At 39.0% G+C, this 144179-nt stretch overlaps 1 protein-coding gene across 1 annotated transcript; it reads right to left on the bottom strand.

Annotated features, from left to right (window-relative positions):
* Positions 1-41334: 41334 nt before the first annotated feature.
* elfn1a (extracellular leucine-rich repeat and fibronectin type III domain containing 1a) lies at positions 41335-105043 on the bottom strand. Its single transcript, XM_063903292.1, has 3 exons — positions 104801-105043; positions 63524-63614; positions 41335-46368 (listed from the first exon to the last, which is right to left on the bottom strand). Exon 3 carries the CDS (start codon positions 45988-45990, stop codon positions 43621-43623), a length of 2370 nt encoding a protein of 789 aa, XP_063759362.1. The 5' UTR covers positions 45991-46368; positions 63524-63614; positions 104801-105043; the 3' UTR covers positions 41335-43620.
* Positions 105044-144179: the final 39136 nt, after the last annotated feature.

Below are 144179 nucleotides of genomic sequence, written 5' to 3'. Positions count from 1 at the left end.
CCACTCTTTCACAATTTGAGCCCGATGGATCCTGGCATTGTCATCTTGGAACGTGCCCGTGCCATCAGGGAAGAAGAAATCCATTGATGGAATAACCTGGTCATTCAGTATATTCAGGGAGTCAGCTGACCTCATTCTTTGGGCACATAATGTAGCTGAACCTAGACCAGACCAACTGCAGCAACCCCAGATCATAGCACTACCCCCACAGGCTTATGACCTTTTTTTTGGCTGGGCAGTGTATGTCAAGGGAAACAAGTTTTGAAAGTCATGGTGAAGCTCTAGTGACAATCAACATTCATAAAAAGGACCAGGAAGTCAAAATAACTGATAGAATGAAAATGCAATAATTTATAAACACTGCTAATTGGTATGTTACTTAAAGGCTGCATTCAGGTTCTGCTGCTGGTCCAGGTTCTGATCACAGAAAGATTCAACAGTAAAGAAGAAGAACAACAACCACAGGAAGCAGTGAGCGACTAGAGATCCTGTGAGTCAGTTTCTGTTCATTTGAATCTGTGCATGTCCCTGAGTGAAGTGATGTTATGTGGATTCATTAAGTGACTCAGATGTTTGATGCTGGCATAATTAGGAGCTGACACCTGTATCCATGGCGACACAGTGTAGGTTTGAGTTTTCTAAGTATAACGGTGTTATATAATCTAACAAAACATTCTGATTTTAAATGTCGTCAATATGAAGACATAAATGAATAAGGCCCCATAAATTGGTGCACAAAATATAATCGCCATTTAATTTCTTTTAAAATAAATTGCTATTTTGATGTATAAAAACTCAAGCTATATTATGGGATGCTGGCTTTTTGGAATGGTATTTACTTTACAATTACTTCACTGTCAATTAAAACAGCTACAAGACTTTTTTAAACATGAAATTGCAGACGATTCAGTGGACCTTTTTTAATAGTGTCTCTCTCACAAGCAGCAGACCCCCAACAACCCTCATCAACAATGTGGATCAGTTTTATTTTGCCTGCGAAGCAAAATCTGTGGCAAAATAAGGCTGAAAACTAGAAGGTTATAACTGAGGGCAATGAGGGGAATAAACATGTTTATCAATTTAGAGCTTTTCCCATATGGTTTTTGGCAGTAAGAGGTGACCATGATGACATTGATGTTGAATTGTACTTGAATGAATCAAACTGAAACTGTGATTTGTGGGGACCAAAATAGGATTGTCCAAGATCCCCAGTGACAATTACGCCCTTGGACGGTGACTTTGATTACCAGTATGCAAGCAGTAATATCTAGGCAGCCACAAATTGTCTAGCTGCAAAACTATTCTAATTTACCTCAATATGATCCACCTTTTAAGCAGTGCCTGCAATGGTGATTGAGTTGTCTACTGGCCAAGAAACGCTCAAGATAGACATGTATCTTTATCTATCAACACATGTTTGATTTATTTTTGAACCAATGACAATTTCATACATCATGATGCAATTCCAGAATAAAATAGCTTGATGTCAGTTCTGTACAGTATCTTTTATTGGAAAATTAGATGTTTAAGACATTTTTAACAAAGTTCTTTCCACCACGGAAGGATGTCAGTGACTGGTTTACTTGCTTGTCCTTTGCTCAGTAATAGATCCATTTATTCTATTGTTATTTGAACCAATGACTCTACTGCTCCATCACTCTGACAGGAGCCTGTCGCTCATTCATCCATGTGTTGTCCGTGTAATAAATTGTCTTGAACCAGGGAGAGCTCATTTGCCAGCTCTTTTTAGTTTTGACAGGGCATGACAGCCATAACAACACGTTGTTTGTCCAGCAGCCAAAGCTTTAGAAACATGAACAGTTAAAGGAAAGCAGTTCTAGGAAGGCTAATACAGCGGGAGTGAGATCAGGATTCAAGCGCCCATCGCTTTTCCAAATTATTTTTTAAATTTCCTAGTAACCTAGTAAGTTTGCAAAAGCATTTCAGAGATGTTTTATGTCTATTTGCATTCACTATTTCCCCTCTTCTTTAATTGGCTTCATACAATATTTATTTACGTATTTATGAAACGTGAAGCCTGCCACATTGCTACTCATTCTGTGTTGTCATTTTCTTGCCTCTGGCAGAATGACGCCCCAGTAGGGGAGCAGAATCCAATCCAGCAGTCCCACCTACGCTTCATGAAGGATGGAAACCACGCGCAAACTGCTTTTTTATACTGCTTATTCAATAAGCATTCACTTTAACCACATTTGTTTTAGTTTTTCATGGTTGGACTTGCTATAAAATATCATAAAGTTGGGAAATGGTGTACATACCTTGCTGCCAGCATTAACATCATATCAATAAAACAATACGTATTAGCATGCAAGCGCCATGTGTCTTGGAATGCTAATCTTTGTCAGGCTGTTGGCCGACCATTAAGGTATTTTTTTAATATTGGGCCTTTGCTTATCAAGATCCCTAGCCAATACTTACTGAGCAAAAATCTAAATATGCACATATAATTACTTATCTGGCATATTAAAATAACAGCTGTAGACTTCAAAATCAGGCCCATATACTTTTATAGATTTTCTTGGTCCAATTGCTAATGATGCAAAACATCAAAGATGATAAAAAATATAACTACAGATTATGACTTGTGTAACTGATGTGAAGCCATGGGTAAGACTTATCACTACAGAGTTATTACAACGACAGAAACACTCAGACTTGTGGATCAAAAGCCATTTTTACTTAGTGATGCTGCTTTTCAGAAAATACCTTTGACTGCAGACACCAGCTTGTAGAGGGGAAACACAAACCCAACAAGTTTGATCTTCTGTGATCAGGTGACTCACTTCATTACCGTATGGATCATTATTTAACAGACATTACATTATTTGATTTATTTAGCCATTTTTCCTTTGAGGTTTCAACACTGACATAATCTTGTTTGCACCACTTTTCCGATGTTCTTTTCAAATGACTTCACATAGTTTCCATTGCAATCTCGCTTCTTCTCACGGAGAAAGGCACAGGTTAAGACGTTCATCTACTGTGAAAACCTTGTGAGTCACAATTCCTGGTCTGACATGATAACCAGCGGCGCTGATTGAGGGGGATGACCTTCACAAATGCTTATCCAGGGCTGATGCTCAGGGCAACATAATATTGGCATTGGATTCTTTTCTACATTCCTAATTAGTGCGCTCGGGCTAAGGATCAGGCAAACTCCTTCAAGGAGCATCCATTCAATTCTATTCATCTCAGATTTAAATACACTGATAGAAATAGGGTTTGTTTGTTGGGAAAGGATTTTTGAAAAAAGGTATTGATCCCCTGTAAAAAATCTCGCCGGCAGGGCAATTCAGTTTATGACCTTCACTCAATTCACCTTCACCTTCTTAAATGTTGTGTTTCATTGTAGAGCCACTGCACCTTCAATTGTGCTTTCAGAGGGTCTACCTCTCAGTGTCTAAAGAGTCATAGAAAACAATAGACAGGTAGATCTGTAGTGGAGTGATGGTGAGACTTTGGTCCGATCACTCTGCATAATGAGTCATTTATCCCAGCTCTTTGTTGCATTCTGCTATTAATCAAAGAACTGCATGGGTGAGTGATCAGCAGCATCAATGAAAGCGTTTAGCAAGATTCCATAAAGTACTAGAACAGGATTTACTTCAATAAAAGCAGTGTTCGTGCCACATGTACAGGCAGTTTACACCATCATGTACTTTCAGTTTGTCGGAGGGTTGGAACCTCCCTGATGATTGGAAGTCTAATGAGGCATAACTCGAATAGTTAATAAAGCAGAATTGCATATTCTTGACCTTGTGGGGCCACTCTGATCAGGAAAAACCTTCGAAGAGTTTGCCCTCCAGTATCTCATTGAACTTAATGATTTTCTTTAATTGGGCTTTAAGGTTGAGCAATAACATGTGTAATCAATGGAATGACTTACTTTTCACCCTTTCACAGAAAGACTGTGAAGAATGTGATTAGCTTATTCAAAAGAAAAAGGTAACATTTAAAGTTGATTATAATGATAGGATATGACCAATATTTTCTCTGCCCGGTCCCATTGGATAGGAAGACAACTAATCCCTCTCCGTTGACGCCTCTTTAAGCACATTTTTTACATGTTGTCCTGCATATTTTTTGCCTTTTTTGGTCCACATCACTGAGTAGCCATTTTTAACAAAACCTCAGCAGACATTTGTAAAATATGTTTTAACAATAGATAATTGGCTCCATACACCAGTATCAAAGTTGTATGTTGGTTTTAAAGTGATATTGTTGATTTGTTGATTATTTCCCTCTCTGACTTGTTTAAATTCTGATGGATACCCCAGAGCTTCCCGTAAAGGCCAACTGCTGGTCAAACAGTCAATTACTTTTTGATTGAAATCATTTTAAAACTTGAATAACAATCTTTGATTCACTTTCTTTGTATACTTTCCTGACCAGTAGCCTTTGCTTCACAAGTTTGATCCAGAGAACCTGGCCTGGTATTAGTCCCGTCCCCACACGCTCTTTATGAAAGTGAGTTTGCACTCGCTCATCTGCAAAGTTGTGTCCTGCCAAGTAGAGAGCTGAGAGTCCTCTACAGTATTTACAAAAAACAACAAAATAACAGAGAAAACTAAATGCATAAAGAATCGCATTGATTGCAAACAAACATTAAAACAGGAATTGTTATCAAAGTAATACTTTCATATGAAGAAAATGTGAGTCATTCTCACACTGTAACTTTACAGATCAACATGTTTCCAAGTGTTTTGCTTTGACCAATAATGCAAACTTATGTTGGATGTACTGAACCAAATATATATATATATATATATATATATATATATATAATGAACACCTAGTCCACATCCTTGTGGGAAGCCCTGACTGCCCTCCCCATCTTAAGAGGACAGTGTAGTATCGACTCTGTGCCTCACTGTCGGGGTCTGTATGTTCGAGCAATGTTTATCGGATTGACTTGGGTGACAGTAGCCTGCAGTGTGCACCTGCGACTGGGCTGCAGAGATTATTGTGTGACTCCGTTCATGAAGCCAGAACAGTCTAAACCAGCAGGACTGCTTTTATGTGACTGCCTGCTCAGCGATTGACTTCCCAATTTAGTTTTATACATGCATTATGCTATCTGTTACAGTGACAGTACGGAGGGAGGTCATATTTAAAGTACACTGCTCAGAATTTCATGAGATGCTTTTAAAACATTAAGCTTAAAGGAAATCTAGCTCGCTGCATGTCCTTCCCATGTTTGCGTGGGTTTCGTGTGGGAGCTGCATTGTTGAAGGGAGCTGTGCTCTGCTCCACAGTGTGTCTGGGTGAACTGCAGAGCCGGAGATTTCCAATAAGGATTGATAAAGAAACAGAATGCAAGCAGGGCTTTGATTTTCTCAGAAAGGAAAAAGAGGTTGGTAGGCTACCACTTCATTTTAGTTGTTGATGCTGTTTGGAGACGTTCTAATTTACTTTACTATTTTGGTTACCCATGCAGTTAGGTAAACAAGACACCCGTTGGACTGAATACAGCTTCAAACATGTGAAAGGCATGCCTTGTCTTGTTCCACTTAGTGATGGAAATGCCATTACCTGATTACCTGTATAGTGTTGGTGTCTTAAATTCATCCCCTTAAATTCCTCTGCTTTAAAAGGCAACTCCTTGATTTTACACATTGATACCAGAAAACTATTCTATTGGTAACTAATTGAGAAGCATTCATTTTAACTATCCCTATTGCATTAAACCGTTCTTCCTAATTTCCTACAAACTCAGCAAGATGCTTTGATCAGCTCCTCTCTATGGTACCCTTTGTCTCCAAGGAAATTTGGTTACAAAATGATTGTAAAAAGTAATTGCTACCTGTGAGCTCTTAACCTAATTATAGTGTGAAGAATAAAAAAAGGCATTTTCTGAGCAGTGGCAGTTGGTCTAAAGTCTTAAGTGTTCTGTTATTGTGAAAGTGTCACCTTCACACCCCGGCTGCATATTCATAGCATAACTGTCACAAAATCATCTAACTTTTTGCTATAATATAAAACCTATGGTGATGATTAAAACCCTGTCTAACATCAACCATGGCTTATATCAGCACTTTTACAGTTTATTATAGAGGTGTTCTCAGCTGGTTAAATAAACCCTGCCAACACCAGTCCTGTGGTATGAAAACACCACAGGACTGGATATCATATTTCATAACTTCAGATGACAGTACGAGTAAATGGTAATATTTCCTTCAAAATGTTAGTACAGGCACAAATATACATAATGAGACGTACTTCTATGCCCCAAAACGGGAAGAGGCCCTATTATGCAAATGTTTAGGTTTGTATTTATCTTTGTGCCTCTACAGTGACTGAGGGAACTTTTAAATGTTAGCCTTTGCAGACCATTTACATGCACCAAAACCTATATGACACAAAAGGGAAAACCCCAAAAGCATAATAGGGCCCCTTTTTAGGTAACTCACTGTATTATAGTAGAGGGCATTTTATAATTTTGCATCCAAAAACAAGTCAAATAAATTGAATCAGGCGCAGTGGCACGATGAATAAAAGAAAACAAATGGAGCTAAATGCACCGCTGTGCTGCTCTCTGAGTATGCGTCTATTGATGCTTGGCTGTACCTTTATTCAGAGTAGAGTCTATCTGTCCATCTGCTACCTCAGTTATTTCACTTGAGCACCATGTTCTTCCTTTGATTTGTCGAACTCCAACAAGCTGTCAAACACATCTCTGTATAATCTCTTTCCATTTCACAGAGCCCCCTCCTGCTGTGCCTGTTGCAGTAAACATCTCTGAGCAGTAACTTTCTGCTCTTGTAATGTGCAACCAGGGAGCAACTTGAAATTGCAAAGCACATTGCTGTTTCTGCTCTTTTTAATGTGATACATAGTGAGGCATTCCATACTCCGGATCTACACCGCCAATAAATGCAACGCCAACAAGAGTAATAGTGTTATTAAGTGTTTATAAATATATAAAGAGATGTTTCTCTTTGATTTATGTAATTAATCGTCTTGAACAGATCTATTCGAGGTTAGATTAGGAGAACATAAAAGTTGGGACTATATGTCCTGAGGGGCTTTCACAGTTGGTCTTAGTTTAAATGCACCACAGAGGATCTGTTGGTGCTATCATCTTCAGTTCTTGCCCCTGCTGCTGTTGGAAATATATCATAAGCCATACTGTATAATGGGTGATCATAAACCTGTTGAAGCAGCAGAGGCTGTGCAATGAAAAGATGAGGGGTAGCTGCTTAGCATATGTGGTTTGCTCCTGCTCTGGACTACGATGTCCACAGGCCTTGTTCTGAAAGATCCAAGCACCAGACAGCCGTTGCCCCTCCGGCTGCGTTTGCTTTTGGATCTAACTCATGTGAAATTGATGCGTGGAGGACACTGATCCGTGAAGAAATGGGACAACACCCGAAATAAATGTCAAAAACATTCTCCTCTATGGATTCCTCTAAGCGCCATCATTTTTCTTGTCCGCATCTGTACGGGAGGTCAGGCCTTTGAAATTAAAGGGGGGGCATGAAGAGTAAAGGGCCCAGTTGTTATGAGGGTCACAAGCTTCATGAATCACGGGTAAGCCAAGCTCATAGATGAAAGGGGTTAGATTCCTCCCTTCAGGGACATCGTGGCACAGATTGCAATGTGCAGCCATATCATTCTTCCCAGAGGACCCTCAGATCTCCCACCCCCCTGAGTATTACAGTAGCACAACAACATGACATGTGATGTCTTCATCTAGCAGATTGTCCTCGCATACACTATCTCTGAAAGCACAAGGCATGTAAACAATATCCACAATAGCATATAGGGGTGGGGGATATCATCAATAGCAGAGTATTGCAATACTTTGCGTGGCAATTTTGTATCGATACACGGACACCAAGTATCAATATTTTATTATAACTATTCATATTACAAATCCAAATGAAAGTTTTTGGTAACAGTTGCTTTTTCAATCCACTAGATGGTGCTTAGCTTTTTCTTGTGCGGTCATGGCCATAGGTTAAGTCAGTGTGATTGGCAGGAAGTTACAAGAAACAAAGATGGAGTTTGCAGAGAATGAAATCAGAAATGCGCCATATCACAATATATGGTTTCGCAATTCTTAGCATATCATAGAATTGCAATACTATTGTATCTCGGCTAAAGTATCGTGATAGTATCGTGTCTTGGGGACCCTGGTGATTCCCACCCCTAATAGCATGTGTCATTTTTGAGTTTGTTAGCATTACTTTCAGGCAAACTATTAGCACTAGCTCTACATTGTCATTATTCCAAATATTTTCAATTTTCTAGACTTCCTAATGTCCATAGGTTATCTAAATAGCCCCGAAAGTATAATTTTGACAGATTCTCTGTAAGAATAAGATGTGACTGTAAAAAAAAGCCAAGCTGTTGTTCTCACGTTTTGTGAAAACATGACGCTTTTGACATGGCTCTAGGGATGGAAATATTGGTCAGTTGACTGGTTCACTACTATGATCTAGAGTTGAACATTTTAGTAACTATTGGAGAGATTACTTGTACGCTTTGAACACTCTTCCATAGTTTTTGGCATCTTTGCTTTCGTCATCTTTTCCAAATAAATGTGTTTCAGAAACATTATGTCAGCATTTTCATTGTGGGCACGATAGCATGCCTACGCTAGTTTAAAGTTTGAAGACTTGTTGTCTCTGAACTAATCTTCTCTGAGCAACTAGTTTGGCTATAGACTCTTATTTTCCTATTGTGTTTTCACTCGAGCATGAACCTGTTCACAGTTGAATGCATGTTTAGATACGTATTGCTTTTACTGTGCTTGTGTTCTTTATACAAGCACAAAAACATGTTTATTTTATTTGATCCTTTCCCCCCTAAAGTTTCTTCTGGTATTATTGTGCAACTTTTCAGCCTTCCATCTACTGTAGGCTCAGTGACCCATTGAGGTCACCTCATCCCTGCATACAAACTGACACTTTATCACCTGGCCGCTATTGTTTAACCCAGTCTCTATTTCATCGGTGCAAGTAATAGATACTCTGTCTGGAAGCACCCAGCGGATCAGAGCATATAGCAAAAGAAATGAGTTGTGTTATCAGTTGTTGGAATTTTTTTTGTTTTGCCCGTGAGGTCAAAAACCATGATCAGTGTTGGTAGAAAATCCTGTTACAGGTGCATGCCCCGGGCAGTGGGGTAGATATACAGCCTTACAATAGATTGTGCAGTGTTACACCCTGATGGAAAGTCAAATCATTTGTCTTTCCAATCCATACCAGGCATGTATTATTCATTATATGATAATGACAATAATGACATTGATATTTAAGACCAGTAAGTAGCCATGGCCACATTGTTGAACGAGAGAGAACAGAAGTGTGTCCTGCTGTGCCGAAGCATTATCCCCAGCCATCTCGGTGCTGGGCTGAGTTTCTGATGAACCTGCCATTGCCTGAAAGCAATGATGCAGTTTACTGGAAAGCAAGCCTTTATGTGATGACCGCTGTATCAGCGGGCAGCAGATGACAATCTTGCCGAGTCGACGCTGAAAAGGATAATCAACTCGCTTACGGCCATCATGAGGAAACAATGCAAGTGGAGAGACGCGGAGCCTCTTTAATTATTAATAATCTGGCAGCAGCATTTTCCATGTGGGCAGCGTTAGCCTGCTGCTCTGCCTTCCCAGACAGAAAGAAACCACAGGAGGTTCTCATGCCCGAATGTGCTCTGTAAAGTGGCACTGCACAGACCACAGAGAAAACCCATTTTCATCATCATTGTGACAAGAGTCATGCAAATTTGAGATGCCCCAGACACTTGTAAACTTCCGTCTGTCCTAGTTGTCACCCACACACAAAGAAAAATCATCCAGATTTTCAGTTTTCCTTGTTGTGCTCTCTTTGTTGCATTTTGTTTTGAAGCTTTTGACATGTTATCTTAGCAAGTATGCATATATTACATAAAAAACACCCATTTTACATACTCATCTTTGGTGAGATAGACTGTGTTTGATTGTTCTTTTTAAAGAGGTTTGTTTAACCCAGACCAGCTGTTAAAGGAACGAAAAGACACAGATTTCATAAATAAGGCAGTTTATAGGGGCAGAAAAAGACAAATTGGAACTATTTACCAAACAGCAAAACTAGGCTAGGGTTGAGGGAAAGGCTGGAGAGATGAATTAGGAAGATGATGTGTCTACAATGTATAAACACAACTTGCAAATAGTTGCATACAGACTGATTAACAACAACAACACATCGAACACACTAACACTGAGCACGGGGGCCCCCCAAGGCTGTGTGCTCAGCCTCCTTCTCTTCACCCTGCTGACCCATGACTGCAAACCCAGCTACAGCTCCAACCACATCGTGAAGTTCGCTGACGACACCACCGTGGTGGGTCTCATCAGCCACAACGATGAGACTAACTACAGGAAGGAAGGGAACCAGCTGGCCCATTGGTGCCAAAATAACAATCTCTTCCTCAATGTGGGGAAAACAAAGGAGATTGTTGTTGACTTCAGGAGAACCCACTTCCAACCCCCCCTCCCTCTGACCATCAATGGTACTGCTGTGGAGCAGGTGTGCAGCACCAAATTCCTGGGTGTGACCATCACAGATGACCTCACCTGGAACAACAACACCACTACACTGGCAAAGAAGGCCCAGCAGCGCCTCTACTTCATCAGGAAGCTCAAGCGTCATGCTCTCATTCTACCGAGGCGCCACTGAGAGCATCCTCTGCTCGAGCTCCACCAGGCTGAGGAACAGCTTCTTCCACCAGGCGGTCAGGATGCTGAACTCTCTCCCTCCCTCCCTCTCTCGCTCTCTCTCTCTATCCTCCGTCCCTCCCTCAATCCTCTGTCTCTCTCCCCCTCTCTCATCTCCCTCTACCCCCGCTCCCATCTCTCCCCTGACCTCTCCGCCCTCCGTCCCACCCACCTTTCCCCACAGCCTCAATGGAAATGTACCAGGACATTGATCCCCCTCCCTCACACACCCGCCCCTCATCAAGCACCAGTCGCTTTCTATTCTCCGCTGCTACTGAAAATGTATTTTGCACTAAGTATTTTTTGCACTATTTGCACTACCGTCAAACTGTGTTGATTGTGTCTAACATATGTATATATTACTTAGTTTTTTTGTATACCCCTTTTTTACTCCCCCTTTTTTTTCTAATCTCTTATCTTTTTATGTTATATGTTCTTGTTTATATTTGCACTGTGGGACTGCCAGAAATGGTATTTCAATTTTCTGTATGTATAACACATGTGGAAACTTTGACAATAAAGTGGACTTTGACTTTGATTATGTATGTTGTAACCTGGGGAGAGAACTGAAGCCAACAAAAGACAGTGCAGAACTTATGAAACTACATGCAGACACAAACACATATGCAAAATCCAAATTAGAGTGCACAGTACAGATGCAGCCAACTGCATACTTAAGCATGCAGTTAAAGGGGTTGAATAGTCCCTTGGATCGGACCCTGTCTGTGAACAAAAAAAGAAGAAACGCAGGTTTTACAGATGGCTGGATCTGCACATTAAACACAATGTCAGCAAAACCAGAAAAAAACACTTAAAACCAAGGAAAAGTAAAAAGTGATCAGTGCAAATAAAACCTACTGCGGCCAAAACGGCAGTCGCTGCAGGAAGATTATAACAGAGGATACAGACTAACGCAAAACCTGCTATGGAATAAATTAACTATGAATGGCCACTAAACAATCCTTTTACCATATCCCTCTGTGTTAAATGCATGTCCGACGCAAACCTGCATAAGCTACCTAAATGAATTATTCAACATTTTAGAAAATCTGCTGACTGGCTTTCTGGCTTAGAGTTAGATGAAAACACATGTAGCTAGAGCCAGCTGGCTGTTAGCCTAGCTTAGCATAACGCTTGGGAACGGAATTGCCTGGGACCTGGTCAGATCCAAGACTTAGTAAGGCTTATTTACACATTTTAAATATGCCCTTTTTATTTTTGTACTTTATGGATGATATGAGATTAAGGTTGCCTAGTTGGTGGACCCAACACATATCTATGAAAATGTTGAACTATTAAGTTAAACGTCAATATTTTTTTAACATGGACCCAATTTCCAATGTTTCGTGACAAAGTAACCAACAGCTGCAACCCTTTTAGAAATTGGTCCGGTTTTAAGCAAGCCACAAAACAAACTGTAGTCACTCGGGGCAATTCTGCAGTGTACTGCTACTTCACCACGTCAGATTGTTTTTACATTTTTGACACATTATGGAAAACACCCTGCAGAAAAACAAACATTTTTTTATCCTTTCGTTTAATCTGGTGTTTTCCTTGTTGTGTCACTCTGAAATCTTGCGAACGGTGACTCTTTGCTGCAGGACAGCAGTGGAAACACAAGTGAAAGTTAAAAAGAGGAGTGCCTTGAAGAGTTTGTACAGAAAAGTTCGGCTTGTCATGGTTTAATATTAAGCTGAGTTCTTTGAAACATCATAAGATTTAAGAAGGGGACTTCTTTAGTTTTGGAGGTCCAACTAAGACCGGATCATGGCAAATATAAAGAAAATGTATTTCTTTGTCGGGTCCTTTCCATATGTTTGTAGGATAGTACAATTCTTGAGCATTTCCATGGTATTTTGGAAGGGAAATATTGACAGGGTGCAGATTTTTGATCTGGTCACATTCCTGCTGGTTTCATGCCTGTCAACTGCAATGGTCTTACGCAAAACTGGAACAGAATAGTTTTCCCCATATAGTCACAAAGGTTTTGGAAAATAGAGCCCAAATTAAAAAATAATAGATGTCAAATGCAAGTGGTGGATCAGAAGGTTGTCATTTGCACCTCCAATACACGGCTATTTACATCACCAGCTGGAAGGCATCCCAGTCCTTTTTAGTATTTTGTGACAATATAATATCATGGAATATTTCAAACTGTTATGGCTCAGTTTGACATACTACCATTATCTTTGCTACACTTTTACCACAAGTAAGAATATTGTGAATATAGTTTTTTTGGAACAAGTGAAAACCAATTTATATATAGCACTGTTTTAAATTCTAGGATCAGAGAAATAAGATCTCTGCTTCTGTACTGGTGAAGTCATAGCAAATAAAGAGGCCCTGGCTGCTTGAGGTCGGGATGAAGCAGCTGCCGCACCGTCTGACCCTGCAAGGTGGCAGGAGGCTAGGCCCCTGAGGTTAATTAGTCTGGACAGGGTAGTGGTCTATCATGGGCTATGCAGGAGTAAGCATCTTTCTGTCTTCCTGACAGCAGTGCGACATAAATACACATATGGATGTCCTTTGTTGTTAATGGCGTTAAAGTAAAATACAATACAATTGCTAAAGTCTGGATCAAGCTACAGGAGAAACATGAAAACCCTAGTGACAGCTCAATTATCCGCACATCAATCAGCAGGGGATGTGATTGGTTCTGTAAATGGAGCTGGAGTGATGTGGTGCTGTAGATCGATGGCCCAGCGGTCTGCTTCTCAGACGAGTCCACTGCTGTCATCCTCACCTCCATCCCCCACAGAGCTGCTTGCCTCCCGTGTAATATGCTGATGGCTTAGAAAAATAATGCAGATTGGGCAGAGTATGTGGCTTTGAACCTATCGCTCGTGTCAAAATTAGAAATGTGTACACAGTTATTTTTTTCAACAATATGCAGATCTGTACATCACGCTGAAATTCAAAGTAAAGAGCCGATTGTCAATACACTTTTTAAATACATTTTATGCAAGTAAATCACTGCAGTTTGAAAGTTAAAAAAACTGTATGTCTTTTAGTTAGACAAAGCCAGTGAAAAGTTCATCACAATCAATCACGAACAGGGCAAAACCTTGTGTGGACACTCCCTTTTAAATCTAAGGGCTAAGTATAAACCTGCAATACCTGTTTTTTGGCCATTTGGTGATTATTTTGTATTTTAGCTTTAAGTTGATTTTGAAACCAATTTTATTTATTTATGATTCATAGTGTCTGCCAACCCGTCTCTGCACCTTATCTGCTACATGCATCTCTTTGTTCACCAGGTAGGCTCTAACTGTGTCCAGTTGGTGCTCGGCAGATAATATAGGTTGAATTTTTGCCGGCTGGCTCACAAACATGGCTATTGGTGCAGTTAGATTGAATCCGGACCGAAACACTGTGAGCTGTAACTCACTCAAAACTCTCTGAAGTGCCTTAAAAGGTTCTATTATTATTATTATTATTATTATTATTATTATTATTATTATTATTATTATTATTATTATTATTATTATTATTATTATATTACACCTATCCAATTATCGCTTGGCTTCTGGCGACATGTCCATATTTTGTAATTGTAGCCTTAAGTCTTTATGGCCTCTGCATGTGTGACTTATGACTGTTAAAGCATTAAATGTTGCATACACCAACTGTCAAAATAGTTAACATGTCATCTTTTACAACATTATTATATCTATTTTAAAATGGCCAAACTAATCACCATGTGTTATCGGCTGCTAAGTGTTACAAAAACATTAAATCTATGTAAAATAAATCTTTTTCTTATAATTTATCATTTACTTATGATGTTTGTGATGCCTATAGTGGCTCATTTCTTATACCTCAAGGTAACCTGGAAGCTGCTGTGAGAACCTTTGCTGTGATTACTGCTTTGTTGAGAGGCTTTCAGCAGGCATAAATGTGATGCTAAGTATCATATAAAAGCCACAAAAGGGCGTTCTTGACAGAGGCCATCAGTGCGACGTAATGGAATAGGTAAGAGGCAGAGTTATACATACTGGGAGGTTGGTTAAAATGCCATTATCTGTCATGGATGAGAATGGAGAGCTCTTATACGTGTATCTAATATTGCCCTCCAAATTCTCAACATCCCTCTTACGTCCTCTCTTCCTGTACATCACAGACATAACAATGGTGCTTTTAAGGTGTAATTTCTGTACACTGCTTGTCTTTTTTCCTTTTTTCATCTTGGACTCCAGGTCCACTACTTCTGTCAACAAATTCATCATTCTGATCAGCTCTGATAATAAGGGGCGCTGGATTTTTAATCAAACAAATGATTCACGTCTTGCCCCATTATCATACTTTTTATTTTCAATGTAACTCCTCCCTGTTAATCAACATTGTTCACCCATGGCGCTCCATCACTCAGCTGCCGCATAAGATTGGATGCGTAGAAAAAGGCCTCATTATGCGTTACACAAGTCTCCAATGAAAAAGAAAACACCATCCACAAGCAATTTAAAAACGCTCCTTCATCAAAGAAAAACTGCAAATTTAAATTTAAATAATGAAAACCATTGGAAAAATGTCTCTCTGCTTGAATTGAGTCGTCACACATACTGTACATGTTTGAAAAGTTTCCAAAATAACTGATTTTTGAAGTTCATGCTGGTGTTTCCGCCTTTCTGATAATCAAATTCAGCAGGTGGTGAGGAAATGTGCATCTTAGCAATCATCTCCATTGAGATGTGTTAATAGCTAATCAGACTAAATTGTACTAATAACTGCCTCCAGGAATCATGATTGCACATACTTCAAGGTCTCAATTCCTAATAAGGCTGTGTTTAATTCCTGAGCTGTGCATCTACAAAAAATTTTTTCAGATCCTATGCTGATGTGTGATAGATAATTGAAATGTAATCATATACAGGGAAATTGGTGCTATTTTTCGAGAATGCTCGCATATCATTCCCTTTAATTTGCTCACAAAAATACTGTAGCAGATGTATATTAATGGTATTCCGTTCCTAGCAGCAGTCTACTATATTTTTATATTGAATTTAGTAGCTTCAGCTCCTAAATCTGAGTTGATCCTCAAGCTGCCAATGCTTCTGGCCGCTATGAGCTTCACACCATCATATGTGCCATAGCTGAGCTACTGCCTCATCCTGTCATTCAGAATTATCCTTTAGCATTTCTGGCATGGCATAAAGTGTTGAAGACAGTCTGTCTTGAGTTTTAGGAAGATACACAGCATGTAGCATTGATTAAAAAAAAAAAAAAAGAGGCTTTATTTAGCGTTCTGTGGGTGTCAAGAACACAGAGAGCTTCATAGCAAGACACAATGTCTGTGTTGTTGCAAATCCTAGATGTCATCCATACATGTAGTTCTTTGTTTAAAACTGTCTGAAGGTTTTATATATACATATATAATCCTCTAGAAATTGATTGCAAACTTTTCATAAATCGGTGCATGTGTCGTTACCAGATTTTTAATCCCCCACCATTTTTTGGGTACAGTTTATAAAATCATGCTGGCTAGTGAAAAAGTCAAACTCAGGTTTAAGTTGAATTTTCAATTCAGCAGATTATTCTAAAATTAGCTTTTTGTGTCAAACTGCACAATGAAAGCCAAATATCCAACTGATTTAACATGCAGCAAAACCTGTCTTTGAGTGGAGCAGGACTTTAATTTACCTAAACAGATAATCTCCAGATATAACAACAAGTGTGGGCATAAATATGAATGATGGTCTCTAAAAAAAGGTTTCATGGCTGAACATGTTTTAACATTTATTAAAACAACTTTTTATTTATTTCCTGTTTCCTTCATTTCTATTGGAAGTTGTTATAGAACAAACAGTTTGCAAGAAATGCCTGAAACACTAAATAAATATAATATATTATACATATTATTAGTCCTCAAGTTTTATATTCTACAAAGTCATTTTCATTCACTCTCCAGGCTTCTTCACTTTCAGCCCTGATGTTTTCATTTTAACCCTAACCCAGAGGAACTCACTTCCTGTTGACATCGTAATCACTCTACATTTCAGCTTTATTTGCAGCAAAGCCGTGAAAGAATTTCCACAAGAGGCTTCATTTCCACTTCCTCAACACAGCTCTTTATCTGCAACAGAAGCAAAATTGTTCGTCTCCTCAGTCCATCTGCTTTCATTAAGACGGAGTGGTGCTCTCCCCTTCTACAGTAATTGAACCGTGGGTGAGCAATGGCTTACAGTGGAGACTCTCACAGACAGACCAGCTGAAGGGAATATCAAGAGGTAATCAATATTGATAGCAAACAGCCTAAATTAGGAGGGCTGATGGTGAAGGGGGGTGGGTGTCCTGTTTAACAGTCTGCAGGAGAGCGCAAAGAGACTTGGTGGGCAGCATTGGGAGTTTAATAACAGGGAATCAATGCCCGCTGCCCGCAAACCCTTCACAGTGAAGTTATTAATTGGACACCAAACAATACAAAACTGCCACCGCAGAGTTGTGGGTTTCCAGCGATTTAAACGGTTCCATTCACAGAGGCAGGAAAGATCCCTGCCTGCTTCGTATCAGCGCTTATCCAAGATGCCAGCAGCCTCTGTGTTCTGTCTCTAGTTTACACTCATGGATTTAGAAGCCGTGGAAAAATTCAATCCATGGTCTCTTGTGTAAAAGTTGTTGTGAGAAAACCTCCTGCAGCATCTTGTTAGTGCTCCACATGATGCTAGAGTATGGGAGATTTGTCCTCTGTTATCCCGTCAGCCGGGCATTACTCACCAAACAAAGCTGTGTGATTTATCTTAAAATCTATTATCAAAATGAGTAGGCAGAAACCAGGACTCACAATAACAAACGCCATAAAGTATCAATTGAAGTATGAGCTGAGGGATTGGAATACAGATGCTGAAATATGGCTGCTGACAGAGTCGCTAATAGAGCTGCTGGCCTACAAAGTTGAAACGCACACACAGAGCGTCCTTGAAAGTACCCAGCTGAGCGTGGATGAAAATGACAAAGTAAATGAGCTGCTTTGGTGTTTTGTTTAATAAAGCCCAGACAGCGCACAAGCATCTTGATGGACAGGCACTTGTGAATGTAAACGAGGGCAGACGATGCTTGAAGCAGCACCTTCATTCTGTGCATGTCAGCTCATAATGCAGCTCAGCGTTATGGCGAAGAAAAATTATTAGCCCGAGGCGTCTTATCACATTCTTCATAGACACCTAATCTAAAATCCCTTTAACAGTTGACCAGCTTTGAACCACCATGATTCTACTCATTTCATTTGTCCCATCGGATTTAAAGAGTTTCTCTTAAGGTGTAGAGCGCATTCACTGTAAAACATCCCGGGAGTAGTCCCGTCATGTCTCAGCATCAATCTGCTCGAATCGAGGGGGGGGCTTATATTATAATGGCTTTCAGTCTCTCTCCTTTTTCTTCTCCTTCTTGTTTTTCTTCTTCCTGTTCTTGTTGGTCTTCTTCTTTTCCTCATCTTCTTTTTCTGATTATTAATTATTTTAATTATTGTTTAATCTACCAATTGTGTTCTCGAGTAATAGCTCGGCTGATTAATTGTAAACTGTCCTTCATCCTTCTTATGAAGACAAAAATACTTTTTCCAATTGGAAGTATTAAACAACCCACTATTTAAAACACTTTTTTTGTCTATCATAAGAAAATAAATTGGATAATCGAAAACATTCTAATTATGCTTATCTTTGCAGCTCTAATACACTTTATGTCAATCTCTGGATAACCATGTGGTTTAATGTTCTTCATTGGGTAATAAAACCAGACATTCCATTCTGTTATCTTGTGTAAATTGTCCATTAACATTACAGATGTCGTGCGATAAAAATGACCTTAAAGACACATTATCTGACGAGCCAGTCTGTTCAAAGAGGGCTTCATATCATTATGAAGAATTGTGTTAAAGTTTTGTGTTTGTTTCTTTTTTTTTGTAAATGCACCCTCATGGCTTATCCTATCAATATTCATGAGTGTGGAAATGGCTGGCCAGTCTTCACTGTTAGAGGAAAACGCCCCCAAAAGTTGATAAGGCTTATTGGAATCATGATATCGAGCATATTGGAACAACCGCACTTCGAGTTTCATTAACGCTGACACTTGGCATTTTGTCAGGCGACATATTCGAATCTGGAGAGAGTGCAGGTGTTGCAGGGATCCGATGTGACGGCTGCTCTGCCCCGGTCAGCTGCCACAGGAAGGCTGATGAAGTGAACGAGCTTCAGGCTTCTGTTGATCTGCTACTGAGAGTGAAGAGCAGCAGAGGTGAAAGGGCTAGCAACGAGTGCAACCAAGTTCAAATCCCGCGCTAGAATAGAGTTTCAGCATGAATTAATTCCACTGTGCTTGAGGGAGTATAATATAAATGGTTTTCATGAGGGCTGAAAAGGTCAATGCTCCAAAAAGTGTGCCAGCTGTGTGATGTTCAAACAGTCAAGAGAAGTTGAGAAACATTGGACATAAATACAGTGTGAATGTTCTGATAGTAAACATTACTGTATTGGCAGGTTGTAAATGGCTGCTCTATAACTCAGAAGGCTTTAAGGTCCCAGGAAATGAAAAACACATTTTCTGTAGTGTTATCCTGCGGCCCTGGGTCTGTTATTCTGCTGTCCGTCATTTTACACAGAATTAATGTCAAACTAGGAAGCCCCTCACAGAATGCAGACCTCCGCCCAGGCAAATGCTGCATGCTTCTTCTAGCTTTACTTCATTAGCTTTGGGTTAAAAAAGGTAGAAATAACATGGCCGCTACAGGTACAATTTAGTGTATTTTGTAGCTTTTAAAGATCACACTGATACATTTTTACATTTTCAGAGTTGTTTTTCCAAATTAAGGGGGCATTCAGATTCATTGATCGCATTTAAGGGACTTCTTTTCCTGATTATTACGATAACACATGAATGGAGGAAGCGTTGGCTCTGTGTGTTAGTGCGCTGATCTTCAGATCAGGGGGGCACAGGTTCAACTGCTGTCAGCATGTTGTTGTGTCCTTGGGCAAGACACTTCGCACGAAATTATTATTGAGTGTATATGAGTCGCTTTGGTTAAAACCGTCTAACAAGTCACATGTAATGTAATGCAGCACAGATGCCCTATTTTACAATTTTAATGAAAGTGAAACTTAATTTGTGTATCTACCCCGTGATTTTGATTATCCCCAAAATATAGCGTGTTCCTCAATGGCCCATGCTAGGGTAAACATACGTACTTATTTTGTACAAAAACTGGTCCCAATCCTGCTGACAGGAAAACAAACAAACAAGAAAAACAAGCTGGAAAACAAAGGTAGACTTCTTTTCCTGTCCAACCATTTGCCTTGGTATCAAATGACAATGTGAGAGTTTTTCACTGTGCATCTCAGCTCATAATCAGTTGATCTCTTACATACCATGCTTTAGTATTATCTGATCTTATTAATTTTCTTGAAATCCGGTAATTGCAGGAAAAAACTTCAGTGCTGTCAGAAGCTGTTACCTTTTTTTTCAAGGGGAGACGACTTAAAGCGCAATCATTTTCACATTGGTTTTTGTGCCATATATCTAATTGTTTTCAATTAATTTGTTTTGTTTACCATTGTGTATAAATAATGAGATTGCTTTCCTGTTCTTTAAGCGGCTTTGAGCTTAATATCACACTGCTACACATATCCACATCTGGGAGCTGCCCAGGAGAACTTTGTTTTCCCCTGTCTTCTTTGGACCAATTAGCAGCTCCACTGGAGCAGTTAGGGATGTTAATACTTTGCTCAAGGGCACTTTGACAGTTGTCACTGAGGAAGAGGAAGTGTTTTCTCGCTCAATTTTCCAACAGGCGTTGAGGGGATTCAAATGTGTAACCTTCTCTAGCCCTGTACAAAAGCCCATCGATTCATATTATTTTGGTAATGTGTAAGTTGTGCTATTGTTATTTTGGTCAGGCAGTTAATTGGCCACCTATGGCTGAGCACTATAAAGCTGAGGTTTCATTAGGACCTCTTCCTTTTCTGGCATCTTCAGGAGTGGGATCGAAGTCCAGCTGTTGCAGGCTGACTGTTGAAGTAATTTGATTCTTTTGTGTTTGATGGTGTGCGTGCATCTAGTGAACTCTGATCACACATTGATCATTCTTACTCTGTGTTGTGGGTGTGAAGACTCAATAAAGACTAATTTCTTTGGACACCGTTTCCTTTTATTGTTCTAATCGGACATTCTACAGTGGTTGCCACCGGAAACATAGTCTCAGCATCACAGCTCCTTTAACAATTCTTTTCAAGCCCGTAGCCTCCTGCTGCCTCTGTGTTTATTGTAGAATATTTGAGGCCTTTTGTGAAATTGTCAAAATAAGCATGCAGAAAGGGATTTATTATAGTGCTTGGAGCCACTTGAGAACTGTCAAAAAGAAAATGCAATATTTAAGAGTTGTGTTTAAAACAATACAAAGGAAAAGCAAAACGTTTTAAAGGCAATTAACAAGCAGATATACAACACCAGTTATTTCAGTCTATTGTGACCCCTTGTGTTGCTACATCTATCGATTACTTCAGTTCGGCATTTCATTTGTTTAAAAGGACAGACCTTTCATACATAGCTTTAAATCAATACAACCAAGACAAAAAAACTCAACAATTTCTTTAAGGAGTATTTGAGATGGAATTGATATACAGTTTAATTTGAATTGTCTTTTCAATTAGTCTTAATTAATTAGCATAGAGGAGTATGTTAATTCCAAGAGATACTGTATTGTTTTTTGAGTCACCTGTCACTTATTTTTTTTTTCTTAATTGTCTTTCTTTGTTATTGTTTATTTATAGGTTTTGCAATGTCTACTTATATGCAGCTTTCCAATCGTGCTAGGCTAAGATTTCCTGTTGACATGCCACCCCATTGTTATAAATATCAACTGCAAGACTTGTGTACTCAAGAGATACTCTTTAAAGATGTTTTCAGTTTCAAAAACAGGGTTCAATTTCATGACAATCTTAAGAAACTACACATAATTGTTATTTGGTTTTGGGAATGCTTCTGCCATGGTACAAAGGAACCAGCATTTACTGTCAGAAAAAGAACAGTCATCCACCGCACCCTCCTCCCAACAGTTTTGTTGTGGTGTACCATCGTCAGGCCTTTCCTTCCACATTTGCCCTCACACATGAATATAAATAAATATGGAGCTATAAGAAATAATCAATACTGTTTTTCTCTTGAACACAAGAAGTCACTTGTCAGGACGACATAACCTTACGTTTTCAAACAACAAATATGAGCACAGTCTTTATCCATACCAGGCAATAATTCTCCATCTGCATACTGCTCAGACAAATCACAGTATAGTTGAGTCTGTGGTTTATTGTATTTGCTTTGTGTAGGATCTCTGAAGAGCTAATCTGAGGTCAGGAGCTTAAATATAGGAATCATACCACCTTGTAGATTTTCCGTGCCATGTCAGTTCTTATTCCTTAAACTCAGTTGCCAAGCCAAGCTTCACGAGAAGATTACAAGCGATTCAGTAAAACAAGGTCATCCTTTTACCACACACGCTTAAGCGGTTTATTTTGTGCAGGGAAAAATAAACACTGCTGTGCCTTATCACAGATCTGCTCGGGAATTTGTCTCAAAGCAAGTCCAGTTCACAGCCACATCCACCACTGCTCGCATATATCCACCAATTCAATATCCTGGCCTTTTATCATAGTGGGTGTTAGATTATGGTACAAGAGCACAAGGGTGATGTGGGAACTGACCAAAAAGCAAGAGTGAGGAACAAATCAGAGTCTGTAAAAAGACAAGTGAGAGCTGGTTCATGTCACACAGACAGATAAAAACTGCAGGTCTTTAAAACTCCCTGTGTCATTGTGACAAAATATATTCCTATGCTTGAACAATACTGAGCTTTTTTTAACCCTATTTCTTAGACATTGACTATCAAAGGAGATGCAACACATTGACAGTGGCAGTGTAATCCCTCACATGAAAACATTTTCACAAGTGAAGTTTTAGTGGGTGGGTGGAAATGCTCACTGTTGTAGGAAACATGCTTTTATGTTTCTAATGGACTTTCATTATAAAGTCGTGAGTACTTTGACCATCTTGTTAGGCGACATGCTGTTTGATACTTAGCTGTGTATGAACCCCCTGCAGATCAGAGCCAAACGAAGTGATGCATACTCTTTTAATTGCATTTTCATTTGCAATAAGAAAACTAGCATATCAAATAGGATCATACACGCTTTGAACAGTAAAGCTTTCATGAGAAATCTTTCAGCTGTTATAATTTCACGATGGTATTATGATTTTATATACTTTACTTTCAAAAGAATGTATTTTGCACAAACATTTTTATTTAAGTTGTTTTAAGTTCTTTAAGGGTGAGGGACACTGCAGAATTTCTTCATACTATAGTTTATTGTTATTTAATGTTCAATCATCATGTTATGAGGATTTATTGTTTGCCCTTCTACGCAGAACATTTATTCTTAAGAAATAAATCTAATAACTTCCATGCTATAAGAATATCTTGGAATGATTATTGCATTTACCTTATTTCTGATTTGTTTACTTAATGTGTCATTTGTTAATAAAAGGGCCCTTTTTATGCTTTTTCTTTCATAATTGTATTTTGTTCCTCTCCTTTAAAAATGTGCTTTACTTTTCTCATACTGCCTGCGCTGCTGCTCTTTTCACCCTCTGTCTGAAACCAGAGCCCAGTCTGCTCTGACTGGTTAGCTGGCCGGCTCTGTCATGGTTGAACCACTTAGAGATGTCCCATCCCTTAGCCTATCACGTACAATGTGTTGGAGCAGTGTAAGTGTTGCATAGTGATGTTACAGAAAGTCATCGAAGGAGTCCGATAGAGGTATTTCAGGCAGGGGCGAGTGTGTGGAGAGACAATTCACATGCAAAACAAATGATATAACACACTACGGGCAAGAGAAAACCCCCAAAAGCATTAAAGAGCCCCTTTTAAAAACTAGATCAAATATATACATGTTTTATTTTGTAGCTCAGCATTCATTTAACCTCAGCTTAAAAACATTTTGCCATGTTGCCAGTACTAAACTATGATGTCAAGACAATCATAGTTTTAGGTGGGGGCACAGACACAAAACATTTGTGTCTGTGCCCCCCCCCCCCCCGGGTTTCTGTGAGCTTGTTGTTAGGCTATATGAGACTGTGTTTATGGCTGCCCACCAGGGCTTGAAATTAGCCCCTGCCCCCCCTCCAAATATGTTCAAAAATGAATCGAGGTGTGCAGTGTCATCAGGTTACCAGCCAACTTGGCAGGTAATGAATATAAAACTGATACTTCTACATGGAAGCAAACAAAGTAACCATAACAGATGCACCAAACAGGCAATGTGAAATTTAGAATTAGGTGGTCAAAGGTCAAGTTCACCCAGACAAAATATACCAATTCAAATGCTAATTACTGTATGACAGTTTCAAACATTTCTAATGGGATACAATGATACAGTGATGGACAGACGGACAGACATGTATGCAAACTGCACTCAGCTGGATGGGGAGGCAACTAATCGCTGGCAATTCTAGCTTCACTTTTTATGCTTTAAAGGATCGGTTGGTTCAGAAAATAGTATCTGTCTGGAACTGCGGCAACAGCAACGTGACTTAAAATGATTGCATCACTGATGCTACTCTCCAAGTCTGTTTGTATTTTCTTTTCCATTAACAAGAAATTCCTGAGTCCATACTGTGTTAATGGTGTGTTTACTTCCTGTCTTCTTCTGTTGATCTCACTGTCGTCCGGCGCTCTGTCCTTAAACCCCTTTCCTTTTCTTATTCTCTTTCGCTTTTTCTTTACTGGCGACAGTTCAGCCATCATGAATCCAGAGTTCTGTGCTTATAGATGTATGATGTTTTCTGAAGTTTGAAAACTAATGTTCGTTGTCCATATCTGACGTTAAATTGAGATGTCCAAATTGACTAATCAGAATCGAGTATCCAACTAAGCCGTGTAATAACTTCACCTCTTAAACTCTTTCGAAGTCTTGCAGCAAAGGGTTCAAATAATAGAAATGCATCACTTGTATTATGCCAATCAGACTTCAGTTATCATACACATTGTTGTGTTTATTTATACTAGGAAGCGTTCAGGATGCGGCCACAGAAAGTAGTCGTCATATTTTATACTTTCAGGCTGTAGGTATACTGCAGTTATATAAAACATTCATGTTATTGTCATGCAGGGCCACAGTTGTTTGCATCAGCCTGATGGCTTCACAGCATGCTCACATCATGTCGGTGCACTAATATGAAATAGTGATAAGACATCTCCATCAAAGCTATATGCTGTTATCTGAAATTAATCAACACCCCTCGAGTCATTCGGAATCGAGTATTCATGGCGGCCGTGATATGAAAGTGTAATGAAATTTATTAGATCTAAAATGGGCGTGACCCTATAAGAGTAACACCAGAGTTATTGAGTTCTTTTTGCACATCTCAGGAGATGAAAATGGCTTTTTATCCTTCACACAGATTTGTGGGCTTTATTCACTGCTTAGCTAGCGGGCTTTGATCTGAGATTTACCTAATATCTTTCCAGTGCCTTCACGGTGCATTTGAAACATTTAGGAAGAAAATTGGTCACAGTCTGAATTTATGAACACAGAATCAGCCTCAAGTGTTTTGTGCTGAAGCTAAAATGCTGTTAAATGTTTCATTACACCTGTTTAACCCTGCTAAGCCAAAATGTAGAATCTGTAAGCCTTTATAGACGTTCAAAGAGGCTTCTGATGCAAAAATGAGACATTTTCAAATTGTTTACAATTTAATTTAAGGGAAATTATGTAAAACTGTAACGTATAAAACATATCTATACTCCTACTCTGTCCATTATCTCCCTTTTATAAAAAATATACAGATCTAGTTAAGTTCCAAAGTTGATTGCCTTTTAAGCCCCATAATAATAATGACACAATTGCCGTATTTTTATAAAAAGTAATAGACTATCATTTCTGTTGGACATTGATTGCAATGATTGGCTGAAAAACAATTATTTTCTTGAAAATCAAAGACCAATTGCTACAGAATCATATCCAATGATGATAGATTTTAAAGAGACTATCAAGTCAATGGGGACTGATACATGTATTTTTCATCCAGCAATACAGTGTTGTGTTTTTTTGGTTGTTGGGGCTTTATGTCCACAGTGTTGTTTGTTTTCTCTTATCTACTTCATCTGCGTCTCAGTCACTTGCGTCAGTATCGTCTGAATCCATCTTAATGGCAACGGAGTGGATAAATACAGAAGCTGGAAACACTGCAAGGGCATCGCATTGTCACCACATTTTGAACCTCAGTCCACACTTATTGGTGAAAAGACTGTTGCCAGGAGCCACATTATGAAAGTGGTCTGTTCGGGGAGCTGACAGAAACGACAGCGCTGTCGAAGTCGAAGCTCCCTAGTGACTGACGCGCTGACCTGAACAATGAATTAAAGGCAAATTAGTTTTACATTGTTTCGTTTTAGAGACAGTTGACATTAATAAGGAGGGATTAGTCGATAACTGCCCATCATATTAGCACAAGTCCCAACTCTTAATGTCATTGCAGTTAATTAGTGTTAGCACAGTGCTGGCGAGAGCCGTGCTCAGGTATCCCAGTGGTCTTTATAATGCACTCTGTGGTGCGCCTTGTTAAAACCCAGCACAGTGTTTGATCTGCAACTCTGCCTAATGGTTTTAAGATATAAGATATAATTGCAGGCCGGAGTAAAAACTGATATTGTGACAACACGACTCCCTGTAATTGGTCACAGTAATTACTATAAAGACTTGCGCTTGTGAATGTGATTTCTAATTATGTTGATGAAAAGAGAAAGTCAAAGAAAGTTTCAATGAAGTTTAAACTTTCTGTTTGTTTCCTCTCAGTGGACCTGCAAGTCAGAGAGGCAGACTCCAATCAATGTTCTTGCCCACAGATGTGGAGGTGCAGGATTCGTCTTTGTTAGCTCTGTCACAGACTGGTAGTGTGTGGAGAGTGTTTCCATCCCTTTGCCCACTCGGTACCAGTTGTAGGCACAGACTTTTGCAACATGAAAACAGGTGGCGGGGACTATTCTGAATTATTGTGTTGCCTTTTGACTTATTTCTTTTATATCTTCTCTGTTCCTTTTCTCTCCCTTTTTAATAGAAACTGCCCTTATTCTCCTTTCTGTGTGAAATGATGTTGTTCGAATGAATAGCAGAAACAAATACACACCTTACGTGTTTCTTAACCAAGTCAAGGATAAAACAAAGTACAGTTATTTTGTAACTTCCATGTTTTAGAATAAGTATTTTTAATGCTGTTGCATCTTTTAGCAGGTACTCTCTGGAGAGACTCTGACTCTAATGACTCCTGACAATGTATCTGCTGCTCCTCATTTGCTTTACTAATAAGCGTATGTCAGCTGTTCCTGACTCTCATAATGGGAAATCTAGCAAGGGCTCAAGAGCATTTATTTTTAAAACACATTGATCTGTTTCCTAACCCGTTACTGTATACAATACATTGAAACTTCACTTTGACTTTAGTTAAAGCTTTAACCTCACGCAGGTAATTATCTTTTCAATTGGCTCTTTTTCACTTTTTCCTATTATTATGTCAAATAATTCTTAGGAGAAGGAACCTTAGCTAGACAGAAACATAATGATCTTCAGGCCTAACACCCTGGTTCTGACAGAACTTCTACTAAAATGATTGTGGCACTCTATGAAGGTTGGGAACATTTGACATGTTATTTAAAATGATGGATTATGATCGCCAAGGCAACTGTTTATGGTTTTTAAGGACTATATGAACACATAAGGACCTGGAGATAGTAAGTAAGCAGATCACACTCTCACTTCTAGCTTTAGGGTTAAAGGGGGAGTTTTTATTGTTGTATACTGTATTTTAAGCCAGTGTATTTTCCAACATTTAAAACAATGGCTGAAAAGTGAAAATGACACATTGCAAAGTAAAGTAAATGAACTACTATATGTGAAAGCCTCGAGTCAAAACAGGTTATTTAAATACCTGAGACAAATGATCCGCTGTCCTCAGTGCATCTACTGTGAAAGAGTCTGACAGTTTTAATACAAATTGTACACAAACTGTGCTGAAAACTGACCTGGGTACAGCAGAGGCAGTAGTGAAGTAAATTGACGTTACTTTTAGCTATTTAAGTTAATTTAGACATGAATTAAGGCTAGGATTAAGACCAATGTAACATAATTTACACAGAATTGATGGTCACCAAATGTACAGATGACTTTCTTTAAAATAAGTATAAAATCAAAACAAAGGTTACACAAATTTCTTATATTGGCAAAATGAGATGTTATTGATTATTCTACTAATTATTGTTTTGATAAATATGCTAATTTACATACTTAATCAGAATATATTTAAAAAATCGAATCACAAATTCCCAGAGACCTAGTGAACATCGGTAATTAGTTTATTGTGTTGAAAAAAAGTAAAAAAGCCAAATATATTCACTTTAAATTATATAAAAAGCAGCAAACCCTCACAAATGAGTCGCTGGAACCAACATCTGTTTAGGATGTTTGCTCGATTACATAACTGATGAATCAATTATCAAAATGACTACTACTGATGACTAATCAATAAGTCACGTTATTGCTAATGTGCATCTGAACCTTAATGGTAATCTGTCCATTAGTATAGATTATGAGTTATGTTGATTGTGAAAGTAATGCCACAGGGAAAGCTTATTGATGATACAAATTGGCGCTTTAATGAGCTCCTTTAATGAAAAGTGCAGGTTTTGGATGGTGGCTGGAGACAAAAGGTCATTGGGTGGTCACGGCAGAAATTGACTAAACAGTAAAAAAAAATGAATGTTGTTCAGATCCTTGAGTTCAGTTGGGAAATATTAGTGACAAAGAAGGACAGCAGAGCAAATGGATCTAATTGTCTTAATAACATCCTGTGCTATCCACCAATGACATTGAATGTCTTTAGATTGTTTTTCTCACTTTCTAATTTATGTGCCATAACTGCTGAAATGTGTTTGTCTTTAACTGAACTTTGGTACTACACCATCCTTTCTCAAGTACCTGCATCAGGGAAAGCACCGGTGTAACTAATACAATCACTGATTGCTCTGTTGCATTCAAGTGTCCCAGTCTTCCATGCCCTTGAGCAACTAATGACAGAATTATTGCGTACGGAAATTGAGCCATAAATAATTTCACTGGTGACGGTCTAGAAATGTCTGGAAAGCTCTATTTCTGTTCCCAGACTGTATTTTGGCGCAAATTGCAATACTAGTACAATTTGTATGTTTGCCAAAACAAAATTGCATTAGAGAAAACACAATATTTCAGAATAGCTGTGGTTCTCATCTTTTCACACAGACAGTGAGTCTGCATTCACACATCAGGATAACCAGAGAAGCTAAATGGAGTTCAACCTGAGGCCTGTACTTCGAAGCAGGATTTGCAGTTAGCCAGGTAACTTCAGGTTTAACTCAGGGTTTTAATGCTGGTTCACTTCTGACCGCGGTAAATGGCCATGGTAACTTATGAACACCTAACCTGCACTAGAGAAGTTTATTTTCCGGATAACAGATCAACTCTGTGAAAGCACCACCTGCTGACCAATCAGAACTCAGTGTACAGAGTTTAAAGCTATCAAGTCATATGAAAGGATAAAGGAAACACAGTTTAAACTGCTGTATGCAGGAAAGGCTGACAATAAATCGCCCACTGTGTGAACATGAACATTAATAAAATATCACTCCCCCCCTTCAAAACAATCTGACAATCTATTTGCTTATCATTCATATTACATCAGACAAGATTGCGTTTGTTAGGGTTAGTTAGACCAATTAACTCAAAGACACCCAGGGTATGTTGAACCGGCTTCTTCGGACAGGCCTCTGCTTTGATTTATTTATTTACACTTGAGCTTTTTTGTACTGTTAAATGTGAAAACATGTTCAATGGAAAAGGAACTGATCTTATCATATTCTGCATTTGCAACAATATTAATTATTGCTCAAGTTCTGCCAAAACCAAATCGCTAAAGATGGCAAAATCCTGCTGTTCAACTGTTTAATAACTATAATAACTCAGTTGTGTTTATGGTTTATTTACACAAGTGTATCTTCCTGTCTGGAGGATCTGTTTTTTTGCAGTGGGAGGATGACACATCGGATGTAATTGGGCAAAGGTTAACAGTTGATCACACTGGTTTTCTGGCTTGTGAGTGAAACAAATCAACATTAGCAGCATATTATTATTAATAGTACCAGCATGTGGCACTGCTATTTTCCAGCCCTGGTTCCAACCTTTGGAAAATATAAGTTTTGCGATATACAGATTACCGTATGGTGAAGGAAGACTTTATTTTTCAATGGCTTATAAATCTATCAGTGTGAGATCTTCACATTGCACTTACCGCAGCTACAGTATTTCCAGGTATATTTGAGCTGGCTCACAGCCTCCAGCCATCCAAAGCAACACATTTCACACAGGGTCGCAGGGGGCTGGCGTCATTCCCAGCATGCATTTGGTGAAAGGAGGGGCACACCGCTGGAGAGGTCGCCAGTCTGGCCCATGGCTAATATATACAGACAGACTAACACATTCACACCTTCAGACAATTTAGACTTCTTTCACCTGACCTGCATGTCTTGAGTCTGAAGGAGGAAATACAGGAAACACATGCAGACACGCTCAGAACCTGGGTACCAGAATTTCAACGTATAAAAAAACAACGTATAAATCCTTTGATGATTATTAATAAAATCTCCTGTTAGCCTTTTTTCTTTATACTAAATATGAACACAATGTTAGTGTTTCTGTTTACACTCTAAGTAACAAATACATGCAAGGCCTGTAGTTTTTTCCGTAAAATTCCGATTTCTCTATGCAAAGAGTGTAACAAGAGGAACAAGAGCTTAATTTCAGTCACAATGCATACTAACACATCATTCCCCGGTCTGATGCATCTCATTCCCTATTCAACAAGAGGGTTGTTGTTATGTAGAATGCAGAGGAGGTTCATTGCAAATAATCACTTGTTTTTCTAACACTTAGTCCTTCAAAACTACTTTCTGTTGCAGTGGCAAAGAACACTATTTGTCATTTTGTTCCTAAAATGCAAATATACAAAGTGCAATGTTTGAACCAGAGGATCATTTGAATACTTTGTCATCTCATAAGTTTGACATTTGACAACGTGACGTCTGTATACATGATGGCGCCGCGGATGTAATACAAAGCGATGTCGGAGCTCCGTAAAAACAAAGATGTGTATGCCATCTGGCGGTCTGTTTGACACGACTTTCATATTTTTGAGTAATTATCCCGTTTTTGACGAACAGAAATGGTGTTTTCTGGCATCACTTAGGGAAAATCTGCTTTTTGGTATGAAGGCGTACGCCAAAAGTAAGAGGTGCACTTTGTATGTTGCTTTCCCCCTAAAATGTCCATCTGTGAACATTTGTCATTAGACAGCCAATCAAACAACCACAAAATGATGTAAATTGACTACAATCAGATGGAAAAGGGCCTTGAGTGAAGCAAAAAATTACTATTAAGTTTTGCAAAATCATTACAATGTGAGTAGGGTTAACGTGGCTAAGAAGTACAACAAAATGAAACATGACACAAGAAATCACAGTATGATGAAAACGACATCCATAAAGGACACAAAACGACGACAAAGTGTCACAAATTAAAAACAACTTGGTATTATCGACAACAATAGCTTTGATGTTTAGTTTCTTGATTTATTTAGTTCAAATGTAGTTCATTTTCCATCTGTAATTATCTGGCCTTGTAATTGGCTGTGAACTTTGCCCGAGTTTTTTTTTCGGCCCTTAAACCCAATGCATTCTGGGATGGACTCCAATTTAACCTGTAGGCATGGAAAATAAATTCATATTAACACTTTTGTATTAATTTATTCATTCCAATAGTTGCATCACATCTCACATTTAATTCTGTGCAGATGTCCTATTCATGTTCATCAACTTCTTCACTTCCTCATGTCTCCGTTCTTGTTGCCATCGCACTCTGATAAATGCTCCTGTTCATACGTAACGAAAGAAAGAGGATAAACAGGACCAGATAGTGTTTGTGCAGAATATGCGGCAACCTGCAGAGTCACAGCAGCTCCTAGCAAATGAAAATCAAGGCGCTTCCTTCCTTTTCTGAGTGATTAAACATTCAATAGAATCGGGATAATAGGGAATTGTTTTTCACTAAAGAGAGAAAATAATGCAGCAAAGCACGGGGTATTCAGAGAATTCTGCGAATGCTTTTAGCGCATGATGGGAAATGTTACTTTTTAATGGATTGCAATCTAAGCTATTTAAAATCGTGAAGCCTCGGAGTAATTGCATTCTCTTCTGCGCCACAAAGTCCTTTCCCATGTCAAAGGCTGCACATTTTCAGAGTTGATAATCGTAATTCTACCAGAAAGAAACTTTCTTCAACTGCCAAGTATTTTTTTTTATTATCATATCTTCAGGAGTAATGACATGTTTATTAATATGAGATACATCTGTCTGAGTAGATAGAGGCTATAGGTTCCTTTCGTTGACAGGAACTCATTTCATTTTTTTTTTGCATCTTCTGAAATAATGTCCCTATCAGGGCAATCATTGACAGTTTACAGAGACTTTATGATTGCTGGGCAGATTAGAGGACTGTAGTATGCATCAAAAGCCTCTTCCAGGAAATAACAAGTGCCTGAGCAATCAGAAACACGTTCTCCAGGAAGGAAGGAAAAAAAGCCCCTGTGATTGCATTCTTTTTGAGATTAAAGACATCACACTAACGACCAAGGTATGGTGAATTCACAGCTGAGACAGAAGCACATTACAGAGTGTGACAGAAAGAAATCTCATTGAGTGACATCAATACTCAGGATCATGAGGTGAGACATTTACAGCACAGCAGCGGGACATGTTCTCACTCACAGTGAATTCCTGTTCGCAGTGAAAATGTACTTTGAAAAACAACTTCTTGTCTTTTAACTGTGTATAAAAAGTGTTTAAAGACACATTTACATGAACAAACCTGCACAACACACTGCAGGAAAGCCCCAAATAGGGCCGCTTTAATGTTTTTTATGTGTAAATACACACACCTCCTTACTACTCAGCTTACATTGCTCTCAAGCACAGCTTTTAGTCAGTGTTATCAGAAATGTTCCCATTTTGGGATTCATGGAAATGTTTTATGCATTTTTTATAAATGTACTCATTCATAGAGGCCTTTCTCCCAGCAGGGAGTTTGCAGGTGTTACTGAAAAAACATTATACATCGTTCTGTTCTATCAAAATGTTCCAGTAAGTTCTGAAGGTGTGACAGGGAGCCTTCATAGACACACACCAACAACTTGAATCTGGAATTCATTTAATTATTAACTCTTTTGATGTTCTTGTCATGCGAAAAGGTCTTCCATTTCTTATTTTATTTCATCTGATACACAAACCAAAACAAACACAACATTTGAACTGTTTTTGTTCATTGATTTTGTACGTCAAATGTTTCTCATTGGCTTTATTCATGTTTTGTTTAAAGAACTGACCATGTTTTATTGAACAAGCTTGTAATCAAAGTTGTTGTTCAGAAGCAAAACAAAGGACACTTCTTTTTCTTCTAGTAGGTCTTTAATGCCTGAAAAATAATCAACACATAAAGTGTGTTGAAAGGAAATTAACTGATCCAGCCCATTGCCGTGGCTACACTGGACGCGCAACTGAAGCGCAGCTCATGTTGAGCGCACGTTCTGCGGAATGCATCAGTTTACTGGCTACACCGGCTGCGCACATACAGCGCACATACAGCGCAACATACAGGCAACATAAGACTTTGGTTGTCTTCAGTTTTTGGATCCAGCACGACAACAGTGAAACTGCAACACCGAGTTTGTGTTTCATCCATCGATCCTCTGTCGTTATCTTATCAGTAGGCTGAATAATTTGGCTAATGAATTTTGACCACAACAGATATCTCCATGGCAACTAGTCTATCAGAGTCTCCGGTGAAAGGAAAACATGTATTTCCTGTATACCGGTAGTTGAATAAAAAAAAAATATATACAGACATATGTTATGACCCATTTCTCTGTAAAAAGGGTCGCGCACACCACGCGCAAAAATATATAATTAGAAGACTGGTCTATTTTAGCAAATCTGCGCGGCGCTTGCGGAGCACTTGCACGCTGCTCTCACGTCTGGTGTAGCCTCTTTCATTGATTACAATGGAATCTATTGTTGCAACGTGCGCTCAACGTGCGCTGCGCTTCAGTTGCGCGTCCAGTGTAGCCACGGCATTAAGTGTTCAAGAGAGCCCTCACCTCTGAATTGAGTGGTAAGCAAATTCATAAAGCTACAAGGAGGAAATAATTAAAGCCTAAAAGCTTTTTATCTTCCTCAAAAATGGAACCATTGATTTTCATTTTTTTTTTCTCGTTTGTACTCTGCTTTGATCAGAGGAGCCTTTGTTTGAAGGGGGGGAGACAAGGACCAAAGATGTGGGGAAGAGACAGGCAGGCTCATTATCGCCAGAAGCAAAAGTTGCGGGAACAAAAGTCATGTGACCCGTGTGGGAACACATCTTATGTTTTCCAGTGTGTGAAGCCTCTTTGATTTGCTCTCATTTTCATATCGTAATGAGCCTTTCAGTCTCTCCTGCTCCAACATGTAATATGCTGAGCAGCTCCTCTTCTCTTTCCCCTGCCGGTAGTGTTATCTGGTGGTCCCTGTGACCTGCCTCGGCACAGCTCTCATTTGAAGGATCATTCACTTGTTCTGCTTGGCGATCACTGGAGCTCCCATCTCCAGCTGCTGTGCCGTGTATTAATGAGTGGGTCCTGGGTCTTTTCTGGAGCATCGGAATAATCCATCAGCATAAATCTCCTTTAACAAGAGTGAGGAGTTTCAGCCCTTCAACATGAAGGTGCACGTACATCACAGGCTTCAACACCCCTTGGTAAAAACATGAAAAGATTCATTCATAATGCTCTTTCTTGGGGAATGAGCCACCCCGGGAAGCACATCACACATTTACACGTGACAACGTCACTGCTGAATGCAAAGTAATATGATATAGGATTTAATTGAATAATAATGTGGTGGGTTTTGGTCAGTGTCCTTGCTGGAAGTGCTATTAGCTTGTTCTATCTCCCTGCAAATCAACTTTATATGAGTTTGATCTGTTAATTGCACTAGCCGTATGAGCGTTGATCTCTGCACAGACGTCATTTTTAAGCCCACTGTAGATCCTCTGTTCTTCACAGCTGATCACCCCTATCCAATTAGACGTTGAATTTGACAAGAGCGGAGAAACTTTTGGAGTTTCCTCTCCTCAAACTAAACTCTGAGCTTTAGTCACGCTCTGCTGACAGCTGATTAATGCACTGTGTGCGCCATGCCCAGGGATAGAGGGTCTCCATCGCTAAACTTCATGGAAAGGATGACAGGCAGGGTGTTGCGAGAAAGCAATCTTTCTTACAAAGAAGAGAAATGTCATGAAAGGAAAGTAATATTAGTAGACTGTATTCCAGCGCCACTATGGACATGATCCTTGGTCTATCGCAAAGTCGCTTTTCGAGTGACAATAACCAGGATTAGGTTTATATATTTTTTGTTTTTGTACATCTAGCTCATGTCCTCTAAAATATGTGTTTGTTCAGTATCAACATATCCCCTTGGGTAAAGCCACAGCTCTGGGATCACTGTACTGTGCCCTTTTTTCTCGACTGTGACATGTTGGAGTCTAAATGTCCTGAATCTGAAATCCCTCAGCCGTTGTCATGTTCATTATTCCCTACATAATATACACAGTAGGTTATTTGATAGATGGCTGGGAGTTTTGGAAATGTATTAATCATCTAAAGCTGTCATTCCTCCAGCCTACATCAGTGTTGAAACTTCATAATAATGCTCCCTCCTTTGATGATTTATGCCGTGTGCTGACTGAGCCGCTGTTTTCAAAGCCAGACAGCAGTGTCACCAACCAGGCAGCGAGTGTCATTCATTCCTAAGGACTACAAGTCAAGTCTTATCTTTAATGTATAATCGTTTTCTCTATAAATGATTGATTTGTGATAGACGAATTCAAACTCAATGGCATACAGTATACCAAATATATATCAAAAACAGATCAACCTACATTTACTGCCAATAATCAAATCTTAGCATGCTCACTAGGGATGCTAATAGTACTGTTAACCAAGTGTATTTATTGTTTTGATTGTTTTTGGCAACCGTTGCCCTTATGGTAGAGCCAGATTCGAAGAGGGGATGACACACAGCAAATGTTCCCAGGCCGGATTAGAACCCGGGTCCTCCACTTTGGGACCTCGCCCCGGTACATACAGTGGGGCAAAAAGGTATTTAGTCAGCCACGAATTGTGCAAGTTCTCCCATTTAAAAAGATGAGAGAGGCCTGTCATTTTTATCATAGGTATAATTCAACTATGAGAGACAAAATGAGAAAACAAAATCCAGAAAATCACATTGTAGGATTTTTAAATAATTAATTTTCAAATTATTGTGGAAAATAAGTATTTGGTCAATAACAAAAGTTCATCTCAATACTTTGTTATATACCCTTTGTTGGCAATGACAGAGGTCAAACGTTTTCTGTAAGTCTTCACAAGGTTTTCACACACTGTTGCTGGTATTTTGGCCCATTCCTCCATGTAGATCTCCTCTAAAGCAGTGATGTTTTGGGGCTGTCGCTGGGCAACACGGACTTTCAACTCCCTCCAAAGATTTTCTATGGGGTTGAGATCTGGAGACTGGCTAGGCCACTCCAGGACCTTGAAATGCTTCTTACGAAGCCACTCCTTCGTTGCCCTGGCGGTGTGTTTGGGATCGTCATGCTGAAAGACCCAGCCACGCTTCATCTTCAGTGCCCTTGCTGATGGAAGGAGGTTTTCACTCAAAATCTCACGATACATGGCCCCATTCATTCTTTCCTTTACACGGATCAGTCGTCCTGGTCCCTTTGCAGAAAAACAGCCCCAAAGCATGATGTTTCCACCCCCATGCTTCACAGTAGGTATGGTGTTCTTTGGATGCAACTCTGCATTCTTTCTCCTCCAAACACGACGAGTTGAGTTTTTACCAAAAAGTTCTATTTTGGTTTCATCTGACCATATGACATTCTCCCAATCCTCTTCTGGATCATCCAAATGCCCTCTAGCAAACTTCAGACGGGCCTGGACATGTACTAGCTTAAGCAGGGGGACACGTCTGGAACTGCAGGATTTAAGTCCCTGGCGGCGTAGTGTGTTACTGATGGTAGCCTCTGTTACTTTGGTCCTAGCTCTCTGCAGGTCATTCACTAGGTCCCCCCGTGTGGTTCTGGGATTTTTGCTCACCGTTCTTGTGATCAATCTCACCCCACGGGGTGAGATCTTGCGTGGAGCCCCAGATCGAGGGAGATTAGCAGAGGTCTTGTATGTCTTCCATTTTCTAATAATTGCTCCCACAGTTGATTTCTTCACACCAAGCTGCTTACCTATTGCGGATTCAGTTTTCCCAGCCTGGTGCAGGTCTACAATTTTGTCTCTGGTCTCCTTTGACAGCTCTTTGGTCTTGGCCATAGTGGAGTTTGGAGTATGACAGTTTGAGGTTGTGGACAGGTGTCTTTTATACTGATAACGAGTTCAAAAAGGTGCCATTAATACAGGTAACGAGTGGAGGACAGAGGAGCCTCTTAAAGAAGAAGTTACAGGTCTGTGAGAGCCAGAAATCTTGCTTGTTTGTAGGTGACCAAATACTTATTTTACCGAGGAATTTACCAATTAATTCATTAAAAATCCTACAATGTGATTTCCTGGATTGTTTCCCCCATTCTGTCTCTCATAGTTGAAGTGTACCTATGATAAAAATTACAGGCCTCTCTCATCTTTTTAAATGGGAGAACTTGCACAATTGGTGGCTGACTAAATACTTTTTTGCCCCACTGTATATCCACAACTGGCAGAGCTGGCAGCTCAAGAATACGAATCTGATTTGATGATGTTATCAGTAACACAGTCAAACAAAAATCTAAGAATAAAGTGGAAGAGCTCACATTTTTTATTAGCCTCAGGATAAACAGAGCTATTGTTCACTTCAGTGCTCACCCCTTCTCTTCAATCAGAAGGTGGTAAGTAAGACACTCAAACAGTAACTTTATGCCAGGCAGACACTCGGCAGACACTTTGCAGTTCGAGGAAAGAGTTGGATGTGTCCACAAACATGCTTCAAGCTGCAAACTCCCCTGGACAGATGAACTGGGGACTTGTTGCATGTATTGAAAATACTTAGCAGCAACCAATAAATTATGGATTTGCATTGGTAAGTGAAGTAGCGGGTGGCTTAAGCACGTCAACTTCTTTACCTCTACATGCAGTAAAACACAGTTAATCCTGTCGCTTAATGGTTTCATGATCAGTTAACAAGGGCATGCTATCACTTAATAAATAATATCCTGCATCCCAGATGCTCACATGCTATTGTTAGCTTAACGGAGCTATTTGTTTTGCCTTGTTAGATAAAATAATTCAAGCTGTGTAAATTGAGATTTAGGACTCTGAAAATCATCACAGATCTGCATAATCGTAATTGTTATCTATAAAATGCATCTCACTGTATTTTTCACTGTATTGTGATTGTTAACTTTTAGTTGTTTGCCTGCTATTGAAAGTGCTTTTTTGTTCCACAGTGAGTGTTTCGAGTGCCCTATTTAGAGGATGGATTTACAGACCCTGAATTCAGAAACACAATTAGCGTGGTGGACAGTAAACACACACTACACAGCCTGTGTCTTTTTAATCTACCAATTAGCAATTGATTTCCATAGAAAAACTTAATTGAACCTTGATTGAGATAAGAAAATCCATCACAGTGAACATCATTACTGCTTTTTGCCAAAGCTACTCTATCATCATGAATAATTGTTTATACGTTTGAATATATAGAAGTGCATAACAATCAAGATGGAACATTTAATGTTAGGTGCAGCTATGAAACTTTTCCACTCCCAGAGGTTGATGCAGCCCTGCTTCTACTATAAGTGAGGGGTGTCCGTTTGAGTCTGTGTGTAATTTGTGCCTTCATGCTAACCTCTGTTGTTCACTGATGTGAAGAACAACAACAAATCCAAGACCACGACTTCCACAGTCTCACCCCTTCATTTCCCTCCAGGCAAGCCATTGCAATAGGAAGGCAGCACAGTAAACATTATCGACGGCTGAGGTGAGTCAAGCAAAGTAAACCAATACAGTTATTGCTTTGCTGTTGAATTTCATTGCATTCTTTTAAAGAAAGCATAGACTCCTCTTAGTTTCAGGTACCTTTCAGGGCATTAAATATAAGTGCGTTTAGATTTGGCTGTGCTTTGACAACAGAACATTTAACTGAACTTAATGAGAAAGGTGACCCTTCAAACTACATAAAACAGAGCCTTGACCTGCTCTTGCGAAATCAAATTCAAATGCACTGGACGTGTACCTTGACTTGTTAATCTGCCTTTACTAATCAACAACCCCGCCCTATTATGCTTCGAGAAAGCAGAAATAGGATGAGCAAACAAATAGAATCTTCAATATTTTGACTTTGACTCTGTGACTGAGCATGAATGTTTCTTTTTAGTCGGAAGGTGGGAGTGAGGACAAATAAAAAAAGCTTTCATGAGAAGCATTATACCTTCTGCCATGGTTGCTTCTGTGCTTTTAAGAAAATGGCAGAGCCCCTGCAACATGGAGACATTGTGTCGTGTTCCATTAAAACTCCTTTGAGTCAAGTTTTTTGGCTCTTTTTCTCATGATGTGATGGGTATAAAATTGCGGAAAAATACACTATTACTTTTGAGGGATGATTTTCTCACATCTTACATTTACTCTTTATGTTTGCAACACCTGAAAAATATCATCAGAGATTTAACACGGGGAAAGTCACGATCTCACTGAAACACGTTGCACCCCATTGTCAGTTTTAAGAGTTATCTACCCAAATAAAACAAGAAAAATACATACCTAAACAAAGTTGGTCAGGGAATCCAAGGACTTTTAATTGGTTCTTAATCCAGTTTTTTTGTTTACTAAATGTAATATGTGACGAGGGGCTGACATGAACACAAATCTACAGTTCTGAACTTGATACATCAGTAATGTAGGCCTATGTCTGTGTGAATGCACATGGTTGCCACACCCATTGTGAAATGAATTTATGCCACCCCTCTCTGTTCAGAGGCTAAGGTCCATGATTATGTTAACAGATGCATTGTGGCTGCTCTTATGTCGTCTCTAACTTGAACTGCCATCACTCATTTTAGGTGAGAATATAGCTGATCACAGAGCACAGCTGTTGTCATTAGCCTGTATTTTTGTCTGTTTCGTCTGGCGCCGCAGCAGCGGAACAGCTTGGTAATGACCATTGGTCAACATTGTGTTTTATTTATTAAGTTTCATACATGGTCCGTTAGAACAAACAACAGAAACCCTTTGTAAAGAACACTCTTATCAAAATTAAGCTTAATTCAGTTTTTCTTTTGAAAACTGTGTTTTGTTGATCTTAGTGATCTCTTTCCTTACCTCTTTGTATGTTTAGACAAATTCTGTAAAAAAAATACAGGGATTTGGCAATGAATACTAGGCCTCTAAGATACTGTATATATAAATGCCTATGTACAGAACAGAAGGCATGCAGTACAGACGAGGTTTGAGGTCCTTTAAAAACATTGTATCCAATACGGTTCCTCCACAGCAGACTGACAACTATTTTCTTTTACCTCTGCCCTGGTGACAGCGGTGGCAGAAGGCAATATGTGCTTAGGGTTGTCAGTCCGTATGTATGCCTGTATGTCGCATTCTCATTAACGCAATATCTTCGCAACGCCTGGAGGGATTTTCAAAGAAATGTGCTTAAACATCCACTTATACTCAGGGAAAAATTGATTTTGGTGGTTGAAGTCAAGTGGGACCTTTTGGCCTTGTCGAATAAGACATCTTTATGTCCTGCCTAGTACGTTGTCCCAATTTAAGTAAAAAGAAACTTGGAATTAAGAGGGATGATTTCCACACTTACATTTTTTCTATATGTCTTTAACAACTGAAACACATATTGTCAAAAAGGTAACACCGGTGATGTCATGTCCACATTGCACCACAGTTTTGGGAGTTTCCTACCAAAATAAAACAAGAAAAATACATACTGTACCTAAACAACATTGGACAGGAAGTCTAAGGTAGTTAAATAAGTATAAATTTGTATTTTAAGCATTAGATATCATTATTATACTGTATAACTAATCTAAGAGGTCCATATTAGAGTAAATGGAAAAAAAAACCTTTTGGGTGATATATCATAATTTTTTCTTAAAGCCAACAAAATATTGAGATCAGTTTCTGCCCTCAAAAATCTAGTATTAGCTAAAATGGACCCAGCTCCTTAATAGTAGAGTGAAGAATTAAAAGCAGAGAGTTAGGCATTCATGTCACAAAGCCAAATGAAATTTCCGAGGCAAAATGGCAACACACGGTCTCGCACGGTCGTGACGGAGCCTGAAGTGATGTAGCTGAAATCATTAGTCAATGGCCGTAAGAGAAGCCCCGAAGTGATTCTGGCCAGAAGTCATAATAAAGATGCTGATGTATACTGTATGTGCACCCTTAACTTTATTTCACAGTACTTTGTCTGAAAGCAGATAACATAGTATTAAGAAATAAAATAAAAATAAAACACATTTTGTGCTCTTGTTTGTTTTGATGCACTTGAACAACACCTGTTGATCTTTCTAAAGTTTTTATCAACACTCGTATTAGACACAGAAGTGCTACAATATGCAGTATAAAAAACATGTTGCTAAATGGCTAAATGAACTAGAAACCTGACAGCTCTCAGAAGATACTGAAATGCTTTTATAAAAATAACAACAAATGGAGACTTGTCAACAGTATCAACATTGAAAGAAACAAAAGGAAATTTACACTTGTACACATATCCCAAAATCTTAAGGCGGTTGAAATATTAAGTCAGACAACCAAGTTAACACTTTATAAGGTGCTTACATAACACATCCACATCAGGCTCATGAATACTGTACTTCACATCAATGAATCATATCAGCGTTCTCATGACACACTTGCATGGAATGGATGCTGCATAGTGACACAGAGAAAACACAAATGGGCTAAATAATGCCTGCAGTTATATTTACATACTCAATGTCTAAGAAATCACAGAATAAATGCTCTGCTATCAGTTTGCAAACTTACCTCAACACACAGTTAAAATGGTATGCCTTTACTGCTCCTCATTTATGGATATTGATGCGTGTTTAATTTGTATTTTGTAGCAAAGTTCCTATGACTAATGTGAAGATTACTTAATTAATCTTCTTTCTTTTTAAAACCTAGAATTGACTGTCCTTGAAATACAAATGCTCATTGCTCATCCATGAATATGCAATAAATCATCATGAGCCTGTTTGGAATAAGTTAAATAAGCATCTCATAAAGAAAAAAGCGTTAATATATACTCAAAAAATGTCATGATATACAAATTCACAGCCAGTAAGTCAGAGGATTCAGTTTCACATTCTCAAATTTTTACTCTAGCACGTTGATATTCGTCTGGTATGTAACTTTGATAATATACAAAAAGATTGAACAGCCTAGCAGTTAGAAATAAAAATGAAACCTCTCGGCGGCAAGCAACAAGGCCCATCCGAACATCAATCTACTGTCCCGCATTTTATCAGATCAGACATTATGCAATATAATACACTGGAAGTAATATTGAAGCAAAGGAAAAAACACAGTCATTAATAGCTTTAAATAAATACTTCCATACTTAAAAGCTGCCATAAAGAGATCAGAATATGTGTCGGTTACATTCATCCATCGGGCTGTCCTGCAGGGAAGAACAGTTGTCTCTATCTAAACAACACGGGATAAAGTACAGCTGAATTCCCTTTAACATGTTAGTGATTAAGAGTAGGCTTTCAATACCATATCCTGTAAGTGGATGTTATTGTTTCCCAATGTTTTCACTTTGTAACTGATACAATACAAAAAAGAAAAGAAAAGAAATGGACCTACTGCTGTATGTTAAAATTCCCAGACTGTGAAGAAATATTGTAAACATTTCAGCTTTTTCTACTTTGGTACTAAAGATACAAATGATGGTTCATGAAAGTGAGGATTGAGACATTCCCTACAGCACGGAATATACTGCATCTTGCTCGCATGTATTCTAGGAGATTCCATGCAATGAACACTGCGTTATGTGAGAAAGGGGACAATAAAACTGAAGTATCTGTATCTTTTTAAATGCATGTAAAAGCTTTTAAAAAAGGAAAAGAGTAAAAAAAAAACAGGCGGTGATGGTTAAAATGACAAATGTTCTGACAGGTTTAAAGTGGCTGTTCTTCAGCAACAAGTTATTCTAAATGAACAGCGCACCAGTTCATAAACCTGATTCATCCACTAATACTTATCCATTTACACAGCAAACATTGCAAATATAGATACCCATATCTGTACATAGATTTGTAGAATTAAATATATGCAGGGAGGGAAGAAACAAAAGTTCTCTTTATATGAAGGGTCCAGATAGTTCCTCAAAAATATTGAGATTTCAGTAGACATATCTTCATACATTAGTTTCATATTACACAACAGCTAATCCACTGTCACAGGACTTGGCCATGCGATACCCAAAAACCTATAATCCATTGTAACATATATATTATTAATTTGCAATATATTTTCTCTTTAATAGATAAAAGTTTTTTCGCTGAATCCTTTACATAATATGACAAATTTAAAGACTCTTTATCCAATTTTCAACACAGTCAAAAGAGATTGTGGTACACTTGAGTGAGTAGTTCATTATAATATGGAAGTATCCATTGATTCAATTGTCAGACGAGGTTCTTGTGTCATTTCTGCAATGTGCGGTCCATATTTAAAAACACCATAAGAGGTTATGATTTCTGTTGGGATGATACACCTTTCCAGTAGTCTAAAATATCATGCAGGTCCTCATCCTTTGCAAACTGGACTTTCTTACGCAGTGCATGGCCCGCAGCCATGTACTCTTCGTCCTTGTTCCGTTTCCGGTTGAATTTGAATTTCTCCCAGATGCTGTGTGAAGGTTTGCAGTAGTATTCGGGACTGGAGGAGTAGCTTAGATTGTGATACTGAGATGACAGCTGGGAATATGATAAGTCTCTGCTGCGGGAGTGAGTGAGGGGCTCTAACATGGAGGACTTGTGGCCGTCAGGACCATCTAGCTCCTCTATCTGAGCGTCGGGGTAAGAGTGACGGTGGTCACTGTACTGACGCATCTTCTCCGCCTCAGCCCTCAGGATGGCGGCAGCGGGGGTTACAGTGAGCAGGGTCTCTCCTGATGGGGAGGTTTTCTCTATGTACTTGGATTCAGAGCGATAAGGCCTTGGGCTGCGCATGGGCCCTCCTGTGGCAGTGCTGGGCCTCTTTGGCGAGACATCAGAAGTCCGATGCCTCTGCAGGGAGTGGTGATAGCTGTCTGTATACACTGGGGACAGAAGGCCAGATTTATTCTGTGGGTGTTCAGATAACAGCACAAGCTGGGGCTCTGCATTGGACACTGCTCCAGACTTCCCTTGAAAAGAGGTGGATTCTGATTTGAGAGCATCTATACAGTTGTTAATAATCTGATTGACTTTATCCACTTCTTTTGCAATGGTGGAAATCTCTGCCACCGACCCCTGGCTATTCCCAGGCATCCCCATGTCACATTCCCTGCGTTCATGGTGGTCCATGCTCCGCACCTCCATGTAATTCCCTTTCATCATTTTAGGAGTCTCACTTATCTCTTGAAACTTGTATTGCTCCATTTCAGCAGCAGATGGTAGGTATGGCATACGTGCCATGCTCTCCCCGGCAAACAACTGCTTCTGCGACATTCGAGAAATAGTCGCCCCCTCCAGCTCTTGTCCGTATTTCAGTTCTATTATATTTTTCTTCAGACTGCCTGCTTTTTTGTGCTTTTCATCTTGCTGACGCTTTTTTCGCAAGCAAAAGTAGACTATGCCCAGAAAAATGACCATGCTGAAGAGGCAGCCCAAAATCGTCATGATGTAGTGAGTAGCAGTCGCATTGTTCACTGCTCTGTCCTTTCCATTCCATGGGCCGGTAGTGATTGTCAGACAGGTGTGGTTGTGTCTAAGAGAATTACGTATTGAAGCAACACAGTACGTGTAGTTAGTGTGGGGTTTTAGGTTTTTAAGGTCAATGTCCTCCTTTATATCTTTCAGGTTTTGAATATCTGTGAAAAAGCTGTTGTTGTACAGAACCAGAATGTACATCTTCTTGTAGGGGTGAGGGATCTGAACCGTGATGGTGGCTCCTGTATTTGTTACTTGCTTCAATTTCATCACAGGGTTTACTTCAATGTCAGTGTAGGTTGTACTGATGGTAATGTCTTCTGGTTCCGTGCCTGAGGGGCAATCTTCCAGTCCACAGAGGGTCGAGTCCGGTGGGGGTGTCGTGGATTCAGTGGGCATGGGAATTAATGGTGTCACATAGTCATCAGTACACACAGTGGTGAGTATGTAAAGCGCATTTCGATATGCTGGTTTGGTTGGATTCTGGCTCAATAAACTGTAACCAGAGACACCAGGTGGGGAGTCGCAGACCATCCGCTCATTTGTCCTGTTAGGGAAAATTGAGAGCCATTTGACAAAACCAAATAATTCACAGGAGCAGTTGAATGGGTTGGTGTACAGCTCGCAGGTGGTCAGTTTAGTTAAAGTGGTAAACGTGGACCCGTCTAACTGCTGGATTCTGTTCATAGAGAGGTCAATATTCTCAAGGTTGGGGCATTCCCAAAAGGCATTGGGTGTCACAGTCTCAATCAGGTTTGCCTGGAGGTAGAGGTACTGCAGCTTTCCTAAACCCCTGAGGATCCCCTCTGTCAGGTTCCGCAACTTGTTGAAGCCCATTTGAAGAACTTGTAAGTTAAACTGAGCAGAAAAGGCCCCATCCTCTATGTAGGAAATGTCATTCTTCGTCATGTTCAGGTAAGTCAAGTTGGCAAAGCGACTAAGGGCAGAGTATTGGATACTTTTGATTTTGTTTTCGTTTAGACGAAGGTCAACAATGGTGCTGTTGATATGCTGTGGGATGGCCTCATAAGGTGGTTGGTTTTGGCTACAAATTGCAAGCCAAACAAAGCCCTTTTCACCCTCAATCAACCAGCAGTCTCCACTGACTCTGCCAATATGAGTGAAATATACAATGGCTACAGACCAAAACAAGGCACTCATCACCACACCTGAGCTGCAGGCCATTGGTGCTTCTCTGAGAGTCATGTGCAGGGCCAAAATAACTAGATGAGGGTGATACTGCGGTGGTTTCAGTGCAGCTGAGAAGATCCTGTTGGAATATCAGCTGTATGTTTAGCTGTTCGCCGGGCCAGAAACATTCCTTTTAGATGTTTCCTCCTCATTGATGGATGGTATTCTCCCCATGTGCCAATCAGAAAAGATGTGGGAACCCTTCCTTACACTGAATTTCTTTCATTTAAGTTTGCCTGCAGGAAACTTGTGGTGATGCTTAAAAGAGATTCTACTGCCTCAGGTTGGCTTGTGCTTTTCTCCTTAGAGGTTACCATCATTAAATGGTCTCATCTTATCATTTCTGCCACTGTCTTCCCTTCTGTGTGTCTTTCATGTGCATGGAGGCATAACCTGCAAAAGACAAAAACACATAGTTGGTATTAATTACATTTTATTGAGATAATAGATGCACTTCTACAGCATATGTTAGTCATGAAATGTTGCAGTCAAACTGGATGCCCTTCTTGTTCATGTCCTACCAATTATTTTGTACATAATTTAAGAGGTGTTTGCAGTCCCTGTGGCAGAATGCAATTTAAGGAAACTGTTGGCCAATTACCACTTGACAGGTCGGGGGAAGCAGGGTCCCTGGTTTCACACCATTAACCTGAGGACTGTCAGATGCAACTGAGGAAGGCCAATGTTTAGAAGCTGAATTAAATCAGTTATACAACACAGAATGAAAGGAAACTTGAATCAATGCATTTAGGATGTTCCTCTGAAAACCATCATGCATAAATTAAAATCCTTTTCAGCACTGATTCTCCAAGAGAAAAGAGAGAAATTGAGCACAAGGTGTGATTACTGGATCATCCTAAATTAAATTATGTTTTTTTTTGCAAATGGAGAAAAGCCACGGTTATAAAATGGGAGAAACAGTTCTTGCTTTTCTAATCTGCAGAGGCCCCTGCCGTTAAAAAATAAATCCCACAGTGGTTTTTCGTTTTTTTGACGTTTCTTTTTCATCTTTGTTTCTGAAAAACAAAACACAGTTTATAACACCCTCAGAACAATTTGCTCCCCTTTTGTGAATACTTGCTCTTTGTGCAGTTTCATACAATAAGATAACAGCAGGACAGTAAATCCTTTTAATAATATCTCGCGTAGTAATCATTGATATCAGCTGCACAGGATCCATCTAACGTTTGTTATCATATGCAAACATGAGCAACAAATCTTGTCATTCCAAACTGACTGTAGTACTAAAACCCCCAGGTGTGTTTATTACATGTGTAGAGGTTATACTTCTTTAAATGTAGATGGATTCAGTGCCCTAACATATTATAGTACATCACGTATCAGTCATTATTACAGCCTTAATCGCAGCATTATATTTTCCAAGGGTCAACGCTATCTGACATGTAAATAAAAACAATTATGTCATGCTGCTTGATGCTCAGGATGCAGCAGCACTTAAAAGCCTGCAGTCAAAAGTAATAATGTGAGTTTTGGTGCAATTTGTCAAATGGGTTATTAAAATGCAACAACACAGGTTGGAATTTATGAAGCAGATACAAAAAGAAGGCATATTGCTCAGGTAGTTACACAGTTATTTCTGGGTAAACTCAGAAATAAATAGGATAAGTTTTAACCATGATGTTGTCCTAACCACTAATTATAAACTGATGAAGACAATGTGTTAAAAACGAGCATATTAACCCAGAGATATTGATATGCGTAGTAGTCTAATCTTCTGTTTTTGATAGCCAGTTCTGACTCACACAGGTCAGCATGAGTCGCCTTGTGGGGGGACACAAAGGGCAAGAAGGTGCTTAAGTGTGTTAGCGTACATGCCTTTCACAACAGGCATAATGTAAGAATAGAATACATGTGACAGTTTATGGCAGAGTAAATATTCTTCAAGTTGGAAAACCCCACCTGCCATCATGGACCCAAAGGCCATTCCCTGCTGTCATTTGACCTTTCTCTGAGTTAAGTTTATCACATTACAATAACACAAGTGTTGTGGTATTCCTCATACATCAAGATGGGGATACTAGTATCTGCTGACACGTTATGGCTAATATTTGCTTGTTTTATCCTTGGTTTGGACTGGGGAGTCTAGACGGAGCCACCAAATAACAAATCCCTCTTGTTGCATGGTTTTATATTCCCAAAAGGATTCTAAACACTTCACCAATGCATTACATAAAATAATAATGATTCAAGATCTTTATCTATACTATTTTATGTGAATCTGTAGTTCAAAGTTGAGCCTTTTTGTGATTTTTATTCCATACATTCCCTGTAGAAGAATACGCTGGTATGTCTTTATGTGCTGTTTGTTTTGAATTACCTCCGATATTTTGTCACACAATGAGCCAGACCTCTGCAATGAATATTTGAAGTTTCATTCAAAGGCACATTAAAGCCATCAAACTCAGATAAAGGGCCATTTTGCTGAAAATAAAATGTTTTTATAATTGCAAATCTCCTCGGTTCACTCAATGTTATCAAATGATCTGCAATCGGGTTGAGATGATCAAGCAAAAAAGCACTGGTCAGCTATTCAAGTTCAGATAAAGAGAAGAAATAAATGCTGTGGTGGACACTGCAACAGAATGCCAAAGGCTGCTATCACAACACCACCTTCACGACGACAAAAGAGCAGCGGCAGAAGAGCATTGAAGAAAAGAACACTCTCGAAGCCCCTGGGAGGAAAGAGCTTCCAAATCAAATGTTCCATGAAATGAATATGAAAAAATACAGCTCTGCAGAGTATCTGGCAAGGCAAAGGATCTCTTAAAGAAAAACGGTGCATCGTTATTATTCCCCAGTCTCTGACCTTTTATTGCAAATACTGCAACGGCAGAGACTGAGCTCATCTGACCTGATCTCCACCCGCTCACAGCGTGGCACTGGTGCAAAAAACCCTTTCAGTGGCAAAATGGGAGTTTAAGTAAAACCTGAGAAGTCACCTCTCATTTACAATGCATTGGCTGTGTTTTGTTTGTCCACAGTGACTCACTCTAGTGAGCCTTCAACTGATTCATCGCCCCAACACTGAAAGCCATGCATAAATTAGAGCCGGGCTAGCACCCTGTGTTAGGGCAAGCACAAAAACACACAAGAGTGCTTACAATCAAAAGGATTGTGGATTGTGGATTTTGAATTCAAACATGGTATATTCCACTCTTGCCCCAGTACATTCAAAGCATAAGGCAAAAAAAAACCAACAAAAAAACAAAGCCTGCGGTGTTGACTTGTAAACAAAGCAGCCAGCTACTTTAAAATACAGTTTTACTGCTTTGCAAATCACATCTTATTGTGTATGCAGATCTTCAAATAGGCCTGAGGCCTCCAGTAGGGAACGTTGCCTTATGAGATCTTTTATTTGCCACCACAGACCCACTTTCCATAATGGTAGCAATCTGTATGGTCCAGTGTTAGCCCTGAGTGCAGCAGGCCAGAACACCCAAGGCATCAGAGCTGAGTATATTCCCCTATCAGACACAGGCAGCCATTCCACACTCTCTTTTCCATTTAGGCTTTATGCGGTGGGTAATGAAGGCTTTTCTTTTTCCTCTTCTGTGGATAACCTATTGAAACCCAGTTCTTGAAGAAAGATTCAAACAGTGCCTTGTACATTTTTGTCGCAGTTGCTCAGGGCCTGCTCATACTTCACTTCTACTCAATATATCATTGGCTCTCTCTTTTTTTATTATGGAAAAAGGTGTGAAAACATCACAGAGGCAGATGTAAATTTGGAGAAACAGAACTCTATCTTTTGTGGAAGAATTCTTGCAGTGTGTACAGTGAAGCAAATTCATTTAAAGTCTTCCCGTTAAAAAGGGTTTGAATCTTTATGGCCTTAAAACGAAAGGTCAAAGTAGGTCTGTGCGAGTGACAAACTATATTTAGTTGTAGCTTGAATCGCACTTAAATGGAATCCATCAGCTGCTGTGGCTCTTAGTGTTATAGTCTTTAAACCTGAAGCAGAGGAGTGGTCCTCTCTTTCACAAGCAGCCTCTTAAATGCATCTCCGTTACAAGGGCCAGTGCTTCAAGGCGAACTTTGACAGAATCTCCAGAACGCCACATCGACAAAAACAATCTTGTTGTTCCTCTCTCTACCTCCATACAAACAGTTGTATATCCATTGCAAACCAACTAGAGTGCACCTCACCACCCACCCCTCCTCCCCGGTTATCTCTGCCTCTCAGTCCCCCTCTGTTTGTCAGCGTGTCCGTCCAAACAATTTCCCCGTGCATACTAAATAGACATTTTTCTGTTCGCTCTCCAAAGTTCTACAATAGCGTGATATCAAAGGATCTGTTTTTGCAATTTGAAGCCCTGCTTTTTTCTTGTTTCTGCCCGTGCTTTCTATCGTTTTCTTTGTGACGGTGAAGGTGTCGGAATCTCGGGGGGACCTCTTCATCCATACCAATGACTGCCCTTTATTTGATGTCATTGAAAATGCATGCACTCCTTGCTTGGAAGAACGGCGGGGAATAAAGTAAAGATTCAAAAGCAGAAGTGGAGAATCAATTGGGTTTAAATGGAACTACTTCTCTTGTGGAAGGAACACATTGTGCTCATTGAGGTACTGAATTGCTTTGGTGGGATGGAGAAAGAGGGCACATATGCTTGGGTTATATCAGAGGATATTAAACCCATAAATTAATTACTCTGGGAAATATGCCTGGGAAATAATTGATGTTCTTCATTGTTTGCAAAAAAATCTGCACTTTTTACAGCCACTCTGACATACTTGATGTGTCTTTTTCAGTAGACAGGAGCTCAGCAAATGGAGTTTTAAGTTAATATAACCTAGCTTCTGTGTGAGGAGTATTGTATGCCATCTCAACGCACTGCACTCATTTGTTTTCCAGACAATTATTCCCGCATGACAATGGGCTTCCTCTTGTAAAACATCTAGAACTAGCTTTCAGAAAAGTATTTATGTTAATATTACATCACAGCTGGAATAAAGTAATACCTGTATTGATAAGGTACTGTATTTGGAGTTATATAATGTAGGTGATTTGACGAAGATATGATAAACACATATTTTTGTTTGATTTACAGCATTTGCCCGATTCCCTTCCATAAAAGGGTAACATTTAACAGGTTTACACTCAAATTGAAAGCAGCAATAAATTATTTTTGGCCACCTTGCGGCAGCGGAAACAAGTCAATAAAATCAGTTGCTTATTTACACATCCAGCAGAAGATGTTTTTAAGTGTGGTCGGGTTGAAACTTGAAATTTTCCCGCCGCTGTACTGGATTACCAGTAGTTTCTGACCAATGAGGGAAAATGGTGGATTTACTTGTATTACTTAATGTATGTCTCTGTACTGTGCCTCCCTGTGCCCTACAACAGCTCTTTACCTAACGTTTGGTTAACGCAACAACATTTCACTGCAGCCTCATTTCGAAAATGGATTACAGCAACTTACGATTGATTCAGTTTAAATGTGTTACTGTGCAGTCAAACAGTAAATTAGTCAACCTGTTTTTTTAGACAGTAATAATAAGTTTACTACTATGGTGCATTTTGACTGGTTAAAGCAATAATGTCGCAGGTTAGGATTTGGTGCATGTAAATGGTCTGCAAAGACTTAAATCCCTGTGTTCCCTCCTGAGGGACTTTCTATCCCACACAACCCCCCCCCCCTTCCCGAAACGCCACCATTAGACTCCTTTGTTTACTTCTGTAACATAATGACATCACTATGTAACACTTCTGTTCTATTGGCTAGTGTTTCAACATATTGTATGTGATTGTCTAAGAGGTGGGGCATCTCTAAGCAGTTGACCAATCACTATAGAGCCAGCCAGCTAACCAATCAGAACAGACTGGGCTCTTCTTTCAGAGGGTGAAAAGAGGTGCTGCAGCACAGGCAGTATTAGGGAAATAAAGACCTTTTTGAACATTAAAGCATGGAGACATGTCACAGTAGAAGCATAACATACAAATATGAACATGAAAGTGAGCATTATATGTTCTCTTTAAGTATTCGGGATAAGTAACATCTATTAGTACTGGTCCCTGCTTAATATTAACAGGTCGCTGCAGATTTTGCTGAAGTGTGTGTCTGCAGGTAATGCCAAATGACAGATCTTTGTTGGATAATTAAGGCCTTAAATGCAAAGGTTGGGTTGCGTGATATATTCCCAGACATCCTGAATTTAAACACGGTATATTGGAAAGTTGCACGCAGCAGTTACTACTTGATATTCCACACAGGTGTCATACTTTGTAAAACTTTAAATGACTTACTGCCCTGCCATCTCTTTTAAATTCCCAATATCTCACTCTATTGTTCTTCAGTGTATCAAGAGTCCTTCAGCAGGCTCATGACCTAGTATGATTCAAGCTTAGGCGTGAGCACAAAATCTCATTACAACCTAAAAGCTCTACTTTTGGTGACACCTCTTATGTCAAGATGATAAGCCATGGAGAGAGGTTTTAGAATCACACCACACTGATAGAGACAGATGCATCAGTGAAACCCTGAAGAGAATTAGAGCAGAGAATAATGGAGATGGCACAATATCAAAAAACAAGTAAACCAAACAAACACATCCTTCTCAACCTTTCACAGTTCTTTCTTCAAAATGAGCATTGTGATCTTTGCACTGTACCATATTCTATAACACAACATTACAGTTCAGCCCCACAGAATGAATACTGATCAGGAGGAAAAGGCACCCGGGCTATAGGGAGCATTTATCAAAGGGACAGGAGCAAAGTAAAGTTTAATTTAATTTGTACGTTTGAAAATAAGATACAACTTAGAATAACACCTGAAGGTTTAAATGCAATTTTCCAGGCCATCAACTGACCATCAACTTGGCCCCCTTATTTGGCCTCGGAGCCAAAGAATCTGCCAGCAAGCTGACTCATGACATGTCGCACTAAAGTGGGAGCCACTGTGAAGCCCGGAGCGTGACCGGAAGTTACAGAAAACTATTCAAGCAGATTTAACAGGATTGCTGGGTTTCAATGCCTTTTAGTACGTATCATTTTATTAATATCTTATGTTCAGAGAATCTATGAAACGCTGACAAAATCACGATAAGAATCGCTCTTCTTATCTCAATCAATTGCCTCGCCATGCTGAAAGATTTCCCCACCAATTAACCTTCAGAAAGTGACTGGCGCTAATTCAATTACTGTGAACTGCAGGACCGTGCTTCTGACTGACGGATAAACCGGCCTCAGTGTGAGTGACAGCCGAGAAGCCATTCATGCTGACAGAGTAACGGACACATTCAAGAAAAATACATTATATCTTTGAGATTATTTTCATAAAGACTTTAACTTAATTTAATCTTCATGTTGAAAAGTTAGTTTCCCTTCGATGGAATTTTGCAGTTTTCATCTTATAAAGATTTAACCCTTTATGGACCTATTAACCATTTATTTCATACATTACAATATGCATTTTAGTTTGCCATTGTGGCTCTGTTCATACTATGCGCTGGAATTAATCCAAAACTGCATTCCTGTCGAAAACAGCACAATGCGCTGGCATTGCCTTGGTGTTTTTACGAAGAGCGCTGTAGCCCGACTTTTCGGAAGCACTACAGAACTGCGCATAGCTTGAAATTGTCGATGGGGGTGTTTAAAGTTCAAATTATTTAAACTTTGACCATGGTAACCGCTGACCTTTTGACTCGCAACCAATCAGATAACAGCTTTATGTAACTATCAGGGGAGATAAACAATTGGTAACAGTTTTTGTTCACTGCAAAGCTCTGCGCAAAACCTGGTGGTGAACAAATGGCGTATCATATGAATGCTTCCTAAGGCCAGTTTGACAGAGACAGAAAGACACATAATTAACATTTAATGAACGTCCGCTCCAACCGGGGCTTTTATAAGTAATCCAGGGACGATTTACGATTGCGGTGGTCAGTGAGAGCTGATTGTAGCAGCAGTACTACCAATAGACTCATAAAACAGGAGTTTCAATACACAACAGTTTGTGGTATGAATGTTTGTGTAAGTGCTCAGGGAGATTAACTTATGGGTAATAACCATTGGTTTTTATTTGTAACTTCTTTTTGTACAAGGAGTATACCAGTTGGGTTAAGGTTATAGAAGAAACATAACCCAGCAAGTGTAAAAAGGAAACTGACTTTCCTGGTGCTGGACTTTGATTTATCTATGAAAAATGGTGGAATGAAAGGAAACATGGTGGAGGCAAATGGAAACAACCACCTTGTGCGATGGCTGTGTTGAGAAATAAAACTGTCTCTGCCTTAAAAGGGAAGTTATTGTTTCTGACAGGGCACATTCTCTCAGGCTCAATAAGAGGCAGAGGATGCAACAGCTTGACTTTCACAGGAGTGAGAGGTTTTTTTGGTTCGCCACAGAAAGCGGACTGCAGACTTGAAGGAGATTTCAACAAGAGATGACAGGTTCGCCACTTGGAGCACTTTTGTCCCAGTCGCAGAATGCAGCCAATAAATGCTTTAAATGCTAATGGGCATTAGTTCAGATAAACTGACATAAAGTGCTCTGATTACATTGTGTCAGAATTTGCATTTTTATTGCTGTTGTCCCTTTGAATTTACCTCCACAAACCCACATGGAGGCAAAAGGAAGTATTTGGTTTGCTACATTTTAAAAAAAGCACAGCTTGTATGCAGACACAATCGTGCTTGCTCTCACATGTGATACTACAGTTGTCACAGCCATAAGAATGCCATTCAAGGTTCTTCCCACATGTCTCCTCTCTGGCAGAGGTTTAATTAGACAACATCATTCCCTATTTATGGAAGCTAGAGCTTTAATGAGGGATTTAACAGCAGCTTCCACTATCAGCATGTTTAATACACATTTCAATACTGCTTCTGTTTCACAGATGCTCCTCATCCACGTTGCCTTTTGCACACTTCTTGTAAAATGCTTGTACAAGGGTGTCTAGTCAATAAATGTCTTCTGTGTCATAACCTACTAAGTAGATGAGGCAGAAGCAATCATCATTTTACAACAAAGTCGAGAAGGTCATATGACAAGATACATTACAAAGTGGATAGATGCCTTATGTGATGTGATTAATCATTTCGCATATGAAAGCGCTCTTTTAGCAGGCCCTGTTGAAATGACTGCTCTCAGTCAGGCCACGCATTTTATTTACACTGTGACACATTCAGATATTCACTGTGCTGTAAAATATGTGCACAGTTTTATAAAAAGCTGAAGTTTGAAAGAGACTTTACCCATTTATCCCTTCATCATACATTCCCAGCATCTAATTGGACAATTGCAAATAATACAAATACAATAATTCTAATACAGTGCAATATATATGTGTGTGTATATATGTACCTTTTGTATATGCGCATCCTTGAATTATACAATTAGGTATTTTCTTTATATATTTTCTTACTACATTTTGGGTGGCATATCATGTTTGCTTTTAATTAACATTTAGTTTGACAACTATTTGTTTAACCAACAGCTATTATGGCGTGCATGCCAACCTGTTCTGTATATTTATTTACCCGTTTTTGTTCACTGTTTACCCCGATCTTTATGTTTTTTTAATACACATGTTGATATGTTGTGTTATTGACGGTTCTTGCTTAAAAACATATTTTTGCTATAGCTTACTTCTTGCAACAAGGTGGGTGTGTTAGGTGTGTGATATACAGTGAAGGAACTAAAACGTTGACTTTAATAAATCTGTTATGTCAACAGATTTCACCTAACTATATTCAATTATAGTCGAAAGCAATAATGTTAAAGTTTAAATAAAAAATGTAAGGTTCAACTTAATATTATTGCTTTCAACTAACCTGATACAGTTACATGAAATGTGTTGACATAACACATTTAAATAAAGCCAACGTTTCAGTTTGTCAGTGTTTGTAGATGCATTATCATCTTAAGTCTGAAAAGTGTTACATTTCTTGTAATGGAAGCTTGATGGAATGTGGATCCATACCATAAATATACAACATGTACATGTCCACAAGTATATATTTTTCAACATGTGGGCTGCCAGCTTTACCAACTGAGCTATACAGTCCACAGAAGTATATTTTATAGATTATAGGGGAGATATATTTGATGTAGTTTTGTTTTTGCACTCACTAGCACTTTTTGTATTGTTTACGTTTGCTTTGCTTGTTCTACCTATTCCTAAGGCATTGTTTAACACCATGGGGGGGGTTAAGCATACTTTTTATCATATGGCATCTCAGCATTATTTTATGGTTTAATCAATGCTCTTTAATCGCATTGTCTTAATGCATACAGTACTCTGATATCTCCACACATTTCAAATGATAGTTACAGTTTGCTTTTAGCTTAATCAGCATCTATGTAAGTATGCATATTGTTAGACACAGTCACCATGCCCTTGTAGAAATGACGTCACTGTGCATGGAAGTCAGTGGTCTTTATTCATGATCCACCCACAGCTGTGTGCGTTCAGGTATCAGGATGAAACTCTCACATCTGTTGATTTAATCGCTTCATTCCCTCTCACTCGCTGAAGGTGAATTATTAAGTAAATGCAGCTGCTGTGGAATCCTGGATACTCATGAATTTTGATTGCACACAGTTAATGACAACTGATCTCTGACGTGTATAAATGCAACTTAGACAGCATTACTGACTAATTTACTCACATCACTCATACTGTAGAATAAACTGTTTTCATCAAGCAGGTATATAGCTACTTCAACTTCCAAACACCTTGCTTGAGTAACTCTTTGTTGGGACTTGCCAATCCTGACACCTTACTGCCCAGGTTGGACAGTCAGACGCTGAAACTAATCTATAATCCATCTGAGGTCCAATTTTCAGCTGTAGTCGTATCTCTCTCTAAGATAATAAAGACTGACATTGTAGATGACAACACAAAAGGCTATCCTTGAATGATGAGGTCAGTTCAGATAAATGGAAGTAACCCAACATGGCAGGAAATGATGGAAATTATAGATAATGACTTTTATACTGTCATTAAAGTGATGTGTGAAATAAGATTGTAACGGAGGACGTGAGGTGGACAGATAAAAAGGTAATAGGAGAACCTGCAAATGCTTTATTGTGACAACATTATGCTTTGACGGTTTTCTCATTTGAGCATCTTATTTCCTGCAATCTTGTTATCTTTGAGACCAAAGAAAACTTCTTTTAAAAAATCACTAAAGATGATTCAAAGCACCATAGGAAGCTACTATACCTGGGACGGATTCACGTAACTTTTAGCACCTTATTTTAAACTGTGACTCACATAACCATAACTTTATGAAATTTAGTTTGCAGGATTGATGAAGGCTAATTGTAATCTGTCTTTCATAAGAAATAAAATGGTAAATGTCAAAGAGACAGGATTTGAAAAGTTGATAGAAAAGCAGATGGCCAGAGATCCTTCTTAAAGGTGCGTGGCCTCTGCTTTTAAATCCTTCTCTTAGGGAGATAAACCAAAGCCTCAATTATCTCATCATGCTGATTTCTGCTCATGCCTACATGTGTGTTTTTATACAGCACATGTATTAAACATGGCGGTTCCGTGTTTTATTGCCTCTACGGTCTGGCTGAATGAATGGCATGTAATAAGAGGGAAGAATTGAGGTGTCATGATTTGAGAAAAGTGCCCTGTCATGCTGAGGAAAAAAGTGGCACAGCAATTTATCAGCGACTTGGAAAAATATCATTAGGGAGACAGTAATGAAGGGCTGACAGCTGTCTGTCAAATCTGTGTAGCCCTCTTTCATTCATTTTCTCCATGATTGCCTTTCTTAGTGTTAACTCGCAGCCTGACTGCCAGTGCAAGTCCTTTTTAACACAATATGGGATTAGACTCAATTTAAGGAGATGAGCTTCTGGACGTATAGAGACAATGTGGGCTATCATTATGTATTTTTTTAACCTGTCCCTAATACGAGTTATTGATCTTTCACCTTGACCTTCCTTATTGTGTTAGAATTGCGTATACATTTAAATGTAATAATGCATGAAGACTTATCTACGTGTGAGGCACTGCGGAGCAGCCCACACACTGAAGCGGTTATGCTCAAACCTCCCCCCCCCCCCCCCCCCCCCCAATCAGTGTTAAACCCTCACTGAAATGTAAGCAACACAGCAATTTAATTAGTTTAACTATATATCTTTTTTTAATGGTAACTTTTGTGTTCAGTTTAGTGTTGAATCAGTTTAATGTAAGAATGTGGTAATAATTTAAACTTTTAAATCAACCAACCAGAATTTCAGAAGTGAATTATACAATATTCCGTCCCGGTTTTAGTTTTGTGTGTGTTTATTTTCCCGTTTTATTTTGAAATGTATTTTCCTGTCTGTCCTGTCTTCCTTCTGATTGTCTTATTGTGTTCACCTGCTGCCCCAGTGTTTCACCTCTCCTCCCCAGCTGTGTCTTGTGTTGTGATTAGTCATGTGTGTATTTAGTCTTGTCTCCCTAGTGTTCTCTGTTGGTTTTCTGTCGTCTCCATGTTTCTGCCTGGATTTTTGCTCCGTAGTCGTTCCTATTGTTCCCCGGTTTGTGGCTGTTTTATTTTTCTTAGTTTTTTTATCATCACCTTTTTGTTAGGACTACTTGATATGTTGTTTTTACTGCTCTTGGGTCCACCATCCTGCCTAAATGTGACAATTCCATGATGTCCTTATATGGCATGTTGTTGAGATCCCAAACATTGGAGACATAAAGCCAATGTAAGCTAAAGACGAGGGTTAACGTCATAAGACCATTAGAAGAGTTTAACATGCAGACATCTGAGCTACTGTTTTCAGGTTTGCTAGAGTTGAAGCCTTTTTATCGTTTTTGTGTTTTCCCCATCCTGTCGTGTATTATATAGGATTTACTTCATGCCAATGGTCTCCAGAGGGAGTTTCTCTCCCACACAATCGCCCCCGAAACATCTCGATCAGAAACATTAGTTTACTTCCTTAACATAGTGACATCACTAACACTCATACTAGTGCTTCAAGACATTGTAAGTGATAGGCTAAGGGGCAGGTCATCTCTAGGCAGTTGACCTCTTACAAAAGAGCCGCACAGCTAACCAATCAGAGCACTAGACTCAGGTTTCAGACGGAGGGTGAAACGAGGAGCTGCTGCACAGGAAGTATGAGAAAAATAAAGAACTTGTTTAACATTAAAGTATGTTACCATTTAATAGAAGCCCAAAATACTAATATGAACCAGAACATGATCGTATATGTTTTCTTTAAGTATTAGGGACATTTTTGGTCTGAGCTCTCTACATGTAAATAAGTGGACTGAGGCTGCATAAAAAAGTGATTTCCGGGGGCAATTTAATGAGTTTTATTCTGGACCTGTACAGAACCACTGAGGAGGCACGTCAAATTAGATGTTTTTCTCAATTGAAAACTAATGTAATGTCACATGAATTGTGAATCAAAATATGTAAAGCAGCCATTTCACTTTTAAATATGGATTGCGCCGCCATTGATGGTGTAATATGTTGCTTTGACTTGCCTTTAACGACATATTGGTTGTATATAGTCACCATGTAGTACAAGCCTGACGTCAAGCCATTAAGACAACAACATAAACCAATGCTTCATTTACAACCAGTTGTTTCTCAATCCTCAGTGCATTGATCATTTCTGCTTGGGCCCCAACAAACACCTCTGCAGCCAAAGTGAGGTACAACAAGCAATAGTGAAATCAATGTGAACGAAGAGGAAGGGTTAAAATCCTTTGATGAGGAGGGAGCCCAATAATTGCCTACCATACGGATGTTTTATAATCACTTATGTGACCAATTTAAGGCTCCCTCGGGATCCGTGTCTCTCTCAGGCTAATCCATGATGCTCTTTACGGTAATCCATTCAAATAACTCTTCTCTAGTGCCATCAATTAGGAATCCAGATTGACGAAGCAGCTGACACCATGGAGCTGGGTAGGAATAAAGCTACAGGAGGATGATTATCACAGTGATAACATGGCAGCTGTTATGCTGATTTTATGGGTCAAACTGGAAAACTTAGAGGCATACAGTATAGTTTGTTTATTAAGGAGCATTCCAGAACCTCTCTTATCGAAAGCTTTTTCCCGTTCCACTCGGGTTGTGGGATATGGTGGTATGTAACGCGCAACGGTAGAAATGTTTCCTTCAATGTGATTTTGCATTAGTATACTTCAAAATACAAATTTGTGTGTCCATTTTGCTTTATATTGCTGTGACTGAAGTCGGGCTGCTTTTTATTTCCACCTTTTACCTTTAAAACCTGTAACACTTAAAATAATTACACCTATTAATTCGATGTGAGAATCAGTGGTGTTCACTATTTTTCTTTTACTTGTATATTCATTAAACAGTCAGTAAGTATGTAATTTAGAACTGGTACAGACAGAATTGACTATGATAGTGAAATTAGTCTCAAACTTTAAGAGAATTAATGGAAACAATCCTTTTCAGCATCACCATGGCTGGCAAATTCACTGAGAAATGTTTTTGGTTTTGTAATTTTTTATGTCAATCTCTACAGCAAAATATATACAGTACAGTCTTTTTTTGAAAATCCACTCAGTGCAACAGCGGTCTCGGCAGGTTGTTGTCGAGTGATATCCTCTGTTGCCCCCAAGAGTATAACATCCACTTCTGTGGGCTATAATATAATATCATCATATATCTCTGTAACTGTCATACCCCCCAGACTGCCTCTCATAAGTCACAGACCAGTGTAGGATGTCTTTTAGGATCTGACTTCATGTCAAAGTCTTTACTTTGTCACAGAACAGCGCTGCTCTGATGAAATGTAGTGGGCATCGCCAGTATTAATGTTTTATCAATTAGTTTAGGTCCCTTTAACAGCAATACTGTCACTACTTCAATTTTAATTATTTCTTCAGCCGATTTCTGTATCAAAAATCTTCTTTTCAGTTGTATGTAACAATTTAGTGAAACAGGTAGCCGCTCTGTCATTTTTGAGGGGCATTGATGCTGAAATGAACAGATGGCATTTGCCAAGCTGAAACAACCTTAAAAAAAAACATTAGATAGACGAAGGCTTTGAAAAATGTTTTTTCTTACAGTGGGCAAGACTTTTCTGGCTGTAGCACACGTTGCACATCCTGTATAAATCAGTGAAGTAAAAGCACATGTATCTGCAGGGAGACTAGGAATTATGGGTCCCCTTAAAGAATATTGGTCTGGCCACTTTTTTAAAAATAAAATAATTAAACTGGGAGTTTGGTGGTCCCTCCACAGCTCTGGGCTCTCAGACTCATCACTAACTTTCACCAGCAGCAGCAGCAGCAGCAGCAGTAGCACTACATCTTTAGTTTTAATGACAGTGGTGTAAAACCTAGCCTCTTCTCTTTCATGTGCTGCCAAATTGGTTTTAGGACGGCAATAAATAAAAGGCTTGTTGTGCTCATATGCATAACGTGATTTTATATTTATTCGCTAAGAATTGGTGTAGCAGAAATACTTCTAGACAGTTTGACATACCAAGAATCCCTTTTGGCTGCACTTGAAAGACAGGCAAGACTTAAATCCTTCAATCGATCGAGCAGTCAGACACACATTCGATGTGTCTAAGTAAGGATTTTATTTTTGTCATCGCTCAAAACATGCCTTTCTTCACTTGATTGACAAGAATACATACACAAACCCATTGTCTCTCATCTTCTTAGTTTAAATAGAAATGCCTTAAATGGCTGCTACCATCTCAAATATAAAAACAAATGAACATTATGTAAACACAAAAATAACTGCATAAAAATACAATAAAGACCATTTCTTTGGTGAGTGATGAGACTAAAGCAACAGACTTAATATCCTTTTATGTTCTGTCTGGAAGATGTTATACATTGCTGGTTGTAACAAGCTGATGTAGATGATGATACATGAAGACGCACTGAAAACTAATCTTTTTATTTCTCCTTAGCATTGTTTGCACAGCATGATCGTAATCATTTTGTTTCTGTTATGATATTGCATCGCCGTGTTTAGTATAGTTTCATATTTTTTAGGGCACTGGGACTAGTCAAGTCCCAGAACTAACAAGTGGGAAAGAAAACATTAATGACAACACTGAAAGCCACATGAGGTTGGTTTGCTAGTTTCATACAAAAACAAAGGTGGTGATGATTTTTTTTGTAATATAGAGCTTTACGCCCTCTGCAAGTAAATGCTGTCTTTGTGAACATATCTGGATCAGCTGTGCTCAAAACGTTCTGTAGGCTTTGTATACAGTAAGGAGGTTACTACTAGTTACCTGCGGTTCATTTAATTTAAATTCATTAAATGTATTGAATTTTCAAAACTTCAAATAAGGATGTCATAATACCAGGGGTCTAGTCAAAGGCCTTGATTCTAAATACACCACTCGTTTCCACAGTCAAAAACTAAAAGAAAACATCCAAGTTTCTTAGTCAAACCAAATTGGGAAATTAATGTTTTTAATTGACCCTTCACTTACTGAATAGAGCTTGAATGCACCACAATGTTACTGGAATCTTTATTAATGTTGGCTGTTATTTTGCTACCGTGTTCTAACAGCTAATGTTAACTAGCTAGATATTGTTCCCGGGAAGCTGTTAGTACAAATACTAACTCAAGTTTTCAGAACTTTGGCATCTGCTTTATGTATGTAGCTTACAGTCCAGTTTAGTTTTCCTTCTTCTACAATTAATTAAATAGCAAGCAGATAGTGATACATTTAGAACAAACTCTACTTCTGCTGACTTGTGCTTTAATAAAGCCTTAGGGCACTCCCCGTCTGCTCTGCTTTACATGGCAGACTAGCTTTGTAACTAGGGAGTCAGATATTACAGAATTTGTGCAGATTATAAAAATGACTGCCCAGAAAGTGAGTCAGTAACAATTCACAATTTAAGGCTGCATCCCTTTTGTAAATGGACTAATTGTTAATAAAGCATGCTTATACGCTGTCTATACTCATTGCTCGGTGTAAAAAAAAAGGGACAGAACAAAGCAAAAGGAAAAACTGCTTTATCTTTATAAAGGCATTTAAAGAGATCTTGTAGTATAGTCAGTGGCAGTATATAAAATATTTATTAACTTTATTATGGCCAATATTGGACAGAATATTGGCCATAAACTAATACAACTAGTGGTTTAAAATATGTGAAACGATTTAAGTTTAGCTGGTAAATAAATAATAACAAAAAAAAGATCAGAGGTTTATAAATAAGTCATACTCGATGAGGTGTTGGTGTTGGGTCATTAATATAGAAGGCAAAATATATATTTTTTTTAGAAAGAAATGTTCTTTTAATGTTACTTTTTAACTTGTGAAAAAAATCCACCTTTTGGCTTTTTCCTTTAAATTAGCATTTTGTCAATATGCTAATTTAAATGAAAAAGCCCAGGTATGAACGTGGACACCTGAACACATGAATGCACACAGTGATATTGAGTCTGTACACTCTCAGGATGACATGTCCTTTAAGTAACGTGTCTTTGGCACCGTGCTTGTCGTGTGTATTGACCAGTGGATTAGCGATGGATTCTCTGTGATCCTCTTACGGGGCGTTTGCTCATGCTGCGCTGCAGTTGACTCAAGCTCAAGCAGAATACTCGCACTTACCCCTGTTATCTAGGTTGAAGTCCTCGGTGTGAGAAAGCATCCCTGGTGTCCTCGAGCAATGCAGATGTTCACTGATTTCTCTTCCTGAACTCTGAAGAAAAAGATGAAATGACAGAGAAGATATGGATATGTCATTTTCTATTAAGATTTTAATTGTTTTTAAACAGCGTAGTAGGAGTAAATGGAGCTTGCATGTTGACATGTACTTAATACATTCATTAACATGAAGGTATTTAAGCCGACATGTTGGATCCAATACGTGGAGGCCGGTCTAAATGGCGCATGTAATAAAAAGCTGCTTCTTCAGAGGATAACCTTCTTTTGGCATTGCCGTCTCCAAAATGAATTCAGCAGTGTGCACGCTCTTTTTTTCCTCTCATTTCTTTTTCAAGAATCAGAACCACCTCATTAACCTTATCTAACAGGGAGAAGCTAATGAAAGCCTCTGTTTCAGTGTCCGGTCCTGCCAAAGTTAGTTTTACTAATTAATCAAACATCAGTCCCCCCCTATCATCTTAATGACTCCCTGTAAAGTAAATGAGCATGTGCTGCACACACAGCCCACGGGGAATCTGCACCGGCACATCTTCATGCATTTTTATTGGACTTTCAAATAATGGAGGAAATGAAGCTTTGTGGCCCAGAGATAGATGTTTGGTATTCACTACAGTAAGGGAAATAGAAATGAAACACAACCTCCTCATCTTTTATACATGTTTTCCTTTTTACTTTTATGTTTCTGTTTACCGAGTCCCTACAATATACAACAATGCAAAGAGGGAATTTCCCCACCTATGTACATTACCTACGAGCTCCAGATTAATTCACAATCAGTATTCATATGAACATTCTGGCTCTAATGAAACAATTCCGTGGTCTCTTCCCTTGTGATTCAGAGTGTATGACATGCCATATCAGATGGAAAGCACCAGCAAAATTCAATCTCCAACAATCATTAATGGAAAACTGCGAAATGGCTTGATTTTGACTAAATGAGAGTACAATAGATAATGCAATTCAATTAGCCGCTAAGGCTGCTATTTGCATCTCAGTGAAAGGGGTGATAGTTTAAGTGGCCCAAGGCAGCTGCCTTTCAGCAAAGGCCCGTGACAACACAAAAAGCAGCGGAACCAAGAGAAAAGGCCAGTTCGGGAGACTTCAGCAGTATTCTTTTAATTACTCAACATAATGACTCCATTTAGCTGTTCAATGACCCATTTACTGCATTGAGCAGGCATGGGAAGCTCTCTGTCCTTGGCAGGGTCAGTCCTGCAGCTGCCCCTGCCTGCCATCTTTAACCAATGGGAACATTTATTTTCCCTCCACCAGGCTTTGACACACAGGTTGCTCAAGATTCAAAAATCTTCCCTCAAAACACATCACACACTGTCTTCATAAGATAATTACATTTAAAAAAAAACTTGAAACTTGAAGTGAAATAATTATTTTAATTAGGAATAGCTTTGCATCAGCCCATGTTGGCACCCACCATGAAGTTGGCATGTGAAGTTATAGGTAAAATATAAACAATGGGCCTTATGTAGCAATTAGGGCTGTCAGTCGATTAAAATATTGAATCGCGATTAATCGCATGATTGCCATAGTTAATGGCAAATGAATCGCACATTATTTATCTGTTCTAAATGTACCTTAAAAAGGATATTCTTCAAGTTTTTGTAGGTGGATAAATATGATTGCTTTCTAATTAATCATAAATGATGTTTATAATAACAATGTTAAATAAACAATGTTTATTTATTATAAGTTATAATTCTGATTAATTATAAATAATGTAAATGTATTTATTCAAGACAGTAAACATCATTGTTATTGCAACAACCTGCGACGAAGTTATGAATCTTTTTTACAGTGGCGGCTCTCCAAGTCTCCTAAGAAGGTCGTTTTGACTCTAGCAGAGCCTCATCCTCCACAGTGTTTACTGACCTACAGTCTGTAGCCACCATTTAGCTATTATGTTGTCCTCTGTGGGGTCTCTGAATCAGCGCTATGCTTTGTCAGCGAGTGATATTTTAAACTCGGCGTACTCCGGAGGAAACTTAATTCACTTTGCAGCACGTACATATTACCTTGGTCTTTTCAAGAAAACCACCCGGCAGGGTATGTGTTTCTGCTGTGATCCACAACGTTACCATGGTTTCCTGATATTTTCTTAAACTACGAAGCGGGCCCAGGGTCACAGAACGCACGCGTTAACGCGCGTAAAAACAAATAGATCCGTTAATAGGAAGGTGCGTTAACGCCGTTAATAACGCCTTTAACTGACAGCCCTAGTAGCAATATTCTCCTGAATGACTTTCTGTCAGAGACAATAAGAACATTCATTTAAGATACCCCAAAAGTTCTTCATCATCCAAATCTGCTCATACCGAGGTGTGCGAAAGGGTGAATTCCACTTAGTCATACATTGGAGTTGTGTATTTAATTATAATAAGCAACCTAAAATGCATCAAATAGCAGTACGTTAGCCAAGCTGAACCACATAAGGATTCTTAAAGTCCTAATTGGGACAAATCCAAAATCTAGAGCCTAGAAAATGTAATAGCAATCATTACAATTGGTCCAAAACATGTATATTTATAATTGAAATGTCATGATTGTATTTTCCTAAAATCTAAAACTTGTGTTTCCTAGTGTTGGAAAAACAATTTGTGAATCGTTGAAAGAAAATGTATTTATCTTACCCAAAAATAGAGCAACAATAAAAAAAAACCTTGCTAGAGATTGAAGGTTAATAAAAGAGGGAATTTGTTCGTAATTCTTGAGGGTCCAATGTGTCCTATGGTACTTACAGGAAAATGTGAATAGTAAAAATGAAGATACCGCTTGACTGCAGAAGCAACTGTGTATAGGTCACAGAGGCAGACCATTGATGCTTCATAGGGAGAAGGGAAGGAGTATCCTTCCCTCATGCTTTCCCATCTCAACAGAAACAGTCTTACTGTTTGTGTTGCTGTACACAGGGCATGTGTACATGAGGTTGAGTGAGGTTGCAGCCCTGGAGGAGCGGGTGCAGGAGGGGAATAGTGGAGGTGGTGAGGAGAAACAGACCCCATATGGTCTTAAGGAGCTGGAGTTTCTGGCAGATCTCCAGGACGCTGACCCGGAGCATTGAAAGGTTGAGCACTGGCACCGATCTGACTGATTCTGCCCAGCTGCTGACGTGCAGAGGAGCGCACATGGATGTGAAGACAAAAATAGCTTGCTGGGATCCACAGCTTGAGCAACTCCTTAGAATTTAAATCACTGCCAATTTATTCTGGCCTGTGTCAACTTTCTAGGAGATGACTAGTGTGTAGCACGGTGTAGCAATATTTGGAAATGCATAAAGGATGTTTCACTTAAATTATTTTGATCGGTGCTATTACAATCCAAAGTGGAGGCTTTATAAAAGAAAATACAATTTATACAGCTAGGAGGGGGAGTTTAGATTTGCTATTCATGTCTGGTCATCTGCAATCTATTGGAATAAAGAAAGCAGTTTAAATATTCAGAAAAGAAGTGACCCTAAGTCAATGTATGTGTGCTCTCCCCTCCTCTCTGTGTAATGAAAGGCAAACCCTCTTGTTGTGCCCCATTCTTAATTGAAGAGATTAGTGTGCTTAAGTGGTTTGCAGGGTAAAAGGCCTCTACTTGTTAAGCAAAGATAAAAAGTGAGATTTTCTAAATTAATATAACGTTTACCAGTGAAGAAATTAGGCAGAAAAACACTTTCCTCTGTTCCTTAATTTTCAGTTTAATACAATTGATGGTATTGCGCTCATGAACAGCATTTCACATAATGTATGCAACTTATTATAGCTATAATTGTCAGGAGAATATGTGATTGACTTGAAAGATATATCTTTTGTGAGGCTGCAACTAACAAGTGACTGATTCTAACCATCAGAAAACAGAAACAATTGGCAACAATATTTGTAGATGTCTCGAAATGTCTGACCAACAATTCAAGTTAGTGAATAGCAAATTATTATATTTATGGACCTGAAACTGTCAAATATTTGACCTTTTTAACAGATTATTCACAATCAAACATAGTTTTATATTGGCGTATCATACCCATTAGATCTTAAAGTCGCTGATATTGTTAATCAATGTCCCCTAAGCACCTGTCTGCATTTCCATTCTATCCTTAAAAAAGGAGCACCCACACAGTCACATTTCTTCAAAGGAAAGTAGAAAAACAACATTTTTAGCTCAGTTTTGAGGACACTTATTACGAAAAGAAATACTTTTTAAATGTACTGGATGCATTGTGAAATTGTTTACATATTTATATGACTTCAGCTCTTCCACTGCCTCTATTGGGAGTCGTTCCAAGTGCGTTACTGCTGTGTGAACCCAGCGGGCATCAGGTGTTACCAACAACCATCAGCAATTTAGAGAAAATGTTCTTGAACATCTATTGACCTTTAGCACCAGGGGGTCATGTCACGCTGTACACAGCCTCCTGTTGTGTCCAGCTTTAAAATGTGTCTAAATTCAAATCACTCATTTTTTTTCGCAATGTAATGAGAAAAGGACGCATCAATCATTGGTTGAAGTAACTTACACGTAAATGGAGAACATGCCCTACATTGATGTCTAAACACGTCATTTAATTTGATTTGCTGTCTCTGATGATTATAAAATCAGGTTGCAAAGCTGTCAATACGCTGACAGAGTTATATTATCTTGTATTATGTATTTACTTCCATTAGTCGGTGGCCAAGCGACAGAAATAAATCTTAAGTGTGACCGCGTTAAGACTCAAGTGTCGCTTCTCAATAAACATTCCTCCTTGCCCTATTAGTTTTAGTCACAGGAACTTGTGTTAAATAAAACCATTTTTAATTTTTGCATGATGTCCCAGTTGAGGTGGTGAGTATTTACTGTTATGTGCTTCAGTGATCCTGAGCTGCCAATCAAGGAGTTCCTCACTTTGCAGAAAATTAAAGCTCAGCAGCTGTGGTGGAGGAGGGTGTATCATACTGTACAGTCACAGAAAGTACTGCTGCTCTTTTAAAGGGCCACTGTGATGTAGAATCTTAATTACCAACAGTAATGAATGTAATCTGATGCAGTTTCTCTATGACAAGATGAAATGAAGCACTTACTGGGGTTGTTTGGGATAGAAACTAAACACAGCAACACAATGACTGAACAGGAGGTGGAAGTTATTATATTTGCATTTTATTTTTCTAATACTCAATTCGTGAAGTTTCTGGTTTTACATCTGAGTGACTAAGTCTCAGTGACGCCTAAAGGTATGGAAGTGGAGAGCAGCACAGATAGTTTCCCCTATGGAGAATAACAGAGAATGTGCTGCCTGTTGAACCCACAAACAACAAGCCTTAAGCAGATCAACACACATGCTCACACTCAAACACACACAAGAAAAAGAACACTTCCGTACACACACTTGGTCTTGTGTGTGTGTGTATGCACGCTGGAAACTTTAAAATTGCCTTGCTAAAAATAGACATGCAGTAATACTTACTGTACCCTCAACCATAGCCAATGCTATCTACAGTAAAAAACACATTTGGAGACAGAATGGCTTTCCTGATAGCTTCATGAAAGCGAGATGCTAGTGTGCTATTCGTTCACTCATTCAATATTTAAGCAGCATGGCATGCTTTCTAGAGCACACATAATGATGTTGTCATGGCTCTACAGAAAAATGCAACATGGCTGCTTGTAGACCTGGCTGCTGAAGTAAAAACATGACTGCACTATAAGGAGAAACTAAAACATTAAACATGGAACATTTTTGTGTAACTGACGTTGGTATGCAAGAAACCGCCACTCTTGTCATGTAAATATTAAAATATCATACATCACAGGTTACATTGTACATGCTGCCTCATCTAAAATGAAGTAAAATAGATGAAATATTCAGTTCAATGGCACAGTTGCAGAGGTTTAATGATTTGTTTGTGAACAAGCAATTATGCACAATTCTGCCGCTAAAGCACCTAACAACATACTCCACTGTATACTTTCTCTACTTAGAGGAAAGATGATATATATTCATTGGAAATGTAAGAAATGGTGTGAAACAGGTGACAGCTCTGTGCTGAAGGGCTTGTTCACAGTAATATCTTCTCACCCCACCCGATGTGCTCTGCAAACACTAAAACCGTCTTTTAAATACTACAATCTTGTTTGTTTTTCATATGTAAATATTACAAATGAAAAAGAATAAAATCTTAATATGGATTTAGAATAGACCCTTTAAAGGGGCCCTATGGGTTCATATATGTATGTTTTGTCTCTACTGTGACATGTCTCCATGCTTTAATGTTCAAAAAGCTCTTTGTTTTTCTCATACTGCCTGTGCTGCAGCACCTCTTTTCACCCTCTGTCTGAAACCAGAGCCCAGTCTGTTCTGATCGGTTAGCTGGCTGGCTCTGTTGTTGCTGATCCACCGCTTAAAGAAGTCCCGCCCCTTAGCCCCTCACGTAATATATGTTGGAGTTTGAGCCAATAAAGGCGATGGTGTTAAATAGTGATGTCACTATGTTAGGGAAGCAAACTAAGGAGTTCAATGGAGGCGTTTCATGCAGAGGGGAGTGTTAGGGACTGAAACTCCTCTGGAGGGAACCTTTTAAGCTTTCGCAGACCATTTACATGCACAAAAACTATATAACACACTACAGGAAAGGGAAAACCGCAAAAAGCATAACAGCAGGGCCCCTTTAAATGTTCCCTTTTAAAGATAAAATGACAGTACTATCCCCCTTCCCTGCACTCACATCCTCCCCTAGATGTTTTTCTACAGATCCTAAACTTAATCTGTAAGTTATTTTCTTATCCACTCACTTTGTAATAATGAACTGGAAAAGGAGCAATGTTTTTTAAATTGGTTTGAGGGAACACGTGTGTTTTTTGTATATTTCACACCCTTAACTGGTGTGCAGTAGGGTATAATCTGTAGAGCCTTTCAGATCCTAAAATGTGAAAGAAACAGTCTTCAGCAGATGGAGATTGGCAACAACTCACTTTGAAGTTGTATTACTTTTATTTGGCAACTCAGTTTGTATTTAAGCTGGACTTGTGGATTTTAACATTTGTTGATGGTATATTTTTCATCATGTATGTTTGTAATACAGTACATTCATTCAGTATTATGTTATCTAATATCCTATTTAAGAACCTGACACTTGCACGTGTGTGATGCCTTTTTTGTTGTTTCAACAAATGAAAGCTTTGCACTTAACCCCTGCCACATTAAAGGAAAGCCTGCTGTTGACACTTCATTTCTAAGGTGCATTCACACTCTTTTGTTCAGGCCATTTCCCCTTGCTCTGTGAACGGGCAGGACCTCGGGGTACAGAGGCAAGAAAAGCTATTAAGTCGGCACAAACTCTGGGGCTGTTTTCTTTTGCCTGGGGAGTCACTCATTTAATGTCTGATATTTGTACACGGTTCCTTCTTTTTTTGCTTGCAGGGAGGCTCTGAATAGTAATGAATAGTAACTAGAGTGGTCTTGAACACATGCATGTGATAAAGACTTTGATATAGTCCCATGTGTGTTTTTCCTCTCCAGGATTGTTCATCAGGAACATCTTGTGAGGCACTATAATAGCCTTTCTTCTTGGTCAAAGTCAGATTTCTTGAGTGACACAGGCAGTCATTTGTTATTATCTGTAATAAGTGGAGTGGAATGATAAGGATGACAAGAATAACAGGGGCTCCACATAGTTTTACTTCACTGCCTTTATTGCTTTTAGCAGATTCTCTTCAGGGCAGGACCAGCTGAAGAGAGCATTGTGTGCTGGTATTCTGGGAATGACTGAGAAGAACAGTTAGGTACATGTGCGTGCCGAGAACCCACTAATGCACAGAGGCTCTTTTCAGGAAAAGAAAGGATTCATGCTACATTGTGCACTTTCAAGGAGAGGCATGAAGTCATGTAAGCACACACTATGTTCCTTTGCAGCACTAATACTGTTCAGTATCTATAAATGTTTCAAATAGGAGTGTGCATGTACTGCGCAGTTCGCTTTGTATGAGCGTGTTTTCTGATATTCTCATGAGAGAACGTCTAAGGCATCTTTGAGGACATATGGTGCAGTAAAACAGTGATGTTGCTGCTGTCCAGTGGCTTTTTCTCTAAATTCCAAATTAAGATCATATCAAGAAGCGGCAGGAGACTATCTCCAGCTCTACTGCCACCATTAAATAAAGACTTACAACTGAGCAAAGAATCTCACCAACAGCTCCGGCATTCATTTAAATTGAGTCCTGTCATCAGTGCCATTATGAGCCCTGAATTCAAACTGTGATTGTGAGGCATGCAAAGGAACTCCATAAAGCATCCCATGGTTCACGATGGGTATTTTATTGCCTGCCTAATTGATATCATCATTGGAAAATCAACATTTTACCCTGAATAAAATGGACTAACAGTTTTTCCTTTTTTAACCCTTAAAGTGTCATCTGGTGCAAACTATTTATAGCCATCACATAAATAGTTTGTACAATTAATTGACTGCTATTTTCTACATTACACCCATATTATGGTGTGTATTCCACCCATGTTACACCATTATTAAACCCATGTTACATCGCTCTGTTATTAGACCCATATTACACCCATGTGAAACCTATATTACACTATTAATACACCCCTATCACGCATTAATACACCACTATATACCCATGTTATAACCATTATTACATTGTATAATACTCATGTTACACTATTATAACATCTATTTAACACTGTTATTAGACCCATAATGCACCCATGTGTCAACAATATTATACCCATATTATACAATGGCAGAGCCGGTCAAATGACTGTATCCCCCAGGATACTAAAACCATTTAAGGGTTAAACTGGGTTATTCAAGAAAACTCTTAATCCATTTAAATGTAATTCATTTTGTTTACTGGTCATAAAATATAAATAGATACACTCATATCAGTTTGCTGAGATTGACCGAGTCCCCTTCAGGTTATGTGGATAAAGACAGGCTTTACCGTGTTAAGGACAAAAGGTATAAGCCTTCCATAAAGGGGAGCTTGCAGTTTAATTGATGAGATCAGAGGAGACTTGGAGGACTGAGATGTAAAAGCCTGAAATTGTTGCATCCCAGGTGAGCTTTAAGGCCTTAGAGATGTTTGCAGAGGTTGTCAAGTTGACAGAGTGCTGTAAAAATCCTTGCGTTCAAGTTTATTATGATCCATAAACCAGTTCAGATTGAAATCCTTACTGTGTAACTCTGAGTGCATGAGTTATGTCAAAAAAACATCCAACAGAAGAGGGACCCTACATTTACTGGTAAGCGATGCATATCTGGGACATGATGTGTCATGAAAAATGGCACAAGTTATCTCGCCCCGTTTGAATCACGAAGCTCAGCATGCACAGCGGAGAGGGAGTGTGGGTCTATGAAGCCGCACTGTACATATGTTAACACGGAAACCTGTTAACCACAAACCAGGGAAGTCACAGTGTGCAGAGTGCCCTATCACTGGGAGTGTGTTCAAGCGGTTTATGGGGACTCCTCCCAGCCACTTCACTGAATATGCAGTAAACAGACCCTGCAGACTGGCCTCTGCACACTTTCGCCCTGTGTTCATTATTTAGAGAAAGTGACCAGAGCTCTAACGTCCTGCACACTTCCTGGTGCTCATTCACATATTAAACGCGGATAAATGTTAAGAATCAATTTGGCTCTGCATACACGATTCCTGTGACTGTTCAGCCATCCTCTCATGAATATGGAATCATTCAGACCTCATTGGATCTTTTTACAGTAATGTGAGAAGTGAAGCCTCGGAAAATCTCACCTAACCACAGTGGGCCTCGCTTTCCAGGTGAGAGCACTTTATTCTCCCTGCTCCCCTCTGCAGCAGGCCCACTCAATAAATCACAGCACAACACTACGCCTCTACTCTGCAAGCTACTAAGACAGCAATGTCATGACTCAGCAAACTCTTGACTCAGAGAAGCCTGCTTTTTGCTTCTCATTTCAGGGAATACTTTACAAAATATGTAAAATACATCCAAGTTAAATTCAATTTAGAAAAATTACGACAGATGGACATGTTGGTAACTCATTCCTGCAATATGAAGATAAATGTAACCTTGTTTGATTGAATTGAATAATTAAGCAGGGAAAATGAACAGACATCATCTATAATACAATGAGTAGAAAGTAACATGAGATACAAGCATGTGTGGGTATTGTTGTCGGTAAGAGAGCTGCTCAAAAACAGGTGTATCATTTCATGGTTCAATTTACAGTGTACTTTAAAGATGCAAAATCTTTATATCAGTGTTTTGTATCACATTGTGCCATGCTTGTATATAGCCCACATCTTGTGAAACAAGCAATTTCTATTAACCATAAATGCATTTCAGGTTGACATCATAAGTGAGAACAACCTGTGCACTGCAGCAGTTTCCCCTGTTTCCTCAATCAGCACTTATAGAATGAATAGGGTTACAAGCTAAGTGTCTGCACTAAAGGCATTATTCAGTGTCTTTATATTGATGGCTCTTGCCAGAGTTGATTCATTAAAGGGTTTGAGTGGAGCTGGTAATGCACTTTGGGGTCTGATGAAGCTACAGTGTCAACACCGCAGCCAAGCAGTCGCTTCAAGCCTTAGCATCGTGCATTCTGCGGTGCATTCGAGACTGTTTACAGAAGGGAACTGCTTGAAAAGCATAAAAATAGTCAGGACATTGTCTTAGCTTAAAGAAACACCTTGCAAATGCTCTAAGAACCTAATTCAGTTGTAGAGTTTACTGAAAACAGTATAATAAAAAAGTGCATAGTGTACAATAATAAAACAGTATCTGAGTCATCCAACAATTCAAGGTTGTTATTAAATTAAGAGCAGCGGCCAACTCATTGCCCAGAATTATTCACTCAGCTATTCAAGCAGAATTCATTTGACGACTAAAACTTGTGCTGATTATAGCACATTAAATGATTACACATTATACTGACTGTGTATTGTAGAACCATTAAATGTTAATGATGTCATGGTTTCTTGAGAGTTTTTTTTTAGTGGTTTCATTTCGTTGTAATTCTTTTTCACTTTTAGATAGTTATTGTGAGCTACGACAAAATTAAAAATGAAGTATTACTAGACCTGATTTAGTGACCAGAATGATGATTCACTGAAGCCCAAAGTAAGTCTGTGTAGAATGTAAGATTATCAAAATCAAAGAAGTGTATTTTTAGTCATTTGTATTATGAAGACCGAATTGCAAGTTCTGTTGTTAGGCTAATGACACTCTCATTACATTTTTACCTAAATAATTCATCCACTATTTTTGATTTTGGTAAAGTAAACTCCAGCAAACTTTAAGTCAGTTGAAACTAAACTAAACTTGAGGGGTTTTCTAATTCTAGAAATAGGTCACTTAATCTTCAATCTATTAACTACTTTGTTGTAATAGAGCCAGTTCCACAGTATAAATATCTGAGATGAGGATGGGCTGTATTTAACGCCACATATTTAGTAGCTCATCAAAAAGCTGCAGCTTGATTTTTCCTTTTAGAAGGCTTACATTTCTTTATTGAACAGTAGAGAGTGGGTTAAGTGAATAAATAAATAAAAAATGTTGGTGAAGCACTAGTTTTTCATTCACCTATTAGGAACAAAAAAGGTATTTCTCAGAGTCTTTGTAATCCTAATGCTTGAGTGCAATTGCTGCTAATCTGTCAACTTTATTAGTATGCAAAAACAACATAATGACATAAATAAAAGATGACGTGCTGTTCACTGTGATGGATTACCCACCGCAGGTAACATAAACACAGACAAAGACAAAATCACCGGGGGGCTCTCTGAAAAACTGATTAAAATCACAACTTTAAAGGGGCAGGCAGACAACATGCTTAACTACTTAAACTATCAGTTGTTTCTTGATCTCATAAGGAAACCTTCGTTACATGTTTTATATTTTGACTTAAGGATCATTCCAGTTGCCAAGACTTCATGGTTGCCACAAATTATAAATTGGATGAATTATGAACAATAAATTGCACATAAATGAATTTCTTTCCAACTGTGTTAGTAAAGTGTCAATTATTGACACCTAATTCACAAAATGCGGACATGCAGTTAATATTTTCTCTAATCTTTGATTTCTCACTAGTATGTACATAGTAACAATATTTGGCATTGAAGTGACGAAGCAATGAGAACAACTGCAACATCTAAAAACCTTGTGTGCTCCTTACTCACTCATATTATCTATTAGCATTGAAGCTAATGTCTCTTTGCTAACTCTCCTCTTTTCCTTATTTTGTTTGTGATGTGTTGTTTTTCATATACGTCAACTTATAGGAGAAAAGAAGAAGAGAAGAGTGATATTTTGACCTCAGAGCCTACTCAACTATGTTCAATTTAATGATCTAAGTTGGTGTTTTAACAGTCAAGTTGTAAGCTAGCATCTCAGGGTTGCCTTGGAATGAATGTAGATTTGGTAAAAAAACATTAATCTATTAAACTAAAGAAATAAACTACTTACTTTTCTGAGTTGTCTGTAAGCCTTTTTTGTACCAGCATTTTGATGTACTCTCTGGCAACCCTTTTCTATGTGCTAATTGCTAAAGTCACAGAGATAATGAAAACACCACATGTCATGCTGCATCATAGAGCAGCTTCCACTTTGCTTGAATGCAGCGGGTTTTTGGCAAATTTCACTAGCTGCATCAAGGGAAGAGATGACTGCTCCAGATATAGCTGTGCTGATGTCTCAGTGGCAGACATTATGTGCTTCTTTCCCAGTTATCACTCAGCTTTTAAAGTTAAACATTACTTCTGGTTTCCACTTTCATCACATTAAAAATCAGTGAATATCGTTCGCTGTATCGCTGTGTTCCTTTGTCCCTACATGATCCTTTGTTCTCTGTTATCATTCATTTATATTTAGTAGTCGTGCATGATACAGCACAACACTTCACGTGTATACAAGTTTTTGACGCCCACCTTATACTGATCTTTATACTTTATAGATTGCTCACTGTGAGCCCTCTCAGCAGCCTAAATTATATTATGGTCTTGTAGACATAGCCGAGGGTATAATTTGATCAACTAACTTGGGGCTTTGTCTGCAACATAAGAGTTACAGTAAGTATCTATTTAGAGTTTAATAGACAATCATGTTTTTTTATTTATCTTTAATGCTTACTGTGTGAGCTAATGTCTGCATTCCTAGCCATGACGTGGTTTACCTGACCTGTAGTGGAAAGAATTGTTTCTTTGTGATCTTTGTCCACATTTCTTGCATTTTTATTCTGCCATCCAGCACCTGGCTTTGTGTGGGATTCTTGGTTCCTTTTCCAACATCTGTTTGTGCTGGCTGTGTTCCTGGGCTTTGGCTCTTCCTCTCTCTTTGCCTCCAGCACTACACTGGTCTGGTCACCTATGAGGCATTTACTGCCCACTGCACATGTTCCAAACTCCTGTTGCCTATAACACCAAGTTGGCGTGCTGCATCTCCCGTTTCTCAACCTGACCTTTTCTCTTGGTTTTGTACAACATTACTGAACGTGCTCGTCACAATAACTTGTAGCCTGCTGTGGTTTCCTTCTGTTTATAAGGATAATGTCCTGTCTCATACATAGTTTAGAGACTTTAAGTGATAAACTCTCCTGCTGCCTCCTACACAAACTCGGGCGTGAGCAACTCCAGCGATGGTACAGTAGCTAATAAAGTCATACACAATTAATTAGTTACAAGCTAAACATAAGAGGGAGCCAACAGAAATGTTCAGTGATGAGGTCGTATATCACAATGCTAAATAGTGCAGAGGAAATACTGCTCTCTCATTTGCTATTCCACCTCAGATCAATACCAGGAAGGTTGGAGGCCTGCTTATTGCTTTATTGTAGGGATATAAAAGGAGAGGCGTTTCAGAAACTTTAATTTTGACTGCAAGCTGGAAAGAAGGTTTTGAGAACCATTTTGATCCTCCCTGTGGGCTTTTTGTATTGTTTTTTTCTACATATGTCTCGCTGCTAAAACCAATTGCCCCTCGGGCACACATAAAGTTGAGTTAAATTGGAACCTAAAATGTTATTTGGAAAAATATCTATCAAATAAATAAATACTATCAAACAGAGGAAGTACAGGTATTGAATTGTACATGTATTACTCAGAGGGTTCTCAGAGATTCGTCAACTAACTTTGTACTAAATAATCTAACCATAAGTCCTTGATTAAAACAAAACAAATCTTAATAAGCTTTCCTTTTTAAATCCATGGTACTCTATACCAGCAAATACCTGGCTCTGCTGCATTAATTTAATACTGTTTTAAAAAAAAACTCCATTATGAGTCTGGAGTACAATGCTAAAAAAAGGTGGGACTTTTTTGGAACAAAGGCTGGCGTATATACAGTAAGCATGCATGTCACATTGAAATGATTTGGTTAGTTTATTTGGCTTTTTCAGGAGAATGGAACTGAGAACTGTAGTATGCTTAATCACAAATACTGCATGTTTAATGTTTTTGGTCTATGAAGGTACTAGTAGAGCTGAGAGTAAAAAAAGAAAATGGAATGGAGGAAAAGACAGTGGATATTTGTTCATGGGAATGATTAAAGTATCAGGTCTGCAGACCTAATGTTGCCCATGGCTGCCATAAACCACCCTTCATAACAGCCTCTCAGTGCTGCAGCTGCCTTTTCTCTACCAAGATTAACGGTTTCCAAAGCACCACTAACAGTCCACAATGTAACCCTCTCAGAGCTCTCCTGAATAGCGCCGACGCTCAATATTACTCCATGGCTGCATTAGTAAAGTATGATATTAAATGAAACATTCTCCTGAACACCCTATTAGTAAACCTTATCTTTTCACAGCCTCCTACCAGCAGCTATCACACAAAAGCCCTCATGCTGTCCCAGGCAGAACCCCCCCCTACTTATTCTTCCCTCTTTGTCTCTTTCCTCATTTGTCTCTCTTCCCCCTGCCTTTTCACTTTTGCTCTCATTTATTCAATGACTCTTTTTTTCCCAATGCTACAGTGTGTAAGTGTATAAATTACCTTATTCAAAAAACCTAATACATCTATTTCCGACCCATTTGAGTTATGACGTACGTAATAAGATAGTACTAAACTTTGACAACTGGTAATTACAGCAAAACATCTGCAGTGTTTGATCATCTACATGTATTTTCTCCTTGGTTTCCTCATGTTTTTTGGATCTTCTGGAGTGTGATATTTGTTGGAACTCATATCTCTGTTATTGTTACCTACTCCTGCCATACTTAGGTTCTGGCAGTGTCACTGCCCTTTTAACGACAGCTCTGCCCTGATTTCATACTAAGGAAAGATAATACTGGGAAGTATTGGCTGCATTTACTTATTTAAAATGTATTTTCTGGCTTATTCGCTGCACACAACCCTAACCCTAAGCCTTACCCTACTATAACGAAAACTATCCAAAAGACATAACCAAAATTAAATAAAAATGGTGGATTAAGTGGGAGCTTGGTGTATAGAAATTATAATATTCCCAGCACATTCATCCTCTAACTTTCTAACAATAGCTACAAACCAGACAGTGAATATGTTTACACACTTTCACACTCTTTTTCACACTATATTTCCCCGAGAAATTCAGTTATGACGCAATATGATGATCAGTATAGTCTGTTTAGAGAGTGTGTTACAAAGTGCTCAATGGGGAGTTGGTTTTAAACACATTGTGAATGAATCTGGCCTCATTGACAGTCTGTTTGAACTCTGACCCCCTCCTGGACCGACCTGCTTGAGCCACTCTGCTCAAGTCCCAGACCTGCTTGTGCAGGATTTATGTTGTGTTTTAAAATAGATGAGTGTTTTCCAGGGCAAAGTTAAACAGTCAAGTGTCATTTTTAGACTGCTCAGGCTATAAATGTTTGTCCTCTTGAACACTCTACTATACTGTGGTGAAAAAGAAGCTTAGCTTCAGTCGATAAGAATATCATGCTCTTCTGTTGTAAACAAGTGCACTTAAAAGTAGAATTTAAAAGTTATTCATCTTTGCTCCTGGGAATTCCAAATGTTTTGCTTAGCCTGTTCTGCATTATTTATGAAACTTGAAAGTCAAGGCAGAGATTGTGTTCACCTAAGTGTGATTTGCAGCACATTTCTCAGGGCTCCTTGCAATATGTCATTCTACCTGGCTGCACACCAGCCAACTAAAAGCCTGTGTGCTTACATCATCGTTCTACTTGGGAGAGATGTTAGCCAAAATGTCAAGAACCATCCGATCCAGAAGACCTGGATAGGATTAAAAACACAGGCTATGTTACTACAGACTGTATGGGCCTAACCACACACACATGATTCAGGACATGTGACACATAAAGGATACAACTGACACTCTCTTGATGAAACACCTGTGATATTCTTTGCTCACCAATATTGATTTAGTGTTGTGTAGTGCAAAGTGAAACATTCTTCAGGTGGTGACGAAGCTGCTAGTCTTCAGACAACTATTGCAACGATGAAATAAAAACATGATATAATGAACTTTCTTTCCTCACTCTGGGGGTTGTTAATAATTCACTGTTTGATTACAGTACAGTACAGTATAACCTCCATTTTAGCAATGCTGAGTTTACAATGAGAGAGTGATCTGCTCTTCAAAACACACAAAACTTAGCGGTTAAATACTTTTGACTAAGTGTGTGTCTTTTTTCCCCTGTGTTAAGTTTATTGCATTGTAGGAGGAGCCTGAAGCTTTTTGGGGGTACTTTAAAGCTTTATTGGGGTTTTCCTTTACCTTTAGTATGTTCTATAGGTTTTTGGTCGTGTAAATGGTCTGCAAAGGCTCAAATCCCAAAGTTACCTCCAGAGGGAGTTTCTCTCCTCCTCTCCAAGTAGCAGTCCACTTTCCATATTTCAAGTCTGTTCGGGGACTTGAACCGGCAACCCTACGATTCCCAGTCCAAGCCCCTACTGACTGAGCCACTGCTGGACAGATGTATCACTTGTGCTTGTATTGGCTGGTCTTCCAACAGACTGTACGTGATGCTAAGGGATGTGACATCTCTGAGCGGTTGACCAGCCACAACAGAGCCGGCCAGCTAACCAATCAGAGCAGATTGGGCTCTGGTTTCAGACAGAGGGTGAAAAGAGGTGCTGCATGACAGGCAGTATGAGAAAAATAAAGAGGTTTTTGAACATTAAAGCATATGAACATGTCACAGGAGAGGCAGAAAATACAAATATGAACCTGAACATGAACATAATGGGGCACATTTAAGACTTTCATTGACAGAACTATGCTGGAACTTTTGTGCATATGTCAAATAAAGCCTTTGAATCCTCAGAACAAACTATTGCTGCTCATGGTGGTAGCATTAAAGAAGCAGTACTCCTGTTACCCATCGTGTGAAAATAGGATGGCAAACATGTAGGTTTTTTACATGTAGCTAGAAGATGGAAGGCAGGAGGGAAAGAGAAGCTCCAACAATGTTTGAACTGTTTGCTTGTAGAATTGATAAAGACATCAGGATGTTAGAAATATAGATGTGGGTGAAATTATTTTTGACTCATCTGCCCAGAATATCCAGCGACAACAGGTTATGCCGAGTGCAGGTGAAGGTATTTAAAAACGTCTACTTGATTGACTCTAATATTAGAACAACTAAAGGCATAAGTTGTGAGTGTCTTATAGAAAGTCATTAGTCTTTGAAATGCTGTGGTTTTGTGTTTCCTGTGTGTAGTCCTTCACTGTGGGGCCCCTGTGCATCACATGGAGAGATGCTTGAGGCCACCCGTCAGTTTCCTAACAAAGGTGGGATGTGTTGGATTGTTCCCATCCGACTTGTTTAGCAATTGTCTCTTGCTAATCAGGCTCCATTCAGGCCATTCTCCTGGTTGCCCCCCCTATCAAGTTACATTAGCAGTGGCAGGCCATCCCTACTGACCTTTTACACAAGGGTTTTAAAAATGAGGGCTGCATTTGTCCAACTTCAGAGATAATTACGTTGCTGTGTCAGTGTCCGTGTCAGGGTGCTGGGTGCAGTAATTGCACTTTACCCCGCAAGCCTTGTGTAAGGGAAGTGGTGTTGCAGCTCCCATTGGAATATGTTGGAGCATCCTGAGTGTATGAACATATGCAAATTTCACGAGAGTAGTTTCAAGAATAAGTGGTAAAGAGCCCATTGAAGGGGCTGCGACTGATTGTAGAACTACAGTAATGATTTGTAACTCTCTTCACCATGGCAACATTTAAATGGTCTGATCCATCTATAGAGTTGTACTTAATTGATGCTTTACACAAGGGGTGTCCAAACTACGGCCCGGGGGCCAAATGCAGCCCGCTGGCCATTTTGAATCGGCCCTCTGCAAATTCTAAAAGTATAATAGAATATGGCCCACAAATTAAACTTTTGCTTGTCTTATATTGTACTTATACAATATGAAATACATTAATGAGCCCAATTTTCAAATAAATTCAGTCATTTAAAATGTAAAACATTTTCTAACAAATCTTAGTTGATAAAAAACCCTCAATAACTTATTTCCATAACAGGCTTGACATTTAACCTTCATAATTACTCTTATTATAAGCAATCTGAGGCTTCTGTTTTAAGGAACGAGCTGCCAACAAAATACATTTGTTTTGTTTTTGCTAACTTATAACTTAACTTTTGAGACAATATTCACCTCTATAAGTGGCCCAGCTCTCCGTATATTTTTCTGTATCTGGCCCTCGGTGAAAAAAGTTTGGACACCCCTGCTTTACACTGTTCCCACAAGTGCTCGACATGCTTCCAGAAATGGCTTACGTTCCTAATGGCTGCACATTTGGTGGCTTTCATTTCATCAGGTCCCTTTTCATGCAATCAGTAAATAAGCCTGGGATTCACCAACCAAGCTAATGATGAGCAGGACATGTCTCCTTGAACAGTGAGCATTTTTGGGGTTGACTTAACATGACTGTGAGGCCTGTTCCATACATAAAATAATAGGCATAGATGGTGAAAACAGAGTTTGTCAGGATGTACTGCCTTATCTCCTTTGTTAGACTTAAAGAATTCAGCATTTTTGGTTGAAAAGGTGAGAAAAATATGCTAATGTGGTTGATGTAAAGGTATAATTAATGCTGTTTCCATGGAATATCAAGAGATTAGTTATAAAAACACACAACATGTATTGGATTATCATATTTGGCACATACAAGTTTAAAATCCTCCCATTTTAACCATCTGTTAATAAAGAATTATTCATGAATTCAATCTTCTATCGCTTAAAATATGAGCCACATTTTTTACTGTCCTTCCCTTGATTGATGCAAAACCCCTAAGCTAAATATTGCTATATATAAAGACAGTCTTAATGTTTTATACGTTTTCCCGTATTGGTTTCAATACAGGAAATGGTGGTTTCAGAAGTAGCCAAAAATATTAAATCAAAGATCTGACAAAAATCGCAATTGCCTCACAGTATATCCTCATCTTATTCAGACCTGCTTTTAAAAATTGAAATTAATTACATTTGACAAGCCTCCATAATAGGCCAACTTCAAAAAGAAACCTTGGTGCAGTTTGGGATTGAACTAAATGACAGCAGAAATTGTCAGAACACTTATTTCTCTGTTCTAATGTCTTTTCTTTCTTTTTTGTTTCCGGTAAAGCAGGCATCTTTGCAAACCAACAGAAGACAAAACTTCCCCCCAGACCAAATAGGCAACGTCCTCAGAGGGATATTGTACAAGAGACAGTGTTTCAAAAATGGAACATTTTCACACCAGGCAGACGCAGACTCCAGCTCTCTTTGGATGAAAAGAAGCGACTGTCAGATCAATGAGTACAACAGCTGATCTGTAGGAAGAAGTCTTTCTTCTCCAAGAGAACTGAGCAACACTTTACTTCTGTCTATCTTCCCTTTTTACATGGACCTATTACACTGCCAGGCAGCAAATGATTGGTGTTAGTCGCTTGACTTTTTCTCAGCCCTTGACACACGTCCATCACTGTAATGTATTGAAGGAGCTCAGGAGAGACGGCACCTGCAGAGATGTCCTGCACTTAGAGTTGTGATTGACTCATGCCTTAGTGCTCGGGAATGGTACGGCACTGTCTGTCACGGGCCACCTTGTGTGACAGTTTTTCCCCCTCCCCAGTCCTTCTCCCTCAGCTTCTTTAACTCTGTGCCCAAACAAGCATCTTTGTATCTGAGCAGACAGAATCCTGTAACAATATACTGCAATAAATGAAGGGCAATCATTTCCCTCTGAGCCTCAGGGTGAGTGTGCTGCCTAATGTTAGTCTCAGGTAACATTTCCATAAAATATCCATAAAAGATTCTTAGTAATGTCACCAAGCACACAATATTTGGTTCAGCCCATTATCTTCTTAAAAGTTGAGCAAACCCACATTCCATTCCAGTTTTCTTGTGGAAAACTGGAATGGGGAAGTAGGAGGGAACAGATAATTGAATAATTATTCAAAGCAGTTCTTGACTTGTAGCTGCATGAACTTCTACAGAGATCTTTATACACCTGCAGAAACCTTGTCGGATTCATGCTCTTTGATTTCTATTATTTTCATGCTATGGCTTTCAGGGCAGTGTGAGTAGACAATGTCAGAGTTTTTTGCCACTTAATGGATACACCACGGATATCCTCCTGCAGAGTGCAGGGTTAGTCAAACTGCAGAAGAGCTGCAGCTCATGGACTGCAGATTTCACACAAGTAACTTCCTCAAGTTCTTCCATTCATTATATAGTTTTCAACACTCAGCACTGTGATAGAGTTTCATCGCAGGCAACTCTCATGTACGGCAACATGGCGCTATACTGTGCCACGGTATAAATGTTTCCACTCGTCGGGCAATGCCATTTTCCCGACGGTGGCTATTTCGTATGATCTCCCTATTCTGGCGATGTAGTAATGCCAGCTGCAAATCTTGGCACCTGTATTGCTACTACTATCCTAATTTGTGTTTTTGGGTTGGGGTTTACTTTTATTTGGAAAATTCTGTTTAATCTTTTTTTCCGGAACCTTAACTTTCCTAATAGATAGACACCAGCGCATTGTAACACCCAGGTTGTCAGTTACTGATGCTTTGGCAGGGTGCAAAACCGTCTCCATTGAGATGCATGACATATGGCTGACCCTTTCATCATTATAGTTAGGGTGGGGACTGATGAGCAGAGATGATCTCGCATTGATGATTCAACTATTCCACCTCAACAAGATGCACCATCTTTAGATTTTGCAATGACTCCCAATTGCGGACATTTTTAGATTTCCAAGTACACACCTGACCTACAAGAACAAGGAATGGACTGCCAGGAGAGCCAGACACTGTAAAGACTCAGTATGAGGAGATAGAAATAGAAACGTCCTTCAAGAAAAAGCTAACTCTGTTTTTTTTAAGAGGCTCTGGCTGCATGCATGTGACAGACTACTAACCATTCTCTCAGTCAGTCTCGCTGGAGGAAGGCATAGACAAACAGTGAAAGGAAGCAATATTTCTGTAGGGCAGAGGACGGACAGCCTGGAGGCATCAGTGAGGTTTAACCTGAATCTTAGACAACACCTGGTGAGTTTACAGTATGCAACTACACAGCACCTTCAGCCTCTGGCTCAGAACCTCGATGGGGGCTCCACATACATCAGCCTTTTTGAAGTACTTTACTTTAATGCTTGGCTGTTTTCCTTTGGGTGAAAGTGCTGCGTGTAAAGAAATCGGAAGCTGTTAAGGATCATGAAGACGCAACACAGAGATTGAGTTTGCTGTGGATTTACTTTCTAATCCTCTAGACAAGGCTGTATAACTCAGTAAAAGGGATTTACAACAGAATGTCATTGTTACTCTTACTTTAACAAGCATTGTGGAAATTCAATTGTACCATTCATAGCCATAAAGGAAGTGTTGATCCTGCCAATCCCCAATTTGTTAAACTATTCCATTTAACCACAAGTATAAAAGATCATCTGTTAGAGCTAAAGTTTTACAGTTTAGGAGATATTCTGGCCAAGAGTTAGATGAAATATGAAGCTATAGCTGACTGACTTTTGCTTGAGCGGAATCCACTAACTCTTATATATGGTGCAAGGGACATAATCCCATCAATATCAGATTAACATTTAAAACAATTTCTCCAAAAGATGTGGAATATTCAAAGAAACAGCAGTTATGGAAGTCCAAATACATTGTTGTTAACAGGAAAAAAAAAAACCTAAATTATATATTTGTATACCTTCTAATATCATTTTTTAGATAATGTACTTAAACATATTAAACAAATGCAAAACATATCAACCCTTAAAGGGCCACGAAAGCATTAGAGGGTAGATTATTTAAAACTTGTGTTTATAAGATTATTTTAAATCCTAAAACCATGATGTTAGACAGCATGACTTAAGTGTATGATATGCTGAGCCTTAATTCACAATAAGTAAACTACTCTATGGTATTAGCTAGTGTATCCACTTAAGATGTGAGCATGGTTGTGTTTTCTGCTACATTAAGACTACCATAAAATCCCTTCAGGACAGTTGGCTCATACCCTGGCCCTCGGAGTGAGCCTGAACATATTAGATCAGGGATGGCAGTAAGTAAATTATGTCAGCCTCAGGGTGGGATATGCCCAAGGCGGTGTTGACTATCATCTGATAACAATAGCTGCCGACGCCTCCAGTCCTTTTCTCCACCAGTATCACTCAAACCTTCTGAAGTTCAAACACAGCAAGTACATTCATAGCATAGCAAATAATGGATTATGGGGGATTAGAGGCAAGTAGACACAAAATAAATCATATGATTTGAGGTTTCTTCAAGAACTAGATGTATCCTTGCATGCAGAGATAAGCTCACAGTGTGTGCGGAGCGTGACACAGATAAAAGGTGTGCTGGACTGAGTGGCTTTATGTGCATACCTTTGATGCTTGGTTCTGTGTGTGGCAGGAATCAATTTACGAAAGATAATTGTTCATTTCCAAGGGGAGGGGAGGAGGCAATGAAAGATTGAGTCTACATCACTGTACACAAATGGCTCTAATGGGTACAATGATCATCTCCAAATGAATCCAATTACGGGGCTGTTATTCCCACACCTCACAAGTCTTCAGGTCTCCATATGGGCGCAGTTATTCAGACAGCGAAAGCAGATAAAGAAAATGTTGACTGCATCACACCTTGCTAATAAACTTCTATCTGTCCCAACAGTTTGACAGTTAAATGGAAATAGATGACAGCTGTCCAGGAAAGCTCAAGCAGGAAGGTTGTGGCTGCAGTGAAGTCGATGGGATTACCAGGGGGATTAGGAGCTGTAAGTACAATAACAGAATGGCTTGACGGGGACACAATTACGTTGCCATGTTTGAGACAAGCTGATAAAGGCTTGCAATGTGGGCCTGAGTCACTGTCATATTAGAAACTGGGCTCCTGCAGCCCCAACTCAAAATGTGATTTACCCAACAACAAATAACAGTACTCACTGAAGATCAGGGGGCAAGAAATGTAGACAGTTTGAGAAAATATATTTACTTACCCACTGCGGCTGAGCTGTTGTGACCTGATGTTAGTGTTAGTTCTCATGGCACTGTTTGATCATTTACCAATATTAACCCTATGGACCCGGTGTTAACCGAGACATAAAGTCTTACCTTAAAACTACATAAATTGAGTTTTAAAAATACGTTTTAAAAGACAGGCTAACAATGATGACTTTTGTTGTCCTTTTTTTTCAATTTGTGTTCTTGTTTTGTCAGTAAATTGCCATTTAAAACAGATTGAAATAATTATTAAAATGAGTTGGTGATTCATTTAATAGTTAACAACTAATGAAGTCATCTTTACAGTTCTAGATACAGGTATATTATAACTGTCTGCAGTCATACCATAGTGTTGTGGGGGAAATAACCAAGTAGTAACAGGGAAAAACAGTAAAGTAGAAACTCCCTCTGGAGACAACTATGGGATGTTAGCCTTTACAGACCATTTACATGCACAAAACCTATAGAACACTACAGGAAAGGGAAAACCCCAAAAGGCATAATACAGTAGAGCCCCTTTAACCATAGTACCTTTCATTTTTGAACGTACAGTACATCCATTTACACATCAGCTTGTTTCCCCGCGGATGAAATGGCATTAAAGTTTAGGAGAACATCGCAAGTCGCCTCTCATATCTTCTGGCATTAAAAACCCATATCAGCGTTTGTAAAATTGAAAACCCTCGTAAGAAACCAAAATATAAATTTCCCCCAGTATCTACTTAACTCAACATATTGGAAACTGTGCGCACCATTTTGAGTGTAATCAGCCCTCAGCCGAAATGATATTAGATTCCAGACTCCCATCCATGAGACTCTCATCAACGCAACATTAGGCTGGAAGCGGTGCAAATTATAGAAAGCGTTCGTTTAGGGCTGGCCTCTCCCCTCCTGATGAAAGCTTTTGCCGTGGTTTACGGTAAACCACAAAGTCACATATAATTTTCTCAGGGCATTAGAAAGTCCAATCAGAATCTATAAAGATGAAAAACTTCCTCTCAAAACCACAGGACCAATACTTAACTGGAGTGTCATATTGATGCACGGCCTGGAGCTCTTCCTTTGGTAATGAATAGGAAACTTCAGGAATCATAAACAGTTTTTCTGATCTACAGCTCAAGGAGCTTCACATTATTCTCTTCATAAGTCAAGAAAAAAGTGATCCCCATGTTAAAAATAGAAAGTTCTCTGTACCACCACGATCACTTTTTACTGTGCGTTAGGTCAGGAAAAATATATTTCTTTTTGCTGGCGTTAATAAATGGTCATATTAGCAGTTCAGAGTCCTCCTGAAGCGGGAAGATTTTTAAAGCTGCGCTCTGATATTAGGCAGTCTCCAGCAGAGATATCTGTTTGTTGGAGACTAATTTCAAAGCCTGCAGCTTAGAGAGTTAAATGTGTTTTGCTGTGGCGCTGATACAGAGGTTCAGGGAATTATTACCTTCACTTGGGAGGTAACATTTTGTCTTTGTTTGTCACTGGCAGGATCACGAAAAAACCACTAGCCCGATTTATTGAAACTAAGAGGAGGGTTGTAGCATCGGCCAAGAAGGAACACATTACATTTTTGAATGGCTCTAAAATAATGAATACTTACATTAGCTTTGTGAGAAGGCATTTCTTTAGTTTGTTGTAGTAATTATCAACTTGTAATTAAAATCTCACTGTCTGTTCTTGCTTTGATGCTTCTTTCTGCCTAAATTGACAAATGAACAGCCAGCTTTAAAGCAGATAAGACAAGTATCAGATAATAAAAAGTGCAATAACATTTAAGATTTGCACAGATGTTCTATTTGATTTATTAATTTTCTGTCTATTTGATTTCTGGAGGAGGAGATACTGTATTTGTGTGCCATAACTACTTGGAAATGGCCTTTTTAAATTCCAATTTTTACTTTACGAGGTAAATGAGCAGAATGTTGTATTCCAGAAATTTGAATTCTCGTTTGAGTTGACTGTCAACAACATGTGGCAAAGAGATGAGGTTGAATAAGAGCAGCGCGATAGCTTAGCAAGGGTGGGTTAGGGATGAAAGAATTAAAACAAGTACAGAAAACAAAGGTGAGATGAGGGAGGAATGGGGCCGATTGACGAAACAAACAGATGAGGACAGACTGCTGCCAACTCTGTGTGAGTGCATGTGTGCGTAGCTGGAGGATAATGTGGCCACAGTGGCGGAACACACATCTCGCATCACACTCAACAGGTGGGTCAACAAGGGGCATCTCAAACAGGCAGGCAGGAGCTTATCTTAATTCTGAGGGAGAGAAAATCCAAGATCCTATCCACACTGACTCGCTGTAATCGATGCTGACAGGTAATTCAGAGCAGTGCATGGGAGAGCTTACAGCGAGCAGCAGTAGTGGCAGGATGTATGTGTGGCCTTGGTTTGCTATTCCACTCCATCCAATCAAAGTGCTTGGCAGTTCTAATATATGTCTAGATAAACACATATTTTATAAGAGCTAGAAACCAATTCAGCAGGCACTGATGATGGACGACACAAGAGAGTACATTTGCAGGGACTTGTTTGTCCATTTTTCAGTCAACCAACAACTCCCCTCAAAATAATTGAATGTTGTCAATATTAGTTTAGTGCTTATTAAAATATATCATTTGAATCCTATGGCTTGGACATTACATGATAAAGTAGTTCCAAACCTAAACGTTTATCTTGGTTATTTGACGTCTTTATTCTCAGGCCTTTAGCATGCACTACTTAGCCTAGCAAGGCAAGGCATGCAGCACACTGTTATTCTCAGAAATGCCATCACTTGACATGTTTTTGGACAGTAGGTATAATATTAAAGATAATGATATTTACAGAAAGTGTATGTAGCACTTAATCAAAACATGTGTCTTTCGTTGTCTGCGTGTAAAGATTTTAGTTATCATTCGGAGAAGTCCAAGTTGTGACTCAAACTGTGGAAGGAATTCTGCTGTAAAAGTGATTGAATCCAAAGACATGAAATACAAATATTTTGTAATCTGTGACAATGCAACAGTCAATTTCATTGTCCTTTAGATTGGGTTATTTGATGTGTGATGTTGATTTATTTATTGCATTATACACTATAATATAGATTTCCGTCATACCACCTCGCCTCAAACAGCAGTACAAAACAAAGAACAGTGTCACAGCATCTATTGACAAGCCTCAGACAAAGTACCTCCAGCGCTGCTTCTCACACCCCTGCCTCTGTTTCCTCTCCAAGTCTCACTCAGTGCTTTATGGCTGCCTGAGTCAATAAAAACAATATAAGAAGGTGAGTGCTCCTCCCACCTGCCCCTTTAAAACCAATACTGGTGTTTTAGGATAAAGTCACACACTCCATGGATGAATAACAGAGGCTATGCCCAGAGGGGGGAAAAATGGAGGAGAGTGTATATAGACAACCAGGGGAAGTACGATGGCCAATGGCTTTGTATCCAGAACACATTAAAAAGAGAAGAGAAGCGCGGTTCAGATGGTCCTTCAAAGCTGCCATTGGCATCCCTCCAGCTTTGTAAGAGGAGTTGTTATGTAATTCTACTAGAGCCTGTTTTGTCAGCACTATTGGGAAAGCCAACACGACTGGAAGTTCACAAAAATCCACACACTGAATGGCAAGGATACAAAAGAAAGTGACTGCTTTGCTAACATTACCAGTAATGTGTGTTATGATATAACAATTATAAAGGGCATCATTTGACAGCTGAGCCTTCATTGTGAGCCATGCATTCCTTTTTTACGGATGCATAGCATGTACTGCGAGACTCATTAACAAGTAAATCATATGAGACAGTTTGTGTTCTCGGTCACATCCATCACTGGCTCTTTATCCTACTGTAAGTGGGTTATCTCATTCACAGATCGCAGTTGTAAAATGTAAAGCTCCAACTTAACACAGAGAAGTTCCTGGAAAGTGATTACCTGACTCTGGCAAGTGGGGGATTCTTACACATGCGACTGAATCAGAACATTGCATATACAGTACACGGCTGTATTCATGTTGAAGTATTACATGATATGCCAATTAATTCAATATTTTAATTTGCTATACTTTGCCCACCAAACTTTTCCAAAGGTTGGGAAAGGAACCTGATTTTGAAAGTTGGTTCATTTGGCAATTTAGGGTGTGTAATTCAATATTGGGTCAATGATATTATTTTTAATATAATATTGTTTAACCCATTATTAAAAAACTAAATGAATCAAAGTAAATGAAAAACATACATTTGACTCATGTTCTATTATTTATTTCACATTCTGCTTTATTTTGACAGAGCACAGTGACAGGCAACATGGAGGGAAAGAACAAGTCATGACCCGAGCCAAGGGCCCTCAGCCAGACTGAGACTGAGGACATTGTGGTGATGTGCTTTCTGTCTTACACCAGGAAGCCTCATGTGGTCGGGGCTTGCATGGTTTGTGATGCATTTAAATTCAAATGAATCATGGCAGGACTGTTCAGGCTACAGCGGACCCAGACAGCTAGCTTTATATAGAAAGAAAAAAGATACATGGAAGAAAGAGAGGCAGCTTTTATGTTCTTAGGAAACATGCTTCATTTAAATAAGAGGTTATTCAACTGTCCATATTGCAGGGGATTGTGAAGAAAAGGATAAAACTAAAGATAAGACATGTAGAAATAAAGTGCAGAGGTTACCTTTTGCAAAGTCTAAGCAGATAAATGGTTTGATAGTAAATATTTTGTGCAAATAATAAAATATAAAAAGCTAAAGTTGAACAAATATTAATCGTTACACACTTTAATTCAGTAAATATTTAAAACATTATTCAAGCATGAATGAGCCTCTCCTATACTGCAGTGTTACGCAACCAGAAACACAATGGCATGTGAAGCTGGAAGTCTAATCTTTTCTCTACAGCTCAAAAAGGCTCATTAATCCCAGTAAGTCTATTTGCACTCAGTTTTCTGTAAAAGGTATCTCACGCAAAGAGCCCCATAGCAGGTGAGCCTATAGCAAGTAATCTTTAGAAACTCACGAGCGCAAGACTGTTGTCAAAAACTAAGTTTGCACACTCTAGAAATACAACGACCCAAGAGTTAAGGGTCACTTGGTAATCAAGCAGTTCATTCTCTCAGAAAAACTTTGAATCGAAAGAAACAGAGTTGCAACCGAAGTTCAAAATGTCTTTCGTCTTATGGGAGGTCCTTTCAAACTTTTGATCCCCGCCGGAGACCGAACCCTGGCTGCAGTCCGAGCTGCAGGGCGGAGAGCCAAGTGAGCCCATCTCGAATCCATCAGCTTTCACTCTGATGTATTCAGACACAAAAACTGTAAAAGCTTTGATGTAGAAGGCGGCCACCAGTGACTGCCATAATTTGAGTCTATGTTTCATTTTTAACGACCGATCCATCCCGTGTTCTTTGTATTATAGAAGCTCCGCAGTGTCATCGCTTTGAACGTTGTCCACATAAAAGATCTATGCCTCCAACACATTCCCTTTCTCATTTCCATCAAGAAGATTTCACACATGCAATTAATGTGGAAAAGATAAGTATGCTTTGAACTATATTTGTTCTTCAGATAGTCCCATACTACGAGGGGGTCTAGTGTCCTGCTGTTACTTGTGCAATGTTGGAAATACGTTGCAGTATTAAATTGTGTATATTAATTATCAATATTCCCAGGGTGGATGTATAGTGCTTGTAGTTGTATGCCGTCGCTCTTCAGTCCAGTAATTCTGTATATCTTTGTAATAAGATCAGATCAGCCAAATGGGAATACTGAAAATCCTTAAACAGCAGGGATAATGAAAAGTGAAAGACCTAACATTTTTAATTATAAGTACAGAGCCACTGGCACGTAGCACTAGGCGCAAGCATTTAACTATGCAAATCAGATTAGACAGAAAAGGATACAGTTAGTCAAGCTTGAACCTCTAATAACAGGGTGCAGAGCCCAGCATTCACCACAGTGAAAATGTTCTCATGGACAAATGCCCTTCTTTTGATGTGGATTTATACGCTGCTCAATATGGATTTTACAATTTAATCAGGCTCATATCTTAGAAAACGTATCAAGGGGAATTAATTGAAATGTTAAACTTATTTGATGATAAAATAAACCCTATTTGGACATTAAATTGCTGAATGTAAGGGTTGTCTCCCACACATTTCCAGGAATATGTTTATTCCCATTATGGAAACGACACTCTTACTTAAATGCTAACTTTGTATTGATTGAGGGAAAAACCTTGCAACTCCCACAAGAATGAGGCTATAGTTGCTTAACTTCCTCTAAAGTATTATTACCATGAAAGTTGTCATAATGGTTTTGTTTTGTGTGATGTAGTATGCAGATAAGGGGAAACCAAGTTCATCACCATGTTATGACTGCATCACTGTGACATAACAGATGTACCTCTTTGAAAACTTCCCTGGAGGAGGGACCCGGGGCAGAGCACAGAGGAATTGACAGAGGGACGGTGCCTGCGGCTGAAGTCTGGCGGGCACACCCGCAGGGCTTATAGGCATTCGGGCCCTCAAGGGAGGCCCTGTCCTTGAATAAAACATACAATATATCTACTGTAGTAAAATTCACCGCTCAGGCTTCTTCCAGCACTCGACTGAGTATTCTGAGGATATTGAACGGCATGAGCTCCTATTTTAATGAAATTTGGAGTTATATTTGCAGTCTTTACATTCAGTCTAGGAGATCACACTGTAAAACTATTGGCTGAATATTTGTTGGCGTTTTCTCTTGACTACCCTAAAACACTTCCCATTCTGAGCTGATCTATATAACGGTAATGTAAAAGTTCCCCCCTTTCTGAGACCCTGTAGTGCTTGTAGTCTATTCCCAGTGTGAGGCGTTCTCTGGAGGGAGGACATCGCTATGGGGCCGTGCTATTTATCACTCCCAGGTCATAAGGGGCCTTCTCTTCTCGCTGCATCAAATCAGTGACAAGAGGTTCAAGTTACAAGCAAAGGAAAGAGTAAGAAAACAGCGTGCTCTTCTCTTGATTGTGTACACTGTTAAGTGTAAGTAGGGCAAGCAAGGACAGTGTATTTTATTAGGTGTATTTCACTGATGAAAATCTTTTACAGTGGCTGCAAGTGAGCAGAGATCTGGATACATAATATCAAGAGGTTGATCCACCCTTCATTTGCTGCTTATTTCCTACCCTGACAGCATGAGGCTTTGTTTTTCATCAGCCTTCTGAATGGACCATGTGAAAGTTTGTTATTGTAGCTCTGGATTTAGTAGTTTGATGAGAACACAAACTCAAAAAGCAAAGTATGAAATGAATAATAAAGCGGTAATAAAACATTGAGTTTTTTCCCACATCCTGCAGCTGATCCAGGGCTACCATCTAAGCGTGGCGCCACAGGCTAATCACTTTAATCGCTAACTCACGTGCTAAACCATGAATTGCTTTTCCAAACGTATACTTCCATTAGCAGTCAGTCAACCTCTTGATTCAGCAACAATGTTCCAATCGAACAATCAACAAGCAAAACACACATACGTGGACCTGTAATGATTGCCAGTGTTCCACTACATGGGATGGGGCCTAAACGTGGCTACAGTATGGGGGGAGCAAACTGTAATTTACTTTATTATTAGGTGAGAACTCTGATGCAAAAATGCACATGGAACAGCAACAACACACACACACACACACACACACACACACACACACACACACACACACACACACAACCTAGTTCATACACACACCTCAGTAAAAGCAGCAGAAATTGCTTTGCAGGGTGCTCAGCTGTCAAGGTATTTGTATAATCATGGGCATGAATTCATATTGAAATTGCTCAGTTTCAGTGTGCCTCTATTATTATTTTGCAGCAGCAAATGATTTCCTTAAAAGACAGCTGATGATAATTATGTTGTTCCAAGTTCCTGCTTACATTTTTGATCAGTGTTCTACATGTGAGAACTGTGTATTGTGACTGTATTGGGTAGCACTGCAGCTAGTGTTGTCTTAGCCTCTGATCTTAGATGAGAGGGAGTCTTCTGTAAAGGGAATCATAAAGCCTTGCTGTTCTTGTTTTTTTCTATCAAGTGGTTGCAGCTCTCATCTTGGCATCACTGAGAGCTATCCCTATGCTTGTCTCCAGTCTCTGTTCACTTCGTGTAGCACCAATGACAAGCAACCCTAACTGTACATTTTATTAAACACTGCATACTTTCACACAGATTCCAAGTGGTCCTACTAAAGAAGTGGGAAAGCATAATTGGCACATAGTCTTGACATATAATCTCCATATTTATTTGAAGAAATAGCACTTCACAGGTTTAACAATCTGGCACACCAGATCCCTCCTCTCTCTGTGCTCTGGTCTCACAGTGGGTGATCACCAGGCTGAGCTGATTTGGCCTGAAAGGCAGTGCTGTTTAATGAGCAACGGAGGGCGAGAGTGAAGAGACAACAGGTGGAGCATCAGATTGATGCACAGCAGCTGGGAATGGACAACTTTTTCTGCCAGCTGTCAACCTGAATAAAAATCACAAAAGAAGTTGGTTCGCAAAAATGTTCACGTTAGAAGGCCCGTTGCCGGTTATTCCATCAGAGGTTAGAAAAGATCAAATACAATATTCCTAAAATGTTATTCATCTGTTCAGAGACATCAGCTTACAGCATGGCAGCTATCCAGGTAAATATTTATATGTTTCTGATTCGCTGCTGTAAGCAACAAGCAAGCTGCCAAGAAAGGTCTTGCATCCGATCTGAATCATGATCTGTAGTATTCGGTAACGGCTCTCTCAGAACTTGGCACATTCCAACACTTACTTCATTGCTTTGGGCACAGCAGATATAGTGATTTCTTTTCCAGTAGATGTGGCTCTGTTCAGTTATTGCTTTGAAAGTCCAGCGTTCTGCCTTGCTTTGTTGTGCTGCAATCAATCTTCTCTGCAAAGGATACATTTTCTCTCCCCAAACAACTGCAATGTTTAATCGGCCGCAAAGCAAGAAACACAAGTGGGATTCTTTACAAACACTGGGAGTCTTAATTAATTTATCATGTTCGTTTATTTCCAGGTCCCTTATGCATGCCATTGTGTAAATCACATACACTTAGGCCATTTCAAGACGCCGCTTAGATGGCTCTGTAGAAATCCGGCTCTAATTTTCATCATATGAAAGGCTCCGATAGTGTCAATGAACACTAAGTCAAGTATGCGGCGACGCTCTCCAATATGAGTGTTATGGTACACTGTGGCCTGCTAATGGTGTGAATACTGGCACATTTTTATAAGTAGATGCTAGTATGTTTGCTCCAAGTTTGGAAGCAGTTTCTATGGTAACGACGTCCCTTCTTCCCTTGCTCAATGACAATTTGTAGATTTAGTCAATTGCTTGACTGATTAAAGATTAAGTAACTCTTTATAGGACTGTGAAAAGCCATTGCATTGGCACTCTTGAATCATGACGTACTTGCCAAAACCTAAAAGCTATACAGCGATCTTGACAGAGGTGCCTAAAGGCTTTTGAGTTGAGATGTATGGATGCATTAGAGATATTCTGGCTGGTTTTCTGGCACACTGTACGTCTATAGCCATCAAAAGATGTTTTACTTAATTATTTCCACAAAATACTGATCTTTGCTCCCCGCAGTACAACAAACAAAGTCAGCCGTAGGTTAGAAAGCCAAGACATGGCTGTTGAAATTATTGATGAGTCAGACACCCTATTATTTACAACCTGCCCTTCACAGCTGGTCAGTCATCTTCTCATTGCACAAAGATTAAGTTAGTTTAGGCTCTCATGTTCTGCTTGATCCTTTTCCTCTAGAGCTGTGAATGTTTAAAATAATAAGTCCCAGAAATTAAAAGTGGCCTTTTTTCTGATTTGTTTGCAGGCATTAAGATAAATCATTTAAATACTAAAGCAGATGCCGGCATTATGTGTGATGAAAGCCTTCTGTCACAACAGCTGCACACTGAGTCAGGAGGCGGTGATTGTAGGAAGTGGAAATGATCACACACAATCATGTGGCATTGTTCCTCATGACAATTCAATGAACGTGCCACAGCGTATCTTTGATATAATAAGTAAAAGCCCACTCCCTCTTTGGGCGGCTCCATTTAGGGGTCACCACAGTGGGATGATTACTTTCCATCTCTCCTAGTCTTCTTATAAAATAGTTGAAAATTAAAGTAATAACAACTTCTGATAATGCCCAAACATGGGAGTTTGCACAATACATGCCAATGAAATCAATCAAGTAGTTTGAATTGGAAATACTCAACTGAAGACAGACCATCTCTAGATTGACAAGAACAAAGGCAATGATGTTAGCAAGTCACAGGGGTTGCTACATATCTTGGAGTAACACTGTCTGGTGTTGACCAAGGTAACCTTGTTATTTGTGGGGGTTGCCCATCAGCCACCAAGCACTCATGAGCATTGCTGCCATTTGTCCCCTGTATGGCTTCTATAGTGCTGGCTCAACGGGAAGCAATCTGCTTGCTCAAATCATCCATCAGACAGTTGTACGACAATGTGGTGGGCTGTGGTGCGAAGGAACATTAAGGATGACCTTCACACAACATCAACGTGTAGATGAGTCGTGGACTGATCATCTGATTGCTCCTTGTCTTCTTGGCTTTCACTCCAGATGATTGTACACTTAAATGTTTGTCTATTGGGTGAGGGGCAATTGTTGGAACAGCGCAAAAACACCCCAACAATCAATCCCTTGAGTTAAAGGCAGAGCCATTAAAGAGCAACAGTTTGCGCTGATCAGTGGTCTTGAAGTATATTTTCGACAATCAGAAACGTTTATAATTGAGTAAATGTAAAGAGAAAATTCATGCGGTTTTATCTTTGGGTTTTGGACTTACAAAACATGACATTTAAAGATAAAACCTCAGCAAAAAAACAGGATTCATTGGTGCACATATCAGTGAATGATCTGTAGGTTATTTTCTACATCATAATGAAAATAATGATTGTTGTGCTACTTGTCCTTTATCATAGACTGTATTTATTATTAATAATGCACCGTTCATTATTGCCAAGAACCGGGACGTGAATTTTACAGTTACCCCGTCTCATCTTTGCTCTCATGTTGTGAGTGGATTTATTTATAATGGTGAACAGTGTGGGCTTCTTCCTTGGAGAGATGAGTTGCCTTAACTAACCAAATTACTAGCTGAGTCTCTTTGCATTAGGAGTTGAATGAATAACTCTGAGGGTGGTCAAAATCGATCAGAAAAAAATATTACTGGAGTGCCTGCGAGGATAAACCATGAATAAACATTCATGAAAAACTGAACTGAAAACCATTTAACAGTATTTGAAGATATGGAGGTTTTTTCAGAGGCGGAGTAATAGCTGATGGCACTACCAGTCTTCATCAAAGTGCGCAGGAAATAACTTCTGGGGGTCAAAGCACAAGGGCGCATTTACACCAGCACAGTTTAGTCCAGTTTAGCCCTACCCTGGGCCGGTTACCATCTTGGTGCTGGTAACTGAAGTCAGTGTAAGAGCATGAATCAAACTATGGTCTGCCTAGATGTGGTTTCGGACCGTATTCAATGCAGGAACCATACCATTTATGTGTCTTTTGATTGGTTAAAAAGAGGCTTTCTTCTTCTGTTTGGTGACTTGCACCTTTTTTCACGTTTGCCAGTATTGAAATGTGGTAATTTATGCACTCTTAGACCACAAATGAGACAATAATTAGCTAGCTAGCACAACCTGTGCTCTCTCAGCCATATCCCACTGCTGGGAGACTAGTTCACAGACAGGAAGTACTCGGCAGCTCAGTGTTCTCCTTGCTATATGGAATTAGGAGAAGGTTGCTGAAAATGTGGCTGAATAAGTAACCAAACTATTAGCTAGCTAAACATCCAGTAACTTAATAAGTACAAGTTAACAACCTACTGTAATGCTTCATTCACATACTCATGTCACATCATAGAAAAGCACATAACACACAATGAGGAGCCAACTCAACCAATAATCAAATGTTTTTCCACCATTTACTTTTGTGAACAATTATTCAACCTAAAGGAATAGAAAATAACACATTTGGTGCTTCATATTTGCACAGGTGTTGGCATTAGTCAAAGAACAGGTTAATTTACTCATTAGAGCTGTTTTGATTACCATGATATGACTTCTGGCACCTGTTGACCTCAAATTATTTTTCTTCCCGTTTGATGAAAAGCATCGTCCTTCAGTGTGGCATGTCTAAGAGACTTTATTCATTGAGCATCTGTCATATTTAAAGACGGTTGGTTTAAATTTCATAATTGGTAGGAAACTTTAAACGGCCTAATCATAGTGCATTACTGATCAGGGATCTAATCAGCTACATTTTCTAACACTATGTGTCATTGCGCTGAAGTCTTATATAATTATCTAAACAAAAGATGTGCAGCTTGCAGCAAAACACAAGCTCCAAAGTCTGCTCTATAAAATGACTTGATAGAGTAACAGCCTGCAGGTTAAAAATAAACTTTAGGATTTGGTGGACTTTCAGTGCGTTGGACATTGCAGGAACCCTTTGGGGTTTATATTTCCCCAAGGAACCAATTAATTTGATCGGTGTCCTGTCTTTTCAGTTAAAGAGTGACGGAGTGTGTGTGTGTGTGTGTGTGTGTGTGTGTGTGTGTGTGTGTGTGTGTGTGTGTGTGTGTGTGTGTCCTCAGTAGACAGGGGATATTTGTGCGTGTTTTTGTGTCTCCTTAGAGATGGCATACCAGGACTTTTTAAAAGTAGCTGTCAGGCTCTAAACATTATATATTTTTTCACCTTAAGATGTTATGAAACACAAATATATTTGTAACAGGATTTCCACTTCAGATAATTAGCTACATCGGATGAATGAAAAATGCATCATAATGGCACATTGTCAACTTCATTCACACCTGACGGCACGTTCACACCCAGCTGGTTAGATTTCCTTTGTGAAAACCTTTCTGCGTTTTACCCTTTAGTTTGCTTTGATTAAAAAGGTGAGATCAGTGCCATTCAATCTGAAGTGTGCAAGAGAAAGTGTGAATAAAAAAGGCCCTAGCCCTCTCGGGTGCAGCTTCTTTGTATAGAGATCTGACAGGACTCTGTATTATCATTCCCTCATCAACCTGCAGTATAACACTGTATTTGATGGCCCTTTATTTTTAAAGCATCCCCTCTATGATTGATGAAGAGCAGTCAGGGTCTCGACTATACAGTGTATGGAACTAATTCTCACATCCAGGCAGTTATTCATTAATCATCTTGTTGTTTGTTTGACTACCACAGAAGGTAAACCCTTAAAGCACAGCCACCGTCACACTTTGTTTTGGACCTTTCCAGACATGATTTTGACCAAACAAAACTAATAATGCACATAAATCCATTATATGCAACCCATATAAGTACCTTAACCACTACATTTGGTGACAGTCTTGATTATGTTGAGCCAGGATGAAACAAAACAAAAAAACGATTGTTTTTTTAATAAACTAGCCAAAGCAATGAATTATTAAGTCTGTTGAAACTAATATGATTAATAAAAATAGTTTGTTTTCCTAAAAGGAAGTGGAAAAGCAGATAAGAGTTATTGGTTTGTGCTGTGTACAATGCACAGAGGAAATATCTTGCATACTGCGTACAGAGCTCCAGCAGCCCTGTATATTGTGAAGGAGCCACTGTAAATACAGCTTTCCTACAAACTAAATATTGGAGAGTTGACTATCGGTGCTTTAACAACATGTTTGCCCAATAATTATTTATTTTTTATAAAAAGTAATCTGTAAATTGGATATACTAAGTGAATGAAGAACAGCTTCAGAGATGAATTTACTGTAATGCTGCCTTTTAAACCAGGAAAACAAAACACTTATGATATCACAGATCAATACAATGTTGATACATTGCCAAGCTTCTTTGGTCTGAGTTTTAACATGCAGTTCCTCTGCCTGCCCCCCAGCTCTAGTTCTATGATGAAGAAGTGACCAACACAAAAAGACAGAATTTAGTAAAAGCCATCAGAGTCGTCCTCTGACAAACCAAAAAAAAAAAAACCCTGCTGCTGAAATGAGCTTTGACAGAACTGTTATGTATTGCCAGCTTTAATGGGCTCTCATGTACAGGAGATTCGTCAAGCAGAGCAGGTGCCTGCAGAAACACTGCCATGGCGTTTTGCATCCCGGCATCTAATTACTTTGCTGAGAAGATGGCAAAGGCAGAGACAGAGCAATGTTCAATATGCCTCACTCTGCCATTTTGTGATACTTATTTACTGAAGGGTTGCATCTATCATAAGGCAGCCAGCAGGTGGCTAGGGAAACTACACAGAAGCGTTTCTGGCACTTGGGTGGATTAATTGTTGTGCACTCCTAAATTAATTATGACTGATTCACACCCTTGAGTGATTCCCTACATCTCCTGGTTGATCCCCACAATCTGTCAATGGCAAAGTAGCCCATTCCAACTTTACTGTCTGCAGCATGTCTCTCATGTATACTTCCTAGCTCTGCTGAACATTTGTCAATGAACACGTAAAACTCACCCTACATGGCAGTCATCTCATTTCCTCCTGAGCTGTAATCAGCACAAATGTTGCTAGAAGGTGGAATAAAATGAAATTACTCATCCATAATGGTTACACCTGTCATGTGATTTTCCTAGTTTTTTGGGCGAACACATCTGGAACCCGAAGGGCCATCGCTGCCACTTTCAATAAACCCTCCTAAGTAAATGCATTCCTTCCTGATGCCAAAGCTCTGTGAACACAATGTGCAGTTAATGAGCTGCTAAATCAAGGTGCAGTTACCTAATGTTTTTGTACATGCTTTCTACGAAATAATATCATCCAAGCCAAGGTCTATCTTTGTTTTGCACTGTCTGAATAAAATGTGCAGGGCAGTGGGTTTAGTACTGCATTTGCCTTATCTACTAAGTACAGCCTTTAGCCTGAATGTTAAGTTACTGTCAATAACATTTCCTTTTAATGTCTGTTGTCCTGAGGCACAATTCTGACATTGATGTCCCTGTCCTTCACCACAAAGAACTCTTCACAAGTCTGTACACGGCAAAAACACTTTTTGAAATGTTGAAAATTAAAGATTCAAGGCAGTACATTTTTTTTTAAATGGTATGTTTTCAATGCCATATTTCCCCAATATCAGGTAATATGTGGCAGACTTCACAAAATAAAACTAAAAGGTTAACATGGTGTATGTGAGGAGCCAAAGTTCTATAATGTAAAATGTCATGTGAAATTGACTGTAAACTACTGTATATTGAGCTCTTCATTCGTTAAAACAAAAACCATTAGTATTTGCAGCATCCAATCCTGACTTTGTACCTCTTACAGAGAGAACATTACATATTTTTCCATCCTTTCCTTTGTGTTTCCTCTGTGTCTTATGCCATGACCTTACCCTTTTCACTACGGAGGAAAACAGGCTTTTAAAAAACAGCTGAGTGGCACATGGGACTCGTGAGAGTAAAGTGGTGCAACAGCTCTTGTAAAATGGCACACACTAATCACAGCAAAAGGAAGTTGAATTTTAACGATTGTGGAGATCTGTTGAGCTGTAACTGAAACACGAGTTACTGTCTGTCGTACCATATGTTTCACAGCTCTGTCTGTTAAACCCTGACTTCTGCCTTTGATTACACTTTGTTAACAATTTTTTTAAAACATACCACTGCTGCAACATGCAGTTGAACAGGCCCCAACAACGTTTCTACAATAGGAGACTTATTATAGAACTTATTTGCATTTTGTCCATTAAATTGCACTTTTCTCTTCAAAATGGGAGGCACCACCAAACCTATAGAATCAGTCATACAGGAAAGATTAAATCAGGATTTTTTAAACTTTATCAACAGGATGATAAATGATATGTACATGATATAAGATTATGTACATACAGTATGGTCAATTGCCCAACTGGACTCAAACTGTAGATGCCCCTGTGATATGCAAGATGTGATTTATATTTTCCATATCAGTCCAAAAAAAGTCAGTTTGAGGTACAACATGCATCTAAAATATTTCACAATTCAGAAAAATTGGGTTTATATCATCCATGCTTCAATTCAAGACCACATATAGAGCCGTGGTGAACTCTAATGAGCGCTGCCTTTCTCATTTAGAAAGGTTGGTCAAATTTCCAAAACCGCTGTCCCCCTAAGGATATCTGTCTCTCTCATCCAGCAATTTATCGAATAGGGCAGCCTCGTCTTTTCCACTCCTCGCCGTCATGAGAAGCTGTAATTCTCTCTCAGTATCCCCAGCACGATCTCTCCCTCACTCTCTCTCCTCCACAAAGAGCCAAGCTAAGGCAACTTGCATACAAAATAGCTGACTCAATCATCCAGCTGCATAATCAAGATAAGGGAGACGGGGACAGGAAAAGGGGGATACGAAGGCTAATGCGAGAGGCAGCTTTAGCAACAGCAGCAAAACTAAGATGTTTTGAAACAGTCATAACTCTACACAATAAAAGTTGGAGGAAGTAGTGATTCACAGTGATGGTAGAGGCTAAGCCAAGGCTGATCTTTTGTATGAAATGACTGGAACAATGTGCAACCACAGACAACTAACACAATGCCCGGAGTTCAGCAGCAAAAAACTGATCGTCTAAGCTTTATTTCATAAATGCTATCCTGGCTTTAAATGTCACTACGACAGTAACATAATATTTAGCCATAACAGAGATAATACAGCACTCCTATGTCCATAGTGCAGCTGAGTGGAAAGCCAGAGAATTGTTCCTATGGTCTGGTCATTTTCTTTTGCATGTGTAGGTTTTATTAAACCTGGCATTGTTTCAGACTACAAATCCCCCTCAATACCACCAGCACCTCTCCATCTGACAGATAATTCAGGGAGACTTCTTTTAGCTGGCTAGAAATCTTTGGAAATGCTCATGCTGTATAAAAAAAGGGAGAATAATCCATATGAAGCTTTTCACATAGGCAATTCAAATAAATCAACATGTCCAGCGTACAGTATAGGCTATAGTATGCATTTCCAAGACAGATGGCACAGACGCAGCGAAATCCTCAGCTAATCTGAGTGAGAGTGCAAAGGACTACTGTAAAGCAAAGGCTGTGTAAAGACAGCATAATAGGGTTAAGGCCATACACTGCCCTGAACGTGTACTATGATTCAATTCATAATGTTGTCTTCGATTTAATATGACTCCTTCCAAACTGAATAGGTGGTATAAAAGCTTTTATAAATGTTCTTATTTAAGTCATTATAATACAAAGTAAAAGCTAACCTTCACACCAACCGGAGTTCTCCTTCAGGTGTGAATGGATATCCGATTCTTTGTGCGAATCTCTGAAGTGAAGTTGAGTAAAAGCGGCAGAGAGCTGTCCGTGGTGCTGAAGCTACCTCTCACGCGGGCGGTGTTAGTGGAGGTTTACAGTTGCAAAGTACCTACTACTTTCTCTGGAGTCGTATCAGGTTGAAGCTAACGTTCGTGTCTTAATATTTACGAGCATGAGAATTACAGCACTTTAAAACATAAACAATTTGAAACAGCAGTTAATTCGCATTAAAAAGCGGAAGAAAGTGCCCCCCATGTCCTGTAAATATCTCGCAGATACAAATGCAAATTGCAGCGACTTCTTTGTGAATGAGCAAGTTCAGCTATGCATTTTGTACGGTGCGTATGTAATAAGTAATAGAAGAGTTATGTTTCTTTCTGCACACATCCGCACTATTCAATTTAAAACACCAATGTTTTTAACAGTATTTCATGTCAACCTCAAATATTTACTGCGTGTGAAAATGCCATAAAGTACAGCATGTTGTCCTTAAAGTCTACGATATTGAAGTGTGAAATGTAGCAACACTGAGACAGCTTACCTGCTTGACGATCGCGGAACGAGAGCTTCTTCTCGATACAAAGCTGGTTACTGTATGTCACCACGAACACAGGAGATTTTCAAAGAGACAGGATACATTTATGTTAGATAAGTCAAAAAATAAAATAAAAACAAGAATCCCAGTTCGCTGTTTAGGGGTTGAAGACGCACAGAGCAACTGCTGACTGCGTCAAGGGAGAGTCTCAAAGATCCATTTAGCGGTGAGTGATTTAATTCTGGGCTGAGCTCCTCTCACCGCTCGCCTTTATTTATGCTGAACAGACCCGGAGCCCTGCCTGGCTTTTTCTATTACATCGAGAGCTGACACGGGCGTTTAAGCAACAATCAAAGGAGGCGGGTAGGTAGGCAGATATTACTGTATCAGTTGGGGAAACAGCGGGGAATAAGTGCTAGAGGAATGCATGTTGATCCTCCAGTCTAGGCGAGGCGAAGTTTAAATCTCATAATAAGATTGTTTTTCACCGCGAGGCTATAAATGGTGGCGGGATCATCACGGATGCCGGGAGGGTTATGGCAACTCCGGTTGTGAAGTGAAAACGCATGATAGCCAGTGTATTATGAAAGAAAACTGAAGGGGTTTAACTTAATGAAGACAGTCGGGGCGAGAAGTAGCAGCTACGTCACGTGAGCTTAAAGGCTTCAACAGCCAATCTATGAGCAAAGTTTTCCTCATTTTTTCCTGGGCTTTCTCATTTTAGGATTGGCACTGTTTAATTTGGTATTGCATTAAAAGAGATAATTTTCTGAATGCCAAGGTCCATTGGTCCTACCACCAGGGGGCCACTTAACCAAAGAGGTGCTTCATTTTTCTATTTAATAGTAGGCCTATTTGGTCTGTGGGATTCCTAAAAACTGATAGCAAGAACGATTTACTCAGGGTCTTTCTATTATCCTTAATATCACTTATTTAGCAGTGTTTTATATTTTCGCATCCATCTTGATGTTTAGGATTGCATGCTGTGTGTTTCATGCCAGTGCACACGGATGGAAATGGAAACTATTAAGCAGTCTCCCCAGAAAAGTAAAAACTGCCACGTTGTGATGGCAGTGGTCTGTAAATTTCCGGATTAAAAGGAATAGGGCGGTGGGGGGGTAGGGCGGCTATTGAAGTAGACCATACTTCACTGAAGAGGTCAAGCCTTGGTCCCGGTGATAGTAAATCAATACACATCAATGATAAATTATTGAAAACAAGAACCTGCAGAATACAAATTAACCCTTGCCCATGCCTTGTGATACGGCATGGTGCCTAGACGAAAAAGTGATTGAAATGAACATGTTTATGCTATTTGTATATCTTTACCTCCCTTTGGCGCACACATTAAAAAGTCCAAATGATGAAAATGAATCAGGCTGGTGCAAAAAGGAGCTGAGAAAATGTCAAAACCTCAAGAAGATAACAATTCCCTTCTAACAAACAGCAGGAATCTGTGCCTGAAGGGTTAAAGCCACATTGTCTGTCCCTGTGTGAATGCAGTCCAAGATTTAATTTATGGAGAGTGCAACCTGATGTCCTCTGTAATGACGTAGTCTAGGGGATGACCCGAGCAAGAGACAGCCAGGCTACAGATGCTCTTCTCAGAGAGGGAGCAAGTGGCTGTGCGAGGACTTGGCAGAGATGCTGCAATGTCTTGTCTCATTGCAGCAGTCACGTTGGAGCTGTGAAATGTGGATGTCGACAGCCAAGCCCAGGAAGTCATGGCAGTGCAGCTGCAGCACTGAGAATGAAAGGCACACTGTATCACGCTTCTTAATGTCCTCACAACCCCAGGGCAGGCCTGATACATGACCCCATATAGACACTGTAGCCTTTTGGCCCTGTGCTGCCACTGCACACAAACCTGACCAAATAAAACAAATGAAAGGTTTCAAGATATCAAGCCCAACACCTGGCAGATTAGCTCGTCTCAGCCAAAGGTCCTTATTTTCTTTTGAGCAGGCAAGCTTCATCTATTCTTACAAATGCCAATGTTTCTGCTTCAGTCCTAACATGAAACATATTTCTTAGGATAAATGCAAGATTGCTCAGACATTCAAGCTTTTGAAATCTGCCTTATTGCCTCTTTGTTATTTTTTTTCCAGACACAACATGAGGACTCTGCACATTCCAGACTGCAGCAGATGGGGTGTTCTTGATGGGCTCTCATAATGAACCTTCACAGCTGAATTTACCTTGGAGGCATGATCGCTTAAACATCATTCAGGTATGAGCTCTGATTCCTATTGGATAGGAGGGTCTCTCTTATCAACCAATGATTTATAGTACACAGTGGACGTTAAGTTTATACATATATGGCTTCTTGACACACTGTGGCTGGGTTCATTGTCATAAAATGTGTGGTTCTTACGAAGATCTATTTTCTATTCAGATATAATAGTGTACGTATTCCTCGGTGGAAATGGATATGGTTCCAGTGGGTGTCTTGATGCTTTGTTTAAGTTTGAAGCTGCATATTATCTTCGACTTAATTTCTTAAGTTCTTAATTAAAATGAGTTCTAGTTCTAAAATTAGCAAGCACAACATTGAATCAGTCAATCAAAGCCTTTACATGCGTTAAGCATTCAAACATGACTTTCCCAAAGCAAATATTACAATTAAAAATTGGTTTAAAATATTTGATTCTATTTTCAAATTTCATTTTGTTTTTACAAATAATTCTGAATATTGCAGGAAACACACCCAACAAAATAGAAATGTTATATGTAATTGGGGTTGATGACACATTTTCTCATTAGCATTTACTGCACATGAATTTCAAGCTTCTTTTGATACCTCAGACTTTGTTTTATTCCTCACAGAGAAAGAAGAAGGATAGCTAAGGAGCAATAACTTATACAACCGCAAACCTGTTCATCTTTATTTGAAAGTAATGTATTTTACATGCTCCTTAAATTAGACTTTCTCATACTTATCTTTAATACAGACTTATGAAAGGTAAAAATGACAGCGATGCTATTTTTGGTATCGTGCGATTTGACATGTTTCAAATTGAATAAGGTGGTTAATGCGTCATGTAAATGTTGAGCAAATGGCTACAAAGGAAAGGATAACAATGTCACTACATGAAGTCCAGGCAGAAGAAAAGGAGGCAGATTGGTGGAATGTATTATTCAAATCCTTCATTTACTAGCTAAGCCAATTTGGTGCTGAGGCAAGTAACAGGAATGGCAATAATTCAGGGGAGGAGGCTGTGACTGCTGGTTGATACTTTATAATGGAATATCTGCTGTCAGTGAAGTGCAGGAGATCCATCTCACTGGCTAAACAGTAGGGCCGACATATGCAGCTGCTTCACCGATGGCAATGTTGTGTGGGAGAAATAGGAGGCTTCACTCGAAGGTGCTGGTTGACGTTAAACAGCCCTGTTTACATATCTTCTTATTGTCCTCACAGCAAACAGATGGAATGTTGCACCTCACAAAGGTATGAAGTGATTGGACGTGATATGGTAATAATGCCTCTGCTACGTTAGTTGAACAGCTTACCTGGTGACAATGTTGGTAGCCATGATCTATAATCTACATAAATACAGTAAATGGTAGTTTCTTTTTCGTAAACTATTTTCATGAAATGGTATAAAGGCATACGTACATGTATTCAAATATTAATATGAAGATTAGCAGTGTGGAAGGAAGTATTCTGAACCTCAAATTACAGGGGCCCTATTATTTATTGTTGGGTTGGTTTCCTTTCCTGCAGTGTGCTATATAGGTTTAGTGCATGCAAATGGTCTGCAAAAGATAACATCCCAAAGTTCCCTACAGAGGGAGTTTCTCCCCCAACATAGTGTCATCACTATGATACACTGGTGCTTCTATTGGCTAGCGCTCCAACACATTGTACGTGATAGTCTAAAGGGTTGGATATCTTTCAGCAGTTGACCATTCACAAAAGTGCCGGCTATCTAGCCATTCAGAGCAGACTCGTGAAAAGAGGTGCTGCAGCTCAGGCAGTATGAGAAAAATAAAGAACATTTAATAGATGAAAGCACAAACATGTCTCAGTAGAAGCCCTACATTTGGAACCTGAAAATAAGAGTAATAGAGCCCATTAAAGTGTAACAAGATATACTTCGCTGTAAAACTTCTGTTATAAGTAAATGTCACATATTCTAGATGTTGCTTTATAGTCCTCAAAGAGAAGGTTAAGCAATGCTCAGAATAATACATTGAGAAACTTTAAGTAAAAGCACATATTATTAGAAATATTTAAAAGTAAAAGTACTCAAGGGAGAGAAATGTTCCCTGTGAGTTTATATAGCATTCATAATGACATGCTTTATACTCAAACATGCATTGAGGAGTAAATGTACCCACTTAAATGCCAGCATTGAATATTAACACGGCGATATACAATGTATTTGCATTTAATGGCTTCATCTAAAATTCTATTGAGCCTACAATAACAAGCAGTGACAGAAAGACGGATGAGACGATAAAAGGATAGAGAAAAATCTAACCAAAGAAGAATTGCAATGAGCAAACAAACTCTGGAGAACAATTTGCATAAACACTAGGTAGAGCGCTGAGTGGGACTAGGTTACGACACAGTTCCCAAGCCATGAACCTTTGTTGCAGTACCATTTGCATTCATTTAAATATTCAGTCCGCACCGATAATAATTGATCTCGCATTTTCTATTATAAGTTTGAATGTACATCTAGAAGTGACCTGGGCTCTTACTGACAGGAGAATTGTTTTTCATTTTACCCGGTTACGCAGTTGTGTTGAGCTGGTTAGATACTTCTTTTGTTTTTCTCAAATATCAATCACACGCTGTCGACTAGGACAGGGAGACCAATTTGAGGTTTGATCCCTTATCAGCGGCTCTACAGGGGTAGTGAAATTATGCTTAAGCCAAGGTATTACCCATGGTGAAGTTTATTGTCTCTGGTTTGCCTGTGTCTGTGCTCATTATGGAGCAGTCAAGGTGTCCGACTTACCTCATAATTTCCCAGAGAGCCCGAAAAAGAATTATTGCAAGGTTCATACTTGCTCTGTAATTTACCGAACATGATGTCCCCTCTCCACACCCCCCTCCTCCTCCTCCTGTGTATGTTTCCTGTGAAGATATTTGACAGCTTGGGTACCGGTAGAGACAGACAGCTCACAGTGGAGAGCAGAGCGTGGGCAACTCAGCCAACACTCATGGAGGAGGGCCCAGGCCCCATGGTGGCTGCCTCAGCGTGACCGGTGGGATAAACACACCACCACCACCTACACTAAAAGCCTTACAAAAGAGACACAGCTATTCCCGCAGCTGTGACATGCAGCCTGTGCCCTGTGACTCTGGAATGAACAAGGTTTATTTATGGTGTGGATGGAAGAAGAAAGGCTGAAAATACCTGATGTTGGTACTCTCAGCTCCCCCAGCTGAGCTACTGGGTTGACCGCACTCCCTGCAACCAAGGGAATGAGCTCTTTGTCTGTAAATAGGGTCCAGCTCATATTGATACACTTACAGGGAATGCACAGTGGGGTTATTTTGACGGGGATGCAAGACATATATAATTAAAAAAGACCAAGTGCCTGAGTGCCTGCTTTGGTACATTTTTTTTCTTCCTTCTCCATCCATTAGCTTGGAGGCAATAGGGGTAATACTTACATTTTACACACAGCATCCAGTAAGAATGCACTACATGCATGATTCATAGGCTTGTTCGGCCTCCTGGGCTCAATTTATCCACAGGCAACAAGTACAATGACTTGATGCCGATTTTGAGTAGAGTGATAGATTGATTTAATTTGAATATCACAGCAATTTGACATTGTAGTCAAAGTGAAGTGCCCTCTTTGCAGCTCCTTTTAAATCAAGCTGAAGACAATACCTTTGCCTGAGATATAACTGCTTCATTAAGAACCCTACAATGAGGAACATTGGCTAAGATTCCTCCATAGTAATTATTCTATTCACAAAAACAGCAGCCCAAGATGAAGAATAAACATTTTACAATACATCTGTATTTGAATTGTTCAAGGAAAATCCCCTACTAGGATTTGATTTTTTTTACTTGGCTGCATGCCTGTTTGAAACCATGAGATACTCTGACTCAATGCCATCGTTTATACAGTCAGCAATCCTCTCACCTGTCTGCACATGTACTGGCAGCTGCTCCATGCCCTAGAGGGTCAAAGAATAACTAGTTAATTATTCATCTAGTGGAACTGATGCCGTCTTTCATTATCTGAAATGTCTTGAGAAACATCTCAATGTCACTATAGCCAGAGAATACCAGTAGAGATGTATCGGACGAGAGATCCTCTCAGTCCTGAAGCAGGAGCTGCCCTTTCAGGTTCTTTATCTTCTGGTGTTGTAATTATGCAAGCTAATTTAAAAGACAACCCTGCTAACATAAGACGATCATTTTTCAAAGTCAGACAAGCCTTACCCACCTCAAAGTTCAAAGGTTTTATTTGTCATATGCACAGCAGATACAGCGTATATGTTGACAATGAAAATCTTATATCCCAGGCTCCTCCAACAACTCAACATACACAGTGCAAAAAAGGTAAATAAAATAATGCAAAAATTAGAGAAGAAAATTTACAATAACAACACTAACGATGTAAAGATGTAAAATAAATTGGAAGTATTTAAATATACTGTACAGTAATCTAAATACTTTACACTGTTGTATGAGGAGGTATAGACAGATGCATACGTATAAACAGATATTTATGGCAGATATGAATAATATATAGATATGTGTACTATAAACAGATGTGAGTAGACATTCACAGAGCTCAGGAGTTCAGCAGTCTTTTAGTCTGTGGTATAAAACTGTCCCTGAGTCTGGTGGTCTTGGTCCGGATGCTGCGGTACCGTCTGCCAGACGGCAGCAGACAGAACAGATTGTTGCTGGGGTGATGGGGGTCCTTTAATATCCTACCGGCCTTCTTCCTACACCGCTGGGTGTAGGGGTCCTCCATGGATGGCAGCTCCGTCCTGGTGATGTGCTGAGCAGTTTTCACCACCCTCTGTAGAGTCTTATGGTTGAGGGTGGTGCAACTGCCATACCAGGCGGTGATGCAGCCAGTCAGGATACTCTCGATGGTGCACCTGTAGAAGTTGCAGAGTATCCTGGAGTCCATGTTGAACTTCCGCAGCCTGCGGAGGAAGAAGAGCCGCTGTCGAGCCGTCTTGGATATGTCCCTGGTGTGATGTGTCCATGTCAGGTCCGAGGAAACTGAAGCTGCTGACTCTCTCCACAGGAGTCCCGTCGATGGGGATGGGTGTGTGTGCCTCTCTCTGCCTCTTCCTGTAGTCCACAATCAGCTCCTTTGTTTTGCTGACGTTGAGATGGAGGTTGTTGTCCTGGCACCAAGATGTCAGGGTTCTGACCTCCTCTCTGTACGCCATCTCGTCGCCGTCTGTGATCAGGCCGATGACGGTCATGTCGTCAGCAAACTTGATGATGGTGTTGGAGCTGTGTGTGGCCACGCAGTCGTGCGTGAACAGGGAGTAGAGGAGAGGACTGAGCACACAACCCTGAGGGACTCCGGTGTTGAGGGTCATGGTGGAGGATGTGATGTTCCCCATCCGCACTGCCTGGGATCTGCCCGTCAGGAAGCTCAGGATCCAGTCACAGAGGGCGCTGTTGAGCCCAAGGTCCCTGAGCTTAATGATGAGCTTGGAGGGCACAATGGTGTTGAATGCTGAACTGTAGTCAATGAACAGCATTCTCACATAAGTGTTCCTCCGGTCCAGGTGGGAGAGAGCAGTGTGGAGGGTGAGGGAGATGGTGAGGGAGATGGCATCACCTGCATCACCTGTCTCCAGTCCTTATGCTAAGCTAGGCTAACCAGCAGCTGGCGGTAGATATATGAACAGGGATGTTGACTCAACTGGACTCTATCCATTTCTAATGTGCATTTTACCTGCCCCTTTTTTTGTGATCATGACATTTTTTTAGTCTTTATTAGATAATGAATATATAGAGTATATACATTGTTGGAATTACAATTAATTAGTTTCTTTGTTTGTTAACATTATAGTCAGTTGTTTACATATTTATAAGTGATGATGGAATATAGAGAATATATTTGGATTTAGAAGAAAGTAGATTTTGTATTATAGGTAGGTATTATTTTTTCTTTGTTTATTCACTTTTTTTAAACTAAATATCAATTAAATACAAATTAAATAAAGTAATAACTTTTTAACTTGTTATATATATCCGCCAACAATATCCATATTTCTCTTTATAAAGAGCAAATACTGCGGTTAGACGGCAGTATTATGGGATGAGAAAAGTGGCTTGACTTGGCTTAACTAACTTAACTTGACTTAATCTGTGATTTTACTTTAATTGCCGAAGAACAATTGACTTGGGACTTACTTGATACGCAACCAAATGACTTTAATACAAACGTGGATAAGTACTTGGAATATTCTATAGTCTAACTCCCATCAAGAAAGCAAATAAATATATTGCCCAAAAAAGCAGTATTCCTTTAACTAAACCAACATTCATTTTTGTGCATGTAACTACTAAATGAAACTTAATCAGTACAAACGACAAGTAGAACCATTATGGGAATAATATATGCATGAATGCTGATGAAACCATCCTCATCCTACACAGTATTGTTATCCCCATTCACAACATCTGAGTCATGCTATATGATGTAAACAGACTGATGGCGGGTCAGAGGCCAGGGAAGTGGACTCAGGCACATGTGCTGTGTATTCACATACCTCTCGCAGCCATTTCAAACCGAGTGTTGGTACAGTGTGGCCGCGGCTTGTGTGTCTGTCTGCAGGCATTTAGCAATGAGGCGCCCACCAGTCTGCATCTGTCTGACTGCAGCCAGGGAGCCCGGGCCTTCCAGTGCCCTATCCATAAGAGAGCTGAGCCCAGCAGGCAGCCCACACAGATGCTGTGCATACCGACAAAAGGACATCCGCCTACATTGTGTTTTCTAGCTGATTCCCCAGCTCACGTAACGATGAGAGAAGCAGAGCAGATTGTGAAGTGTATGATCAGTGGAGGTGGGAAAGTGTTTATAGAGAAATACTTGCCTCAGTTCCTGTAAAACTTTTCATTACTGCACTGAAGTGTTTCTTGAATAAAAAGAGGAGGGTCAAAGGTTGTGAGCTGGCTTATGATTTCTGACAGATGATGCTGGGTAAGGGATTGTTTTGATAAACTTGGGTTAAAAGTGCCTCATTCCTTTGTATCTGTGAAGGTGAGAGGAGGGCAATTGAAGCGCGCTCACAAACAGCAGGTACAGGTTCAGCTGTTATTGAAGGTTGTGTTGTGAGCAATGAAAGCACGACACTCACAGACACACACACATAGAAATACATAGACATGCTTACAACCGCATACACATGTTTTTGTGAAGTTGACAGCAGTGTGCGACTTCTGTCTCAGCTCAAATTCCCATTGAGGCTTAGACGTCGCACGAAATCCCTCATAAGCTTATTAGCTTGACATGTTAATCACTGCTTATTAACACAGGATTTTATTCATGAACTCACATTACGGAGTACAATATTTATAATAACTTCATTTAAATGACCAGTATGGGAAATTAATAAGGGATTGTTGTTGAAAATATCTCACTGCAGCACACAGCTGCTTATAAATAGTATTCAAACCTGCATCAGTACATGAGCAGAGCTGTTGGTTGCAATTGAATGTGAAAACCAGAGGGAGTTTCTCTCCCACAGACTCACCCCAACTGAAACGCCTCCATTGGACTTATTTGTTTAATTCAACAACATAGTGACATCACCCTGTAACAATCACACTTCTATTTGCTACCGTTCCAACACACTGAACATGATAGGCCAAGGGGCGGGACATCTCTAAGCAGTTGACCTATCGCAACAGAGCGGGCCGGTTAACCAATCAGAGCAGACTTGGCTCTGGTTTCAGATAGAGGGTGAAAAGAACATTAAGCATTAAAAGCACAAAATACAAATACGATCTTGAAAATTGGAACAATGCATTTATTTCTCTTTAACTTATTTGCATTCACCGATATGCCATGCATCAGCAAAATCCTCATATGGGTCTTATCGTCTAAAATATTAAAACAACCATTTGCTGTGCCTTACACCTGAGTTGCCAAGTTTACTACAGGGTTATTTTGAGAAATTGGTTTTCCATAATCTGTGAGCAGCCCAAAAAAAGCTCTTTGCTTTAGTTTCAAGAGGACTTCAGGCCAAAAAAAGAAAAAAATCCATGATTTCTGTGTGATAAAATAATTGTTCTGAATGTTTCACTTTTCAAACTCCAACTAACCCCCCACAATTGTTCTGTGAGCACATACGATAGTGCCTACAATCAAATACAGTTATGGAATTAGTGAAGTCATGCGTGAGCCTTGTGATGCACAAACAGCTAATTGTCATCTGTCTTAGTCACCACGATGTTGTCCAAATTTGGAGCTGGCACAGAAAGCTCTGCAGGGTTTTTAGATAGTTCCAGTCACTGATCTGTGACATTAGCATGAAGGTTGTTTCGGTCGTAAAGAAAAGAGAGTTTATACAAAAAGAGATTTGAACTGTTGACACACATTTGTATCCAAATATGAGTCGAAAGCTCAGGGATTTAAACTGACCGCTCCCCCTGTATGGTTCAGGCACTTAAGTGAATGTTGTTGAATCTATTGATAGTTTACTTGCCAGCATTGTGAACCCAGAAATATACTGTATACTATGGATAGCCAGCACATAGAAACTGCCAGATTCTAATTTGCATATGTTGGGTAATTTGCATATGGACAATAGTTTAACAAATAGCTTGCCCGATTTGGACCATTTTTAAGTGGTTTTGGGGGTTATTGAAGATGCCGAAAATATTTTGGGCATTTTTCAGGATCCCGATTGGCATTTTTAAACATAAAGTGGCCATATGTGTACTCCCGGTGTGCTAATTTTGATGAATGTCAGTCGGCCCTTTTAAGTGTCTTACACATCTGAAAGATCTCAACTCTCCCCTACTGTAGTGATGTGTTGACACATTGACACTGTTGTTACATTTGGTTGGTGGTATTTATTGCCTGTCAGTCACTGTCAATAATATGTTGACAGTATTCCAGAAATCCTGCTCAGAGACACCAAACAGTGATGAAACCCAGCAGTAGTTTGGTCTATACTCCTATGTTGTTATTAAAAGTTTAAATAAAATCCCAGAGAAGCACTCTCCGGCCTCACAACCCTCATCAACTTTTAAATGCTTCCTTGACTTTTTGCACATCCCGATGTTTGTTTGTGTCAGTAACGGAATAACACCTGATTCTTGCCATCTGAAACATCTGTGCAATCCCCCATAAAGCTTGCACCGTGGCACGTCTGAACTTTACTTTGATTAGGATTGTGACAAGCAGAGATAATCATCACACATCACTTCCTGAAGAAGCTGCACTCCTCTCCAAGGAAAATACTTTGAATCAAGTGCCTACATCACTGGGGGGTCCCTTACAGGAGACTGTAAAAAGCCCAAATGAAAATAAATCAGAAAGTCTCTTCTGGCTTCATGAAAGGCTTAATGTCGGAATCAAAAAGAAGCTAATGTCAGCTTACAAAAGCGACGTTTTTAATAATTACTGTACATTTAAAAAAATTACTGTAACTCTGTGGTACTATTGAGAGAGCCAGGAAGAGATATGAATACTCATTCCACATGAAGTATTTACAAAGGTGTCAATTCCGCAAATAAGCAACTATAAGAGCAGCAGCTGGTATTGCTGCAACGATCCAATGAATAATCTGCTCCTGGCAAAAGCTAGTTGCTTGTTACATCACAAGGAAAATGGCTACATATTAGCCCTACACACTTCTGAAAATTAGAGGTTTGTACTTATGGTTTCAGAAAATAATCAAGACAAATTCCTTCATGTTAAAGGCAATATTAAGTTTTAAAAAGTAGCTAGTGTTAATGAGGGAGTTTATGTAAAACACAGGAAAGGTTTTAATGCTGAATGAGTTTGGTCTCACACATGCAAACCAAGGAGCCCCTGAGACAGAAGCAGCGTGTAGGAAGGACCGCTGAGAACAGCTCCTGCCTTGTTTCCGGCCTGCAGCTCTCATGTGTGAGGCATGCAGCATATGGAGGCATTCATCTGTAAAACCCACCGGATCCTTGGGCAAACACAACATAAAGCACTGTTTTTCTCACTACCTTCTGCAAGGAATTCTTAAAATCAGCAAGCTGGTTCCAAAGAAGAAAAATATCAATTTGCTTCCTAGCCAAGAAATAGAGGGATGATCCTAATACTTCATAAATATATACTATAGCCAACAGCTAGCAATTACCTTAACTTTGCATATGGACTATAAATATCAGCTCTGTCAAAAGATAACCAAATCCTTAATTAACACCAAGAAACATCCGAAATTTAAAAACCTCACGTTTGGGTTTCAGAGGGGCTTATGTTTGTTATTGTTTCTTGGTTGCCGTTTCCCAATAAAGTGTGTATGCTATTCAAGTACCAAAACGTAATGAAGAAAATATTACATTGTGTTAAGAAGGGTTATTTGGACAGAAAAACGTTTCCATGTAAATGTATTGCGCAATTTAACCACATTTTGAGAAAATCTGAAATTACAGGGTTTTTCCAAGTTTTCCGTGTTTCTACAGTCTTTGTGCTAAGCTAAGCTATTTAATTTGCCATGCTGACATGACAGTGGTATTTATGTTCAATAAATAAATCCTGGTAATACATGTTTACTCTTATTTTATTTTAAATATTACTTTTATTATTTGTATTCCCATGTGTAATCTCTGTGTTTTTTCTGTTGCTGCCATGACACGTGGATTTCCCTACAGAGATAAATAAAGGTCCATCTTATCTTATCTTCTATCTATCTAATAACGTGCATTAAGAAAGCAAATAACTCTTCCTTTAATTTAACCCAAAAAAACAACCTGACTTGTCTTTGTAGATACTACTGCTATCTGAACTCCTTATAAAACACAATTTTACATTTTATCTTTGACATAAATATGATTCAATTGAGATATTATCTCCAATCTTCAATATGAAATTGCTTTTCAACTCTGATTATCAGGGGAGACAGAAAAATCTGAAATCTTTTTCTCCTCTCCGGACTACTGTTTTGTATCTTAGCTTCGTTAAAATCTATCGCATCTTCTTCAGTCACAGACTTACCTGACCCTGTGAAGCTGCAACACAGACAGATATCAGCGGAGCGAGACAGATGCAATCACAGTAATCTTTCCTTGTGCGTCTGAGGCTCAATGCGACGAAACCATTAAAATGATTCAGGTGTCTCCGCTGCTCGAAGCGGGTCAAAGCAGAACAATGACGGCCCAGATGACTTTGACCGTCATAGATGAAGATGTCTGCTTGCTGCCCACCTAAAGCTAACTCCTAGATGGTGTGTGTGTGTCTCTCTGTCTCTCTAGTGAATATTTCATTCAGGTCAAGGGCAAAAATACACTTGTTCGCCAACACACTGAATAACATACCCGCTAATGGCAGACATACAGGCAGACAACACATGTTTTTAAATTGATACATTAGATGAGTGGGTTTTAGTCAGCAATCTAATATTCTTTCTGCTGCTAGGATATCATTTCAGTTGTCCCTTAAACAAAAAAAACGACTGAGTAAACGATTAAGCTTGTTTAAATTCTACATAAATGGGGGCTGATGGGTAGTGTTTGATGCTGTTCCCCATTAAGGATTGTCACTCCCACATATTTTACAGCTGCATCACTTGATGACACTCGAGGCGAACAGATGTGTGCAAATGAATTTACAGAGAGCTCTGATGTGAGAAAGATGCCTTTTCATTACTTCCCTGTCATTTTGCTTGGTGCAAAGACGTCAACTGTAAAGCGAGAGGTTCAAAGCCCAGGAACAACTCATTTCAAAGTCTTAGTGTGGTTAAACAGCTTGTACCCGACTACACAGTAAAGCATGAGTATTCATTATTATGCAAATGAGCAAAGTCTCTTTAGAAGCTTTATGATTTCATTTTCAATTATGTTATTTTCTGTGTCACCATTGGCATTTTCTTTCCTCTTTCGTTTCATTTTTTTTTTTTACTTCAAATCTGCAACATCCTGGGCAATAAATTATGGTGGAAGTTTTAGAGGATGCCTTAGAATATTTGGTTATTCTAGGTCACACCAAATAAAAAACAACTTAAAAGATGTTTCACGAAGAATGAGCCTGCAGGTTGCATACGGATTTCTGTCATTTGGATTTCTGTAAAACTTCCCAATATGATTAGAGCATGCTTTTTGCAGTAATACCATTTGTTTGGTGATGCAAATATACTATCATAAATATATTAAACAACCATTTCCATCCCAACATTTGCATAAAACTTCTAACAAGCAGCACAAACATTGTTATTGCTCTCACAGCAGTCTGCTGCATATCATCGGTGAGGAAGCAGCTGCTGACAGCCTGACAGTCACTACCATTGACATTATCTGTGACTGAGGACTGATATGAGGTAAACACAACTATTTAGTTAGCTGACTATACAGAAAAAAAACAGATAATTATTTTAAAAAGAGAGTTGACGTTGTATCCTGGCAATTGTGTTTGAGGCTTGCATTAATATTTATTGTGTTTCTGTGTGTCGGACTACTGAGGCAAGCTTGTAAAATGTACCCTTAGAGGTAGAATATTTAGCATCTAAAGTAAGAAATATATCATTTTACTAAACACTTGAACAAAAAGTTAAACGATTATTATTGATTATTAAGTAATCAATGCCTAAGGCAGCATTTAATACAGCCATCATTCACTTATTTCTGTCTAAAGATGCATGAATCAATATATTATGACTGCTCTGAGGTTGGGGTTACCCTCAATTCAATATGCCGTATTGTGATTAATGAGTCCTACATTATGGCCCAGTAGAATTTGAACAACCATGCTTGGATATTTTATGCAGGGTTGTCACATTACTAGGATGTAGGAGCAATAGACCTTTGTACATTGCATTCAACAAGTCTTCTTTACTTTGTCATCAACCATCAGTCCGCAAATATAACAAAGAGGAATGATGTAGAAGTTGAATTATAATTCATGGTCTACAACCTCTCTGACACAGGTCAGAACTAAAGATGTTATTATGTTGTCATAAGCAATGGCATGCACAGACAGAGAAGACAAGAAATTGCACAGCAAATATAGATGTGATTGTGCATCATATAATCACAATTTATGTTAAATTAAATGTATTTTGTTGACAGACTATACACATAATTGTGTTAGGTGAGTTGAATGCAATAATATAAAGAAAAAAACAAACATCTAACCTAATACAATTACGTGCAAAATGTTGACACGTTTCACAACGGTTCATCTTTTGAGTGTATGGGCAACTTAAATAATAAATGGACTGCATTAATATGCCACATTATTTAGCCTTTGTGACCACCTTAAGTGATGTCACAGTAAATACAAAAAAAAAAGAAGTTAGCATCCACCATTGCAACTTGAGCAAGATATGTAGATATGTTGAAAAATCACCAACACTTACTTGGTGTATGACCACTCCACCTCCTGAGCTACAGCTGCCCCTCTTCAATAAGTTAGCATCCACCATTGCACCATCCGTTGTTGCTAGTGCTTGCAACAACAGACTAGTGGAAGATCTCCAGCATCTTGCTGCACACGTTGAAGTATCTCAGCCTCCTCAGATCCTTCAACGTGTGCAGCAAGATGTTGGAGATCTTCTACCAGTCTGTTGTTGCTAGTGCTTCTTTGCTGTGGTTTGCTGGGGGGGGGCAGGCAGCATCAGAGCCGGTGACACCAGCAGACTTAAAAAACTAATTAAGAAAGCTGGCTCTGTCATTGGCATCAAACTGGACCCCGTTTGGGCGGTGGTGGCAAAGTCCATAAGGACTTGGCCTGGGAACTGGAAGGTCACCAGTTCAAGTCCCGGAAAGACCAAGTGCTACCGAGGTGTCCCTGAGCAAGGCACTGTTCCCTACACTGCTCCACGGTTGCCGTACGTATGGCAGCCCACTGCTCCTAACACTAGGATGGGTCAAATGCAGAATGTAAAATCCTTCTTCTTTTGAAGCTGTGGTGGAGAGGAGGACTCTGAACAAACTGTTGTCCATCATGGCTAACCGCACCCACCCTCGCCACCTGCAGCTGGAAGGTCAGCGGAGCTCCTTCTCCAACAGACTGCTCCAGCTCCGCTGTCACAAGGACAAATACAAGAGAACATTCCTGCCCTCTGCAATAACTCTGTACAATACTTCCCCCCTGGCTGGCAGACAACTCACTGCTCTGTAGCCTCTCTTGTGAACTGGACATAACATGCACACTTTACACTTTACACCTTACACTTAACATTGTACATTTATATTAAATTGTATTTAACATTCCATTTAATTTCACAATTTTATCTGTATATTTCTTATTTTTATTTCTAATTATTTGTTTTGCTTCATATTGTATTTTGCTGCTGTAACAAAAAAATGTCCCAGTTTGAGATGAATAAAGTGATTCTGATCTGATTCTGATCAAATCATAGTCTTGTTCCTGTTATAACAGAAAAACATTTGCTTGTTTCATTCAAAAAGTCGAAACATATTATTCCTAGGCATCGCAATGCAGAAAACTGTCAGGAAGAAATTAGCACTTGAGCAGTCTATTTAAGCAACAAAATAAAGTGTGATGCATGCTCATGTTCACAGGGAAATCAGTTTATCTATTGAGTAACTAATTGTAGAAGTGGAAGTGACATGTACAGATATCATATGTTCATGCAAACAAATAGAATGTGTCTCAGTGAATCACATGTACAGGATGTGTAAATGACTCCATATAGAAACCAAAGGGAGGCAGCATATGCTGTGACAATTAATCACATAGCAGGCTGTGAATCTTCTGCATCACGTCTCTCAACCTACACCATAGCATGCAAACCGTGCAATCACTTCATTTTCTTCGTGCTGCAAAAGAAAATGACCCATGAGTGCTCTTAATGAATCTTTTAAATCTGACATGAAAACTCAGTGAGGATGAGAGTTAAGTGTTCATGTGGATGCACGACACATGCGTCAGTGTTTTTTTCACATCTCCTAAATGTGTAAATCAGGAACATTGAGCTTGTGCCAGAGTTTATGCCAAACAAGTTTCAATAATGGCTATCGAATGTAACTTGAAATGCAAGCATTATATATAGTTATACATTTAAAAATGTTCACTTTAAATAGCTAGTATTTAAATCACTTCTCGCTTCTTTGTCAAACTGTTTCCCCCAAACTACAATCTGTCAGCAATGCTACTGCTGTTAGATAAACATAGCGATACAATGCAAGTTAGTTAAGGAAAAAAACGATTCAGGAATAACTTTATGCAACTTTGTTCCATGCACTGAAGGCAAGGCTTTAAGTGTGTCAACAACTATTCTATTGATTGTCCACAAAGGAGGAAATCTATGATTGTGATGATCTACTCTATTTTCCTTCCACCACCATGAGGTTGACATCTTAACATCTGCAAATTATATTAAAGTGCAAATAAGGCACTAAAACTGTTGGATTGAGTCCCATACCATTTGCAATAACTCCTGACTTTTCATTAAAGTCCATGACATTTAAAACATTTCCAATATTGGTTTGTGAGAAAATATCTTTAAGTCCGTCCATGTAGCCTCAGCTGTATGTTGTCTTTACGTGTAGACGTCAAACATTTGCACATACAACCAATATAGTGACCACATTAAAAATCATGTGCTTAAAACCAGCATGTTAAACATTGAAACCTTGAAACCTTGATTGTGACAATATCAGCATACTTACACTATATTAAGGTGCTGTGTCTAAGTAAAGTCTCAAAAAGCTGCCAGCATGACTGTAGACTTTGAGTCTTATGAACCTTATGTCCTTGTTGAAATGATGTTGTCAGGGTTAGGCGAAACAGGACAAGTGCAGTAAGGTGGAGGGATTCGGGGTTTAACAAAAAGCACACTTTATAACAATAAAAAGCTGTTAACAAAACACAAAACTAAGGAAGCAAGCAAAGCACAAACACATGGTAAAAGTATCAGAACAAAACTATAACAACCACAAAGGCGAAGTTTGACAAGGGAGGGTAGACGATAAAAATCCGGGCATGACATGAAGTCCAACATGGGAATAGTGACGGGGGAAAAGCGACGACGAACGAACAAGGAGTAAAAGGGAAGACAAGACTAAATACACAGAAGGGTAATCACAGGACAAGACACAGCTGGGGAGGGGAGGAGAAACACTGGGGCAACAGGTGATCACAATGAGACAATCAGACACAGGAGGGCAAACACAGGAAGTGATACCAGACAAGACACAAGGAGGAAGATACATTTCAAAATAAAACAAAAACCCTATAACCATGACAGATTTGTGCTCTGAACATGAAAGTGCTCTGTTTCTGTTTGTAGAGTTATTGGCATTTTTATGTGAAACCTAAAGAAAATACTACCCTCTAACGAGAGCCAAGCAGATATTGATCCACAACCCTTTTTAAATGAGTATTCGTTGAAATAATACAAGGACTTAATTAGAACCTGGGTATCATTTCTTTGAAATACAGCACAGGTTGAAGCAATCTCATTAAATCAGCCATCAGCTATTCATTAATGTTGCTGAGTGGCTATCATTCAATATCTAATGAAGATACCAGAAGGCTCCTTTATTTAATACTCTACAATAATTGCTATGCATGTCTGAAGACTGAGGAAATAAAATACCTATTAACCTTTTTATATTACTCAGTGCATGTGTAGGACTTGGAGTCCCAGAAATCATTATTAAGTCACACTCAAGTGTCAGATGTAAGACCCTGTGCTTATGCATGTGCACAAAAGACTTCTTTACGCTCCCTCATCTGCATACAATCAAACTGTGCAGTGAGCCATTAAGGAAGATGAAGACAAGGTGGGAGACTTAAGAAGGTTGTCTGTATTTTTTTGACAAACAAAGCAGGGAAATAACCAAGTCAGTCTTGAGCAGTCAGTGAGCTGCCTGTTGGTCGTGAAAGCCTCCCTCTGTGTTTTCTGGCTGCTGGCACCAGGAGGAGGTTTAGGCTGGATCTCTATCTGGAAACCTCAGGCTGTGACAGTGAAGTCAGGACACACTGCCTCAACAGAAAGACACGGAAAGTGAGGCTTGGCTTTCAGTGTCTAAAGAATATAGATAGTATTATCATAAAAGAAATACAGGCTCATTACTTTTGATGAGAAACAGCTGGTGTGCTGCCAATTAGGTGCTGAATTTACATTATTAGTGAAATTTGCTGCTGGCAGTGATTTTCCTATTATTTTTTTTGGTGCGGAAAGAACATTGGCTCTCGACAAACAGTCAACTTTATACCGCAGAAGGATATTACTCCGGCAAAAGTCTTGAATTGGAAAAAAGACATGTATGCAGAGAAAAAAAAAGTTGGAAAACCCTGGCAAATCTTCGTGGCAGATGGAGTAGAAAATATGGGATATGATTGCGCTCTTCAAAGGCTCGGCCCACGTTTTATCCAGTATTTTAAATCAATAAATCATGAAAGTTTAGTTGCACAGATGGCATTTTCATTCTATTTGACTTAGATAATGCATTTCAATGAATACTCAAAGTGATATCCGGAAGTTCAATGTCATAAAATGCATGCTGAACTCCTACTCAAACCTTGAAAGTTAGTTTGTTAATAATAATGAGATAACCAGTGACAGTCTAAAAAGGCTGAATGTAAAATTAGGTCTTGTGACATTTCCAAAACAAGGATCTGTATATAAGTGGTTTAAAATTCAGAGGACATTTTCACTCTTTGGAGAGGGTCATGAAGGTGGGAGAGGCACTGAATAGGAAGGCATTTGAAATGATAATTTTATCTGCCAAAATATATTGTTTTCATTTAAATTCATCGTTGTGATAAACTTTGCTATATTAACATTCACACTCTGTCACAGAGAGATAAGCATGTTTATGAACTTTTCATTGTGCAGATTTCTTATCAGATTTTTCGTCTGCAAAATGTAACACATGTATAAACATGCAGTGGAATCATTTTGTTAGTCATCAACATCTTTGGGAATGACGTGACCTTTTTTAAGCTGAGCTGGGATACGGCACGTAAAATGTTAATGAAAAAGATCAAATTATAGCTGTATCAATACGGCTTTTGTAAACAATGGTTTTAAAGGATTTATAATCGGAAGAGAACCCCCTGTGGTCCTGTGACATGTGATTGTATTTAATTACATTTTTTGAAGCACGTGTTATTCTGCATCTAGTTCTTAATTTGCTCTAGGTATTGTCTTAGTAGCAGGTGCTTCATTTTCAAATTTTAAAGATGCATTTAGTGCTTTTTCACATATGTGGCCAAAAATAATTTTGCTGAAAGACGTCTTTGTTATGATTTATTTTAAGTCCAGAAAACAGACAAGAACAGATGAATTTTAAATGGGCCCTGTTATGCTCATGTTGAGGTTTCATACTTGTATTTTGTGCCTCTACTGTGACGTCTCCATAAAGCTGTTCTGCTCTGATTGGTTAGCTGTACAGCTTTTTTTGATCGGTCAACTGCTTAGAGAATTCCTGCCCCTTAGAATGTCAAACACAATGTGTTGGAGCACTAGCAAATAGCATGGGTATTACAAAGATTTTAGCCTTTGCAGACCATTTACATGCACAAAAACCTATAACTAACTGTAGATAGTGATAGGTTGAAGAACAAGGATGGCTAAGGAAGGAAGGAAGGAATAGAAAGATGCAGGGCGGTGTGGCAGGCAAAGGAAGCAGAGGAGGAATCGGTGGCAGGCGGGCAAACTGGCAGATGAGCAGAGAGGCAAACAAGGAGTCCTGGAACACGGTGAACTAACAAGGATAAACATAGGTAACAAACACACAGGAACTCTTCTCAAAACATACTTCAGGTTGGCCTAAGCGTAGCTAACACTGTGACTGGAAAAAACATCCGGTCCCAAGAAGACGAGCTCATGCTGGCTGGTTTGTTAATAGAGACACCCCTCACATACCCTAATACATTTGTACTTTCAAAAAGCACTAATTTAAATCAAAAACAACAATATAAAGTTATTGGGGACAAATTGACTGACAACGTTTTGAAAATTGGAATGATACAATACAGCAACTGTTCGCTAGACAAAAAGGTTTACTTCAGGGATGTACAGGGACACTATAGTTTGGGACTGTTGCTGGAAACCAATACTTAAGAGTCTTAAACCGCTACATGGATAAAGAGTTAGATGTAAAAGGAATAGCTTGACAGTTTTAGAAAATGCTTATTCATTTATTGTACTGACATTACTTAAAGGTAAATAAGAAGCGACAGCCAGCAGCTAATTACTGTAGCCTTAGCTTAGCATAAAGAGTGGAAACAGAGGAAAACAGGTTGCTTGGCTCTCTGTAGCAGTAATACACCAAATTGTAGAAAGGACTACATGCCAGACTACTTCTTGGCCAAACATAGTGACTTTCTGGAGTCCTGTCATGCCGTGACGTTGCCAGGCAACCAGCCTAGAAAGCCAATGTTCATACATGGCAAACTACTCCTTTAATTCTCTGGATTTTGGCCTTGAACGTTCAATACCATCCTGTTTTCTGTTGGCTGGTTGAAATTGTGAGGAGATAACCATGGGTAAAAACGATAAACGTTTTTTGTTTTGATGTTGATTACATTTTGTTACATCAAAGCTGAAATACTTCCTGGTAACTGTTAGTGTGCCATAACATCATACTGTGAAAACCCTCCTCATGTTTCCCATCACACTTCTGATAGGTTGTTCCCTCTGCAATAGAAAACAAACAGCATATATTTAAATGTGCTTCTGATCTAGCCAGGATTGTGTTTTCCTTTTGTCCATGGCAAGTGCATTTGAGGATACGTTATTTAAATTAGATTGCCTTGTATCTTCCAGTGTCTGCAAAGCAAACAATTGCCATACTGTTCGGCTGTGTGCCTGATATCTTAATAATTTCACTTTGTGCGATTTTAAGAGGAATATAGCACCAGTTTTGCAGCTGGTAAAAAACAGAAAGGCCGAAATAAGGAATAAAGGAATATGCTCCTGATATACCTCTATTCTTTAAGGTTTTGTAGAATCCAAGAAGTGGAATCCTTTTGTGAGATTTAATAGAAAAATCCTTTCATTCTTCTCTGCTAGACGTTTCTTAGAATATGCTGATAGGCCTAAATGAATGGGTATCAATTTGGGGATTCAGGGGACATTTGAGCTCCATCCTACCTTTAAGAGCCTATTATTATATAAGTCAATCTATTGGCCATCCCTATTGTCATCAAGTCTCCCGCAGTAAAAAAAGGAGGATGTAGGAGACCTATCTGGAGCTTTTGGTTACTGGGAAGACTTCTTCTTTTGCGTTACAAATATTAATGTTGCCAACTCAAAACTGAAGAATAGAACCCTTCTTAATGAGAGAAGTCTTTAGACTCAGTAGACCTAACGTTTGCGAATGAAGCACACATGATGCACTTCTGTCTTTTCTTCAACCTTCCTTGGTTTTGTAACCTACAGGATTCCCAGCGAATCAATACCAACACACTGTTTTATTTAAGGTATACTCAGGAAGCACTTTGCCCACAACTTTAATCTGAACACATTGACCTTGCCCTCTGTAGCCCTGACACAGGTTATAAAAGATATATATATATATTCTTCAGGTCATCTACCTATTCCTCCAAGGTCTTGGACATGCCGGATTCACTGACCTCAGCCAACGATTCATATCACTCCTCCTCCCCGTCCTCGCTGGTAATCTCAGTTCCAGGTTTGCTCACAGGCCTTTCAAGGTTTTACACTCTAAGCGTTTGAATCCCACACCACGACCTGCAGGGCCTCAACCTTATACTTTTCTTGATCCCAACAAATATTTTTTTAAAGCTCACATTCCATGAAGCGGGGCGACATGCCTTATGCCGTTTACCTGGCTATACTACATATTTGAGCCTTTTGTGGCAGTGAGATCTACTCATTTTATATTGCATTCGGGGAATGTCCATGTCATGTCTCTTGTCTCTTTAATTCTCTGTCAAGTGTTGGTCTTTATTCTGTAGATTGAGGCAAGTTCTTGGGTGTATAACGACGGTTTGCTGTAGTTGCCCCCACATGTTTCGCTGTTTTGCAGTACCTTCCCTTAAAATATAAGAACTAAGAAAACGATGGCAGTGGAATTAAACACAAATAAGTTTTTCACATTTTGCCAAGTTTATCCTAAACTTAAAATGTCATAAAATGTTAAGTTGTTCTGAATTAATATTTGAGTGAATCCTACACACAGAGTTTCCCAATCTAAATATTTAATCATAAATTAAGGGTTTGCCTCACTAAATATTTCAAAATCCCCTCCTTTCAAAAATATGTTCCCCTAGAAGGCCTTACCTTGACTACACAGATGTGTGTCTGTGCACAGGTTGTCAGTAGAGAGGTGTTTTCACTTTCCTTTACTAAAGGGAAGATGCATTAAAAATAAGAGATTTGAAACGCCCACAAACATTACCAACGTGCATGAAAGGGGCAAGTGTCCATAAATCCATCAGTCCGCCATTTTAAAAATCTCTATTATTATTATTTCACATCGATGCAGCAGTTATGTAATCGTGTGTGCAAACGCCAGTGAACACCGAGCAGCAGCACTCTGAGGACAGAAGGACAGCCTTGCTCACCAGTATAGTTCATCAACATTATAAACGAGGTCACCTGTGAACACAAATGTAGGATTCTTCTCAAAATTAAATTAAATGAGGAAAGTCAGACTTATCCAAACTAAATAATGGACACTTATTGTAGGAATATCTACATCTACATCTAACAAAGCTGTCATGATGCGCACTGCTCAACCTAGCTTTAGTGCCTTTAAGCGGGGGTCAAGCTGGGTCCATAATGTGTTATTGAGGGAGAAACAGGAGTCTAGTGGATTTTTTTTATCATTCACAAAACCATATTTACTAAATATTAATCATAGCTGAGTATTTTTACATTCTTTAAAGTGTATTTTGAGGGGTTCATTAACTACATTCAAAGTTATGCTTTGCTAAACTAAATACTTAATTTAAGTTAAATGTTGAAATAGCCAAAGTACATTTTTAACTAAGTTATGTGCAGGCATTGCTCTCCTTCTCCGAGTTGTTGCCCTCTGAGAAAAGTAAAACAGGTTGTAATAAAAGTGTGTTTAATAAGTAAAACAGGCATGAATAAAGCAGAGAGAAGAAATAAAAAAGTCCCCATAAATTCCAACATTTACATCAAAAAACTTCAGACAAGGTTTTTCTTACATCTAAGAAAAACAAACAAATAAAAAAACATGAAGAAGTGACAACCTTTTTTGGAGGTTTTTGATTTTGAGAGGAGACAGATAATTACATTTTGACCTGAAAATAATACATTCTCAACAACATGCTGCTTTGAGATTAGCGGCTGCCTCCGGCACTTCTAAGAAAGACACTTTAATTAAAAACACTTATGTGCAGTTTCTCTTCTGATGATTATGTTCAATGGCAGTCAAAAGAAGTAAGCTGCTTCAGGAACCCGACTAGACCACATAGTAAATGTTCAATAATGAATACAGCACTTTTATAAACAGCCTTTACATATTCGCAACACAGAAAGACACAGATGAAACATTATTTAAACAGAAAAGAATCATCAGGTTAGATAATAATATCTGCTCATAGCAAATGCAATACTGAACCTTTTGTAAATCTCTTTTTGTATTGTACTTTTTAAAATGTCTAGTGTTTGAGTAATACTGCACTTTTGTGCTGTTGAAGCCGAATGAACAATATTCTGCTACAAGTAGGTTTGGCATAAAAGCTTTTGTTTTATGATAATGCTGTTTGTAATGTGGTAGCACAGATGGTGCCACAGAGCTTAAATATTTATGCTCAGTCAGTGTCCATCAACTCAGGCCAGCATTTCAGAAAGCAGACGAGGTCAGGCTGGGATTCACTGATAAAGAACAAAGACCTTACCAATGCGAGCAAATACAGAACTCCCACTTATCGCTTTTACTGAATCCAGAGACTCAGTACGTGAAGGAAAAAGAGAGAGATTGAGGGCTGGTTCAGCTGTTCTGTTCAATCCTACAGCATCACCTTTTAGCAGTTACATAATCTGCAATACTGTAGAGGTTGGCTAAGTAACTCCTGTGTGGAAAAGAGTGAAGGACACCTGTTCCTAACATCTGTGTTTCTGCCTAACTGTAACCTGGCTGTGTGTTGTACTTTGGCAGGAAATTTGAAATCTTTCAGAGAAAGGATGTGTGCTGCAGAGGAATTCAGCAGCTAAAACCTTCTCCAACAGGCTCTCAAGGGAATGTGTTTAATATATTTTGGGATATTTACGACAATATAGGAATGTTAAAATAGAGATTCCATTTTGAATGAAGAGAAAACATACTACAAGGGTAATTTTAAATCATTTTTTGTACTTAAATTAGTACTCTAATCTACTCTAAATGGGCCCTATTATCCTTTTTTGGGGGGGTTCCCTTTCCTGTAGTGTGTTATATCTTTTTCTGTTCACACCAGAGGGAGTTTCTCTCCCACACACTCCCCACTGCTTGAAAAACCTCCATTGGACTCCTCTCTTTACTTTCATAACATAATGACATCACTACGTAACACTCGCACTTCTATTGGCTAGTGCTCAACATGATAAGTGATAGGCTAATGGGCGGGACATCTCTAAGCTGTTGACCAATCACAATAGACCTGACCAGCAAACTAATCAGAGCAGACTGGGCTCTAGTTTCATACAGAGGGTGAAAAGAGGTGCTGCAGCACAGGCAGTATGAGAAAAATAAAGACCTTTTTGAACATTAGGGCCCCATAAGATTGCACTTTTATAACTATCGATGAAGTAGAACCAGAAATATTAGCTATTCTATGTATTCATTGCATTTCTCTTCCTTGCCAAACCTGGTGCCTACACTATCTATAATGACATTTGACCTCCAACTGTTTTAATCAAAGATTGCATTTTGTATTTGTATACGATGATTAATAATTACAATCAATTATAAATACATAGTCCAGAAAGCCAAGGTTTCAAACCAACTGTAAAATCTAAATGAATCACTCTATATTAGCTGCCAAATAATCTCCACATAATGAAGGATTATATCACCAGATGCATGTCTTCACTACTCCTCTGCTGAACACTAACTTGATGCTTTGATCAGAATCAGAATACCTTTATTTGTCCCACAGAGAGGCATTTACAATGACTACCTTTATGTCTTCCACACATGAAATCTTGCCAGTGCCATCTCGTATTTGGTTTATTTTTTGAACTCTGTTACATTGACATTTACTGGTGGTTTTAACTTGGAGCAATTTACAATAAGTGTCATAAAAGCCTCTACAACTTTGTTCTGTTCCAAATGTTTGTTTTTAACCCTGAGTGGTCTGAGAATAAATGAGATTAACTTATCAGATAGTGTTGATATCAAATGTTTTAGGTCTTACGGGGACAAAGACTGTGCACTTGAAGTAACATAGAGGTAATAATAATATGTAGGCTATGATTGATCACCTTTGCTTGTGCACTGCAAGTGCAAGTTGTCTTTATTAGTTTGTGTTACACAAGTGGGGGGGGCGGGTTACGGGGACTGTTAACACAGACAGACACGCTGAGACATTGCCTTGTTTCTACATTATCTTATCTCTTTTGTACTTTGGCAGAACCTTTTAAGTCATTAAAGGGGCCTTATGATGCTCATTTTCAGATTTCATAATTGTATTTCCTGCCACTACTGTGACATGTCTCCATGCTTTAATGTTCAAAAAGCTCTTTATGTTTCTCAGACTGCCTGTGCTGCAGAACCTCTTTCCGCCCTCTGTCTGAAACAAGAGCCCAGTCTGCTCTGATTGCTGGCCGGCTCTATTGTTATGAGTCAACCGCTAAGTTGTCCCGCCTCTTAACCTATCAGGTACAATGTGTTGGAGCGCTAGCAAATAAAAGCGCAAGTGTTACAGAGTGATGTCATGATGTTACAGAAGTATAGTTTCTATTGGAATGATACATGGATAAAGAGTTAGATGTAAAAGTATTGGAGTGAGTCTATTGGAGGCATTTCAGGCAGGGGGAGATGTGTGGGAGAGAACTCCCTCTGGAGGGAACTTTGCAACTTTACCATTGGCAGACCATTTACATGCACATAAACCTTTAAAACACACCACAGGAAAGACAACGTAGGGATTTGCTCTAAAAGGTCATAATGACTAAGAAAAATGTAATTGCCAAGTCAATGGTTTATTAGGGATTTCTGCTATCCTGAAAATGAATTTAAACCATTGATATTTTTGCTTGCTTTGACCTGAAGCAACTTTTGCAAAGGCCAGGGGCTTTAAAACGTTTAGTACACTGCAGCGCTCCCGCACAGGTCAGGTATATGCACTGGGGCATTTCTAGGATGTAAAGACATTTGGGGCTTAGCCTGGACCTCTATATGTTCTGGCACTTTACTTGGATAAACTTTATTTTGTAGCTTTCTAATGTGATATTACAGATAATGAGGATCACTTTGAAGTTGAAAACTGATGCACACTTGTTTAATCTAACTGAAGTGAACGCACTGAACTCTTTTAACAGAAATAATTGTTCTTTTTATAATTGTACTCAAATCAAATCAAGAGGTGTTTCTTTGTCATGGTGAATTTATGTACATCTGCCCACACAGTGTACAGTTCACTATTGATAAACGCAAACACAATATGTACTGTAAGCACAGTGGTCTGACTGAGAAGAACGGTGACCGTCATCCAGCTATTTTAGGTGAAGAGATGTAATTTGGGATATGCATGTGGCAAATAAACAAAGGTCACATGTGTAGGATGCATTTGATGCACAATGATTCTCTATCCTTTCATTGATGGAACGGGGATCTTGACAACTTAATGGGGCTTCAGTAATTCTCTTAAATTGTCCTTCTGGAAAACAGCCCAATACTGAATCCCAGTAATGCCTGAACTACATTAAAACTTGGCTTTAACCCTTTGGCGCTGTTTCAGGTTATGCAATAGCTAATCATTCTGAGTGCTTAAGGGTTTGTAAGGATGCCTCCGTTCTTTAAACAACATGAAAGGGCCGCATTGATGTCCATGGCTGCTTTACCAGCAATTCCTGCCTTTTATATGGCTGTTAATCTTTGGTGCATGCATGCTTGTGAACTCCTAACATGAAATCTGGTTAAAAACACTCATCATGTCAAAACAGCTAAAGAATATATCACTTGAATGAAACCCTTGTCACCGGGGTAATAAACAGGTGGTTGCATTTCACATTTATTGAAAGCTTTATACATATGAGTAAGATAGTTGTAGCAAATGAACATTGCAAAGCTTCAGCACCCTGACTAAATGGCATTTCAGTAAAGTATTGATTCTGGATTGGCAGGGTTTCAAAGACATGTAAAGTTTGCTTTTTATTTAGACCCTATCAGAATTTGAGGAATAGCAGCAGCTTGCAGAGAGAGCCAATATGAGTCCTATCACTTCTGTATAATGTAGGCAGCAGCATTTAAATTAAAGTGAGGGTATTGTGCTGCAATGTAGCCACTTTTGTATGCAATGCACTTTTGTAATTGTGCACATACGCTCACACGTTGGGTCCTACATTTTTCCCCTGACCAAAACTGCAGCCTTGACTTTTTCTGCTCTGCTCAGGAAAAGCAACAGCAATGTACAGGAATATAATAGGCATAGTACAATCAATGGTATCTAAGGATTACTGTATAAGCTTGAGGGAAATTCCCAGCAGGTTAAAAACTACTTGCTCACTTTACTACCTCATTGTTCAATTTTCCAACATTTTCCTTACTCTTCTTTAAAACTCACAAAACTTTTCTTTATCGTATCCACTTTCCTCTGCATCAAACAGACTCTTCATCCAGTCAGAAGAGTTGGCTGAGTCGAGATATCTGTCGGCTACATTCTCAGGTATTGGCTCTTAAAGTATTATTTGCAAGCACACAGAGTTCTGAGGTAGAGAGGGCAAAGACCTTGTGAACTGAGGTTGTTCACATTTTGCTTTGAAACTTGTTTGGATGGGACTTTTTTGTACACATTCCGTATAGCAGCCAGTGTTTTCAACCCAGTGGGTGGCCTTTCTGAAAAAAACAAGGGCAGCTGAACTGCGTGTGTTCATGATGTTTGTGTGTTGGTGTTTATGTGTGTGTTTGTGTGCTGTAGCCTTTTGCTCACTGAAGCTGAACTATGGGGGTTGTGTTGCTCACTTTGTGTCTGCAGAAAGTAATATAACATCATGTTTACTTCAGCAATGAAATACTTCCTATAAATTACACAAAAAGTGACAGAATATGTGCCAACACTTTGATCTCCTTCTTGTATACCTCTCACTGACATTCACATGCTGCTGAATACATCACTTATTCCTATTAAATGGAACTGATAATGATAATATTATGCCATTTTTACATTGTACGGTAAAAACTTTTGTCTACCTTCACTTCAAAAAGCAATATATACTTTTCATGAGGATTTTTAATCTTAGTAACCTGTTTTTTTCAACTCAAAACCTAGTTATGAAAGTAATTAATATCCTTTTCCACATCTTTTTAGCTGTGTTACAGTAAAAAAACATATCGGTTTAGACTCATTTTCACAGTTTTTTCCTGCAACACTTCTCTCTTGAATTATTTTGAGACATTACATTTGACATCAGCAGAAAGAAATGTGACTTGAGCTCGGAGGCCGGGTTGATGACAACTGCACCGACTTTGCCCACGCAAGTCTGATGGTCTGAAACATAACGAGTACTTTCAAGTCAAACACCATAGCAACACTTCTGCTTACCTGCTCAACCCACTCATGACTCAGCCCCTTTGTTCCACAACAGTATTCCTTCCTGTGATGCTAATATGGAAACACTTCATGATGCTGTACATTTATCAAGGAATGAATGTGAAAAGTTCCAGTAGTGATTGTTCTATTTATAGTTTACTTAATGACATTGGAAACAATTGATTTTAGGACCCATTTCCTCATTTAAAAATAAATGAACATACAGATAAAAAAGGAGAAAACAGACCAAATAAAAAATAAGAAACAAGAAATGAATATGGAGAAAAAAGATCATCATAACTCATTGCTAGTGATTGACTTGAGTCTTGAAACCAGGTTGATTGACACACTTTTTAATCAAATGGTACATAAAAAAGGTTAATATTCATTGGATGCAAAATAAATAAATGTAATATTGATGGTAATAACTTCAACAAGTTTGCTTGTCAACAAGTTTGCTTGTTGATCTCCCTCAAGGCTACGTTAACTCCTGTGGTTTGAGACATGGATTATTCATGAACAGGGTTCCATCATTAGAAATATCTAATTAATTAAGGGCTTTGGGGCCTGGACTCACTATCAGCCTAAGCATTTGCCTTTCAGGATTCTAAAACCATTTGGTTTTAGATTTCCAGAAGCGAATTTTACCGTAACATGATAATAAATTACAGTCTATGGATTATTATTGTTACCAGGAAATGCAGTCATGCTGAACATTGGCGTTATTGTGATGGGAGTTGTCATTCCTCTAATCAAATCTAATGACAATTATGCCAAATCAAGATTTATATTCAGCCGTAACTTTTCATATAAATTATTTCTACAGTGTCTGCATGAGGCAAACACAGTTTAGTTCAGCTCAGGAAAAGATTGCCATAGAAAAAAACAAGGCCAAAAAAGGCTGTAACAGGAAGCAGACCTTGGTATTATAGGAGCTAGACATGATTCTACCCCTCAGCCTTGCTTCCCATTTTGCCTAGTGGTAACCGGCAGTACTGCAATGCAAAACTGTTGACTTTCTGTTATGATTTTTTGATCCACCAAGGTTTGTAAGCAGAGAAAAGTGATTTTGAAGTCTGTTGCGTAATCACAATGTAAATCATAGGGCCGTTCATTAACTTGCAGGTGGAATCAACGGTTGTAATTAGACTGTGTATATCCAGTGCACCCAATAACAGGAAGTAAACCTAGACATGACAAAATGTTACATGCAATTCCTAATGAATATTGTCATTTAATAAGAACCATTATTATAAACATCCATAGTCTCAAACATGAAGGTATTACGCAGCTATCCACCACCCTCCACTCTCTAGTTTGAATAATATTAAAGGCGAAGCGCCCTGGAGAGTGGGGTGAACTACTTTACTCTTTCTGAATGCAGATCCAATAACTTTATCTGGATTGTTTCATCAGTTTGACCAGCTAGCATAACCTCTTTTAACAAAGTGCAGATGTCGCAGTTACCTGTCAAAAAGTCTGCTTTGTTGTTGCGCTTTTATGTTTTTTGGCTCACCACACTAGCTAACTGCACAGATCCAAATGACAGCAACAGGTTGCTGTTCAAAACCTGAAGAGAAGTCGCCATGATGTTATTATCCGTCATGTCATTTTCATCAAAAGGACTGAAATTCACTCAGTTGTTTCAAACCAGATGCTAGTGTCAGGCGACCTTACAATCTTCAATGAACCAAATGTAGTATCTCAAGGAATTAATATATGTTCCTCCACTCCAAATGTATTGTAGAGTATCAAATACTGACCTCATGCAGGGTTTAGTTGATTAATATTTGGTAAGTTAGTTGGCAAAAAAGTCAAACCTTGCTCGATTTATAAATGGGTTGCTTTCAGTCTGATAGCCTTTCTGCTGTTATTCCTGACTGTAAAGTGTCTTTTTGGTTAGTGGACTGATTTCTGTTTGTCAAATTACTTCCCAATAACTACTAATTTCACCCCAAACTGTACCTGAAACCAATACAATTATTCCTTACTCAGTAGCAATATGTAGTATTCAATAATTCACACAAGTTTCCCACACCCTTATGTCATCCTGTCAACTCTTAATTCACCAGTGAAATACAGAGGCAAATGTTCTCCTTGGGGAATTTAAAGTTCAATTCATCAGCTCCATGTTGTGTGGAACAATATTCAAATGACAACAGAACAAATCTGGTTGCTTTTTGGTACCCTTAAGGGATTGAAGGCTATTGATTTGATTATGAGCAATGATTATTGCCTAAAGTGGAATCTTAACCCATTCTCTTAAAGTGTATTTCATATACTGTGGCATTCTTCATTTGAATAATTTAATAACAAAATGCCTTTCAGTGGAAAGCAAATTAGAATATGAGAAGGATACCACCAAGGGGCAGAGAAGAACAGCCCAAGTCAAACACAATGTTCCTGTTCAGTGAGCACATTAAACTGGCATATTTTTACTCTTTGTGCCTGATGAGCCCTGGACACAGAGTACACTCGCAGGAACACATCCTTGAACATTTGAGGCTTTTGTAGTCTTTCAAAAAAGAGATTGTAAACCACAGCAAACACCATGGAGACCAACAGAGGTACACACCTCCCGACCCTCATCAGGCATTACTCTCTCACTCTTTAGATCTCCAAACACATATAAAACGCAGTGTTTTATTAATGCCATGATCTTTTGTGAACGATGCGGGTATCTCTCTCTGAGCCATTTTGTTGATTTAGTGCAGTTAAAATAACAGTACCCTAATGGATACCATTAAGGTTAGTGCTTATTCATGGATGAAAATGTTCAATGGACTTTCAGACATGTTACTGTATTTCATTAACTCATGAAAAATAAAACATTGAGCATTTTAGAGAAACGGGAGTTAGGTGATCTTTGACGTTGCAGTGTTGAAGTATCTTACAATTCACAGAGCAGGGACAACAAGCAGACAAGTGTTGTTGTTTTTTTTTGAGCAGAATTATTTTATCCTTTATTTTTCATCTGCACAGTTGTACTCCTACCAAAAAAGGGGCCCCGAGTATTTAGACTTGTTTAAAAAGGCAGAATAAATCAAGACTTCAAATCAATAAACTCCTTCTTCTGTTACATTTTAAAGTGAAAAACAAGCAAGAGCTCAATAACGTATTGTAAGAATTTGGCCTAAAAAGTCAAATAAAACATCAGACGACCAAAAAGGAACACTCGCACGAAGGGGACGGACTCTTGCCTTGATTAAAATTACAGACTTCTGTTGTAAAGTAATTTCCTTCTAGTATTCCTATTTCCCCGATAAGGTAAACAAAAAATGTTTGGTCAAGTGGAAAACACCCCGACCAGATTAATGTAGCACAGTCAAAGTTCTGGGCCTAAATCAGAGCCCATACTTCATGTCGGCCCTGCAGTGTGGCAGGCTGGGTAACAAAAGACTGGTAATGTGATGGAGAGGCAATTTGCTGCTGTTCTCCATTTTTCTCTGTGACCTTTTCTCAGGTGTTTGCAATGTATCTGTGTCCCTCCTGCTGTTCTAAATTACAACAAGGCAAAATCACAGACCTGCCACTGTAGCTGCTCTCAGTCTTATCAAAATGCCTCCCAGTCATCAAACACTGAGACTCAGATTGATGAATGAATTTAGGTTGGACCTACAGAGACATTGCCATGTCATTGTAAAATATTGTGACCATTATGTCTAAAGAAAAGAATGCCCAAATGGTGATGTTTTCATTGCGACAAACTGAATACCAGCCAAATGTGAGATTAATTATAAAATATACGGTGGTGGGCCAAACATAAAAAAACTGCAATAAAAGCTGGTATTTCAAAATGCTTAAATGTCTCGTATCAAAGAAGTAAACAAAATTCAGTTTATTTTTCTTTAGCATTTTTATTTTAGTCCAGCCCTGACACCATTCCCAGTGTGTGAGCATCTCACTGGTGATAAATCACGCAAATGACACACAACAGCAGCACAGAAACCACAACTACTAAAATGGAAACAAGCTCTCAAAAGAAGGTCTGTGCTGAAATGAAGGATGATTGTAGATTACAGATTTAATTTCCCTTGCTCAGCCCAAAACCCCTTCACAATGTGTTCCACCTTTAGGAATATTAAGTAAGGACCTGCAGCGGCCAAACAGTTATGAACCTGCTGCGGGCTCTCTATTGAGAACACATCTGTGATTAAAATATTTGTTTGTCTGCTGACAAAACCCTTCCTCTGTTGTGCTGCTATCACGCACAAAGAAAGGCAATGTTCAACATATCTCGCTGTGACAAGCCTCCTCCCAGACTCAAATACTGATACTGAAGTGCTGTGAATGGGCTGATCTGGACAGGAAAATTAAAAGCCCCCTTTCTCACATAAGTCACAAGTGTTGTTTTATTCAGTAACTGTTTTGAGGTTCAACTCAGGCTGGCTGAACCTTAAGGCTGCCAGCCAAATGTACCTAGTGCTCACAAATGGGATCACTTCATCACATGAAGTATTCAGATGTGAGTTGGTTCTCGACTGTAATGCATGAGTGAGAACTTTCAGCCTTCTAAATTATGAATGTTATGTATGTTTGGATCCAACAATAAATACCACCCCTTCCTCGCCTGGATATGAGATATATATTACAAGCTACAGTATCTTGTATTATGTACCTAATTAACCTGCGTAATTCATTCAATGTGTGTTTGTTTGTTTGCAGGCTATTCAGTAAATTAATCTCAGGAAGTTATCCCTCTTGTGTCAGAGGAGAAGGTAGAGAGTTTCACACCGCTTCACATTGTAAGGTTTCTCATTTCCAAGCTCTTCGGAGAGTTGAAAATGTCTCAGCTACCAAGTCATTAAATATGTACTCACCTCCGTACTGCCATGGAGGGAGCTGCTTTGGAGTTTCCTGGTGTTTCAGTGCACGAATCAAAGAACATGGCTCTAGTTGTCCAGATTCTAAAACGTTTTTTACGAAAACACTTACAAGTAAATTAGCCTTTGGATAATTATGCCTGTGCTTGGAAACCTCAAACTTATTGGGACATTATAACAGTAACAACCAAATCAACAAAAGAATAAAATATCTTTGTTTGTTTTCAAACTGAATAATGATAATGAAAGCTGTATGAATATTAGACCATTTTAAATACGTTTTCTATTTTGGTCTGCACTGCTCTAGGGACAGCAATTGACCACAGATGGTATCTTTCTTTCTGGTTGTCTGGCTCCCACACTATCTAGGAGGGCTGGCTGTTTCAAATAGAACTACTAATTGATATTATGACATATTGAAATATAAAAGTTGTTCATTTGGCATACATTTATGACACAGTATAAATAAAGTTACTATAAATAATGTATAGTTTATGAGTGCTGAAACCAGAGCTTTGAATTGAGTATTATAGGGATGCTATTATGCCTGTTGGACTTATCCCTTTCCTGTAGTGTGTTATATAAGTTATTGTGCATCTAAATTGTCTGCAAAGGCTTAAAAGAAATGTGAAAATTAACAAAAAATATTTCCTCAACACATTTTTCTCCTTCCCGAAATGTGCCCTCCTTTTCCTAAATCTGTGCCTCAGTCTGTCCTCCAAGATGTTTCCAAAGGATACCCTGGTGATGAATCACCCTTTTTTGTTGAGAAAGTAGGGTCCAGTGGCTAAGTAAATAGGAGTCAGAATAGAATGACCCTTAAACACATAAAAGTAGCTGTCAGAAATTGTTATTTTTTGGTTGAGTTAATTGTTCTTGTTAAGTTTAATTGCCGAAAACGATGAATTTTCATACAGCAAGTCCAGTAGAGTACAGATGTTTGCTCGCTCAATCTATAACACATGAATTGATGTTTAGAGCAGCTTTCCATACAGTAGACTTACTCCAATCCTAATAAAGAAGTGGAAAAACCAATTGTTTTTACTTGACTGTACACCTATATTCGACTTTATCTCCATTTCCCTAATAGATGTTTCGATCTTGGGAAATGTTGTCTCATTTGTAAGTAGAGAGGATTTGATGGGTACGACAAAAACAATGAAATCAGAAAACTACCTTTTGAAATCTTGAATCAGCACAGACATCTACTAAAAGTAAATAAATGTGAACAAATTTGGTTTCCTAACATATACAACTTGATAGTCATTCCTACTAGAATATTATTTGAGTGAAATAACCAACTATTGTTTAGGCTCCACACTTAGATCAATCCTTTACAAACATTTCAAAAATAAATTACTTAAGCATCAGGTCCTCAAGAGATATTTTCTACTCATGATGAATGGCCATCTCTGATGCAGGGTGTGTAGAGTTTGCAGTCCAATCACATTCGTGATCTGAAAAAATGCACTTTATGCAAACAGTTTTTTACGGGAGGCCTTGCATGTGCTGTTATCAACAGAGTTTGGAGATGTGGGGTGAATACTCAGCAACGTTGTAGAAAACAAATGGATTTCATTTGAGTCTAGTTCCAGAGGCACAAGGAAAAATGTACTCCCTTTTAAAATCAGTTAAAATACATTTAGTTTACTATGTTATACCTTAAAATTCACACCGTTGCCATTTCCATTGTAGATGTCTACTGAAGTTTCAATTATGTTTCCGTGTACTTTTAATAATTCAATTATGAATAATATTTCCGCACATCATGCTGCTGAATATCAATATTAGTTTGGAATATATCATTCTTCAGACAAACTGCTATGAATGCCTTCTGGCGGTCCTGATCTAATGAGGTGCTGCATCACAGACCGGGCAGATAATCAGTGGCACAAATTAACAAAGTTATATGAATTAATCAGGTGATACATTTCAGAAAAAAAATAAACAACACTAAAGGGCATGCTACTTATGTTTCATTTACATGCACGTGACAAGAGGCAGTTGAAACTGATTACCATTAATGAACTCATCAACCAAATATGCTCAACTATTAAGACGGTGGTGGTGAAACCCATCAATATCTGGCGACTCCGATGACATTAATTCCATCTTGTATTAACTATTATATTTTCATAATTGGACAATTCTGGCTCTCAGTCTGTATAGCACAAATGCATGGACAAAGATAAACTAAGTTTAGACCTAATGAAGGTCATTAGTAATGATTAATGATCATAAAAACAAGATTAAGGACCAAATACTGCCGCTTAATGTGTGAGAACAAGGAAAATGTGAAGCACTTAATATCTTGAGTACCCCTGAGATGAAAGCAGCTAATTACTCAAATATTCTTGCTTGAAGGTGAGACTATATGTTATTTCCATTGAATTAAAAAATATAAGCAGGATGTTTCAGAGGAAACGAACATGGAATTTTGTAAGTGTAATCTACAAACAAGGACAAGGATTTATGTCCACTGCTGGACTGAATACTGAGGAATACAAAAGTGCTGAAAGGTTAGTCCTTATATAACACATTGCAACGAAGGACAAGGTTTCAGTTCAACATGTTATAAATATTAATAGTGCACAGACTTCCCAACACCACCATATTAACTGCAGTAAAATGTAGATTTTATATTGTATAATATTAAAACGTATGTGATTTAGTAACTACAGAGAATGCAATCTTTTTTGAAACATGAAATCATTATTTTTTACCTCCATCGTTATCCTTTTATTATTTAACCTTCAAACCTTTAAACTTTAAAATCCCAAAAGAAAGGCAAACTCTTCAAATTCTACATCTGCATTACTAATTATTACATTCAAAAGATTAATTTAGCAAATTGTCCAGTAAGATGTATGTTCATACAATTTATGTAAATGTTACAAGCATAACGTCTAACCAACTTATTTTAATATTCTTTCTAGGTAAGGTAGAGAATCTTTAAGCTGGAAGTTATTTGGTTTGACTGGTAGCCTAATTGGATCATAGTTGGATTAAAAGATTACCTCAGCATGCTTTGTTTATTTCTTCCAAAGAAGGTATTACTGGCTGCCTCCGCATCAACTTTAGGGGTGAGCTTTTACAAGCTGGCTATTGGTTTGTGCATTCTCAAGTTCATAGTCTAGTGCTATAACAAATAATGTGCAAGATCTTTATCTAAGGACATGGAAAGAAATTTAAAGACAGTCCCGTCTCAAATGCTACAGATGGACATCAACAATGCAACGGCGCTAAAAGGGCCATAGTGTAGTATTTAGAGGATCAATTAGCAGAAATGCGAACTCTCACCTTATAATAAGAATCACATTTTCCTTACCTTGGCATGAGTCATTAATACCATATATTTTGTACTACAAAAAAGCCATTGAATTTGAATATCTTGATCTGTGATGTTGAACCCCTATGTTTCTATAGCAGCTCAGAACTGAAAACCAAACGCCGACTCTAGACGGGGCCTTTTGCATTTTTATATATTGAAGGAATGCCACTGTAAAGTTTGTGTTAAATTGCAGTGAAGTCAGCTGCTGCCTGAATTGTGTTGCTCCTTTAGTAGTGTGATGGTCAGTATGGCTTAGGTCCTGAAAGTGACCGCTATATAACACTGTGTTGCACTCGGCTGCTTGTTGTTGAGTGTGCGAATATTCAGTTGGTTGTCAACTGCAACGACAGTTCTAGATGGCGCCAAATCCTAAACACGGTCTGTGAATCAGCCATGATAAATGTGATTATGCAGCAGTTAGAAATATATTTCTCTTGGTTATGTTTTGTATCTCCTATGCGCTCATGTCTATGGTGAAATTTGAGGAGTATGGAGTCATTGAAACAAAAACATGCTTCTGTAATTTCTGTTTTCCTTTTTAAAGTTTTGGATCTGTCTTCTGTCACTCACAATGCATTCATCCCAGCAGACAATCTATAGAAGCATGCTTCCTTTGACATGTAAAACGTTACAAATTGTTAACTTCGTTAATGGTGCAAAATACTGGAATAAAAATGTTATGCTAGGTGATTCTGGAAAAGGAATTGTCTTACATTTCCCAACATGTGCTTGTTTCTTAATGTCCTCTATTGTTTAATGGTTGAAAATAAATGGAAAGTAGATGGGAGAATGGTGAAGCATGTGATTGCAAAAGGCTGATGGGTTTTTTTTTGTTCTTTTGGTGAAGAAATCATTGTTGGTAAATTAATTGTGGTTGGCAATTAATTCCACGCCCCTACAGATTATCTTCGGCTTATTTGTGTTTTTCATAATGAATCTTTTAAATTCTCAAACAGAAACTGACACAGCAAACCAAACTTGAAGAAGTCATACAACCATACTAAACCAAATCGATTGAATGGATGGTCTGCCGGCAGAAAGGGTAAATCCCAGTCAATTAAGGCTTTCTATTAAATGCTCTGGACAGGTTTTGTTTTCCCCTTTGGTTTGCCTCTGCCTGCATTTTAAAAACCCCTTAATGGAAACTCACCCCAGGGGTTAATCTGATGTGGCATGAGTGCAACTTTCAAATGTCACGGTAAAGCTTTATCTGTAATACAGCACAGCACTCTAGTGGCCACAAGGGTAATAATTGTGTGTGTGTGTGTGTGTGTGTGTGTGTGTGTGTGTGTGTGTGTGTGTGTGTGTGTGTGTGTGTGTGTGTGTGTGTGTGTGTGTGTGTGTGTGTGTGTGTGTGTGTGTGTGTGTGTGTGTGTGTGTGTGTGTGTGTGTGTGTGTGTGTGAGTGTGACAGTGTGTGACTAAGGAATCTACAG

This window comes from Eleginops maclovinus, chromosome 16, assembly GCF_036324505.1.
Source record: "Eleginops maclovinus isolate JMC-PN-2008 ecotype Puerto Natales chromosome 16, JC_Emac_rtc_rv5, whole genome shotgun sequence".
NCBI classification, from domain to species: Eukaryota; Metazoa; Chordata; class Actinopteri; order Perciformes; family Eleginopidae; genus Eleginops; species Eleginops maclovinus.
This window is presented reverse-complemented; position numbering and strand designations above follow the sequence as displayed.

What these genes read in the sequence shown, in the direction of transcription:
- elfn1a (XM_063903292.1), bottom strand. Translation starts at nt 45,990, where the DNA reads ATGACTCTCAGAGAAGCACCAATGGCCTGCAGCTCAGGTGTGGTGATG.